At 36.6% G+C, this 144,179-nt stretch overlaps 2 protein-coding genes, 1 long non-coding RNA gene and 1 pseudogene across 7 annotated transcripts, besides 1 other annotated feature; 2 read left to right on the plus strand and 2 right to left on the minus strand.

The window, feature by feature from the left end:
* Positions 1-9,003: 9,003 nt before the first annotated feature.
* On the minus strand, positions 9,004-52,585 carry DSC2 (desmocollin 2). 4 transcript variants are annotated; one of them, NM_004949.5, is made up of 17 exons: positions 52,067-52,585; positions 43,723-43,807; positions 42,265-42,464; positions 41,192-41,311; positions 39,603-39,758; positions 37,833-37,977; positions 36,740-36,906; positions 33,090-33,224; positions 32,402-32,587; positions 30,260-30,516; positions 30,011-30,153; positions 24,847-25,071; positions 21,769-22,005; positions 20,890-21,014; positions 19,058-19,315; positions 18,463-18,508; positions 9,004-18,376 (listed from the first exon to the last, which is right to left on the minus strand). In NM_004949.5, the coding sequence occupies exons 1-16, from the start codon at positions 52,133-52,135 to the stop codon at positions 18,473-18,475; spliced, it is 2,544 nt and encodes an 847-aa protein (NP_004940.1). In that variant the 5' UTR covers positions 52,136-52,585; the 3' UTR covers positions 9,004-18,376; positions 18,463-18,472. The 4 variants fall into 4 exon arrangements, with proteins under 4 accessions (NP_004940.1, NP_001393436.1, NP_077740.1 ...); NM_001406507.1 differs by lacking the exon at positions 52,067-52,585 and adding an exon at positions 51,385-51,424; NM_024422.6 differs by lacking the exon at positions 18,463-18,508.
* LOC124904377 (uncharacterized) lies at positions 22,659-22,771 on the plus strand (annotated as a pseudogene).
* On the plus strand, positions 51,752-112,953 carry DSCAS (DSC1/DSC2 antisense RNA). The gene is made up of 4 exons (NR_110785.1): positions 51,752-51,887; positions 53,287-53,358; positions 100,963-101,052; positions 112,699-112,953. It is a non-coding gene; the product is annotated as a DSC1/DSC2 antisense RNA (long non-coding RNA).
* On the minus strand, positions 79,400-113,020 carry DSC1 (desmocollin 1). 2 transcript variants are annotated; one of them, NM_004948.3, is made up of 17 exons: positions 112,696-113,020; positions 109,609-109,693; positions 107,535-107,737; positions 106,207-106,326; positions 104,938-105,093; positions 98,662-98,806; positions 95,775-95,941; positions 93,821-93,955; positions 92,163-92,348; positions 90,206-90,465; positions 89,912-90,054; positions 84,736-84,948; positions 84,055-84,294; positions 82,732-82,853; positions 81,758-82,006; positions 80,957-81,002; positions 79,400-80,875 (listed from the first exon to the last, which is right to left on the minus strand). In NM_004948.3, exons 1-16 carry the CDS (start codon positions 112,756-112,758, stop codon positions 80,967-80,969), a joined length of 2,523 nt encoding a protein of 840 aa, NP_004939.1. In that variant the 5' UTR covers positions 112,759-113,020; the 3' UTR covers positions 79,400-80,875; positions 80,957-80,966. The 2 variants fall into 2 exon arrangements, with proteins under 2 accessions (NP_004939.1, NP_077739.1); NM_024421.2 differs by lacking the exon at positions 80,957-81,002.
* Positions 117,044-117,543: an enhancer, noted in NCBI's record as "H3K4me1 hESC enhancer chr18:28746843-28747342 (GRCh37/hg19 assembly coordinates)". NCBI's record gives its function as "activates a minimal SCP1, AML or CMV promoter by ChIP-STARR-seq in primed H9 embryonic stem cells {active_cell/tissue: H9 hESC(primed)}" and the evidence as "EXISTENCE:reporter gene assay evidence [ECO:0000049][PMID:30033119]".

Raw genomic sequence — 144,179 nt, forward strand, 5'->3', positions numbered from 1 at the left:
TCTTTCATTCAACGTATTTTAAGTTAATACAATGTGTTTGAATATAGTAGCAAGATATCAGTTTTCATTTCTTTTGTATTTATATCTACTTGTAGAATTACCTGGTCATAGGATAGATGCTGTCCTCAACTTTATTAAAAACTACCAGACCAATTTCTTACTTCTTGCTTAGTAATATATGTGAATTTCAGTTGTTCTACAAACTTGCCAACACATTTTTGTCAGTCTTATAGTTTTAGCCATTGTGGGTATCTCATTGTGGTTTAAATTTGCATTTCCCTGGTGACATTATGTTTCATTGTGTTTGGAATTTTCTCTGATGGCTATTGATGTTGAGTAATTTTTCCTATGCTTATTTGCCATTTGTAAGTACAATTGGGTTGTTTGTTTGTTTTTTATTGTTTTGTAACAATAATATTTACTAAATGTTAATGAAAATTTATTTATTATGTATAATATATACATTATTTAAATGTTTATTAAAAGAAATTTCAGCCTGGCCAACATGGTGAAACCCCATCTCTACTAAAAGTACAAAAAATTAGCCGGGCATGGTGGCGGGCACCTGTAATCCCAGCTACTTGGGAGGCTGAGGCAGGAGAATCACTTGAACCTAGGGGGCAGAGGTTGCAGTGAGCTGAGAATGCGGCATTGCACTCCAGCCTGGGCAACAAGAGTGAAACTCCATCTCAAACAAACAAACAAAAAAAATTAAATTTTGTGCACTTTGAATGGAATTATGTTTTATTTGTTAAAAACACAACTTGAATTTTCCTTTCTATTCCTCCTTTTCATAAGAACTGTGAAAGTCCTTGTTTCACAGGCTGAATTTATAGGTAGAAAGAAGAAGGCAAAATTGTCTTCTCTAGAGCATTACTATCTAAACTTTTAAACCAAAGGACCCTTTAAAGTTTTGTTGTGGTTGCCAAGGTAAAATTTATTGTCATGAAAGACAAAGGCCCAGCTCTGCAAATGACTCAAAGGTGTGGGAAGTTTCAGCTGCACCTGGGCCAGAACTGACTAAGGCCTGTTACGTCCACAAGTGACGTTACACATTTAGGAGCATTGTCATCAAGAGGAATCGTTTTGAACTTTGGCTGCCTGTTGGTGTCTCTTGGGGAGCTTTTAACAAACACCAACCACCAGGCCCCACCTCAGAATCCACCTCAAACCAATTACATCAGAATCTTTGGGGATGGGAGCTCTATATTGTATGCTTTATGTTATTTAAAAGCTTCCCTGGATACTCTAATGTGCAGGTCAGGGAGGCAATTCTTGTTCTAGATAAATTATTCTCAAAATGTGTTTCCATAACCATTAGCATGTGCACCACTGGGAACCTGAATGTTCTTTACTGACTAAAATATGATGACAGAGATATAAGACCCACGAAATGATGAGACCAATTTTGGAAGAATTCTGGTCTCTGGGTTTTTGTAAGAAGATGTTTCTTAAATAACCCTTTTTAAAGAATTGTTTTATTTTGATTTAGAAGCAACGTCTCCATTCACCATTTCTTAGCCTTCTTTGCAGCACTTATATAATCCGTCTAATCTGTGTTTTAACAAGAAAGGCGTGGATCTACTTTTGCATACTTAATGAGGTCCTTTCATGGTAGGCATCACAAAATGTACTGTAGTTCTACCCCTTGTATTGCCTGGACTGTTGTTATCTGTACTCCATTATTCTCACTCGCAACATCTCTCCTTTGATTCAAACAAGTTTCAGTAGAAACCTACATCAAGAAAGTATTTATCCCACATACCCATTCATGTCCAGATCTTTCCTATCTTTAGTGAAAGATTTATGGCTGGAAAGCATCTAATGGTTCTTTTTCCCATGTGAAGGAAAAGAGTATTTATTCTAACCCCTGGATGTTGATGTTTTATCTGGCTTCCACATAGACTATACTTGCCATTAAGATTTTCCTCTGCTTGCAGTAGACAAAACTCTCACAATTTACTTTGATGTCCACAGTCATTAGCCGGAAAAAAAAGTCCCCACATTATTTTGGTATTCTTTTCGTACTTGGATAGCCAAAATAATTATCTAAGGCTTTAGTAAACGTGGAACAAAGAAGGTGTTTCGACTGTCTTCATACTAAATGGGGCGATACAATACCTTATTAGTCAAGGGTTTATGCCAGTCTTGAAATCAAACCCTACTTCTCTTTGAAATAGTTCTATTCATCTCTACTTAGAGGTTATGGATTTTGTTTTTGTTTTGATTTGCCCTAATTTCTTTCTTTAGCTCACACTTTGATTACTTTTTTGTCTTTCTAGCTCACACTCTCAACTGGAACATTAATAGTGTTATCGGGCCACATGTAATTAACAACGATGACTGCATAATGCCTGAAACAACAATTTTCTGACACACCTCTTTTAGGAAGACCAAACAGCCCTGACAACTGAGCTAGTTTAAATAGCCTGAGAAATGGGTATTTTAGAGAGGTTTCCTGGGAAAGATTTGCTGAGATACCAACTTTGGTTGGAGACTTGAATGATAGAAGAGATTGATGATCTGGAGTAAAAGCATTCTAGCCTGAAAGAACTGCAAGTGTAAAAGCCCTGTCCAAATAGCTGGGTATGTTCAGAGAACATAGAGAAGCCCACAAGTGCTGGAGCAGAATGAAGTAATGAGGGGTACTAGAACAAGAAGTAGAAAAAAAAAAAGATAAAAAACAACTCAATGGCCTAAAGAGGTTAGGTTTTGTTTTAATCTCATCTGTTCTTAAAAGCCACTGAGGATTTAGAGGGTGGCATGATCTAATTTATACATTTTTAAAATCACTTATGGTTGTTGCAAGAACACAGGTTGCAGAGGGCAACAAATGGCAGATGAAGTAAAACTTGGATTTGTAATATAACGTGAAGTTAGACCTCACAGGACGGACTGGGTTATAGATTGGAGATGGATTGTGAGAAAAAGAAAAGACTAAAACTAAAGGGTGCCTTTCAAGGGACTTGGACTAATTGTGTGAATAGAATGAATAAATGGGGAATATTGTGAGTGAAAATAATTTGGGCTAAGAATCAAGGGGTTTTATTTGAACACATGAAATTTGAGATGCCTATTATAGATCCCAGTTGGGATGTATTATTTAAAACTTTGGGAGTGGAAGAGAAAAGCTCGGGAGTGAATACAGACAGAGGTCTTTGGTACTCCAACTCCTAGAGTCGGGAGGGCAAGAGGAACCAGCTTCCCCAGACTAAGAAGAGCAGCCAGTGATTGAGGAGGAGCATCCTATGAACATGGTGTCCCATAAGCCAGAGGACAGTTGGTCAACAAGAGGAAGTAATTAACTCTGGCACAGTCTTTTGAGGAGTCAATCAATTTGACATGTATAAAGTCATTAGTGATAACAAGAAATTAAGTTTTACTGGAGTGGTGATGAGAAAAATATGACTGTGGAGAGCCAAAGATAGACTAGGTAAAAGAATGAAGAAAACAAGACAGAGGCAGATGTTTCTCAGATCTTTGTTCCCTCACGCCTGTCACATCTTGGTTCTCCTGAAAGCAGAACCTAAAACACAGATGTGAGTGATGCTACTCTATTGGGATGTAAACCCAGAGGCAGAGGCAGAGAATGGGAAAATATAAAAATCAATAAGAGGTGTGTTATTGAGCTGATTTATGCCATGGGTATAATCCTGTGGGTAATATCCTCTAAGATATGATGTAGAATGCATCTCAGAGCTGTATTCTGAAAAAAAAAATTTATTACTAAGTAACTCTGAGCTGCCCAAATCTTTCAAAACAGCACGTATTTATTGTCCACAGTTTTTGTATATCAGAAGTCTAGGCATGACGGAGCTGGGTCTTCTGCTTGAGAATCTCACCAGGCATTGGCTGGGCTGTGTTTTCATCAGGAGGCTCAACTGGGAAAGGACTCACTTTCAAGCCCAGTCATGTTCTTGGCAGATTTCCTCTTGCTGTATAACCAAAGGCCTGCTTTCTGCTGGCTATTGGCTGGAGGCCACTGTTTAGCCCTACAGGCCACCTGGAGTTTCTAGAGGATTTTACCAGGTGGACTTTCTTAACGTGGCTGTTACTTCCAAGCTAGCAAGGAAAACTTCTTCTCCAGTCTTCTAAAATAGAGTCTTATATAACGTAGTCACAGGAATGATATCCTCTTACTTTGCCATGTTCTATTGATGAAAAGCAACTCATAAGTCCTACCAATGTTTCAGAGAAAGAAAATTACACAAAAGCATGGATACTAGAAAGCAGGAAACCACTGGGGGGTCTGCTCAACAAACTGGAAACCAGGACACATATTCATTGACTCCTGTTCCCCCTTGTTTGAGAGTGGGCCCTGAGGAACAATAACTCTTCTGACCTCTGGAGCCGTACCCACACACAGACCAAAAGACACTTCACAGGTGCTGCGGGTGGGCACTGGCAGCATAAAAGGAGCCATCAGCCTCAGCTATGCCACAACCCGGTGAAGAGGGGTTGTGTTGTGCCACACAAAAGAGATTTGCTACAGTGTCATAAAGGGAACTGGAGAAAATAAAAAAATAGCTGAAGTGCAACTTAGTAAAGAAGTTTTATTCACATGAAAGAAGCAAATTGCATAGTGATTAAGAATTCAGACTCAGGAGCCAGACTGCCTAGTTCAAATATTGATTCTGTCGCATTGTATTGTCACTCTGAGCTAGTTATCTAACCCTCTGTGCCTCAGTCCATAAAATAATAAGAAAAAGAATTCCCGATTTGGGTAAGAATAAAAATAAGTAACAAATGTAAAATTTTACAACAGGATATGGCACATAATAACTACTAATGTACATGATACCTATTATTTTTATTAGACATTTCTGTTTATTAATAAGAATGAGCTAAGCAAAAGTGAATAATTAAAGATGTAGGAGACAGAGGAAGCAAAAGTTCATAGGAACCAATGTAGTAATAGAGTGGCTGCCTTAAATAGGAAGAAAGTTTATCCAATGAGGATATAAGTCAGTGTATATGGTACAGATGTTGATAGTCTAGTATTGTTGGTGGTGGAAAGTTAAGGGAGTTTTCTTCTCCTATTTTGTATGTGAAATCAGGAGTAAAGTGAGGAAGGCAGGTTAGAGATTTGAGAAAAGGGTAGGTGTAAAATAGAAAATTGACTAGGTCAGTGTTTTGAATTGTTGACTCTAATCCACTATAAGAAATATTTCTAATATTTCTAATATTGTGAACTCTTCTGCAATTCATATATACAATCTGGACCAAATGTTTTGTGAACAATACTTACTATTCCTATGTCTAATATACTCTGACAATTTCTATTCTCGTCTTCTAATTCATTGATAATGCATGTTGTCACCTCTGAAATTAATCTTATGTCCCTCCACTGGGTTGTGTCTCACTGTTTGCAAAATCCCTGAACTTGGGTAACAGGGTACAATTGTGGGTCAAGAATGAGAGTTCCAGGGCCCCATGTTCCAGGGCTCAAGTAAAAATCACAAAGTAGGTAGAAAATGGTGTTTATCAAGTAATGGGGTCTTGCCAAGTGATTACAAAGGAGGGGAGAAAGCGGAGGGAATTGAGAGTTATGGGACAATGGATGAAAACAATGAATAAGTAAATTTAAGCTGAGAAAGGAAGAAAATGAGATCAATGAGCCTATGAAGTGATAGAGCTTTCCAGTTTTGCTAAATATTTGGAATAGGAGTGCTAGAGTAAGAGAACTAGAAAGCTAACAGGAAGTTTTTAGAGATTATGATGCCTGAAATTTCAATTTTGGATGTGGTACAGTTAGAGGCTATTGGAAATTCAAAAATACAGGCATGAGAATAGATAAATGAAAGGAGATGGTGCAAAAAGGTCTTGGGGTTGAGCTATCAGAGGATTTGGATGGTTACATTTTGAAGAAAACAGAGCGGATTGGTGAATTACATAAAAAATAGTGCACTAGATGCTGAAATATTTAATGAATGAGGAGGAGTATCTAAATGTCTATTAATTTCTAGACACCAATAGGTGTCTGCAAGAAGGTATGATGGGTGTTGTGGTCAAGTGGCACTCACACCAAAGAATGTGAGACTTCTTTTTTGGAGAGGAGGGAGGAGGAATGGTCCTCATTGCCAGTGACAATGATGAGGGAGGAAGACATCTACCTGTCCCAGGAATGTGGGAAGGAAAAATTGGCCACCACTTGATAGGTCTCTGGGGAAAGTGGGTGGCCTGAGGGGTTTTTTTTCACTCAAGAATAAGAGTAACAAGGTGAAGAAAATGGTCAGAAAAGAGATTAAGGGTCTAGGGTGACTTTTTTGGATTCAGACTATGAATTTCAGAAGGCAGAAGGAAGCATATGAGGGCACAGAAATGGATGAAAGATTAGATCATAAATCTCAGTTTGTCCTGCACAGTCATGGCTTATTAATGTCATTCCAAGGTATCTGTTTCTTAATAGCACCTTGTTTCATTCTAAAAAGTGTTCTACCTTGGAAGTTAAATTATATAATCACCATACCCGAGAGAATAAGAATTTCAGAGACAATGGATAACCTGAGAAGTTTAGATTTTTGGTTGTACAAGTCATGACAGGAGTAATCCTGAAGAGCTCTTAGAAAGTTTGAGAGTAATGTGTTCTAATGCCAGCCCTTTTCCTGGGGTTGGTCCCTTAGGCAGCTGTGAAGTGGTGATGGGAGATATGTGCTCCCTGATCCTGGTCTTTGCTTGTTGACATTAACATAATAAAAGAGAGTAGACAAGCACTTTGTGTATTTAATCAATGTTTATCCGCTGCCTCCTTTCTTAAAAGAAGGTTTAGGAAATTTAAAAATGTAAAGTAGATAAAAATAATAAGGTATCAGTGAGGCAACTGAGATACATTAATTGCTATCATTGAGTCTTGAATTTTGCTTATTATTTCTTGGCTATTCAGCCAAAGTAACACAGTTTTAGAGCAACATCATTTTCATTGCTCAATAAAAGAAAATATGAAAGTCCATCTATAGTGTTAAGCTTTATCTTAGCATTGTATTAGAATGCTAAGAGGACAATTAGGTGCAACATAATGAATCTAGTTTTCCAGTCTGCTTTTTCAAAAGCTTTAGAACATTATTTAAATGTGCTGTTCCAAGATGAAACATATTTTAATGCAGAGGGCACAAATGCCTAATCCTCAATCCCTTTCTCTTAAAGAAAATGTTTAGAAATGTTAACGTTTTAATTAAAAAAATGATTAAAACTGAAAGTGTTGCCTTTTTTTTTCTTTTCTGCTTAAACCTAAAATGTATTGCAGGGTTAAAATTATTAACGTTATTCTTGGAAGAAATAGCATATCTAATTATAATTGTAGAAAATGAAGTTGTATCTGCGAGTTAAATCCTGCTCTGGTCTCCAGGAAAGCATCCAAATTATTTCATCATCCTAGACCTTATTGTTTACAGCCGTGTGAGACTATGAATCCATCAACCATACAGAGGGTTTCAGGATTATTTTTATTATGTAGAAGCGTTCTTATAATCGTATGTATCTTCATAAGATTTCTATGTGTTAGGCAACAAAGAGGAATTTAAATTAACTGATGATTGTATAAAAATTTTGTGTGAGTTGCATTAACATAACTGAAAATGACTGGTATTTGGGATTTTCTTTCTTTTATTTTTGCAAAGAAACTTCAACCACCATAATGAGGACAACTAAAACAGGAGATTGTCTGTATTGCCCTCATTATAAGACAGTATCTATTGTTTCTGCTTCCTATTTCACTGCATGCCTATCGAATCTGTAAACTTCTGATATCCTTCCAATACATTCTCTCACACTCCCGAGATAACCAAATTTGCCTTCTGTTGCCTTTGAGAAGCTTTGCTATGACATAAGTATGTTAACTTTGTGTTTGCTATGACATAAGTATGAAACACATTATTAACTCTGTGTTTTTCTGCTAGTTTTCTTACTAGAAGGCATGTAGTAACTGCATTATGTTTTTAAAACTTTTGGGTTTAGATTTGTATTTCTTTCAGATATCATACCGCACTGAGATTGACCTTTAAACTGGAATAAGTAGGACTTCGAACACCACTAAACCTGTATCAGCTCTTCTAATAGGAAATTTCTGCAGAAAGGGAGAGTTATTGTGAAAAAAAAACTTATTGTCTTTAAAATGTTAATTTCATCTGCTGCAGTATTACTAGTATGATAAAGATGGTTATTAATGACTAGAAGTATGGCCGGAGGTTCCTTTCCCAAGTGCTCACTTTTGTTAATCCTATAATTCAGATTCAAATGAAATAGGCTGTGTCCCATTCCCTGTGTGGAGGGATATTAGAGTGCTCCCGGACTGTCTAGGTATTCTAGACAGCCTGTTGTAGTTTTCTGCCTACACACCGCTCTGATCTCTTCCTTCCTCTTGATTAACTCAATTTTCTGTTACATATTCCTAGAGAGCTCCACCCGATTCCACACTGCAACACCCCAGGTGTGAAATACAGCCTCCATTTCTTGTTTTCCACAGAAAGCCCCATGCACATAAGGCATCTAAGTGAGTAGCAAACTTATTGAAGTTTGAGGCAGTGGAAAGAAAAGATCTTCCTCTGAAAACTCTGGACATTTGGTGGAGTCACACCTCAGCAAAGGACTTAAGTTAGCCCTAAAGTCTCCACCAAACCTGCCCTAAGAAAACTTAAGAAGAAACCTCAAAAGGACTCAATTTATTTGTTTAATAAATAACTTAAACTGCCGCCGGAACAAGGCTCAACAAGTAACAAAATTGATTTTGTTTATTATAATAAGGTAAAATTCCCAATGTCCAGCACTAACTTGTTTACAATTTTAAAACAAGCAAGCTTTTGACAGCTTTCTTCCCTGAATGATAACAGAAACTCACAGTACACCTGGCTCCCCACAGGAGGACATTTGCCATTGATTCCAAAGGAATTCTGTAATGATGTAAATGTGAAGGGATTGGGACATCTCTTGCTAAAAAAGGTCACACACACACACACACACACACACACACACGCACACGTAATATTTGTAAGAACATTCCATTACAGATTTTTTGTGGCACTTTTTAATAGTACGTCTCCGTGAACATATTATATCACTTCTGGGACTACATATTTTTGAGAGCAGAGGCCATATCTTACATACAGTAGATACCAAATAAATTTTAACACCGAACATTTACATAGAACTATGTTCTAGCAATTTTTTAAAGCAGATGAGGAAACTGAAGACTAGGGAGGTTCAGGTTACACAGATGGTTTGTGGTAGAGCCCAGATCTGAACCTTGCCTGTTGGGCCCCAAGGGACCCAAAGTTCAGGCTCTATCCCAGACCGCTCTGTTAGGTTGCATGGAGAATGCGATGCATTGTGCAAAGATTAACTGTGATTGTGTCTACTACAGGAGAAATAAGGAGCAGCTTAGCTTGCTAAAAAGTGAACACATTTAATTGGTTTAAACTTGCATTCATTATGCAAACTTTGCTTGAAATATTTCATTTGACAATTCTAGTAAATTAATACCTATTCTTAGTCTAGATAGTGCATAACAAATTACTGACGACAAATCCTAAGTGCGTTAAAGTAAAATTTTAAGACCAAAAGCACATGAATGCACTCAGTTATGATAATGTGAGATGATACAGTATTTTCTTTTTGCTTTCAATTTAATCATTTACTGTAAATATAATATGTTCAGTGAAAACTTTATTTATTAAAGCTAAGATGAAAAGGCTTTTCTTCACAGGCCTGTAAGCTCCCCAAATTCTAAAGCCTGTGAGTTTTTCTTGCTCTGTATTTCATTTACATGAACTTTTCCCTCAATGTTATAAATTATAAATGCTTGTGGTAAAATGAAAACATGGAAACACACAATGAATAAATATTTCATTTACCGAGGATTTATCACTCAATATCTTAGTGTATTACAGATAGTCTCATATTTATTTAAATGTGAGATTATAATAATTTGGAAACCTATCCTAGTTTTAAAATACTACTATAGTTTATGTCTTTTCCCATTTAATTAAAGTTTTCAAAATAAAATGATTGCATGATATTCCATCATCATATCACAATAGTGATAGCTGCTGGTTATTGATATACTGATGAGCCAAGCAGTAAGCTAGGATCTTTATGTGAATTATATAATTTATTCCTAATTTGTCCTTATTTGATATGCTAGAAATTTGAGGTTTCTGTGATTTCCCAAGGTAACACAGCAAGAACAAAGCTGAGATTTGGATCCACGTCTTTCTGACTGCGAAGTCTGTGTGTGATCATTGTTTCCATTGTCCTCAATTATGGTACATTGTATCACAGTAATGGATCATACATCATTTAATTACTTCCCTGTCATGGAACATTTAGTTTATTTTCAGTTATTCATATATTTAATGCCACTGAGACAAACATCCTTGCATGTGAGTAGAATCTTTACACTATTCTCTTACTTCTTTTGGATAAATCCCTTTTACTTGATTTCATTGGTAATTCTGCATCACATCTTGTGTATATTGACACCCTCTGCTCCTTTCACCTCTGGCTTTCTGAGCCTCTCATTCCCTATTGGTTAACTCATGTCCTTGGTGCCTGGGAGTTTTCCAATTGGCCCTGTTCCCAGGGGAACACTCCTTAAGCTGAAAAGTCTCGTCTCTACCCTCATCTCCCATCCCTGATTCACAGGCCCCTCTGAAGCTCCTGGCCGCCACAGTCAGTGAGCATTACCTGTTACCCCACCTGACACAGGTCCCCACACAACAGCACAGTGATGCCAAACAGTTGCTGCCTTCTGGACAGTCACTTGTTCCACCTGCTGTTGACCTTTCTAGTTCTATTTATCTCTGGAGATTTGGCAATTCTGATTTTTAAAAATATATGCAACTTACTTTGCATACATCTTCTTGACTAGCAGCATTTATGTGGCAAAACTTGTTAATTTTTATTAAATGTTTTCTGTGTGGCTTTGTTCTGCATTCCTACCTTAAGACTATTTCTCTCGTTCACATGCATGTAGAAAGTAGAAACCACAGGGAACAATGTACATTCTGAAATGCTTAATTTGCAGACATTGTGAAATTTTACTCATCAATGTGTTTCAACTCTTTGGTACATTTCTAGCATTTTGCTTAATATGTTTTATATGAAAAGGCAAATTTTAAATACTTAAGTTTCATAAACCACCAAATAATCAATAAACCCAGTTACTAAAACCCTAACGATTGTCAAACTTTAGAGTAAGAAAAAATGACCTAGAAAATGTATTGAAAAGTGAAGGCTTCTATACTTTTCCCCTACTAGCCTGTTACTCCTGTGACTGATTCATGAGGGATCTCTATTTTCAGCAACACCAGGGTGATTCTGATGCTGATGGTCAGTGAAACACACTCTAAAAATTATACAAGCGAATATATCAGCAAGTTTGCCTTCATATTTGTTAACTGAAAAGCAGTGAGTGTTCTGCTCTGTCCTCTCCCTTGAATCCTAACAAAATAAGTAAACAGAAAAGATGTGGCTAGCAGAAACTCCACAATTCTAACCTCTCAGCTATGCCCAGATTTTCTGTAGGGATACAAAGGTACAGTCACAAAGGGAAGAGAGAATGAAACAAAACAGCCCTTGCCATTTCCCATGCACCAACTATCACTCCATACGGAGGCACATCAGTGAGTATCTCTTCTTTAATCTCACGTATACCTAGAATTTAGGATATACCAAATGGCTTGAGAAGAATATGCTCCAAATCCATGACACAGTAAAATTCCTCTATAAAACAAGATTTAGGGTGTGTTCTTTTAAATTAAAGTGCTCTGTTTACCTGACTAGCTATTTCAAAGCTCTAGCTTCTTTTTGTTGCCTGTTTTTTAGCATTATGCTCTTTTGTTTTACCTTAAGACTCTATATTGCATGTCTTATTTGAAATATCTAAAGTTTAAAATGCAGCCTCATAATGTATCTATTTGCTTAATTTAAAACATTTAAGCAAAAGTAATAGGTTCTGCTTCTTAGCTATTGATGGGATAAAGAACACAAGGACAGGTGGGGAGAGAAGAGCTTCTTGGAAGAAAGATCAGATCCTACTTCTCAAGATTTCAGTCCTCAAACCTAGAAAACCAGAACTGGTGAAGAGGAAATAATAAAGGGGGTCATACAACTGATCCCCTCTCCCCAGAAAGCAAAACACATAGGTCTGTCCTACATGTCCTACGTGAGAAGAGCAGGGCTGGGAACTACCTCTTACGTGTTATCTTCCAAGTGACATTATCAGTTCACAGCACAATATAGGCATTGCCTCTGAGGCTCATTGCTATGCATTTCTTTCCCTATTCTCTACTTCTTGTGTGAAGATTTTCTTCTCTCAGGGCACACATGAGCACGGTGGTTTCCTGTTACAGAATGTTCTCCCAGCCTAACATGGAAAAAGCTCGTAGATGTATGCCACTTTCTTTGCTTTGTGGTTTCTCAAGATATTTTTTGAAGCAAGGCCTGACTTACAACATTTTATAAATAACTAATGGGAATTTTGGCAAACTCATAAGAATCATTTCTTGAATTTCTAAACATAAGTGGTTTTTAGTTGCTTTTCCTCAGGTGGTTAGAGAGTGGCCTTTTGGTTAAAAAAAAAAAATTCACTGCAGTGTTTGAACCTGGCAATGATGAAGTGACAGTCGCAAACATAATTTTCACATTGGCTAAAAATTTTCAAGTTGAGAAAAAGAATTCTTTAGGCAATATGCAGTCTGATCTTAGCCAGGTACCTAACACACATGTGCATTTATTCATTCATCCATTTATTCATCACACACCAAATATATTCAGTGTCTACTGCTCTACATGTTAGGCATACAGTGGTCAAGAAGACAGAGGAGAACCCTTGGGGGTTACATTTCAATATGGGGCAATTATTGGTGGCTACAAGTAGGTTCGTGCAATTATTGGTGGTAGGATTTGAGCTGGCCTGAACCACAATATTCAGACACTACCCCTTCTGTCTGCCCCTCTCACTATCCCAAGGGAGAAGGGATTCCAAAATCTCAACACTTCACTTTCCTGTATTAAGCTGTGAATGCAAACAATTGTTCTAGTCATTCAATGTCTTCTGAGGAAAAACAATTCAGTGCAGAATCTAACATACACCATGTCTATCATGTAAAATTTATGCCACAGAAAATTAGTATGTGCTGAGAATAAAAAACCTAACTTTTATTATTTCTCTTTTTTCCTTTATGACCTGGGCAATATAATTTGATGAATCAAAATTTGGCCAGGCACAGTGGCTTATGCCTGTAATCCCAGCACTTTGGGAGGCCAAGTGCTGACAGATCACTTGAGGTCAGGAGTTCAAGACCAGCCTGGCCAACATGGTGAAACCCTTTCTCTGCTAAAAATACAAAAATTAACCAGGCGTGGTGGTAGGTGCCTGTAATCCCAGCTACTCAGGAGGCTGAGGCAGAAGAATTGCTTGAACCTGGGAGGCAGAGGTTGCAGTGAGCCATGATCATGCCACTGCACTCCAGCCTAGGTGACAGAGTGAGATTCCGTCTCAAAAAAAAAAAAAAAAAAATTAATGGCCAGAGTTGTATAGGCATGCAATTGTGAACACCTTTCTTGGTCCTTAGTGTCCTACATGAAAGAAAAGAAACACACACACAAACCTGTAGATGAAAACTTTACAGCCATGTGCTCTAGACACACAAATGTCTAGGCGGTAGTATTTTTACTAGATCCTCAAAAAGTAATATTTTTACAAAGAAAGAGACAATGAGTAAAGACATTGTAAAAAGAGAACTAATCATGAGCAAGGCACAAATTGAAAAATGAAGGATACAAGGAGATTGGGGAAATTAGTACAGAAGGTCCTCAACTTAAGATGGCTCGATCTGATATTTCAACTTTATGATGGTGTCAAAGAAATATGCATTCAGCATTCTCCTACACTTATGAGACTACATCCCAATAAGCTTATTTTAAGTTGAACATATGGTAAATGGAAAATGCTGTTTTGATTTGTAATATTTTCAATTTACCATGGGTTTATCAGGATGTAACCCCATCATAAGTCAAGAAGCATCTGTATTTAAAAGTGATTTTGTGTTTAGAATTTATCCTCTAAAACCCTATAGAAAGCTCTTAGGCAGAATGGCATGATCATATCTGCTCTTTGATGGCCCTTGAAAAAAGAGAAGAGGGAAGAAATTGGAAGCATAAACACCATTGGAGCTGAGTGATGCTGAAGATTTAATCTGGGGTACTGGCGGGGGGGAATATTGATCAGGAATGAAGTGAAGAGTGGGAACAGCTGACATAGGGTACACCTCAACCTCATGAATGCTTGGATTGGGAGTAGCAGAAGCAGAAGTTCACTCACTAGTGTCCTGAAGTTCTTTCACATCATCTGAAGCTTTTTAAAAACATGCATTATGCACTTACTATGTGCCAGGCATTGTGTGATGTGTTTTACAGGCATTAGCCCACTCCTTACATCCACCGTGTCTTGACTTGCATTCAAGTGTGTGGGTGGGGAGAGTGGCTGATTCATCTTGCACTTTCTCATAGAAGCACAGTCCTTCTAGTCTCTGTTTTAAAAGGCTACATATGACTGCACTGGGAAGGCATCAAATGACTACAGTACAAACAAAGTATTTAATGAATGAAATTGTGTCTACAATTCTCAAAAGTTTGGCAGTTTTTGGCAAAAAATAGAGGATGCTATGGAAAGAAGAGAGAGGAATCAAGGATTCTCTGTTTCAAGCCTAAGTAAGTGGAAGAAGGGCACCATTGTGTAAATAACTCAGGAGAACCTGATTTGATGTGGTAGTATGTGTTTGTCTTTTTGCATGAGTTTGAAGTGCTAGGTTAACAGGGGGCTCGCAGGGGAGCTGATATAAGAGCTGTAGGTTTATACGGATATCAGGTAACTTCTTAGGGCTTTGAATATTTAAGGAGGTGAAAAACAAGATGATTCTAGGCACAAAGAAGGGAAAGCATTTTATTTTGGAGATGATACTAAAGGGGCTGATCAGAGCAAAGTCAGTTGTCAAGACTTCAATCTGGAGTCCAGGAATGGAGATGGAGACAAAAGGGAAGCCCGTAGTCAAAGTCAGATTTGGCAAAACAGAATTGGGATCCAAGATAAAAACAGTCTTAAGATGGGAATAAAGAAAAAGTAATGATTACCAGGAGCCCCCAGACACACACTGCATGGAACAGAAGATCTTGCTGCTTTTCATTTGCTGAAGAAGCACCAGCCATTTCTTCGGGAAACTCTTTATGATTTTGCCTCCTCGAGAATTTTACCTGCCTTTTCAGTTAAGCATCAAGATTTATCACACTGACTTCTGGCTAGGGATGAATAAGATGTAACTTGCTGAATACCACAAATGAGAGACCTGGAAGCTACTATGAGCCATGAAATTCCCAAAGGCCATCACTGGTGAAATACTGGTCGGGCTTCTGGGAAAGGTGAATAAGAGCATCATGGCAAGATGTCAGCAGTAAAGCAGAGTGGAGACTGAAGCTAAATTGTTCCCAACTCAGGCGTTCTCTGCTCATAGAACAATAGCAGTGGCTAAGGTACATGATTGAGTGCTAACTCTATGCCAACTCTTTTCATGAATTAACTCTGACAAAGCCCTGTCAAGTAGACTCCTCTACCCTCCTCAGTACAGGTCCTATAAGTAAGGAAACTAAGCACAGAAAGCTTAAGTGACTTCTCAAATCCCACAGCTAGTAAGGATAGAGCCGGAATTTGCATCAAGACACTCTTACTTGGAAGTCTTAGCACTTGGGGTTACTATGACGACTGCCAAACAGCCATGACCTCCCAGGCAAGTGACTGCTAATGTCTAGCTGGACAGCTAGGGAAGAAGCCAAGGAAGGGATTGACAGGGAGAATCTAAAATACACATAATTTTCATAGGGTGTTAGAATTAGTGCCCATTTTAAGAAGCAGATGTTCTGCTTTTCATCCAATTTGAACCTTACAGTTTCACAGTGTTTCAAACCAGGCAATCCCATACGAATGCCTCAGCAATCTTTGCACTACGTATTCTGAAAAACTGAACATACAAGACCCAGTCATCAGGTGATCATTATGAAGAGACATGTTCTACAGTGAAAAGAAAAATCTTTTCAGTATCTTATTGTCTTAATTGACCTTTTGTTAACATGAAATGAATTGTACATGTGACTTGTTTAAAATCATTTATTATTATCAGGAGTGCCTTTTAGGTGGACCGCTCTGTATGACTCTCATGCTTCAAAACTATTTTTTATTCAAGTGACTTACAATGGCCCTAGGAAACAAGTTCTGTTATTATCCCCCATTTTAAAATGATGAAAATGGACAAAGCAAAAGCAAGCAACTTAACCAATACCCCATGGCCTCACAGCCTTTAGAATAGTCATATTATATAAATATGGCAATAACAATGCACTGAAAATGTCTCCAAAACAAACTCTACATTTTAAAAAATGTATAACAGGAATCTAAGGAAGGGGTCTTACTTCTCTGATTCAGGGAGTGCGAAATCCCTTAAACTCATATCAGACCTGTGATGAACAAACTCACACTAAGTTTTAAAAACTGCTTAATTTACTTTATCATGACTAGTAATATATAAGAATTTTGTATATACTTTATTAAAAATAACTTTGGAAAACTATTTTTGCCTGATCAGCAATAAAACTACTGATAAGATAAGCTGGTTATCAAATAATTCCCTAGTGTTAATCTGGCAAATAATTGTTATAACCCAATCTTGTGAATTGAAGACAGGCACATTATAGATAATCAAAAATATTAGAAACACATTTAAAATGTCCATATGTTTAGTATAAATAGAAAATTCATTGACTAAAATAAGTCATGAAACATGGACTGGAATTTTGTGAGCTATTAAGTTTCATTTTGTTTTACTGTTTTAAAATTTAAATAGTTTGGCTCATTTCTACATTTGTTAAAATTGTAATCTTAAAATATTAAAAAAATAACTTTACAAACACACAGATATGACTAGCCATTTTATCTAAGTTATAAAATAGTTACCCCAGGGAGCCTTCAAGATCCCTATATTTTAAAGCTTATTTCAAAAACCATCACTACTTCACATTTTTAAACTGCATCCTTGCATTACAGAACTGTAAATGTGTTGTCATACAGTAAATATCCACATCCCAATTCTAATTACACCATTCTTGTTGTTAACACAGAGCACTGCTTCTAATAAAAGCATGGCATAGTTCTACAGTTTCAATGGCAAAATTAAAGGTTTTTTTTGTTGAAGAGATAATGAAGCAATCACCAAGATATTTGAAACAACAAAGTTAACATTACAATGATTTCAAGAAAAACTAAGAATATATACACTTACATAAAACAAAAAAAAGGAATAATTCACTTTATGAGAGAAGAAAAGAGAGACAGATTTTTAAAATATTTGGATTCTTTAGCCCATATGGAAATTAAAAAAAAAAAAAAAACTGGAGAGAGAAACAGAAAGAGACAGAGAGAAAGAGAGAGATGCTACTTGACATTTTAAAGACCAAAAACTTGCAGTAGTAAAAATACATTCTGAAAGTATTTTAAAACTTAAATTTCACTGGCAAAAGTAGGTAACAGAGGAGACACAGATTCAGTGCAGGATTTTATATACAATAAAACCTAAAACTAAACTCCACCAAAATGAAATTGTAATAGTCAATGCCTGGCTAGAAATCTCCCTTTGCACAGTGAAAAGGTCACATTACAAGAATAAAATAATAGCAAGAATGCAGTCTACACACTTTAGATGTTCAGGAAAACAACAGTTTCCAAGCACCACATGAACACTTAATTAACTGGAGATAATGTTAAAGCAAGGTCTCTACAATTTTCCATTAGGTTGTGCTTCAAATAGTCTATAATAAGGACTTGAATTAATTACATTTTATTGCACTATAAATTGGCTGTTGTCATTATACCCAAATGTAACAAATAAGGCAGACTTTAATTTCTCTGTAGACCTCCTTGGATAGAAGATAAGTAATTTAAAAATATGTAAAAATTGAAAAATTTGTGTACTTGTTTATAGTGTCTCTCTGTAAATGTGCATTTGACCAAAGAGATTCCATCCAAATAATGAGAGAAAAACCCCCACAAATAGCATCTTCTGCTTTAAAAAATTCTTGGTTTGTAATTTTTTTTAAAAGTCATAAAGCCACTGGCTTTCAGAGACTTATTAGAACACACTCATCTCTTCATGCATGCTTCTGCTAGTGTCCTAAATTTGGGCTCCAAATTATCCAAAAATTCAAGCCCATCTTCTTCTTGTCGTTCACTGCAACAACCTACAGACCCAGCCACCGATCCTCTTCCTTCATAGTTATATGTCAGGACATAGTCTTGGGCATGCTTGTGATTTTCATCTTGATTACACAGATACACTTTCTGCCAAGGGGAAAAACACAACGTTTTTATTATTATTATTTTAAACACCAAAATTTACTAACATAAAAGTAATTGCTTTGATTTACCTTTCATTGTTTAATTTTTAATCAGAGTGTGTCCTCTAATGGATTCCTATACATAAAAAATGCACATGATTGGTCTGTTTCATACATCACACTATAAATTCAGTATAGCATGTTTCTAAAAGTCACGCATGTGGCAGCAAGTATACAGGTGTTCATTTTACATAGTCACTACTTTCCCTTTCAAAATTTTAGCTGAAAGTGACATGCATCCATTAAACTGAAGACAAATTGATATGGGCTCAGTTCTTCCCAGATAGACATAGTGATAGTACATGCTGGTCTTGCTGGTACCACATTTTTGGTTTCTAAGGTACAAGTTGTCAGATGGGAAATATTAGCACAAAGCCATGAGACAGTAATTTAAATCTCATCACACATTATTTAGTAATTCTTTCAATTAAAAAAATAGGAGGGGAAGTAAATAACCACTTAAATCTGAACATAACTAAATTAAAATTGAGGAAAAATAATAGCTTTCAATTAGTAGAATTAGTAGATTCATAATTAATTGAAAATTATAGTCAGAATCCAGTTAGTTATTTATAAAGTTTAAAGAAAATTAAAATAGATTTGTAGGCCACTTAGGAAAACTCACTTCACCAAGACGGGGCTGAGTAAAACTGTGCCACTCCGAGTAAGTGTATCTGCAGTTGTCCACCTCCGTGTGTCCTCCCCTGCAGGAGTCCAGGGTGTGATGGTGGCCAGCCCCCCGGCAGGATTCCGAGGTCTGGTGTCCTCCTTTCACCATTTCGATGGTCTCCTGACCTCCGTTTTTGATTCCTGATCCCACGGTGCCACAAACTCCCTGAGCAGAAGCGCCCACAGTTTGGGTTGTGAAGCCATTCGCAGAATACTGAAATGAAAACAATTTGCATTAGGGATAATACAGAGAGGAACACAAAATTATGAAAAAGAACAACATCAAGCGGATAATGCCTTTTTTTGTGTGTATGCTAGAAGGTAAGCTCTCTGAGAGCAGGAACTAAATCTATTTTGTGAATCCTGCATACCCAACTATGGAAACCCCATAATTTAACGTAGTAGCCACACAAGCAAACTGTCAAGTGGTTGGTACCTGGAGATAAATTAGGAAGCTTGATGTATATTCCTTCTTTAAAAATCTCTTAGAATACCTGCCCATTGTGGTGGCTCATGTCTATAATCCCAGCACTTTGGGAGGCCGAGGCAAGCAGATCACTTGAAATGAGGAATTCAAGACCAGCCTCGCCAACATGGTGGAACTCCGTCTCTACTAAAAATACAAAAATCAGCTGGGCATGGTAGTAGGCACCTGTAATCCCAGCTACTCGGGAGGCTAAGGCACAGGAATCGCTTGAACCTGGAAGACGGAGCTTGCAGTGAGCTGTGATTGTGCCACTGCACTCCAGCTTTGGCAACAGAGCCAGATCTTGTCTCAAAAAAAAAAAAAAAAAGCCTCTTAGAATACTGTACAACTCTAATTCTTCAATCCTTCCTACATCTCACACCTCAAAATAAACACTGTTGTCTCACATATACTTACTCTGCTTAGTTTAAATTAATTCCCTTTTACCTGACTAAAGCAGAAACAGAAGTAATGATCAATATTTCCATTTAGTATCTAATTCAGTTATACTTCAACTAAATCAAAAAGAATAAAACTATAATTGCCATAAAAATCTTAACTGCAACATTAAACCCTTGCCATCTAAATATATATGAATAAACTAGGCAGGGAAAATAACAAGAACACCAAAGCTTTGGCCACTAGTTATTTATGTTGCATTTTTGGAAACTCTAATATTATTTAAATTTTATTTTTTCATTACCTTCCTGGATACTGTCATGCTTTTGTTTTCTAAATCTTTCTTGCCCTAGTCATCAATTACACTTCTTATAGGGTATTTACTTGTTCCTTTTCCACATATTGAGCTAGAAAGCAAAGTTGGAGAAATGACCACTTGCTAGCATTGCTATTTCATATATTTGGCCTCAGGCTGTTTCCTAACCCATATTAGAGCCAGAAAGAATCTATTAAAGTTCTTCCCACGATGATCAAGGCTTGTAGTGATTTTATTGTTGCCAGAAAATGTAAAACCATGTTGGTAAACCGTGAATAATTAAAAGCAGCATTTTTACAGCACAAACAGCAGTTGAAATATATACAAAAGACAAGGCTTAAAGTTGAAACCATGAATCATCTGAAGTAAAAATAACAATGACATACTCAAGCATTTTTACTATTAAGTAACACACTACGGCCAAATTTAAATACCATATATCATCATGTAAATCAAAGTCATTTTATCTGTTTCAGGGGACCCATGACATTCTATGGTAAATTGCCTGATACCAAAAGAACTTTTCTGAGAAAAGATCATTTTAGAAGGAATACGCATTATAAGCGAATTCATCCTTTGTATTTATTTAAAAAGCCAGACTACTTACCACTTTGTCATCTCCAGGAGCTTCTGTGTTTGATACAATTAGGTTCTGCTGGGCTAAATCATCAGGAATTACTTTTGGTTGTTTAGACGTCCCAGAAGCCCCACAGACCAGCGTAAACAGGATGCCTGGAGGAAGAAAGAAATATACTTGAGTTTATCATAAAATAATATGAAGTTATAAATGTACAATGGTTAATACACACATAAATCATAAACTTAAAAGTGTATATTAAAAGAAGACAGCTTTCCTGGATTGCTTGTGTCAAAGCAGTATACAATAGAAAAGTTTAAATAGATATGCTATTTAAAAGTTTAAATAGCATATCTACTTAAACTTTTAAACAGATATGCTATAATTATGTTACATGTTCTGTTTCTACATTGAATTTTATGTCTATAATAACTAAGACACTAGAACTATACATAAATGCACTTAAAATATGTAAATTAAATATATTTATATATTAAATAAAAATACAGCTACATGCAAATGATCAGCTATAGGAAATAGCACTGATTCTTAGAATGTGTCTTGAAAGTTGCCAGGTGTGTTGACTCACGCCTGTAATCCCAGCACTTTGAGAGGCCGAGGTGGGGGGATCACTTGAGGCCAGGAGATAGAGACTGGCCTGGCCAACACAGTGAAATCCATCTCTACTAAAAGTAGAAAAAATTAGCTGGGCATTGTGGCGCACACCTGTAATCCCAGCTACTCGGGAGGCTGAGGCATAAGAATCACTGGAATCCAGAGGCAGAGTCTGCAGTGAGCGGAGATCACACTACTGCACTCCAGCCTGGGCTCTGTCTCAAAAAACAAAAAGTGTCTTGAAAGTTACTTTAAAGGGTATTATTTGAATTCAAGAAAGGACTTAAGACTTACAAAAGAGCAATGCTATGCCCAACAATATTGCAAGGATGGCCCACTTTCCAAGTTGTACTCCTCCACCGCCAATCCTTGGATCTACACGATGTGTGCAGTCATTTTCGGTAATGCAGTCACACAGTGTAACATCCAATGAAGTGACACTAGACATGCCAAGTCTATCTCTCACTGTTATAGGTACTACATATGAGCCAAATGGAGGATCATTCTGATAGGAAAGACGTGCTGCTGTATCTGAAAATATAAATAAATAAAACCAAACATTATACAATGTCACTGATTTCTTCTGAACATAAATAACTCATTATCAGATAGTTATATTTTCCTAGAAACAGATATTCCTGATGGGATGGCATAGCTGCTAGAAGATTCTAAATGTGAATGGCTAGAGTAGTTCTAATCTATACCCATTGCAAACATATTACATATAAAAGTTTGTCTATGCTGCCTCTTAAACAAAGTCTTTTGGCTCTTGTAATAATATATTTTATTTGTGTGTAAACAAATCCTTCCTATCACAACTAATAGACTTGTTAATAGATTAGTTTTTACCATATCTTGAAAATATTTAATTAAACCAGTGAGTGTACATTTTCTTTTACACATGCTTCATCGAAGTAATAGTCTGAAATTCTGGATGTTTTCCTTTACTTCATTTTCAAAAATTGTGCCAAATAAACATAAATACTTGTGACTTACTGTCAGAGACTAATTCTGACAACTTAAAACACCCCTGACAGTGACTACATTAGCAGGTCATGAGTCACACAGCTGCAGCTGCATCTCCTGGTCCTAAAGGACAAAGGGACCAACTGCACGTGTCTTAGTTTTGATGTAGTTTTCTTAGATAAAGGCTAGAAAATATCTAGAACCGAAAGCCCATACAGATTCTTTTATGGCTTTTATGGTGCATAAGCATGATGATAGGGTTTTTATGCTCATGTGTGAGACACACGTCTCTCAAACCTTATTACGACAACAGTACATTACCTGTATGACTTGAATTTAGAAGAAGAAAAAAACAATAAAAAACTAAAAAAAATTTAGAAGCCAATACAATCTTGGTTTTGGAGACTAGATATACTACTACTCTAAATGCAGATACCAGGTCCCATAGAATAATCCCTCTCCCACATAGCTGCCCAGTATGACATTCTCATTTTCTGCATAGTATTTGAAGCTCTAAATACAAATTTGAATGCTTGGGTAAAAACACATTGAATTAAGTCCATCTTAAGAGAAGCCATGGTTAACCTGTTAAGTCTATTTTGTAAAAAATTATAATGAGACTAGCAAAACCAAAACTTATAATTCCTAATGTGTCATGGTGTATTACATGCATTATCTCATTTACTCCCCCAAAAATCCCATTTTAGTAAATTGATGCTCAAAGACAATAAATAGCACGGTCAGATTTACTTAACTAACAAACAGGGAAGAACCAGCGTTTTTGACACTAAGCTTAACTGACTTCAAAGCCTCTTTAGGGTATATTCTTCTTAAAACTTGGGTGTTTCCCAAGCTTATAAGTGATTACTCAGACAAGTACATCTTTAAAATAACAAAGATGTTGACAAACATACAGCTGCCAAAGTTTTATTTTGCTAAGTAAGACTATTGGGAAAAAAAAATGTCCACTTTCTATCAACACTATTTAAAAATTAATATCATGACACCAAATAAGTAGAAAAGAAAAAAATCTAAGAATAAAGTTAATTCTTCCTCCCCACCCCAAAATAAACTGATAACCCCGATACACACACACGCACACACACACACACACACACACACACACACGCACACACAACAGAATATTGTTTAGAAAGCTGAAAATCTTGTTAGTTCACAGAGCAGGATCCAAGACATAGTAGTTTAGCTTATTTCTATAAGTCTTCATCTTTCTTTTCCCCATCCTGTTCTCCCTTTACGTTCCCTCATAACCTTTCTTTTCTAATTTGTCATAACAGGAAATTGAGGGATATTCACTGAAAGCATGGGGCTGAAAAACATTCAAGGGCATTTAAAAAGCAAGCCTCATTCAGTGGTTCTAGAGTCACGAAAGCTGGTAGACCATGACATCATGGTCCATAGGCAGTGTGAGCAGGAGATGGGGAACATGCTGAAGAGTTACGCGCCAACTAGGGAATGAGGCAGTGGTGATAATGTAGACAGGTTGCCTTCATTTTTGCCATACTTATCACTGTAGATCCTTCTGGGCTAAAGACAAAAGTACACATGGGGAACCGAGTTAGGGGAGAATCCCAAGGAGAATACAATAGACATGAAATAGTCAGAAGTCAATACAGTGGCAGAGAGGAGAGATAACGTGGTGGACACTGTGGTGTATATCTGATCCCTTTTCAAAGAAGGACTTGCATCCCAGCTGCTTGGGAGGCCATCAGCACCTTCCGGGATTGTGCCTTTTTGCCATGGGCAGCCCACATACACTGATGGAACAATAAGAGAGAATAGGGGATCGATTCAGGACCACTCTGAAGGCCCATTTAGCTCAGACTCCCCCTGGGGTTCACTGAGGTTGTCATTTGGCTTGTGCTGCAGCTTGACTTCTCTTTTTGCCCAATCCTACTTCTCCTCCTTTCAAAGCTACTGATCCCAAGCAAATTCCTTAGTCATCATTCTGCTTGAGATGCCCTGCCTCAGGGTCTGCTTTCTGGAGAGCCAACCAGTAACAAATGAGGACTCCCTTATGACCCAGGAAACTATAAAGAAATCTATGCCAGTGAGAGGTACACAAGTTAGGAAATGACTGCATTAGACCAAGTCTAAGAGAGAGAAAGAGAGAAAGAGAAAAAATGTGTGTGTGTGTGTGTGTGTGTGTGTGTGTGTGTGTGTGTGTGTGTTTGGAGTAGGAGGGAGAATTCACAACACACCTAAGGGAATCTCGGCATAGGATTAGAGACACACTAGAGAGACCTACTCCCAACACACAAAAACTGAGAAACTTTCATTGGTGTTTCCCACATGGTGAATTTTCTCCTATTTCATACAAAAAAAAAAAAGTATCGCAGACATCCTGATGTTGAAAAGGACAAAGCAATTTTCAAAAATATATACCATTAATTGCTTTCAGTCTCCACATTCTCTGTACTTCTGAAGTAGAACTCTCCAGACTAAAGTCAAAGGGTGGGCCATGGATAGGCTCATCAGGATCAACCGCAACAATCTCCGCAGATGACATGGTGGGTTTGCAGATGATCACTGTCTTTTTAGGTATGAATGGGCTGTTATCATTCACGTCTTGAAGTATAATGCCCAGTGTCCCCGTACATGTTCTCCCTCCTAGAAAAATGAAAATAAAAATAGTTTTTCTATGTTTTGAGTTTTCACCACAAAAGTATGCACTGAACACATTGAAAAATATTTATTAAGCACCTATAATGTAGAAGTTACAATGACAAGCAGTCACAAGCTATGTCCTCAGGGAATGTTACAAGAAAAATAGTATTACTTTCATATGGGTTGTACAAACAATGACTGCTATTAAGATGTGTTTATTCATTCGCTAAATTATTATTAGAGGCAAGTTTTGGCTGATTTGTGAGAAGAGGAAGGAAGAGAGTATGAATGAGGACACTTCTGGTATATTTAAAAGCACAAGGAAATTCAAGGAGATGGAAACGCACGTTATACACACCCGTGATCTGGAGACAATGACAGGGAAGGTAGACAGGTAGAAACTGACATGGAAGCAGGAGCTAAGGGTCTTTGAAAGCCAGACTAGGGAGCTTAGAGTTTGTTGGATAAATAGGTAGCACTTAGGTTTTGGAGCAAAGAAACTGAAGTTACATATTTGAAAGATTGTAACAAAAATAGTACATGGGAATATTCAAAGGGCAGAAGACTCCAGGAGTAGAAAATTACTTGAAAACTGAAATAATCACTGTGGGTTGTAGCCTAAGTAATTCATCTATCTGTATATTCAATAGAAACTTACAGGATAGACGGGGCACAGTGGCTCACGCCTGTAATCCCAGCACTTTGGGAAGCCGAGGTGGGCAGATCACCTGAGGTCAGGAGTTCGAGACCAGCCTGACCAACATGGAGAAAGCCTATCTCTACTAAAAATACAAAATTAGCCAGGCATGGTGGCACATGCCTATAATATCAGCTACTCGGGAGGTTGAGGCAAGAGAATCGCTTGAACCCGGGAGGCGGAGGTTGCAGTGAGCGGAGATCACACCATTGCACTCCAGCCTGGACAACAAAAGTGAAACTCCATCTCAAAACGAAAAAAAGAAAGAAAAGAAAAGAAAAGAAAGAAAGAAACTTACAGGATGACGACTTTATATAAAGCACTGCACTGGAAAATCTGGGGGATTCAAAGATGAAACAGCCATGGACCCACGCCACAGATTAGTAATGCAGTTGTGAAGTCTGAAACTGAACACAAACCCAGGAGTTCTGTCTCTAAATCATTCATTCTTTCTGTTTAAAAAGAAGGCTTTTGACATTACAGGTGGAAAACAGAATTTAAAAACCCTGTGCCATCCACTGCCTGGGGCTGTGTCTTATATGAAGCTGCCAAGCTCGGGAAGATCTCCGAGCACATCCCTGAAGTCACAACCTCAGCCAGAGCACCTGCAGCACAGCAACTAGACTCGTGATAGAGCCAGCGTCATCATGGGTCAGGAGCACTAGGCCACCAAGTTAAGAACTGGTTCTAAACCGTGGGCCACAGAGAAAGAGCAGGTGAAGGCAACTACAAGACTAGTAGTTAATATGGGCAAAGTGGGAGAGAGGGAAAAAACAAAAACAGAAAGCAAAGCAAACACCTCTCATTTAATATAAGCCTGCAAACTAAAATTCCCAAATAATCAAGATTAACACTAAGAAGGAAAACCAACAAAAGCACCAGTCAAAAGATTAATTCATTCTATCCAAGACGTCTCTGAAACAGGTATGTTTAGAATCTTCAAAGACATAAAGAGGGGTAACCAATTAAACAAGAATGAAATTACAGCTCAAATTCCAGTAGAAAATAAACAGCAACATTTACCTACCAGGGATTCTAAAAAAGAGAATAGACAGAATGGCAGAGAAGCAATAGTTAAAGAGATTAATAGCTGAGAATACTCCAGAATTAAAGAAAAACATGGCTTTTCAGATTGAAAGTATTTTCTGACTGCAGAACTAGACAAATATAAAAAAATCCACGGCATACACATTGTACTAACACTGTAGAACTCAATTTAGGGTACTATAAAAGCTACCTAAATATATTAACTACAAAAGGACAATCGTTAATCGACAGAACAAGAAGCATCAGCAAGAAGAGATACCAGAAGATAATGGGTTAATAGCTGCACAGTGCCATGGGAAAGAAGCTGTTGACTCAGAATTTTAAACCAAGTCAAAGTGTCACTTAAGTATGAGGCCAATATTAAAATATTTTTCAGAACAACAAAACTGAGAGAGTTTAAAATTCACATTCCACAATTGAAAAAAATATAGTAAAGGATGTACTTCAGCAAGAAGAAAAAAGAGCTAGGAGAGAAAACAATGAGAAGCAGGAAACAACGCAACTACCTTCCATTTTTGGACAACTTTGAAAAAGAGTATTTACATTAGAAAAAGGAAGCAGGTGGATAATATATATTTCATGTATCTGGCATATGTTTCTATTCATTAGAGCAGAATAATTTCTGTCCCTCAACTTCTCCTGTTCTCATGCTATGTGGTGTTACCTTGCTCTCTCTGAAAATTGGGACTGCTGGTTGTCTTGAACATTTGTTTCCCTTTGAGTCCACACACACAATTGAGAGCACATGCCTTACCTATTGAATCTGGTTAATTGTGCTATCTTTAAAAACTGAACTCTATAGTGCTTGCTCTTCTACAACTGGGATAAATGCTTCAATTTCCTTCCAGTAGATGTTTACAGTTGCTCACTGATTAAACTCCAATCTTTTTTTGCACATTGTGATTAATACTGTCATAGAAGAACATTTAAGACCTCAGATATCTAATCCACTGTGTTTCATAGCTGTTTTTCATATGCTGATGAGTTATACATACTGTTTTATTCATTGGAATGTCAGCATAAAATGCTCATCTTCTAGTAATAATATAATTCTACATGGACAAAGGCTAATTCCAAATATGAAGTCACATGAGGTGCACTATCCATGGTTTCATGCTTTATGTGCATGATGCTCTTCAGTCAAATGTTTTAAAATAGTTGCAAGTAACCCCATTCTAACAGCTGGAATAATACAATAGAAACATTAATCTCAAGCTCAACTAGATAGAGGTGATTTCTGGGTAAAGCTGCCCACACAATTTAGATTAAGAAGTTAAGAAGAAAAGATAAATTGAATTTAAAGCTTAAGAAATATATATGTTTAGGAGAGGGGAAGGCAGTTAAGACCAGAAAGCATGCAGGAATGTGTGGGCAAGTTTAGACATAGAAGCCTTGAGAGAGAGTTTTAAAAAGAGGAAGCAATTGCTGCGGAGATGTAGGAAGGCAGGAAGTGAGCACCAGCCCAAGACAGCAGTATCCATGAGGGAGGAGAGGTTTCCATTAGGGAGTGGCAGGGAGAACCCAAATGAAATTAGCCAGTATAGATTTTAGAAAAAGGTTTTTCAAAAAATGACACACTTTTGTATAATCTCATTTCATTCAATTCACAAAGTAAACACATGTGGAATTACTGATTCACAGTTCTCTCACACAGAGTAACACAATGACTCCCACCCTCTTCAAAAGAAATGAATGCGAACAGCCTCATTACACATTTATTCTATATCACAATGATGATAAGCAGTGCCCCATCTCAATTCCATAACAAATATTTGATCTCTCAATCACTTAAACTCCTCTGCAACAGACGAGAATGTAGAATAAAATTATAGGCAAAATTTCTAATTTCAGACAGCAATTTTTATCTCAACTGTCAATAAACTATTTCCAAGTGCCGTTGAGTTTCATGTTTTTTTTTTCTTTTCATTTGCCTTTGACCAACAAGTATTTCTTGGCAAAAAGACATGAGAATCTGAGGCCTTAAAGGACAGTCTTTAATTAGTTAAAGACAAATCAATAATGATTACAACTTCAGCAATTTAACAAACTGAGTCATTTCTCATTAATTTACAGAGAACTGGAATACATAAATCATCTTCCAAAATCACTTCTAAATTCTAATTTTGCAAGTTATAGTATAATAATTTGTTTGTTATATTTAGCATATTTATTTTACAAAGACATAAAGTTCAAATTCATGTTATAGAAATTATATTTTATGCACCAAACGCGTCTCATAAATAATCATCATACTCATATTTCTCTCAATTTTATAGAATGCACAGAACATAATTTTACATTTTATATGATTATATGAATTCATAGTGTTTGTCTCTCTAATTTTATAATATACTATTTATTTACCATGATCATAAATATACCATGATTTATTTTTATATAATGTCTTTAATCAGAATTCTAACCCCCAAGTATATTGTTAGCTTCCTGTAAAAAGTTAGAGCTGTTTTCCAGGACTGCACTGTGTAAGTATGTTTTCCAGGACTGCACTATGTAAGTATGTTCTCACTTTCCTACAAAGTGAACACTTTAAGCGAAATAAGTAGATAAACTGAAACAAGTTTTGTTTTTGTTTTTGTTTTGTTTTTGTTTTTGTTTTTGTTTTGAGACAGAGTCTTACTCTGTCGCCCAGGCTAGAGTGCAGTGGCGCGATCTTGGCTAACTGCAACCTCCACCTCCTGGGTTCAAGCAATTCTCCTGCCTCAGCCTCCCGAGTAGCTCGGATTACAGGTGCATGCCACTACACCCAGCTAATTTTTAATATTTTTGGTAGAGACGGGATTTCACCATGTTGGCCAGGCTGGTCTCGAACTCATGACCTCAAGTGATCCTCCAGCCTTAGCCTCCCAAAGTGCTGGGATTACAGGCATGAGCCACCACACCCAGCTGAAACAAGTTTTACTAAAATAATTTTCTCAATTTTTAATAATTTTAACTTTAATAAATTATGGTCTCAAGTGTTTCTAAGAGTAAATTATTTTATAATTACATCTAAAACTGAGAAGGCTATTAGAAAGCAGACATGAGTTAATAAATTATAGTAAACCTCTTACTTTATATTATCAAGAGATATGAAAACAGAGTGCATGTATCCAGCTTTAAAATGTATACTGTTGGCTTAAACACTGAAGATGTATGTAGCCAAGGAAGTATGTAGCTGGCTTAAAGACAAATTCTTACCTTGGTCTGATGCAAGGACTGTAATATTATATATGCCATTTTTGATGGTCTCTGCCTCTCTATCCAGGCTTCTGAAAACTTTGATTGATCCTGTATTTTCATCAATGGTGACCCACCCTGTTGGATCAGTTAATTTCTTATACCTGTTGGTAATGATGAATTAAAATAATAAAATTTATCATATGCTAAATTATAATAACGTAACAAAATAAGCTATATATTTTAAAACTAAAATAGAATGGTAAGTACCTTATGCCACTGCTACTTCTTGTTTCTGGGTCATATGCTTTATATCCATTGCTTGTTGTTCCCACTTCTGCATTTTCTTTCATGCGAACAGTCTGTATTGGAGGGTTACACTCAGGGCCCTCATCCTGATCTTCTACATTAACAGTAACTGTTGCTGTGCTCATGGCTGATCTTGGACTAGCCTCTCTGGAAAATGGAGCTTCATTAACTACACCAATTTGCAAGATCATCTGTTGCTTTTCTTCATAATTCAAAGGCTACGAAAGCAAATGTATTGAAAAATCAGATGAACTCATTTAATATTTGGCAATGCTAACGAGTATATATAATGTTAAATTTGGAAATATGTTAAGTGTCATGTTGGGAATAACCACGAGAATATGAAACATATATCCAGTGATATGGTTTGGCTCTGTGTCGCCACCCACATCTCATGTCAAATTGTAATTCCCAATGTTGGGGGAGGGACCTGAGGGAAGGTGATTGGATCATGGGGGTGGATTTCCCCACTGCTCATGATAGTGAGTGAGTTCTCACAAGATCTGGTTGTTCAAAAGTGTGTAGCACATCCCCCTTTGCTCTGTCTCTCCTGTTGCCATGTGAAGATGGGCTTGCTTCCCCTTTGCCTTCCGCCATGATTATAAGTTTCCTGAGGCCTACCTAGTCATGCCTCCTACACAGCCTGTGGAACTGCGAGTCAGTTAAACCTCTTTTGTTTATAAACTATCCAGTCTCAGGTAGTTCTTTATAACAATGTGAGAACAGACTAATACACCCAGAAACCCAGTGGTGGTGGAGACAGAGGAGTTCTCCCACTGATTCAGTACTTGGGTAAAGCTGGAAAAAAAAAAGGACAGAAAATTGTTCTTCAACTGCAAATTTAAGATAAGTAGTATAACAGGTATTGATGAAGATTTCAGAGAGTATTTAATGAGGGTTCTTGGATATTAATACATGAGATACTCCTTTAGGGGATTCATACTATAAACAATAGTTATTTACTACAAAATAAATTTTAGGACAGCTTGTCTTACCCTCCTAAGATGAATAAAATTATTTGTACCTGGTATGAGGAAGAGAAAAAAATGGGTAAATTTTTTTAAAATGCTTTTAAGAGGAGCAAGACAAGAAAATACAAAGCTTATGGGCATCATATTTTCTTTTTTTATGTGTGTCTTCCATTCCAGTTCCTGTCTTAAAGACGGGAACATATTTAATAAAAGGTTTTATTTTATCTTGCCTGATATGTAGTTGTAATGAGAATTAGTGAAACCATGCCCTAGAAGACAGAAATTTTTTCAGGTCTTGGACTTCACACAAATTTCCTTCTGAGAATACCAAGGATTAGGGGAGGGGTTAGGTGAAGAAAGAGACAAGATTTAAAGGAAATTTCTCTGCTATTTTAAAATAGAGAAAATAATATAAAAACAGCAGCTGATTTTCATCATTGTAAGGAAAATGGATTCATCATTTTTTAATCCATGGTCCTTGTGAATATATACAAAAAGAAAACGGCATAGACCCACTGTAAAACCATGTTCTGGTTAAAGATGCAGCAGAAATAAGTCTATAAATTTGTCCAAGGCTAAAGGAGCTCAGATTGCTTTATGCACTAACTCTGGCTGCTGAAATAGTATTAGAAAGAAGTTTTAGAAGTGTTTGCATTGTTGAATCACTGAGGATTTTCATTCTGAACCTGGATGCTAAGGATGTAATATATACTGAATATGATGAACAAACCTATGAATAACCTCTCCATGGGGCTGACCAAGAGTAACTCTTGATTTGGGAAATTCAGTAAGTAAATAAAGGCTCCTTGACCCAAACACAGAAAAACTGGGCTAGGAAAAGTCTGGCACTGTCCCAGGGGCATCAAAGCTGTGCTAGTTTTTGAACCATTTAAAGATATTGGTTACAAAATAGATATTGTATTATATGGACTTTTTAAAAAAAAAAATACCTAAACAAAAGATTATCAAAAACTAATATATTCTTTCCATTGTATATGAAGAACAGAGCATTTGCATTTACTTATATACCTATTTTATTCTACATTTATCAGAATTCCTTTCTTTCCATTAAATTCTAGCATGCTATTCTATGATATTATAAACTACAAATAATGTTCTAATTTATTCTTACCTTAACTACACAAAGAACTCCTTCATTGGTTTTGGCATCTGTTACAATTTTAAAATTGCCATTTTCATTGCCCTTTAAAATGGTATAATTAGCTCTCCAGTTAGCAGTATTCACTAAGTCCTTATCCTCAACAGTAACTCGTAAGATTTCCACATCAACTGTATTTTCTTCCACTGATGTCACATACTAAAATAATAAAAGCAAACAAAAAATTTCGTTAGTAACTCTCACAAAAATTGAACACGATGTGAAGTAAATCCTACTCTTCTAATTTCCAAAGTACTATGTTTACATGATTTGAAACCCTAGCACTATACAACTTTTAATGTCACTGGGGCACTTCATTTGAAATCATGAGGGGTGGATGGGGATGTGCATTTTTTTCTTTTCCTTCACTGCAACCTCTGCCTTCCACGTTCAGGCGATTCTCCTGCCTCAGCTTCCCGAGTAGATGGGATTACAGGTGCCTGTCACCATGCCCGGCTAATTTTTGTATTTTCTGTAGAGACGGGATTTCACCATGTTGGCCAGGCTGTTCTCAAACTCCTGACCTCAGGTGATCCGCCCGCCTCGGCCTCCCAAAGTGCTGAGATTACAGGCGTGAGCCACTGCGCCAGGCCAGAGATGTGCATATTAAACAATTAAAACTGGTCTATACATTTTTCTTTAATTAATATCATACACTTACAGAAGTACGAGTAAATGTTGGCAAGTGGTCATTTACATCATCAATGTTAATGATACAAGTTGAAGTTGTCTGTAGACCAAAATACTGACCATCCATGTCTTGTACTTTTATTTTCAACTGGTACTTGTCAATTAACTGAAAACAAAAAAAGAATTTAATTATTGGGGGAAAGCACCAACATTATAATTGAAATCTTACTTTACACTCCATAATTTTTTTGCACTAAGAATTTAAGAAGTGCATTATTACATTTCACAGCATTCGTGTATTAGAAGAATTTTCTCTCACTAGTAATTTTTCTTTTCTTTTCTTTCTTTTTCTTTTCTGAGACGAAGTCTCGCTCTGTTGCCCAGGCTGGAGTGCAGTGGTGTGATCTTGGCTCACTGCAACCTCTGCCTCCCGGGTTCAAGCGAGGCAGGAGAATCACACTAGGAATTTTTAATCAATTTATGAAAATTGAATAGTTTCTCAAATTTATAGTGCTATTAACTTACAGAATATAGATTCAATTGGTTTTGTCTTTATTCAACAGAAAAAGAAGAGCTATTTGCCACAAGTGCATTTAAAATTGCCTGGTAATTAATCAAAACCTTTATCTCCTAGCCAAAGTACATTCTTATGTTCAAAAAAATAGACAGCAATGACTCTTAAAATAGTCTTTTAACAAAACAATAAAATGAAATTTCTTCCTGCAAAAAATATAGATTTTAAGGGTTTATGTTACATTTAAGAGATCATCTAAACTGACATGAAGATAAAGGTCTGGGGCTATGTAGGTTTTTTTCTTTCTGTGGAAAATAGAATCTGGCTCTTAAGGCTTTCAATTTATCAGATATTGTTGAAAACTCATCACTACCTTAAAAAATATTTTTAAACATCTGAAGCATTTAAATATTTTAAAGTGTTTCTCCTTATAACTTTCATTTATCATAAGTGATTGAGATATGGGAGAATTAAAAACAATACAGTAATAATGCTTTCCGGACTGAGCATTAGGAGACTTGGGTTCTATTTCCAACTCCAAAAATAAGAGACACAATCTTGGGCAATTGGAAAATTCACTTTGTCTAGGTTTCTTCTTCTATAAGATGGTGATGCTTACCTTTCCTACCTAATTTATCTCTTTTCATAAGACAAAATAGCATGTTAAAATCTATCCTCATCTTCTACCTAGAATGTTCACCCTTCTCTTACAAAGATTCTTCCCTTAATTCCATCATCTCTGAAACTTTCTTTTCCTTAGGCATTATCTAAAATAAAACTAAAGTTTCTCTTGATCTTCCTGCTTTTAACACACATAATTTTCCAGATTTACTCCTCCCTCATAACCAATCACATGTGTAGACTTGAAAAATAATGGCCTTATTTCAACTGAAAAATTTTAAAACATCATGCTACTGTACTTTCAAGAAGGAATACATATTTTGTTTGTAGTGAACTAAAATTTATTGGAAATAATTAACTGGCTAATGAAACAAGGAAATGAAGTTTGATACCCTAAGTATTAACTTATGCTATCTTCAGATGGAAGAGAAATTCTGATGTTTAAAGGGACTAAAAGGTTGTAGGCAACTGAAGAAAACCGGAATCCTGAGGTCAAAAAGTTACTAGAGAGCACCACTGGATAAACACCTTCACTGGACAAGTGTTTTCAACTGATTATTTCAGAAGAATCTATTCAAAGAAAAGCACTTCTGTGATTGTTTGATTTAGGAGCTGAACAAGCTGTTGAGTTTTTGCTTTTTTTTTTTTTCCATAGAATGCTATTTTCACATAGACATCTATGGCTATGCAGACTATAGTTTTATGAAAGTATTTTGTAAAACATAAAGTTAATCTGTCACTTCAGGGAAAACAACTATTTGTTGCCAATGATAAATTGGAGATTTCAAACAAAAATGAGAAGCTTGGAAAACCTTTATCAACCAATGTGATATCAATGGAAGTAAAGAGGTGATCTTTTTGATATTATTTAATGCAATGTGTCAATATTTGGAAGCTCTGCATTACTTGGTGAACCAATATTTTCCAAATGACCAATGCACAATATAGAATGATGTACTGGTAAAATGGTCACTCAAAGTGTAAGATAGAGCAATGGATTTTAACGTAATAAAGTACAAAAGGTCATTGTTGAGGATTCAGAGTCCACATTACCAAAAACATTTAGGAAACAAGCTACTCCTTATCAAGTATTCATGTAGTATCAAGGAATAATATCCACAGTGATCTGTAATTATCATCAAAATACTACTCTCTTTTCTAATTTTATATCATGTCAGATTGCCTTTATATATGCTTCAGCTAAAACTACATATTGTAACAGACTAAATGCAGAAGGAGATATGAGAATCCACCTGTCTTAAGCAAAATACTAAAAACATTTGGAAAAATGCATAACAATGTCATTCTTCCCACTAAATTGTACTGTTTTGGAAAATGTACTTATTTTGTAAGTACAAAAAGAAGAAAAAGTGTAACAATTTTTACTGTTATTTTATAAGAATTTTAACTGTTAACATGTAATTAATTTATTATTTTTAATATTTAAATTAATATATAATTTAAACTTTCCTTAGTTTTAAACATTAACAAGTAACATAGATAAATATAACCTAGATAAATAAAAGATCTTTGGGATTTTCAACAATATTTAACACTGTTAACAGTATTCAACAATATTTAACAATATGTAATAATGTCAAGCATTGGTCTTGAGACCAAAGCTTTTGAGAACCTCTACCCTAATCCATGAGGGATAGAGGAAGGAAGAGAAAATTAATCTGAAGATTTAAGACTTAAGAATCAAATAAAATACCTGATAAACATCTATTACTATATTTTAAGATTAAGGATTATAAATATAGTAAATAAGGACACAGAAACTGCTATAAGAATTTAGATGAATAATGCTTCAGGGAGGAGGTAATAGTTGAATAACTAAGTGAATGAATTACTAAGCTAGGGTATTGCAGTAGAAAGAGACAGAATATAGATTTAAAACAATCTTGGAGGTAAAAACATGCTTTAGGAAGTGATGTGATTCAGGGGGGCCAAGAGACATCAAATACAATTTGGAGACCATGACTCCAAGGTGACAATAGAAAATGATTAATAGAGAAAGAATATATAAATATCTTTTTAACTAGAAAACATAGAATGGAAAATATGTTTAGAAGAAAAGAAGACAAGTTAAATTTTAGATTTATTACATCATAAGTACCTGTCAGACATCCAAATCAAGATTTCTAGCAGTTGATTAAAAATGGGAAACCAGAGATTAGAGAGACATAAACTGTCTTTTCATCTATGTAAGAGGTAGAATGTAGATGAGATTGTTGAAAAGATAACAAATTTCTGCATATATTTAAAAGGTTCACTTTTCATATTTGACATTTTGTTTTAATACTGTAAATATGTTTATATCAGGAAATCTGATTGTATGAAACAAACAATTCAGAAAAGAATGAATTAGCAGTTCAAAACCAGCATACTCCAAGGTTATTTAGTGATCTCTATTAACATACATAAAATAATAATGTTTCTAAAATGAGATTCACAACATACTTTTCAAAAACACATCTACAGGAGTTATACAGGTACTATTGAATAGCCACGTTATAATCAGGTTTTATTAATGTTTATGTTACCTCTCTGTCTAGCTGAGATGATGTTGTGGTGATCACGCCTGTAGTTGGATGCATAGAAAATAGGGTGGGTGATGGTGGCACCTGCCCAATGATGGAGTACTTCAGGCGTGTGTGCATCGTGTCAGGCTCATCTTTGTCAGTAGCACACACTTGTCCCACAGTAGTGCCTAGAGAAGAAAAGTCCTTTTTAATCTCCAAAACATTCACATGTTCTATGTTCCCTTTATTTCATTCCTTTTCACCCACCTCAAAAAAGTTCTGGACCACATTATTACATGGCAAAGTCATGGCTTTTATAAATTTGCAGACCTCTCCATACAGTATCACTTCCTTTCAAATATTCTGGCATACTAGCATTTTCGAATTGGGTGATCATATTCATATTTATTGTATTTAATGTATGATTTTATAAATGTTGATACTATCCCTCCATGTATTTTCAGACTAAACAATTCTGATTATTCTATAACTTTTCTCTGTTTGTAAGCTTGTGCTTAGATTGATCATAGGAGTCAGTTTTCTCTAAAACTGCATGGTTCACTTAGACATTTCTAGACAAGGTCTCCAAAACTGCATTCTGACTTTTAGTTAAAACAGACCATTTTCACAGGGCTGAGAAAATGTTTGTATTATTCTCAGTGACTTTCATAATCGTGCCCAGAATACTGGCAATCACATTTAATCCTAGAGAACATCCGTACATATCTTTAAGACTACATCTCCAATTAGTGAAAGACTTATTCTTTTTGGGCTATGTTCTCTTACATCCATCCATCCATAGGATGACAGCATAACATTTATTAACTCCTATTTGTCAGGCACTGTGCTTGGCATTCGCTGTGTATTGAGCTTCACTTCATCTTCATAACAATCTGGCATACTGATAACCCATTTTACAGATGAAGAAATTAGGCTTGCCAAGATTAGGAAATTTGCCAAGCATCACACAGCTAGTGAAACACAGAGTAAAATTCCACCCAGAGTCCCTTATTCTTGCTGCTGGGATACGCTGCTTCTCAACGGACATAGTGAAACTAAATGTATGAATTGAAACACAGTTAATTTGCCATATATTGTTTAAGGAGGTACTCACCCACTCTGCAATTTTCAAAAATTGTAAAAGTATAAGTTTCTTCTGTAAAAATTGGGTAGTTATCATTTTCATCCTCTATTTTGATTATTAGGGGCAGTGGAAGTTCTGGAGTATACCCATCTGGAGTTGTTGCAAAGGCAATTATCTGTGAAGAGAGTAAAATAAGGAGAAAAGTGAAAATAATCTTTTAAAATGAGGTATGCTTCAAATTCATTTTGGCTTTAACTTGGAGACTGTTCAGAACTACAGTATGAGTCTCACCATTTGTTATTGTTCTGGGATATGGATATAATTTTAATGCCAAAGAGGTGCCTAATTTCATGATTCAATATGGCATTGTATGTTTAAATTTATCTCTTTAAATTTATGAAAGATAATTTTAGTTTCTTCATTATTGCTATACTGTTATTCATGAGTGTAACAATTTTTACTGTTATTTTCCCAAACAGCCTTGAAGACTTCTTTATTTTGCTTTGTTTGAAAGGTTCAGGTGCATGGATTTTAAATACAACTTTCTGGATCTTTCTGAACTTGGGATCCTGTAGGATTACCCAGGTACAGTTAACTGGGATATTATCCTATTTTCTACTAATGAGGACTTTAGGCATATCAATGGTTACATTTGGGTAAGTCTTTTCAAAGAATTTTTAATTTAAAAAGGGTGAATCAGAAATGAAACAAATGAATGGTGGTAAACTGTGGTGGAATACAGTTTAATTTTTTTGTTTTTATAATATGAATTTCAATACCAATTTTCTCATAACAGCTATCATAGAAAGGCCAGAACATCCTAGGTACTCAGAAGGCCAGGCCATGGCAATTCTAAACCTAAATACTTTATTCAAAGCTTGCCTGTCTTATTTGATTAATTTGGTCTTCTAATGAATAATTAATTCATCCAAAATAGACATAAAATAATTAAAACTGACTTAAGCAAAATGACCAAGTCCTGTTGGGAAATCAAACCAGCATTAGGTTAAATTCTTTCATATTAACTCACTTTCCAGCATAGGAAATTAACCAGATGATTAAAGGACTGAGTAAGCTTAGGTAAGCACTGTCACACCCCCTACCTGCTCCCCATAAACTAATGCTCTCCCATTGCCAGGGTACTGAGGTTTACTTAATGACTGAACTTCATTTACCTCCTATGATATCTCCATACTATAAAGAGGTTCACAGATCTTTTTGTGCCAACTAAGTAACTGTTCTTGGCCGGGCACGGTGGCTCAGTCCTGTAATCCCAGCACTTTGGGAGGCCGACATGGGCAGATCACCTGAGGTCAAGAGCTTGAGACCAGCCTGGCCAACATGGTGAAACCCCATCTCTACTAAAAATACAAAAAATTAGCTGGGTATCATGGTGCGTGCCTGTGATCCCAGCTACTCAGGAGGCTAAGGTGGGAGGATCACTTGAACCCCGGAGCCAGAGATTGCAGTGAGCCGAGATTACGCCACTGCACTTCAGCCTGGGTGGCAAAGTGAGATGCTGTCTCAAAAAAAAAAAAAAAAAAACTGTTCTTCAAAGTGGTACTGTTGTGGGGGAAAAAAAAATAGTAAAACCATAATACCAGGAACAATCTAATGGAATCCAATATTATTTATTCTATGAAAATATTTTTTGTTTCAAGTCAATTATGTGCTATTAGGGAGTAGCCAGAGCATTGGTGACAAACTCAGAAAGCAGAAAAGGTTACGTGAATTGCAAATGAGAGACAAAATGGCCAAGCATCATCATTGCTAATACAGTACACACATTTTAGACTTTACCTCAAAAGATTCATACTGCTCACGATCTACAGGACGAGTACAATACAAGTTTCCAGTGTCTCTCTCCACATAAAATAAATTCCGAGGTTCTTGGTCAACTCCAGGACCTCTTATGGAATAGTATATGGTATAGTTTTGGGCCGTGTCAGATTGAACCTAGAAAGTAGATATTATATACATGAGACAAATCTTTATTTCAGCAGAGCTTTCATCTATATATTTATGAAATCTCATTGCCATTTTATTAGTTTAAATAATTGCCCTTAATTTATTATTATATATAAATTAAAACAGCAATAGAATAAGAAAGTCCAATTGAGAAATTTCAAGAGCAAGGCATGAGTAAAATAATGTAGTGCATCTTAGTTCTCCAGAATAACTAAAGGAATATTTGACAGGCTAGATGGTGTCTATACATGGAAAAAACACTTAAGACTCTTCCTGTCTTAGAAAACAAAGTATTCTGAGCATGGAAAATTATTCTGTCGTCAATGTTTTAAAAAACTGAGTTTTTATTATATGTAACATAACATTTAAGAACCGAGTTTAAAGTGTACTGTCTGCAGGGCAAAAATGTGGACAATAATTTCCTTAATGAGTTTTTTGTTCTTTGCCAACATCTTCCTTATAGGAACTGAGTAAAAAAAAAAATATGAGTGAGAATAGAAATGGAATAATATTTTGGAATGTGTAATATTCTGATCCTTGATTCGAAAAGCAAATTTCCTCCAAGCTGTGTTCATCCTCTCAGTAACATCCTATCTTTATATCAGGATAACTGACACAACTGTTTTCTAACAATTTCTCAACTTTAATATGCTCTTCTCTCAGCTGTATTAAATTTGTTGGTGGGGTATAAAAAGGATTCTCCCTTGCTATGTCAAGAACTGAGGGAAAATAAACCAAAGTCATAGACTGAATGTAGTAGCCACCAGTAATGGAAGAAGGCAAGAAGGCTTGCTGGGGTTTCTACTGAAAGTTAAAACAAGACAGAGAAAAAGAGCCAGGTATGCTTGGCTCATGCCTGTAATCCCAGCATTTTGGGAGGTTGAGATGGGAGATCATTTCAGCCTAGGAGTTCAAAACCAGCCTAAGCAACATAGTGAGATCTCATCGCTACAAAAAAAAAGAAACAAAAAGAGACAGAGACAGAGAGAGAGAGAAAGAAATGTGGATCCAGTGTGATTTCAGATGTAGATTCAAGAACAAGAAATAGAAAGATAGAAGGGCCTATGTGTCTTCCTCCTTCGTGGCATTTGGTCTTTCATCCAATTTTCTCCTTTATTATGCAAGAGAGTTTTGGGTTTTCTAGCTATTCTTAGGCTTGGCGATACCCTTGCTGATGTGACAATTCATTAAGGAACCATGTGTCTGAGTGCCACAGTTTTATGCTTGGCCTTTGCAAGCTGAACAAAAGTGTATGCAAGTATAAAGAGATATATTTATACCCTTATATGGAAACATATTATACACATACTCATTCACTCACATATTTATACACAACTATTACAAATAACTTCATACTCAGTGTCATAATGGTAAGAGATGGAAACTATAGACTCCCACAGCAGAAAGAAAGAAAACGGTACCTGTTGAAGGAAAAGTGGAAAAGGACCCAAGGAGTTTTCTAGCATCGAACAAGGAATTGGAGCCCATCTTCTCTTGGCGCGCCTTAGAACTTTTTCTTTAGTATGTCTTTTCTTTAGGACCTCAATTCATAAGACAGGAAAAAATAATAAAGTCAATGACTACTTTATTCTCAAACATTAAACAATGACACATCTTTCTCCTCTCAGGAGGATTAGCTGGGTAGGGGTGAGACCATGGGAGTGCTTGAAAACCAAACTAATCATCAACACTGCAAAAAGATAATGAAGAAGTAACTGTCCTAACTGTTATCACAACAATCCTCTTGGGAAAATGATTTGGTGGAAATATGGAAGAAAGAGAGATGGAACTGGAAGCCTAGAAGCAAAACTGAAAAAAAAATTACTGTTGCCCCATTGCCATGCAAAAACATGGGAGAGAGATATGCAAAGAAAATAAGTGTGTATGTGCCCTTCTAAATTTAGCACAAGCAACTTCCACTCACCAGCAACTAGGCAGAGCCAGGGAACCAACAGAGAGATCTGTGTCAGAATGAGGAGAGAAACACGGTGACAACTCTCAAACTGCTGCAGTGAGGAATGGCTAATGGTTGAATACAAGTTATTTTGATCTTGGGTGTCACAACACAATAGCATGCATGTGGTCCAAACCTCCTCCTAAAATAGTTATCTATGTTTTAAGACCACAGATTATGCTAAAATGAATGCGAGAAAAAAGCTTTCCTTTCTTTATACAGAGTTTCAAAACTTGTTGTTAGAAATCCATTCTACGGTAAAGCTCAAAAAAAAAATGCTGCTTTGTGTCTAATCTCACTTTCCCATGCTGTACCTTATCCCAATTTCTCCTTTTACGTCCCAAATGAAAAGGAATGACAACCCGAATGAACCATGTGACACAGCCCTTTTCCTTCTAAACACTGTGAAGTTGCCTCATGGTTTTCATTCGTCTTTAAGCCAAACTATACCATATCCTTTCTGATTTCATATCTTCCCTGGTAATGTTGATTACGTCTGAAGAAAAGATATCATTTCTTCATTTATGTAGCCTTGTATACCTTTGTTTGATGCTCCAAAAAGACAAATATTTTCTTCTTTTCTTGGTTCTCAGTGTTGGAAAGTAATATGGTAAAACTTCTCTTCTCCGAGGACAATAGAATAGTATTTGTTGTATAGACTGAACCATCCTCCAAAATTTGGAAGTCAGGATCACTTGAATGAATTAGATTTGCAGCTGTAAAGCACTCTTTCAGGTTAACTGTAGAAAATATGCACAGCAATCATTTTTAAAGTAAAACATAGGATATAGTTTTAACAGTAATGTATGCACGTGGGGAGAGCCAAAAACTTAAAATTCATTATACTGACACTTGTAAATTTTTGAAAGGACACATAAAACTATATGGTGAATTAAGTTGTGCTTAAATACTTACATCACTTCTAATACCTACTTAACATTCTCTTAAAGAAGAGACATTTGCTCTGAAGTAAACATATGTGAGCTCCAGTGTTTGAATCTTTAAACCAAAACCAAAACAATTTTTTTCTTTATCAACAGAAATAAGCTATAGAGTAACACCTAAATACACCTGAAGTTATACAGAATCTAGCAGATGAAAATTGGCATTTGCTAAATGAAAATATTACTAAATTCTTTACATCTATTGCTAAACAGTGATCACATTTTATGCTATCATTGGATTGATCTTTTCTTACAGAATTATGTGAAATAATTTAATTGATAAAAAAATACAATACAGAGTGAAATATTTAAGAATAAAAATCCAAAAACAGTATCTTTAAACTAAAAAAAACAGTTTCAGTACTATTTCTCAATTTTTTAGAGGCATGTTAAATGTCTTTATCTTTTCTCTAAAGTAAATGTTAATAATTATTACTCAAGTGAAATATTTTTATCAACTTCATATAATCATGTTTTCCAAAAATAACAATATTCCTTTCATTAGAATGACACCACAAATATTACAAATGATAATATACTACATTAGTTTTATCTACTGGTCCCAACAGAGTTATCATTCTAAAAATTACACTAATTTTAAAATACCACAGCAAATCAGGATTTATTTTGTATGTGTGTTTTTATTTTAAGTTTCAGGGTACATGTGCAGGATGTGCAGGTTTGTTACATAGGTAAACACATGCCATGTTGGTTTGCTGCACCTATCAACCCATCACCTAGGTATTAAACTCAGCATGCATTAGCTATTTTTCCTGATGCTCTCGCCCTCCCAGAACCCCCAACAAGCCCCACTTGTGTTGTTCCCCACTCTGTGCCTACATGTTCACATTGCTCAGCTCCCACTTATAAGTGAGAACATGCAGTGTTTGATTTTCTATTCCTGTGTTAGTTTGCTGAGAATAATTGCTTCCAGCTCCATCCACATCCCTTCCAAGGGACAAGATCTCGTTCCTTTTTATGGCTGTGTAGTATTCCATGGCGTATATGTACCACAGCAAAACAGGATTTATTACAAATTTTAGGGCTTCCTTACCTCTACCAACAAGTTTCTCGGCATCTAGTTTGGAGGGAACATGTAATGTCACATTTTTGCAGGCATCACTGGCAAATATTAAGATCTAAAAAATGAAAAAAAATCAAATAAATATTATGCATAAAAAGAAAACTTTAATGTGTATATTATTTATATAAATTATAAATTTATAATGATATACACATAAAAAGGCATATAATACTTATATAAATGTTAATTATATTACATATTGACTACACTAAATATTAATTTTAAAATATTTAATTAAATATAAATACATGAATTTATATTTATAATTATATGTGATTTATGTTATTATAAATAAAACATAAATAAAATATTGGAGATAAAATAAAAACATATTGGAGAAAGAAATCAGGACAAAAATATATCAAGGAGAAGAATAAAACAATATACTGAGTTCTAGCTTCCTCCTGCAAAAAGCTTGTAAACTCAAAGAGTTATGTATGCTCTTCAGCTTTGTTTACTATATTGTAAAACGTATGTAATAACTTCACTGATTAACTCAGTGGGTACAGTGACGATCCAACAACAGCCTAGGTGGGAGAGTGCTGAAAACTATCAGGAAGGCAGCACAGGTATATACATAGGAAAGAGAAAACCAAATTTACTGAGGCAGCAAACTGTTTCAGTACATTTTTAATTGCTTATGAGATATGATATCAAATCAATAATATCCTAAACAAAAAGTAAATGCTTTTAAAGACAAACATTAACTTATTGCCATGAAGTGATTTGGAGAATATTTATGTGTTACTCCACACAATAGGCACATAACTTTGAAATATAAAATTATTTTGAAGGTGTATCTTCTCATAAATAAAAGTTAAGTTCATTTTAGAAAATAATTTACTTAAAAATTTTCAATGGTTTAGTGATTCATGGTGAACCAAGTCCAATGCAACATATACGTAAACACACTGAAATTTAATTTTGTTCTGTCTGAAACTTTACAATGGATGTTTCTCAAAGATTCACATTCTTTTTTTCTAGTTTTACAAACATCTTTGACCAAAAGCAAGACAGTTAACTAGCATTTACACTGTTACTTACAAAGTTTATAAATATAAACTAAAATCATCAAAATTTGGATGGAAATGTTTATTTTTAATATATATTAAAGACTTAAATTATCCAGTTTTAATTACATTTGAAGGATCAAATAAGGCAGAGGTTGTGTTTCATTTGGAATGTTGGGATAGACACAATGAAGACATTAGTTTTGAACTGGAAATTAAATGATATGAAGAATTTTCACTGGCTGCATAGCCAAGAGAGAATAGGAGTAGAATCAGATGATTCTGAAGATTCCAGCTCAAGGTGATTGGAAGAATACATTCACTTATTCATTCAACCAACATTTACTGGTTGCTTAGTAGGTGCTAAACGGATTCAATGGCTAGAGCAGTGAACAAAGCCAAGTCCTTGCCTCACGAAGATTACATGATAATAAGAAGCAAAAGAAATACACAAATGCACAAATGTCACATAATGCCAAGGCAGCGAGAGATAAATGTCACGACAAAAATAAAGCAGGGAGAGAGGGTGACAACGAGAATACCTGAGCGTAAATGAAGTGAGGAAGTAAACCAGTTTTCTAACCAGGGAAGAGTCTTCCAGGTAGGGCAAGAACCAGAGTAAAGACCCTGGAAGGAGACTTGTGTATTGCAGAAACAAGGTGGTCATAGCAGCAGAGCACAGCGAGGGAAGAGTGACAGGAGAAGAAAACAAAAGGACAGTCAATGGCAAATGATGTAGGGTCTAAAAGGTCATGGTAAGGAGTGCAGATTTTGTTCTGAGTGCAAAGAGAAGCAACAGCCTGATGAAGAAGCTGTGGAGTGGCGTAAACTGATATTTATACAGAATCACTCTACTAGTTATGTGGAAAATAGGTTATAGAAGAGCAAGAGTGGAAACCAAGAGACTGATTGGGAGACTACAGCAGGAATCTAAGAGTGGGGTAATGGTTACTTGGGCTAAGGTAATAATGTTGGAGAAGATGAAAAATGGTTGGATTAAGACAATTCTTTGAATAACAGTATCTTGGACATCCATCCATTCATGCATGAATTCAACAAATATTTACTGAATGTGTATCATGTACCACACACAGAGCAGTAAACATGATCCTCATGAAACATTCAATCTAAGGTAAGACATATTTGTAATTTCAACAAAGTAAGACAAATGTAATGATAGGGAAGTACAGGGAGCTATGGGAGAGCAGAGGTAATAGTGATATCTAAAAGCCAGGTGAGGTCACCTGAAGAGCGGCTACAAGTGAGACAGGCTAAGAGGAGGCAGAGCTTAAATGCTGCAAACAGAAGAATGGCATATGTGAAGGCCCAGAGATGGCACAGACCTGAAGAAGAAATCTGGAATGGTTGATGTGTGTACCAGAGCGGGGGCAGAGGTATAACATGGGCTCAAAGAAGTGGGTGTGGGCCAGATTTTGAACGGCATTAGCAAAGCACATGGATCTTTTTTCCTAACGAGAATGAGAAACCAAAGATTTACTTGGAGCAAATAAATTAAATAAGCAGCTTTATATTTGAATGTGATAGATCTGTCCAATGTGGAGAATGGAAAAAACTGTCATTTTCAATAATAACAAGCTAGGTAATTAAGAAAAACCTATGCCAAAACTAATTAAAAATCAGGGATAACATTTTTCAAACATCCTAAAGCATCAAAGAGCTAACAAAATAGCAAGCAATTGCTAGGCCAAAACTGAAGATAAAGCTGGAACACACAGTGATAAGAGGAACTCAGGAACAACTTCTGATCTGCAAAGATTTGACTCTGCTTTGCTGGCCTCTGGAGAGAAGGAGAATGAAATCAAAGCACAGGGCCCACCTAAGATCTAAGAGGATCCGCTCCACATTAATCTGGGACCCAAATGCTAAATCTTCATTACAAATTTGAGCCACAAGTAAACTGGCCCTGGCGTGGATCTGTGATCCACACTCACATCTTTTGCTTGGTCCAGAAACTTCAAGCCATGAATTTAACGAAGGCTTGACATGTGATCACCATCATAGATGCTGACAGGCACTTGACCAAATTCAATAACCATTCTTATTTTTTTTAGTCTCAAAAAATAAGAATTGATAAGTACTTTTGCAATGTGATCTTTATAAATTATAACACAACACAAATGGGAAAACACTAGAAGCAATCCAATTAAACTCAGAAACAAGACAGGCTCTCCAAGGTCACTATATGTAGTTTACATTATATTGAAGGTATATTTGCAAGAGAAGGATATTAGATAGGAAGATGTAAAAAAAATCTCTGCATTTGATATGACTGTTTACCTGGAAAACCCAAGCAAATCAACCATTACATTACTATAAAACAAGAAGAGACTTAAGTAAGGAAGCAGAAATAACCATGAAAATATGGTTAGTCTTCATACCCATAAACAAAACCAGTCAGATAATACAAGAAATTTCCACTTTGGGAGGCCGAGGTGGGCAGATCACGAGGTCAGGAGATAGAGACCATCCTGGCTAACACGGTGAAACCCTGTCTCTACTAAAAATACAAAAAAAAAAAATTAGCCAGGCGTGGTGGCGGGCACCGGTAGTCCCGGCTACTCGGGAGGCTGAGGGAGGAGAATGGTGTGAACCCGAGAGGCAGAGCTTGCAGTGAGCAGAGATCACGCCACTGCACTCCAGCCTGGGCGACAGAGCGAGACTCAGTCTCAAAAAAAAAAAAAAAGAAATCATTTTCAAAAGCAATTAAAAGTTGAAATGCCAAGGAGTAAATTTAACAAGAAACATGTAAAGCCTATTTGAAGGAAACCTGAAAACATTTCTGCAGGGCAGAAAAGTACACTTGCAAAAAAAGAAAGACAAAAATCAACAACGTATCTATATCGATTCTTACTAAGTTAAATTACAAATTTTTTGATACCAATAAAAACCTCCATAAAATTTTCTCTGGAACTAAACAAGCTGATTTAAAAGGCTATAAGGAAAAAATAAAAAATTAAGATAGGAAAATTATTTTTTAAAAAGCAATGAAAGGCTATCAACCCTAGCAGATATTACAAATCATATAAAATCTCAACAATTAAATCAATATGGTACTGGCATATGAATAGAATGATATTTGACCCACAGGAATTGGAAAAGAAGAGGCAAAACAATTTGTATTTGCATTAGATATGACTGCGTAAAGTCCCTAAAAGTTGTAACTTTTTATTATACCCACCAATAATTTATGAGTCAACCACATACTTGCCTACATCGCACGTTGTTGAACTTTTGGGTGTCTGCCAAGTGTGAAATGGCATTTTAATGTAATTTTTTATTCATATTTTATTATGAGTGAGGTTGACATATTTTTATAACTTAAGAGCCATTTTACTACTTTATGGATACTGTTACATCCATGTTGCACTTTTTCTTCTTGACTTACAAGAGCTCTTTATGTATTAGATTAGCCTTTTAAATATGACCTATGAATATTTTTTCCAGTTTATCAATCACCTTTTGACTTTGCTTGTTGTGTTTTTGGTTGGTTAGAGGTGTTTTTTCGCCATGAAGAAGTATGTATATATGTACTCTTATATAATTGTTTTTCTCAATTGTAATAAATTGGCTTTCGAAATCTAAGTCATAACTAGGCCTCGTGGGCTCCAAATTTATATAACAATTTATTACGTTTTCTTCTATTATCTGTAGGGAAACATATTTTACATTTAAATCTTTCATCTCTGGAATTTTCTGTGGTGTTCTGAATGAAGCATAGATTCAATTTATCTTTACACCAATATATATATCCTCGATCATGTGATATCTATCATAAAATAGCTTTCTGTCTAGCCATATACAATGTTTATGGAGGGAAGAACAAAATCTAACAAAATTAGACACTTTTTTTTTTCTAACAGAGTCTTGCTCTGTTGTCCAGGCCGGAGTGCAGTGGTGCGATCTCGGTTCACTGAAACCTCCACCTCCCGGGTTCAAGTGATCCTCCCACCTCAGCCTCCCAAGTAGATGGGATTATAGGTATGCACCACCATGCCTGGCTAATTTTTGTATTTTTTGTAGAGAAGGGGTTTTGCCATGTTCCCCAGTCTGGTCTTGAACTCCTGAGCTCAAGTGATCCTCCCACCTCAGGCTCCCAAAGTGCTGGGATTTACAGGCATGAGCCACTGCACCTGGCCTAATTTACACTTTTATTTGTCAATCCCATTATTGGTAATCTGTCCTACTGATACACCTGCCCACATATGAAATGACATACATTCAAATTTATTCATTGTGACATTATTTGTAATAGCAGAAGTGACAGGTACAAGTGAATAGACCCCTGAGCTGTCTTTGAATGTAGAGTTCATGGAACTTCATGGATTAAGGAAGGGGAGCAGTGAGAAAGAAAAAACAAACAGCTTTCAGACTTCCTACTTGAGGAACAGGCATATGGTACTGACATATATTGAAATACAGGACACTAAAAGAAAAACAACATTGTTTGGGAAGATAATAAATGCTGTGTCACACATCACAGTCAGTAGAGTGATACAAAGGACTATTGTTCAATGAAGACATCTGAACTAGTAATATTAATTTAGTATATGTTGGCAACTGTGTGATATTTTAAGCTATAAAAGTGGATAAAATGCCCTAGGGAAAGAGTGTAGATTCCAAAGGACAAGACCTAGAACAGAAAACCAAGAGACACCAGCATTTAAGAGTGCAGGAAAAAGTAGTCAAACTCATAGAAGCAGAAAATAGAATGGTGGTTGCCAGGTGACGGAGGTTAGGGGAAACAGGGATTTGCTGTTTAATGGATATAAAAGTTTGGTTATGGAAACTGAAAGTTCTAGAGATCTGCTATATGACATTGTGCTTATAATTAACAATACGATACACTTAGAAATGTGTTAGGAGGGTAGATCTCATGTTATGTCATTTTTACCAAACCAAAAAAAGACAACAGAAAAAGAAGAAAAAGACAAGACGCTAGGTAGGGAGTCAGACCCTGAGTGGTCAGAAAGATTAAAAAAAAAGGCGGGGGGGAGTGAATGTCAAGAATAAGGGCAAAAGCTACAAGGTGGAACCATATAAAGAATGAGTCATTTGGATTTAGCACAGGAGAGCCAGTGATCTTAGAAGGTTTATTAGTGGTTAGCAGAAGACAGAGTTCAAGTGGCTAAGCCAGGTGTGGTCTGAAGAAACATTAAGAAGTGAGGAAAAGCTGATTTGTGGAATGGTGAAGGATTACTTGGGTATATGGGAAGGAAGGAAGGTAAAGGATCCTACCCTCCTACCAAAGATATTTCTCCCCCCTTTTTGAGACAGGATTTCGCTCTGTCACCAAGGCTGGGATGCAGTGGCATGACCAGGGCTCACTGCAGCCTGGACCTCCCAAGCTCAAGCAATCCTCCCACCTTAGCCTCTCTCCAGTGACTTGGACCACAGGCGCGCACCCCATGCCCAGCTACAATCATTCTTACTTAATAATTTCTTACACTTAGTATTTACGCATTTCTCACACTTGAGACTCACAACCACAACAGCCACGTGAGGTTGGCAGGGCTTTGCACAGATGTGCACAGAGCAAAAACCAGCAGAATGAGAGTGTAGGCAGGGCCAGCATACTTCCTACCCCACTCCCCGCCTATCAAACTCCGAAGCTAAGGAAGAACAAGGAATGGAAATTCAATTTCAGTGTATTCAGTGATACCCCACCTCCTCCTAAACAGAATCTGAGATAACACACAGAAAGCTCTCTCTGCAGGTATATGCAGAGCAATGCCACGCATTGCCAGCGTCTGTGCATGCCTTTTCCTTTAAAGAATGGCCGGTGGTTTTAAAAGAAATTGCAATTTTATTAGGAGTCTAATGAAAATTTATTTCTTACTCATCAACATATGTTCTGACCGTTATTTATTCCATTCTTGGTTTCCTCATCTGTAAAATGTTAACTGCTGTGTACTTGGCCCTTTCTATGTTATTAATATGCCCTGAGAATTCAGTTAAGGGTTTGAAGTCCATTGAGCTCCTCGAGAAAGACATTCTAATAACAGTAACAATTACCAATTCATGATTGTAAAATGTGGAACTCTACTGCGAAGTGAGAGCGGAAGAGAAGGGGAAATTATACGAATATTTCAGCCCCCAGTTCACTTCTCCCAGAAGGAATTAGCCTTCCGGGTTCCTCCCTTTGTCCTTCAAGATTGATTGGCGCCCAACGCCTTCTGCTTAAGACAAGGAGCACTTTTCCACACCTGTCGATTTTTTTCCTCTTCCAGGGAGCCAGGAAAAGTCCAATCGGACTTTTTATATCCCCAATTCCCCAGACGCTGCTCCCGGCATTGGCTTTTTGCGTCTTCAGGCTCCCCAACGAGATCCCATCGGTCAAGCCTGGGAAAGGGGCTGTCCCGCCCCAAATAAGGCCAACCACTTAGGCTCCCAGCTCTGGGAAGGGGTAGGGTCATTGCTGTAGTGCTCTTTAAAGAAAGAAAGAACCTGGGGCAAGGGGCGGTGGCGCGGGGGGCGGGTGGTGAGCAGAAAAATCGAGTCGCCTCTGGGGACAAGAAATCAGAAAGACCCTTCCTTCCTCCGAAGATTTAGGGAACTGAAGCCTCGCACGTTAAGAAACCACTGAAACTGTACAAATGCTCACCTAGGGCTCGCCGGTCGACAGTCCTCAGGAGCAAAGGGTCAAGATCCCCTCCCCCACCCGCCACTTCCCCCCGCCCTTCTCTCAGAGTAAACAATTCCCAGAAAGGCGAGCAGTTCCCTTTTTCACCCAAGGACACTCGCTCTCCGTCCCGGCCGCCCAGCGGTTCCCCTTTCCGTGGCCTGGGCAGGCGCTGAGGCACAGGGAGCCGCACGTTCCCGAGGCACAGGGAGCCGCACGTTCCCGAGGCACAGGGAGCCGCACGTTCCCGGGGAAGGTGCCAGAGGCCAGCTGGACGGCCCCGGCGCACTCCCGCCCCGGCGCACTCCCGCCCCGGCGCACTCCGACCCCGGCGCACTCCCGCCCCGGCGCACCCTGCTCCCCGGCGCGTACCCAGGGGCCACGATTTTGGCTGGGCGAAAGCGGCCCGCTCCCGCCTCTCCTTGAGTGCGCTGATTACATCTACCGGAGACACCTTCCCTTCCCTTGGGGATCCCAACTCTCAGGTCGCGATCCTCTTCCTATCTGCCCTCCCCCACCCCCGCCAACTCCATTTTCTAGCCACCCAGAGGCCCCTTCACCCCAGCTTTTCCCGCCACCCCCACCTATCCCCGTTCCCCTAGTTTTCCTCTGCACCCTAGGCGATCGCCCCCTTCCCCGGAGCGGTGGCCGCGGCTACACTCACCGCGAGGGTCAGCAGGAGCAGCCGGCAGAGGGCTCCGTTCCAGGAGCCGGAGGGGCGGGCTGCCTCCATGGAGAGGGCTCGGGGCAGGTCGCGGGCCGAGCGTCGGGCCGGGGTAGGAGGGCTCCGCGGGGCGAGGGCCGCGGCCGGAGCGCAGTCTGGGCCCGCTGCTCAGGAGGAGCGCGAGGCGGAGGAGGTGGGGCGCGCGGAGAGGTGCTTTTCTTAGCTTCTCTGAAGCGCCTGCCTCTCATCCAAGGGGCTTTTCCTTTGGCGGAGGGAGGGGCTCCAGACGCGTCCAAAAGACACCGATCGGCCCCTCCTTGTTGTCTATTTAAGACTTAAGACTTCATTTCTCTAAGAAAGCCACGGGTGGGAACTCCCTCTCGCCGCCACCCTTTTACCTGCGCAAGGTGTTTCTCACCAGCGGACGCCACCTATAAGGCCCATCTCCCCCACCACGCCCCGGTGTCCGCTCCGCCAGGCGAGATTAACAGCCGGCCCTGCCCAGCAGAAGCCCTGACTGCACAAAGACTCACTCCTGAGTGCGCGGTCGGCCCCGGCTCCGCCCTGCCCGCTGCCCTCGGCGACGGCCGTGGTCCCTGCCCTGGGGTCAATTACAGAGCGAGGTCTGAGCCGCAGAGGCTGGGTTTTAGGTCACAGCTGCCTGAGGCCCACCTGACAGAAAGTTGACTCCAGGGAGACTGTTACACACTCTACTGGAGTGAATTTCCTACACACACCCACAAGCAGTTCAGACATCATAGTCATCTGAGGCACCATTCTTTGGGGTCTTGTGTTTTTAGGAATTTACTGGCATGACAATGATACAAGACAATCGCCATAATTTAGAGACAAAAATACATATATACATACATACGTACGTAAAGTTAGGGAATCAAGGCGACTGCAAAATAATAAAATCGAGGGTGAGTTACTATAAGAAATGCATCCATTGAGGTCCTAGTCGTGGGCTACATGTGGTTACTGATTTTCTCCAAGAACATCCCTGGTCACAAATAGAGTTATAACTTATTTCCTATACCGGACTCCTGAACATCCAGTGGAGAGTTCTCACCTTCTTTACTACCATCAAAACCAGAGTTCATGGTGAGAAATGAATAAGAATGGGATAATTTACATTTTTATTTGAAGTGCACTTAAACTAAATGAATTATTGCAGCACACAATCTGGAAGATTAAGATATAAATGCTGTTTCTTTTAGCTCTTCAGAAAGCAATGACAAGGCATCTGACTCATCCTCCTGCACCTCTTTTCAATTACTGACTTAAACCAGGTAAGCCTGACCACAAAAGAGAAACTTGTCTGCTCCCTTTTATTTGGTTTAAGTTTCCTCAGGGATGTCCTGAGAATCCTATGTGAAAAGCCAACCCTGACACTCACACCATTTCGATTCTTGAAAATGTTCACCATCTTAACACCATTGTATGCCGAGCCAGAATTACTGCAATACTGAGTGTATATTTAAATTAAAAATTAATGTCAAACAGCGCATGCCTTACATTCTCTGTGTCTGTGCTATGCTCATGCCCTATTTTATTAACGAATGCCACTAATGAGCTGTTCTGTCTCCATATCCATAAAATTATCATTGACCCTTTGCTAGTAAAATAAGCCTGAGTCATCAGCATGAGACTATAATTGACATCCTTCCGTTTCCATATTTTTTAACACTCATAGTTTTCCATCAATGATACCATAAGCACACCTCATCCTATTAAAGATGACATCATGGTCTCTAGCATGAAGCTTTTCAGAGGACAAAAAGAAAGCTATAAGCGTTTCAGGTTCTGGAGATCTACTCAGACTATCATCACAGGCTTTGACTATAGGACATTTCCAAACTCTTGCCTACTCTTTACCCTCTGATGCCTTAAGGGCAGCTCATGTTTTTCCTCATTCCAGGAAAGGGCGGAAGAGCAATTTGACTAGAATTCATCTTAGATATTTATTTTCCTCTTTCACATTAATTGATAGAGGCTATTAAAATGGTGATTTGTTTGTTTTATTCCAAAAAAAACTTTCAACAAAAGAATGGAATATAAAGTACTTTCTCTGAGCAAGTACCCAATTTATTTAATGTATTTAGGTTAGGCTATATGGTCACTGAAATAGATCCCTCTAAAACATAGGTTTGAAACAAAGGGCATATATTTAAAAAAAAAATGGAATGTGAGTAGATGTGATCTTTTTTTAAAAGAATGACTTTTGCTTATGAATATGATTCTGCTGCATGAACTAGTTTCCCAATAAAAATATACTTTTTATAGTAAAAAGTACACCAGACCGAAAGTAAGAAGCAACTTCTTTTGTGTTGCTTAAGTAATCTCTCAGGTCTCAACACTCCCATTTGTCCATCTGTTAAGTAAGATAATCAATAATAATAAGGTAATACTGGAGGCTATCTATGGTACTTTCTACATCTAAAATTAAACTATTTAGACTGCTTATGACAGATTTTTGAGAAGCTTGGCTGGAAATGGATGTTCATTTCAGAGATAACATAGAAAGTCAGGGCCAGAGCAATCCTTAAAGAAGTGAACAATTTGCAATCCAAAGCCCACAGGCCAAATCTATCCAGCCTAGCTTCACAATTTTCTAATATCAGAGGCCAGAAACTATTAAGGGCAGCAACAACCAAAAAAATCCCACTTACTCACTGATGAGCAAATAGAGACAGCTCTGCATGAGCTTTGTGAATCCTGCCAGTTCCTCCCCTGCCAGCACCAGAGGATGAGTGATCCACAGGGACAGATGTCATCTTCAGGACGAAACCATCTCGGCATGGCATATGACATAGAATGGAATTCAAAAGCAAGGGAAACACAAACCTAACAGGCAAAAAGCAAGATTAAAGGACATTGTCTAGTTGCTTCATAGGTTGGAGCAGAAAGGGAAACATCTGCTAATCACCGTAAAATAAGCACAATTTTTTAACCTCTCAGAGCTGTTGCAAGAATTAAATGATATCAAGGCACTCAGAAGAAAGCCTGGCACATTCTAAGTGCTCCCTCAGTGTCAGTTATTGTGGACATCCATCTTCCTCGCCATTGTACGACCACATCTCTCTGATCCATTCACTTCCTCCTCATGACAGCTCCCTATTTCCTGTCCTTCCAGTACCTCTCCTCAGAGAGTTCTCTGTCCTGGTCTAGGGCTGAACCCTAGTGCTAATTCATTCACCTTCAACCCCCTCTCTTCAACACTAACCCCAGATCTTGTCTGGCATAAATGAGTTAACAATGCAATACTAAAATGAGCTGTGCAGTTTGAGTCAGCTGTGTACTTTCTGAAAATTTGAAACAATTGTTTAAAAAGAATCCTTCTCAATTTAAGAAAAAGTTTTAAAATTCTGTGTTTTCCGACAAATGCTATCTTTACTTTTTAATTCTATGTATATTTCTTTGAATTTCACTTTTAAAAATTGATCTCAGTGAAACATAGTATGCTAATCAAGTTCAATTTCTATTACATTTCAAAGTTTGTTTTTTTTTTTTTTTTTTGAGACGGAGTCTCGCTCTGTCACCCAGGCTGGTGTGCAGTGGGCGATCTCCATCTCACTACAAGCTCCGCCTCCTGGGTTCACGCCATTCTCCTGCCTCAGCTTCCCGAGTAGCTGGGACTACAGGCACCCGCCACTATGCGCGGCTAATTTTTTGTATTTTTAGTAGAAACAGGGTTTCACCGTGTTAGCCAGGATGGTCTCGATCTCCTGACCTCGTGATCCGCCCGCCTCGGCCTCCCAGAGTGCTGGGATTACAGGCGTGAGCCACTGCGCCTGGCCTCAAAGTATTTTTTAAAAATTCAAGGTAGAGTATGAAATAAATTATAAATCAGTTCTTATGACAATAGTTTTCATTTAGCAGTCACTCAATTAAAACAAGCAAATGAATTAATTCTGAGGCAATTGTGTTGAACGTGACTGGAGACAGTTCACAATGTCTGGTCTGCCTTTAATAGACGCAGTTGACATGAGCTCCCCCTCCCGCCCAGTGGTGCAATGAAATAATGTATCCTTAAAACTACAAAACTTTCATTTGTATGCTTTACCAATTAACTAACTCAGCAAGTATTTACTGAGCATCTACTATGTCTAAGGCATTGTTCTGGGCATGGGAAATGCAGTGGTGAACAAGACAGAAAGGACACTTACTCAAGGGAAACACCTACAGAATTATAAGATAGCTAGGTTGGATAAGAAATACTCTCCACTTGAGATTTATATCATGTTGACTTCTTTGGGAAAAAAAAAGTGAAGATTAATCTCGAATTAATTGCAAAATAAAATATAGAGTGTTTTATAAGGATAAAAAAATTACCAAGATAAAACTTGTTAATATCTTTTCATGGATTATGAAATGTTTCTCTAGATAACCTAATCTAGAACATGTATCCTCTTGGCTTGCTGGATTGCAATAACTCTTGGTTTTTTTCTTCCCTTGCTGGCTGTATTTATGTATTCTCCTTGGCTGGTTCCTTCTTCTCTGACCTCTAAATATTATTGTGCCTGTAAATATTTTTTTCTTTTTTTTTTTTTGTGAGATGGAGTTTTGCTCTGTCGCCCAGGCTGGAGTGCAGTGGCATGATCTCGGCTCACTGCAACCTCTGCTTCCTGGGTTCAAGTAATCACTTTTCTGCCCCAACCTCCTGAGTAACTAGGACTACAGGTGCCCGCCACCATGCCCAGCTAATTTTTTTTTGTATTTCTAGTAGAGACGGGGTTTCACCATGTTGGCCAGGCTGATCTCAAACTTCTGACCTCAGGTGATCTGTCTCTCTCGGCTCCCAAACTGCTGGGATTGCAGGCGTGAGCCACCGCACCCAGCCTGCCTCTAAATATTGCTATATACAAATACATCTGCATTGTTTCAAACCCTTGCACTCGCAAGGCTCCTTCTGCTGTAAGTACTTTGTACATGCCCTTTCCTCTTTCCCAGAATCTTTTTCTATCTCTCTGGCCTGGTTAACTCCCATTCACCCTACAAATCTCAACTTTTATTTTCTTCCCCACCTGGTCAAATCTTCCACATTAAACTGCTGCCTCTCATTTAGAGCACTTGTCACAATTGCAATGTTAAATTTGTTCAAATAATTATTTGATTAATACTTGTTTCTCAACAAAGACTACATTTCCATGATTGTAGTAACCCTTTTTTTGTTCATGCTTGTATTCCCAGCATTACTATGACTCCTGATTCTTAGTAGACACTTAATAAACATTTGCTGAATGAGTGAGCAAATGAATAAATAAATGACTAATGAGCATTTCTGACAAGCAATTCTTTGTTTTCCTTTTTCTATTCTAGTGTTTATCAGCATATTAAAGTGATGTCTTGGGCCACATTTGATAGGGTGGGAGTTCCTAGTCTAATCTCAAATATGCTGGACGTGTATTACAGTAGCATATTAATAAAATATGAGATGGGCCTACCAAACATTTCTAGTATGGCTTTTGCACAAGAACAGACAAATATACTTATGAATTTTAACTTAGAACTCCAAAGAGACCAGTGTATAAATGGATACTTAATATCTGATAAAAGTGGCAGCAGACACAATGAAGAAAATAAGGAATTATTTAGTGGTGGCATTGGGAAAACAGACTCACTATTGGAGAAAAATAAAATTGGTCCCCTACACAACCAATTTTGTATTTATACGTATACTGTGGTGGAAGACACATAAAGTTAATGAAAAATAATACAGGAGAACATCAGTGTTATACAGAGGTAGGAAAAGATTTTTGAAATAAAACCTAAAAAGCATATACCATATAGGAATAAAAAAAAACAGATACACTTGATTACATTAAAATGCAGGCTTTCTATTTGACAGGTGACACCATAAATAAAGTTGATAAACAGAAAATAGCTTGGGAGAAGACATTTGTCATGACTAAAACAGATGAGAGAATAATATCTAGAAAATACAAGGAACTCCTACATGTCAACCAGAATGTGGCAGAACCACAACAGAAAAAGATGGACAAAGAGTATTACTAGGCATACTCTTACAACAGAGGAATCTGAAGCCTACCAAGTATATTTTAAGAAATCAGAGAAAGGCACATCAAAGTCATAAAATATCCTTCTATACCTATTTGGCAAAAATTAGGAAGCTAATAGCAAATGTTGATAGGCCTGTGGATGTTTGGGAACCCTGGTGCATTGTTGGTAGAATTATAAATTTGATCAAATATTCAGGACAGTAGCCTAACAATGATTGTTCAAGGTAATAAGTGAATACCCTAAAGCCCAGCAGTTTATCTCTTGGCTAATAACCCAGAGAAATTCTCACTGAAGTCTATGAAGGGATGGTTTGTTGTAGAGGGAGTTGGGAGCAATCTGGGTTACCATCCTTGGAGAGTAGATAAATTATGGTGACAGATCCACCCCATGGATCACTGTGCAAAGTTAGAACCAATAGGCTAATGGCAATATGAATGGATCTTAAAAACATAGAACCCAGTGAAATAACTAAAAATAGAATATTTCTACATCCAATATAAATTTAAAAAGACAAAAAATCATTACACTGAACAGCAGCATTTTAATAAAAATTATATAAACAAAAACACACATTCTAAACACATTCAACTAATTTTTGTGGAGGTAGAAAGGAATGAGTTTGAGAAGCAAAGCTTGTGAAGGGGTTAATAAGGAGAAAATAATTAATATATCACAATATGTTTAAATCTCATTTATTTTAGTAAGTGGAAGAGGAAAAAATTAAATAGTATATTATTTTTTCCTATTAGTTATATGTCTGTTTATATAGCATTGGTATATATAATACTTTTTTCTACCTTATAATCAGGAAGCAGTAATGCAAGGAATTATTATTAAACCAAACGGGTAGAGAAATTAACATTGTTCCAAAAACAGGAAGGACTGTAAAACCTGGTGATCACATATAACCAGATAATAACCAGTAGTAAACATGTATTGCTGTTATTCAGTTTGTCACACACAATCACCAAATAAAAGGAGGATTTGGAGTGTATTCCAAGATGATAAATGAACCAAATATTCTCTGGAGGAGTGTTAACTACACAGATTCAATCCCTCGTCATCTATTAACAGGAGATGAATATTTTAGGTAGCCTATAATTGTAATAGAAACTAGTGAGAAAGCAAGCTTTAAGTTATGTTACCAACCAAATCAATAGATTTATAATGATAAGTTAATGGGTTTTGTCACACATCTACGTAAGGTAGGCAAAGAACAATATTTTGGGGAAGACATCTGGTTGCAAATAATAAGTACTATGTAACAAGAGTGAACATAAAACATTTTATCTACTAAGCAAATGTATTTTAATTATAGAAGGAAACTAATTCTGCTGATCAGTGCCTGAAGTGTTTATCACCTTGAGGAAAGCAACTAAATCTTGTGCTCCAATCAAAAATCAATTGACCCACATTCTGTAACCTCTGAAAGTCAGAGATGCTGTTTCTCTTCTTTTGGACCTCCTAAGAGTATTGTCAGTCCCAAAGTATTCAAAATAATATGAAATTCTAAGAAGATTATAAAATAAATATATCTCTAATCCCAGAAAAGTTTAAAGAAATGCAGAACTGGTGAAGAAATAAATTAACCCCTGTTGATATTCTAGAAAAGCATGATAATGCGTTTTGAAATAATTTTATTTATGTCTCTCTCTCATGTTTAAGATATTGAAATACTCAAAATAACCAGCAGTCTTATTGCAGTGTATATTGTTTAAATTATCTTAATTAGTCAACTTTAGAAATAATTTTCAAATGCTGAAGGAAAATTTTTCTTTGAAATTTTGTGAATAAAATGTAGTATACATAGCTGTGACATTCGAAAGGAAAGTGTAACTGTCCACAGCAGTTGGGCTTTAGGACAGTTTGATGGGGCATATGAGAGACGGAAGAGAGAGAGTTTTGAGGAGCAGCTGCTTTTATGCCTAGAAGACATTTAGAATCAAAAATGGGGAGAAACGGGAGGTAAATTGTTAACTGTTTAACTGTACATTTAACATTTACTCTTCCTTTTGAAGTTTCTCAAGTTGTGAATAAAGATTTGAAATTATATCAAGTATATTTTTGTGTAGGACTTTTTTGGGAGAGCTTTGTATATGATTTTTTTAAAATATAGTTCTGTATTCAACATTGATCATATGACTGCTTGGTTTTATATAGTTTATATAAGCTATAGTTACTGCTTTTCTTAGTCATTTTCTTGGTCTTCCTCACTGTCATTTGAATACATAACGTCTGCCTCCAAGATTTAAACTGGAAAAAAAAAATTGATATGAGTAGCCCCTAGCCTTCTTTCTAGGAGCTTTCAGGCATTCATCTAACTACACTTTCCTAAAGGGAGTGGACAACATTTTCCTTCCCTTATTGCCTGATTGGCCTTTGCAAGTAAAGGCAATATCTAGAGCATGTGTGGCTCTAACACCCTTTTGGTCCCTTCTATAGTAATTTGTGTGGAGATCACACTTCCTAGATCACAATGTGCAATTGCTGAGTCTACTTCCTATTATGGAGTTAGCAGTCGTTAAAGACTTGTAGGGTGATAAAGGCTATTAAGATTGGGTCAGAGGAAATGAGACTTTTGCTGTCTCAAAAGAATATCTGATCAATATTGTCCTCAATGGTTTATATGAAGGAACTATTTCTTCTTCTCTAAAATTGAAATAACAATGAGATACTTCAAAAAATTTTAGTGAGATCAGATATATATATATTATGTAGCATTTATATTTACTTACATATATTTATGTATTTATGACAGTGCCTAGAACATAGTAAGCATTCAATAATAATTAGCTAATCTATATTAGTATGTACAGAACCTATAATTATTTCTAATGTGTATCAGGCAGTCATCTTACCAAGTTTAATGTATCTCTACTGTCCTTCATCATCAGGGTTCAGGTGGGAACCCCATAGATTGAGAAAAGCAGCCACTTGGCCTGTTCCATATCTCCAACAGGAGTCAAAAGAGAACCTCAGAAATTTCTGAACCCTTGACAAGACCTTTCTTCCCTCACCCAGCCCAGCCCTCATTGTGTCTCACTATTATACATTTAAAGGTTATAGGACTAATCTTCTAGGGTATTTATCCTATTTATCTCAGCCCCCAGAAGAAGTTCTGGTTCCCCAGGCATCCCTCTTCCCCTGGAATCTAATCCCCTTAAGGCTCCAGACATACCCTTTGCTGACCCCACCCCAAATCTCTAAACCCTATTGACTCTTGAAGTCAGCAGCATCTGTTATATCTTCAACCTCTTCTCACAGTTCTTTCTCTAATGGACATGAGCCCTTTCACTTGGAGGCCTTTTTCATACAATACCTCTAAGACTGCTGGGGCTGGAAGTTGAGTAGGTATTCTCTTTGCTTTTTCTCTCCATTTTCAACTAATTCTCCCTCTTGCAAACCTGAATAGCACCACTCCTAGCACTGAATCTCAAGACAGCAGGTTATTGCTCCCACTCTACCCCTCCTTCTTGTCATCTACAGATTTCTCCAGAGCACATTTTTTTTATTCTAGGGTAATGCCCCTGGCTCCCTGTCATACTGTTTAAAACTCCACTCCTCTCATAACTCCTGAGGATTTCAATATGTACACCGCAGTAGGCAGAATAATGGCCTCAAAAAATGCCCATTTCCTAATCCTCAGACTCTGTGAATATGTAGCATTATATGACAGAAGTAGCAGATGGAATTAAGGTTGCTTATCTGCTGACCTTAAAAAAGGGAGATTATTCTGTTTCATCTGGATGGCTCAATATAATCAAAATAGTCCTTCAATGTAGAGGAGGGAGGCAGACGGGTGACAGCCAGAGATGTGATGATGGAAGCAGTGTCTGTGATAGGACTTAAGAAAGATGTGGGCCGGGCGCGGTGGCTCACGCCTGTAATCCCAGCACTTTGGGAGGCTGAGGTGGGCGGATCACGAGGTCAGGAGATCGAGACCCTCCTGGCTAACACGGTGAAACCCCATCTCTACTAAAAATACAAAAAATTAGCCGGGCGTGGTGGCAGACGCCTGTAGTCCAGCTACTCAGGAGGCTGAGGCAGGAGAATGGCGTGAACCCGGGAGGCGGAGCTTGCAGTGAGCCGGGATCACGCCACTGCACTCCAGCCTGGGCGGCAGAGCGAGACTCCATCTCCAAAGAAAGAAAGAAAGAAAGAGACAGAGAGAGGAAGGAAGGAAGGAAGGAAGGGAGGAAGGGAGGAAGGGAGGAAGGGAGGGAGGGAGGGAGGGAGGGAGGGAGGGAGGGACCTGCTGTGCTGGCTTGAAGATGGAGAGAGGAGCCATGAGCCACAGAATATAAGCAGCATCTAGAAGCTGGTAAAGGAAAGAAAAAGAAGGTTCTCCCGTAGAGCCTTCAGAAAGGAACAGAGTCCTGCTAACACTTTGCTTTTAGCCCAGTGAGACCCTGGACAGACTTCTGACCAACAAAACTACATGATAGTACATTTGTGTTGTTTTAAGCCACTGAGTGTATCATAATTTGTTACGGTAACAATAGAAAGCTCACACACTCTAGTTCCTCAGTTCCTTAAGTTCCTCCCATTCAATGTCATCCTCCACCACTGCCTTCGCTATCCACTGGATGATCCTACTCTAGCTCTTACTATTGCTAAGCACCGTGACTACTCCGCAAATCTCAATTTCAAGCATTCCGCCCCATGACCACCATCTTTTACTTTCACAGCTCCCTCCCTCTATTCTCTCAGTTTCAACGAATCTTAGACTGCTCTAGTAACTAAATTCGTAGATTCTACCAGTTTTACTTTCTCTCACCCCCTTTACGGCCCCATTTTGCTCCTCATCCAGCTTAACTTTCCTGATAACCATTATAGTCTGTCTAGTAATCACTCTTTGCATATACCTCTTCTCTATTACTGTCCTTTATAGCTTCATTATTCTCCCTTTTCAGGGTCACTCCCTGATCAGTCTAACTCTCCACTTAGCTAGCTGCTACGCACAGTTGAATGTGGCTAGAGATAAACTCATATTCAGGCTGAGGAATTTCACCTTAAGCTCATCATTAGTACCTCACATAGGCCTTCATCCTGCCCTGGAATCTTACTCTATTTGTCTAGCCCATTCACTTCCCCTTTATCCTTGGCAGTATTTTCATACTACCTTCTCTCTACTCAAACTGCCTATTTATCCTCTTCTGTCCTCACTTTCCATTACTGACTTTGCTTCCTATTTCACAGAGAAAATGGAAATGATCAAGGATAACTTCTGTAAGCTTCTCCACATCTACCCACTTGCCTGCATCTGTGCTACGTGGCTTTTTCCTGTGTATTGTGGAAGAACTGACCCTGTTCATAGCTAAGGTCAACTGCTTCATTTGTGCATTAAGTCTCACCTGCTCCCACCTGCTTAAGAACATTGCTTGGCAATTCTGCTCCTGCTCTCCTAAATCATCAGTTGAATCCATCTCTATCTATCCAACAGCATGTGAACCAAGCCAACATAAATACCTGCCTCTCTATATCCCATTTCTTCCTCTAGTTAACACACCCCATTCCTCTACCCTCTTTTACAGAAAAAAAATTCTGGGGAAAGGTGTTTTATATGTACTGTCTTCAGTTTTTTTCCTCTCATTATCTTCTGAACCACTTCTAATCAGGTTTTCACCCCTACCTCTTTACCAAAAGTGTTCTTACAAAGGTGATAGACAGTTTCATATTGTTAAATCTAATGGTCATTTTTCAGCTTTATGTTAACTAACTGTGGAAAGTTGGTACACCTGTCATTAAAACTCACTCTTCACTTGGCTTCTGTTTTTCCTTCTCTACCTTATTTATTCTTTTTTCTCTCCATAATCTCTTAATATTGCAGTTCCCCAGGACTCCGTAGTTGGACATTTATTATGGTTTTATCTACATTCACTTTTTGTGGATCTCATTCAGTCTTCTGACTTTAAAAACTGTCTCTAAGCTGATGGTCAGAAATTCTAAAATGCTCTCTCAGATTTCTCCCTTGAAATTCCTACCCCCTATAAAAATTTTTAACTTACGTGCCTCATAGGAATTGCAAAATTATGTTTCCAATTCTGAGCTCCTGATCTTCTCCATCTCAGAATCTTTTCCCTTTCAATTAATGGCAACTCCATTCTTCATGTTGTTTAGGACAACATCTCTTCAGATTTCTTTGTCCCCTCATATTCTAAATCCAGTCTGTCTGTAACTCTTAGCAAATGTACCTTTAAGATATATCTGGAATCCACCCAATTCTCACCATTTCCATCAGTATTATCCTGGTCCAAACCACTGTTGTCTCTCACCTGGATTATTCCAAAAATCTCCTCATCGGTCTTTCTGCTGCCAATACTCTCCACTTGGGTCTATTTTCAAACTGGCAGCCAGATTGTCCCTGTTAATAAATAAATAAGTTGGATGGAGCCATCTCTCTACTCAAGCTCTTCGGGAATTCCTCCAAAATAAAAATATTTTTAAACATTCGCCTAGAGGCTTCTCATCTCTTTTAGATGAAATCCAGAGTATTTCCAGTGGTCTACAGGACCAGACAATCCATCATGGATCTCTCCTACTCTCCCATCATCCACCATGCTCCAGTCACCTTGAGCTCTTTGCTGGTTGGTGAAGACACTGTCACGCTCCTGCTTGGGCCTTCTATTTCCACGTGGGATGATCTTCAGATAGCCACACTGCTTGTTCCCTCACCTCCTTCAGGTTTTGACCCTTATGTCTCCTCAGTGAGATCTTCTCTGAACACTCTAATTGAAATTTCAAACCTCTGATTGCTTTCCAGAGCTTTTAACCAAGAGCCTGGTGACTTTACTGTGGCCCCTTCCCCTAGCAGGTCTTTATTTCCTTCACAGACTGGAAACTCCTTTCTGCTTATCACAGTGGTTTGGTTTAGTTTGTCAGCTTCCTACTTCATAAAACTTTAGAATACAGCACATGCTTTGAAGGCAAAACCAGAAGTTCATGAAATCCCTCCAGTCTCTGATTTTGTCACTCCAGCCCCACACAATTGCTAAAAACTCTGCTACTTTCTTTCTTCCCAAGCAGTGGCCTTCTGCTTTGGCTGAGCCTGGATTCTCAGCCTCCAGCCTGTGTCCAGTAGCTTCAAATGCTCCCTGAGAAAAATGCGGCTAGAGCTGGTGTTCTCCTCTTTAGATTTTAATCTATTTCTTCTTTATTCTGAAACTCTCTGCGAGCTCTAAACAGATAGATTTTGTATTTTATCCAGAGCTTCTTATTGGCCTTGGTGAGAATATTGGTCTAGCATAAACCACTCCCATCCTACCATCCTGCTCTCATATTTTATTACTTTTTTTCTTCCTTGGTCTCTGTGTTAGAATGTAATTTTCACAAGGTCTTATATTCATCTCCATTTTTAGTTTTTACAGCTGTCTGTTACAGTGTGGGCTTTTGGTAAATATTTGTTGAATAACTATATGTGTGCACGTATAGTTTATGCTGTCTAACTACTTGTAATCCACAGACTAATTATTAACAAATTATGATGTTGCTTTGAGATAATAATATGTAAAATACTGGCTATAAACCTGAAATTTACACTGGATCATCTGAGAAGGGATCCCATATAAAGGTTATTATCTTTCAGGATTACTGGGAAATTAAGCATGAGAATTCATATAATTTCCAGTTGCAGGAAGTATATGAAAAAAATTAATAAAATAGTGGTCATAAACATGAGACTCAAACTAAAAATAACAAATCCTGTTATTCTTAATTGCAAACATTGATATGTCAATTAATCTGTATTTTATGCAAAAGCTACAGTTCTATGTAGCTTGTTCCTGAGAAAGTAATAGTAGAAATTAATTTATTTAACTATGGTTAATATTTGACTAATCAGTTTTGGGAAAGCCAGCTAATAAATATGTGTAGCTATGGAGATGGATGGATAGATATGTAGATACATACATACACAAATAGATAGATAGATAGATAGATAGATAGATAGATAGATAGATAGATAGATAGATGTACAGATACAGATAGATATCCTGATGGTGATTAAAATATGATCTTTTATTTTATTTAACCAGAAAGATGATGGGAAGTCATTTTACAAAAGGCATGGATTTGCACAGACAGAAAGAGACAGATGTTCTAGATCAGCAAGGGATGATCTTTCATGGTATCGTTGGGAGTGGATTATTTTTTAGAATGGCTGCTAAGAAACTTGAGGAATTTTTAGAATGGCTGCTAAGAAACTTGAGGAACTTGAGCACTGCAAGTTGCCACCGTGGGGTCATGAGCTGAAGATACTTATCCTCAAATGGAGAAAGAGGAGATTTAGGTGGAAAGATCAAGAGCATCGTTTTGGACATGTTAAGTTTAAGGTGTCTAAAGACATGACGAGTAGGCAGTTGTGTAAGTGAATTGAAGGGAAATCTGAGCCTGAGACATAATTTTTTAGTTCACTCCAGATTTTGCCACCAATGAATTTCTGTGCAGGTCTACTTTTCTTGCCAAATAAGTTACAGAGTTGGGGAAAAAAACCCAGCTTTGGTTTCTAGAGTTCTATTGTTTTTATAAATTTGCACTCAGGGCCGGGCGCAGTGGCTCACGCCGGTAATCCCAGCAATTTGGGAGGCCGAGGTGGGCAGATCATCTGAGGTCAGGAGTTAGAGACCAGCCTAACCGACTTGGTGGAACCCCATCTCTACTAAAAATACAAAAAGTAGCCAGGCATCTTGGTGTACACCTGTAATCCCAGCTACTTAGGAGACAGAGACAGGAGAATCACCTGAACCCAGGAGGCAGAGGTTGCAGTGAGTCAAGATGGTGCCATTGCACTCCAGCCTGGGCAACAGAGCAAGACTCTATCTAAAAAAAAGGAAGGAAGGAAGAAAGAAAGAAAGAAAGGAAGAAAGAAAGGAAGGAAGAAAGGAAGGAAGAAAGAAAGGAAGAAAGAAAGGAAGAAAAGAAAGAAAGAAAGAAAGGAAGGAAGAAAGAAAAAGAAAGAAAGAAAGAAAAGAAAGAAAGAAAGAAAGAAAGAAAGAGAAAGAAAGAAAGAGAAGGAAGGAAAGGAATTTGCACTCAGAATGGTGAATTTATTACTCAATATAGGGGAGGAGATAGTCATACTTATAATGCATATCTTCCTTTCTAAAGTAAGAAATAACTTATCTGTTCAATGAGGAAGGCATGTGGGGTTGGGTGAGGCAGGCTTAAAATGGGTGACAAAAAATTAAAATAGCTTTGAATCAGTTACAGACCTAGCCAAAAGTCCTTGAACAGATTGCTAAGAAGTGTTGAGGGCACAGATGATGTTTTACATCATTTTTATTAATTTGTAGTGGCTTAAATATGAGTGATGTTACACAGATTCACTTTTGCCCACCTATAGGAAGTGTATCTCCTTTAATACCGAAACTTCTGAGATAAAGATTGGCTCTGTCCAAATTAAATAGACTTGAACTCTTACTTTTTCCCCTCCTTTCATTTTTTTCCTTTTCTTTACGTTTTCTCTTGCTTTCTTTCTCTTTATTTCTTTCCATTTTTGTTTCTTTTTCTTTTCTTCCTTTCCTATTTTCTTACCTTTTTCCTCCCTTCCTCTCTTTGTTCTCTTTTCCTTCCTTCCTTCCCTCCTTCTTCCCTCCCTCCCTCCTTTCCTTCCTTCCTTTCTTTCTTCCTTCCTATGTGCCAGAAAATCACAAGTTCATATGCCTTTAGGAGCCAGTCACCTCACTGTCCATGTGACTGAGCTGATTACATATAATAAAGTTTAGCAGGGACACATGCACCACCTAAGAGTAATCACATTAGAAAGAAAATTGTAAACACATAAAAACTGCCTGTAGGTTGGATTAACCAAAAGATTATCAGTTTTAACCACGGCCATATGTATACATGAAGAACCACTGAAAGATTTTAAACATTGGCATGATGGGGGTCAAACTTGGAACACTTCTTCCAACTGGAGAGGTGCTGGAGGACAGGACATCAGTTAGGAAACAACAGCAGATGTTTAGCCAAGAATCCTGGGGCCTAGAACAAGCCTGTGAGTAGGTTTAGGTGCAAGAAATGGAGTCAGTGGTATTTAATGAACAAAATCAATAGGGCCTGGAGATTCATCAGATCCAATCACTTCTGAAACATTTACTGAGCCACATACTTGTTTGTATTGCTAGCCTCCCCCTACCCCGAGCCCAGTATCAGCAGATGTGCTTTCTCCAAAACAAAGTCAGTTAAACAAAACCTGTTCAAGTACATCAAGTCTTTTGTAGCCCCTTCAGGGGCATTCTTAATACACAGCAACACAATAATCTTTTTTAAACAATTTTTATTATTTTATTTTATTTTTCCACAAGTTATTGGGGTACAGGTGGTATTTGGTTACATGAGTAAGTTCTTTAGTGGTGATTTGTGAGAGTTTGGTGCACCCATCACCCGAGCAGTATACATTGTACCATATTTGTAGTCTTTTATCCTTTTATTCCTTACCCTCCTCCCACTCTTCCCCCCAAGTCCCCAAAGTTCACTGAATCATTCTTTTTTTTTTTTTTTTTTTTTTTTGAGACGGAGTCTCACTCTGTCACTCAGGCTGGAGTGCCATGGCACGATCTTGGTTCAATGCAACCTCTGCCTCCCAGGTTCAAGCAATTCTTGTGCCTCAACCTCCCGAGTAGCTGGGATTACAGGCACCTGCCACCACGCCCAGCTAATTTTTGTATTTTTAGTAGAGACAGAGTTTCGCCATGTTGGCCAGGATGGTCTCCAAGTCCCGACCTCAGGTGATCCTCCCACCTCAGCCTCCCAAAGTGCTGGGGTTACGTGCGTTGAGCCACCACTCCTGGCCTATTGTGTCATCCTTATGCCTTAACGCAACCGTCTTTGAAAGCCTTTCTTCAGTGGCTAACCTCCTCAACATCCTTTACACAGTGTTTTGCTGCTTCCTGAAAATTTAAATGTACCTCTTTCTGACTTCTCACTCTCTACTCCTCAATGGCCACCACTACCACGACATTAAATAAAATAAACTACCCCTTCATTCTCAAGGCTCTTTGCTTTTTTTCCTCACTTCTTTTTTTTTTTTTTTTAAGACCAACTTTATGGAGATACAATTCATATGCCTTTTTCTTATATTCGTTTTATTTCACTCAAAGGTCATCCTCACTAGCATATTACTGGTTAGCTTGATTTTCATAACAAAACCCTAGAGCCGAAAGTCCTCATGAGGAGGGGGGCAGTGAGGTGGGCATGAGGGAAGGAAGGGGTAGGAGGGGGGATGCTTAGTACACCCTTATTGAGCAGAAGAAAGGAAGGATACTTGAAATATTTATAGAAAAGGAAGGATTCACAGCCCTGGTCACTTAGATAAAAAGGTAAATAAGAAGCAGTCCCTGCCCTAAAGGAGCTTTTAGCATTTGTGGATGGATTACATGGATGTTAGGTAATTACAAGGTGGGCTGCATTTGATATGTCCCTTATTTTCAACTTAGAGACAGGAAGTACCTGCCTGAAACTCTCACAAATACTTCAAGGTCAAAATATCCCAAACTGGAGCCATTCTTTTTCTGTAATAAAAACTGCCTTGTAGTTAATGGTTTCATGATTCTCCCATTTATTCAGGAAGGGAACTAGGGAGTCATCATAGACACTCTCTCTGCCTCCACCTCACAACCGTCAGTCTCCAGGTTACTGCTTTCTGCAATCCCTCATCTCTCATCTGGACCATCTTAATTGATCTCCCTGCTCTACAACTCCTCCAAGGCAACTTCCAAAATACTGATTTTCCACCTGTAGTTTTTGGACTCTCATGGTTCTTGTATGTTGGCTCGTTTGTTTTGCTTTTGGTTATTTTTTGTTTTTGTTTGGTTCGAGAGTCCTTTCCTCTACTTCAACTCAATGCCCCCTCCCACCTTGCTCAGGGAGCTGTCCCCGACTTTCCCATGTGGGAAAAAGCACTTGAATCTTCCATGTGCACACAGTCTTTGATATGTGCCTCTGTTATGGAAACTGACCAAAGTGTTGTCATTATTTAGTTGATAAAGCTGTCTCTTCTAGAGTGCATTAATTTCTTATTCTTCATATGTGCAGATAATTGCAGAATTCTGGAATGGATACATGGTTGGAGATTTCATGGATGATATTGTTAGTAGCAAAGATAGGGATAACAGGAAAGTGCCAGTTTGTGAGGGAGTTAAATAAATTGATTTTTAAAATACTGAGTTTGAGATTTCTGTGGGCAATCCAACTGGAAATAATTAGTAACATGGGCATGGAATTCGAAAGAGGCATTGGTCTGCACAAACAAACTCGGTTATAATTAGTATGTGGATAGTCAGAGCAACCCCAAATGAAAGCAATCCATCTGTTTAACCCATTGATACTTTTAAAAAACTTTTATTTTATTTTTAATTGACAATAATGACTGTATATATTTATGAGGTGCAATGTGATGCTATGATACATGTATGCATTGTGGAGTGATCAAACCAGACTAACACATCCATCATCTCAGATACTTATAATTTATTTGTTGTGTTAATCTATTAATTATTTTGATTCCTTTTTTGGTTTATTGTATGTAATTAAGGTATACAACATGATGCTTTGATATGCATAGAGAAATTATTACTACAGTCAAGTAAATTAACTTATTCATCACTTTCCATAGTTGCCGTGTGTGTGTGTGTGTGTGTGTGTGTGTATGAGTGTGTGTGTGGTAGGAGAACCTAAAACCTACTCTCTTTGCAAATTTTTAGTGTACAATACTATAGTATTAACTAAAATCCTTTTGCTGCACACCAGATCTCTAGACTTTTAAATCCCACCTAGCTGCAAATCTGTACCGTTTAGTCTACTTCTTCCCATTTCCTCCTCCTCCCCAACCCTGAAACCACTGTTCTACTCTCTGTTTCTATGTGTTTCACTTTTGTTTTAGATTCCATATGTAAGTGAGCTTATACACTATTTTGCTGTCTGTGTCTGGCTTATTTCACTTAGCATAATGTACTCCAGGTTCATTCATGTTGTGGCTAACGTCAGTATTTCCTTCTTTTTAAAGGCTGAGTGCTATTCCACTCTGAGTGTATATATACACAATGATTGGTTTATCCATTCATCCATCAATAGGCACTAAGTTTGTTTTCATATCTTGGCTATTGTGAATCATGCTTCAATGAACATGGGAGTGCAGATAGCTCTACAAGGTGCTGATTTAATTTCTTTTGTGTATATATCTAGCATAGGAATTGCTGAGTTGCATGGTAGTTCTATTTATAATTTTTGGAGAAACATCACACTGTATTCTACAATAGCTGTACCAATTTACATTCTTAGAGAGAGTTTTGAGATTGGGTGGAAGACTGCTGTGTTTTCCTTTCACAGAAATTTTAACAGCTGATGATCAAAATGCATATTTTAGAAGAATGTGAATATGTGAAATATTTAGCACAAATTTATAGGAAGCATTTTTTAATGATTAAGTAGCTATAAACATCTTCTTTTATTGTGTGTGGAAATGAGAAAGTCTGATCTTGTTTAAGTGTGTCTTGGCCTTAGTTTTCTTATTGTTAAATAGGAATAATAATAGCAAACCTTGGAAGTATGTTATTAAATTTTTTTTTTTTTTTTGAGACGGAGTCTCACTCTGTCACCCAGGCTGGAGTGCAATGGCGCGATCTCGGCTCACTGCAACTTCTACCTCCTGGGTTTAAGCGATTCTCCTGCCACAGCCTCCCAAGTAGCTGAGATTACAGGCAACTGCCACCAGGCTCTGCTAAATTTTTTTTTTTTTTTTTGTATTTTTGATAGAGACGAGGTTTCACAATGTTGGCCAAGCTGGTCTCAAACACTTTATCTCAAGTGATCCACCCGCTTCGGCCTCCCAAAGTGCTGGGATTACAGGTACGAGCCACTGCACCTGGCCTGTTATTAGTATTTTAAAAGGGATAACATTTGTGAAAGCATTCACACTTCTTGCACATAGTAGATGCTCAATAAATTTTATTAACAAGCATTTATTGAGTTCCCTCCATGTGGCAGGTACAGTTCTAGGCACAAAGATCCCTACTCATATGGAGCTAATACTCTGATGCAGGGAGGGGGGTGAAAGCCATAAAAAATTAACATGAAAGAAGCAAATTATATCCCAAATGATAGCATAATTCATTTTACATTGAAAATTCACATAGTTCAAGTAGCCACAAACTTCAATGACTTCAGGGGCCAGAAAAGTAATCCAAATATATGTCAGGTTGATCGAAAAGAGCACCCCTTTTTTATTATGCTACTTTTGAGAAAAGATAATAGTACTGAAAATATGTCTTTTTCCCTTCTTAAATCTACCTTCAGAAAACCAACCTACAATGTCATGATAAAATGACAATTGACAGCATTTCTGTCTGTGAATGAATGGCAAGCTGCAGAGGGCACTGTCTAAGGGAAAGCCTTGTGTTACCTCTAGCCAACTGGTGACCTTCAGGAATATGGATTCTGTGTCACCAGACTTTCCAATTTTTCAAGAGGAGTCACAAATTTGCATTTGGGATGAAATGTCCTGATTTTTAATGTAGCAATGTATTCATAAATTCTTTCAATTGTAAAAGCCGTCACCTTCCCCATATCATTCCTACTCCTCACCACCACAAATTTGGAATATATCTGGCCTGGTAATCAGGTTTTAATCTCTGAAAAAAACTGAGGTTTAATATATGTGACTTTCTTTTTCTTCTTCTTCTTTTTTTTTAGACAGAGGCTTGCTCTATAACCCAGGCTTGAGTGCAGTGGTGCAATCTTGGCTCACTGCAACCTCCGCCTCCTGGGTTCAAGTGATTCTCCTGCCTCAGCCTCCTAAGTAGCTGGGATTACAAGCACCTGCCACAACACCCAGCTAATTTTTATATTTTTAGTAGAGTTGGGATTTCAACTTATTGGTTAGGCTGGTCTCGAACTCCTGACCTCAAGTGATTCACCTGCCTCGGCCTCCCAGAGTGCTGGGATTACAGGCATGAGTCACCTCACTTGACCTATGTGACTTTTTAAATAAGATTTTGTTCTACTATATTTAATAAAATTTGACAGTTGAAAAATGTGTTTCTCCACTCTAAGCATACAGTCCTTAACTATTATATAAGGAATAAATATTTGGCTACAAATAACATTGACCTGGGGCAGGGTTACACTGGTTAAGAATATTTACAGAATTTCCCCTAGATTACCTGACATCATTATTACATATCTTCCATCATTACACCTTGATTTTGTTCAGCAGGTGTACTCAGCTGTAAAACTGCATTCCTCACTCTCCCTTGCAGATAGGGACAGACGTGTTACTCAGCTCTCCCAAAGGTATATAGTAGGCAGAAGTTGTTGCTGGGAGTTTCTGGAAGAGTGCTCTAAAAACAAGGGTTCCCCCTTTCTCTCTCTTTCTGATTATTTTTATTTATTTATTTATTTATTTATTTATTTATTTATTTATTTGAGATGGAGTTTCGCTCTTGTTGCCCTGACTGGAGTGCAATGGCAGGATCTTGGCTCACTGCAACCTCTGCCTCCTGGGTTCAAGCAATTCTCCTGCCTTAGCCTCCTGGGTAGCTGGGATTACAGGTGCCCACCACCATGCCCAGCTAATTTTTTGTATTTTTATTAGAGATGGGGTTTCACCATGTTGGCCATGCTGGTCTAGAACTCCTGACCTCAAGTGATCCACCCACCTCGGCCTCCCAAATTGCTGACATTACAGGTGTGAGCCACCACACCCAGCTTCTTTCTGTTTTAGATACAGATATGATGGCTGGAGTTGCATTAGCCATCTTGTGGCTATGAAACAATTTGTACAAAAGATAGTTGGGCAGAAAAAGAGAAGCCTCCTGAGACATTGTTGCCGTGAGTAATCCCTAATACAAATCGAAGACTCCGAACTTGTTTAACATTAAATAAAAATGAACTTTTGGCCGGGCATGGTGGCTCATGCCTGTAATCCCAGCACTTTGGGAGGCGGAGGCAGGCGGATCATGAGATCAAGAGATGGAGACCATCCTGGCCAACATGGTGAAACCCTACTCTACAAAAAAAAAAAAAACACAAAAATTAGCTGGGCATGGTGGCACGTGCTTGTAGTTCCAACTGCTCGGGAGACTGAGGCAGGAGAATCACTTGAACCCAGGAGACGGAGGTTGCAGTGAGCTGAGATCGCACCACTGTACTCCAGCCTGGGTGACAGAGCGAGACTGTGTCTCAAATAATAATAATAATAATAATAATAATAATAATAATAATAATAATAAAATTTAAAAATGAACTTTACCTTGTTTAAACCACTCTTATTTCTATTATCAGCAGACTAATGCAAGTCCTGGCTGATTCACTGAGATCATTAAGAAAAAATAAACAAAAAACCAACTTTTTATATAGCCTACAAGGTGGAACAGCAGAATTTCACCTCAGTCAATTCAAATATGGAATCACCATTTGTCATATACAGCAAAACCATAAAATTATCTTTGTTCATGCTGAACGCTCCATGATTTTCTGTTTAAACTCATCTTTACTCATTCTGAAGTCTATTCAAGCAGGCATTAAGACAGTTGTGAATTGTGATGAACATTCATTGAATTAATTCATGGGAAAAAAGTTTTATTTATTTTTATTTGCCTTTATTTTCATTAGCTGAAAAATGAGAACATACCTCAGGATACTAGAATGCAACAAAATATTAACTCTCTCAGACTTAAGGAATCACGTCTACTAGATCATTTTTGTGTAGGAATACAAAACAGAAGTGATAAAAATGGTGTGCTTAATTTAAAAATGTGCATATTTAGGGAAGGTATTTTTATTTAAAATTTTAATTAGTGCAGCAATTAAATATTAAATCCCATAACAAACAAAACACCTGTCAAGCACAGTTAGAAGGGAGAATACAATGATGAATACAATATCATCTCTACCTTAAAGAACATCATAGTTTGGTTTATAAAATCAATAAACAAAATTATTTTTAGAGTTGAAAAATTGAGGTAAATGAGGTTCAATGATTTAATACAGATTATACAGCAGGTTAATAGAAGAATCCCAGTCTCCTCACTCCTAAATCAATGGCTTTCTACAAAGTCAGACCTCTGACTTTAATTTTTTAAATTTTTAGTTGAGATAGGGTCTCACTCTGTCACCCAGGCTGGAGTGCAGTAGTACAATCATAGCTCACTGTAACCTTAAATTCCTCAAGGGATTGTCCCTGTTCAGTCCCCTGAATAGCAAAGACTACAGGCACGGTGCAGCTAACATTTTTAAAGATTTTTTGTAAAGATGGGGTTTCACTATATTGCCCAGGCTGGTCTCAAACTCCTGGCCACAAGCAATCTTCCCACTTTGGCCTCCCAAAGTGCTGGGACTACAAATGTGAGCCACTGAAGGCTTTTGACTTTAGAGAGGATGGAAGATAGTATCTTCAAATGACACATTATTGTACTTTTTTTTTGAGACGTATTGTACCTTTTTTTTATTTCCATGAAGTAATGCTCCCTTTTCTTCTGAGGCTTTTCAGAGAACACTGGAGTATCTTCAAGTCTCAACATATTTGAACTCTTTATTTATTTATTTATTTATTTATTTATTTATTTATTTATTTATTTTGAGACGGAGTCTCGCTCTGTTGCCAGGCTGCTAGAGTGCAGTGGTGCGATCTTGGCTCACTGCAACCTCCGCCTCCGGAGTTCAAACGATTCTCTTGCCTCAGCCTCCCAAGTAGCTGGGACTACAGGTGCACGTCACCATGCCCAGCTAATTTTTGTATTTTTAGTAGAGACAGGGTTTCACCATGTTGGCCAGGATGGTCTCGATCTCTTGACCTCATGGACTCCCTGCCTCAGCCTCCCAAAGTGCTGGGATTACAAGTGTGAACCCCTACTCCTGGCCCATATTTGAACTCTTAACCAAAAGAAAGTGAGTTTTCAAAGTACAGAAGTTAACCTGCTACCTTCACTGATTCATGACTTGGGTAAAACAATTATTTACATCCAATCTTTTTTCTTTCCCCATATCAGATTACATTCAGCTACATATAACAGAAAACCTAAAGTTGTATGGCTTAAACACAAAAAGGTTTATTCACACACATGACCAAGTTTAGAGGTAGGAAGTCTAAGGCAGATTGGAGGCTCTACAATTTGTCAGGGATTCAGCCTCTGTTAATCTTTTTGCTCCACTATTCTGAAGCTCACAAAATGGCTGCCTGAGCACCAGGCATCACATCCATGTTCTAGATGTTATCTAAATAATATCTAATTATCTAGACATTAACTAATATCATGGACCTGCTGCCTGAGGCTACCTGTATTGCTTACTCCATGAAACTAATCATGTTTTTCACCTATTCGTTTTTGCTGTCTTTCCCCTCACCTAATCACTTATGTAGTGCTTTTCCAAGTTTTATGTGCTTACAGATCTCCTAGAGAGCTCATCAAAATGCAGACTCTGATTCAATAGGTCTGAGGTGGGGGCTAAGTATCTATTTGTCTAAGAAGCTCTCAGGAGATGCCAATGCTGCTGGTCCACAGACCACGCTGAGTATCAGAGAGGTAGCGCTGAGGTGAGGAATAGAACGACAGACATTCTCAACCTTGACAGTACATCAGAAAGGCCTGGGGAGTCTGTTAACCTACTCTATAGCTGGGTCCCATTCTCAATGTCTCCTATTCAGTAGATCTGGGCTAAGGACCAAAGTATTTGCATTTCTAATAAGTTTCCAGATGATGCTGAGCCTGCTAATCCAGGAATTACACTTCAAGAACCAGTGACCTTGAATTTTAGTATGGATCTCAAAGAGGTGGGAAATACGGTGAGTGTAGGACAGTAGCACATCCCTCTTGCAGGATACCTACTATGGATGGAAGATCTTTAGAAACTTGGATTTTAAGAGAGATTTTGAACTATGTAAATGTCATCCACCACTCAGTACCAAATATTCTATATCTTTTAGGGGAGGCAAAGCCAAGTAAGGAAATCCTTTCATTTCCACTTTTGATTAGAGGGTTTCTTTTAGTTTTTCTTGAACTCTACCTGGTAGAAAATAACATTAATTTTAGGCAAATTAAAACTTCAGATATCTCAAATGAAGCCTTGAGTTTTTTTAGTGTTAATAATTCCACAGTATATCATTTAGAAGTCTCTAAACATAGACAAATAGAATTCCACAGTTACAGGTATCAAATTGTTGCACACTGACAACCAAATTTTTAAAATGTTGAAATCCTACATATTCTCAGGCAAATGCAGACCACAGGAAAACCACATTTGTCTTTCATTGTTTTTTTTTTCTCTAAAGTTAGGGAATAAACAACTGCTAACTCTGTAGATTGATTTATGAAAGGATATTTTATTTCGGTCAATCAAAAAACTTACTTTAAGAAGTGAATATCTTAAAATAATAAAAGACTTAACTTCATAAGATATATATTATAAATGCACTTCACACATTTGTTTTTATAATCCTTCTAATACACTTAAATTAGTCTATTTAAAATAACTATTTTTAAAAAGTTATTTTGGTTTTGGTAGTAAGGATTTGAGGTAATATAATGTGATTTTTATTTTTTATGTAAACATTTTTTTGAAGAGTTTTGAAAAATTACGCTAACTTAATTTTATTGGGCCCTATAAAATATGCAAGAATCTATCCATTCTTAGTAACGTTTTCTTCTGCTATACTTCTTTATTTTCTTCTTTTCTACAAAAGCAGAAAGACAAATGCAGTGTCTAGTCAAATGCAACACTCCTTCAGATTTATTAGAAAAGCAGATAAAAGAGAGTAGAAAAATGCAGCAATATACATTGTTTGTTTCATTACCCTAATTTCATTTAGGTTTTTCAACTAGTACAGAACTTTCATAACTACCATGCAATAAAAAGAGGGCTTTTCTGTGATAATAAAAATCTTTGACTCTAAAACATCTATTTTGAGCATTTTCTAAATAACACAGCATATGACTTTTCTGAAAGTAAATATATGCATAGATGTCAAGTTGTATGAAATACTTTTAATAAACACAGGAGTAAGCAGAAGTTCAGTAAAATTAGGACATGTCTAATGAAGCTCACTTATAAAATTACATTGATTTTCATCTACCCTGGTGTTCTCATGAAATTTTTTCACATGAAATATTTGAGATCTGAAATAAGATAAGAAAATTTAACTGTATATCTTCCTCAATACTGATTTAATTCTAGAAAAACCAGTCATAACTATTAACTTATTAACTGACAATTAAGTTTTATGAAATAAATCCATGAAATGCAATCTTTTATTAACAAATGAAATTTGTAAGCAATCTGATAGAGTGTCACATATTTTATCAAACATACAATTAACATTTAATTTTGGGAGTAAACAGAGAATGATTTTGAATTGCCTAAGTAAACCAAAAGACAGTCAAAGTTTCTCTGAGATAAACTCTAATGATATTTTGAAAATATTTTAAATGGCCAAAACTGTTTAATACAAATTTATTTCTCACACTTTCTAATAATTTTTCAAATGCTTTTGGAGTATCTTCTCTTGCTGACTGAGCTATCTACCTCTGGATATTAATTATTACATTTTGAATGTAGGTAGAAATTGTTCTTGGAGTAACTAAAAATCATTAGCTGAAATTTAACTTACATATGTTCGTTTGTCTTCATATTTCTTTTCACTTGCTTAATTATGGGAAAGAAAATGTATATCTGAACATAAAAGTACAATTAAAGTTAAGGTTCAGTTAATGATTTTTAATTACTCCAAGAACATTTTGTACCTACATTCAAGAATGTAACTTTTTATGATAAATGTCCAAATTTATATTATATTTTAAAATTTTAGAACTGATATTATCAGAGCAACCTGTACATCAGAGAACAAAAATTGCATGACCACAAAAATATTTTATAATGGTTATAAAAATTATATGTTATGGATACCTTATAAAATCTGATTTATTAAAATCACTTTTTTCTTCTGATCCAATATCCAATTTCATATCAAGAAGCGCCTTTAATTTGGAACTGAGAATTAGAAGACTAGTCACAAAATTTTTTTAAAAAGCCACTCATTTTTAAAAATAGTTAACTAGTTAGAAAATATCTAGTTAATAGATTTTTTTAAGTCTTTGTTTTTTCTGGATGAGAAATTTCCATACTGTTATTGTTTATAGACTTATAGAGTTTGCCACAAATGACTACGAAAATGCTATTTAAATATATAGTTTCTTTTTAGATTAATAAAATATACTATCCTATTAAAATGTTATACATTCAAAATTATTTCTGAATGTGTGCGTTCATTTATTCATCATTCTACAAATGTTTGGTAAGTGTTGCTGTAATTGATTTCAATTTTTTTTTTTTTTTTTGAGACGGAGTTTCGCTCTTGTTGCCCAGGCTGGAGTGCAGTGGCAATCTCGGCTCACTGCAACCTCCGCCTCCTGGATTCAAGCGATTCTCCTGCCTCAGCCTCCTGAGTAGCTGGGATTACAGTCATTCGCCACCATGTCCGGCTAATTTCTTATATTTTTAGTAGAGTGGGGGTTTCTCATATACATTCTAGTCCCTAATTCTGACTGCCCATTTTCTTAAAGTAACTGTAAATTTAGGCTGAGTCTTAAGTTCTAATACAGATGGTAATTCAATTTCTGGCATATTCAAGGTGCTAGTCTCTGTATATCAGAGTTGCAGCCTAATGCATCAGGGCTAGTTGTCCAAATGCTTGGAGATGGCAGGTGGCAACCACAGATAAGGCAGGCCTATGTCAAACTCAAGAGTGAATGTTTTTGCTAAAGTATTTATATTTTTAAAATGTTAGTAGTAAACCATGTTGAGCAAACGAAACATATTTGTGAGCATAAGTCAACCCATGGACCTCAGGGCTGCAATTCTTTCATGGAAATCTTCTCATGTAATCTTCATAAAATCTCTGCCCCTCAATTTGCTATGAGCTTGTTCTGGTCCTTATCTTTCCAAGAACCCTAGAAGTTGGAGTGACCTAACAACAAATCCACATGGGCAGAGGTCCAGGGACTGAGCTCTGAAGGATCCTGAAAGAAAACAATGCTGGGAGCACTGCTCTGAGGAGTACAAAAGTGTAAAAGAGAAATGAACTTAATCACAAAACTGAAGATTGCACTGAAGAATACTTAAAAGTCCTTTTTAAACCACTCAGGTGGAGAGAATGCAATTATCTGGCACCAACTATGTTCTAAGAACATAATTCTCCCCAAGATTTTGAAGAACATATTTAATTCGTACATCTACAATGCAAATTCATCTTTCATTGGCCTCTATAATACCCAGCTTTCCCAAATGCTCTTCCACAGCACAAAAAGTAACATCAGTTTGCAAATAAAAGGTGCAAGAAGGTGTACAGTACAGTCGTGAAAAGGGCAATATATACATGCATATAAAAGAGAATTAACAAACAAAACCTTGATTTCTAGAGAACATGGAAGTTATACCAGACAAGGAGAATGTAGGGGAATCTCATATTTATAGTACCCTTACCTATACATGACAAAGTTTACCTCCATAAACAAAAACATTAGCAGATGCTGCTAACATTCTGCAAGTAATAAATTCCTACTTATGCATCTGTGGATATTACACTATTAAAAGGCACATTTATTTCTTGATGCATGTCTTTGCTAATGTCCTAAATTTGGGTTCCAGGTGATCTAGAAACTCCAGTCCCTCTTCTTCCTGCCGATCGCTGCAGCAACCTACTGAGCCGGCCAGAGAACCTTTGCCTTCATAGTTATACGAACAAACGTAGTCTTCACAATGTTTATGCTCCTCATCTTGTCCACACAAATACACCTTCTGTATCAAAAAAGAGCACATTTTATTATTTTTTAAAAAACACCTAAACATATTAGCAGAAAAATGATGTCTTTGATTTACCTTTTACTGTTTAATTTTTAATCAGAGTGTGTCCTCTAATGGATTCCTATATATAAAAAATGCACAGGATTGGTCTGTATTATAGTCACTCTTAAAATATAGCAAATAAATAAATGCTTCTAGTGAGCACATTTAAAAAATTAAGACTACGCATATATCACGCAACACATTTATAATTTCCCATTTGAACACAAAACATGTATATTTGAAATTTACCTTTGTAGCTTCTTCACGTATTTGAGGAAAACCAATATAGGCTATGATTCCTATGTTTATACACTACTATATAACTGTGATAGTGTAATATATTAAACTGGCTAATATCAAACCTATACTGATTAATCTGAACATAAAACAAAACAAGGAACTAAAACTCAAAATAAAAGCTCAACAATTTATCTGGTTGATTTTGATAGCCAGGACTTCATAACCACACAAAGAACTCAAGCACACTGAGAAATGTTTATAATTTATGATCCATTCATTCCTGTATAATAAATATTTCACTCCAGCTGGTTTTCCTGTTAATTTCTAGGGAAGAGGCTATGAACCTTTTATCCTTTGTAAACACATCTACATATGGCACTCCTAGATAAAGTTTTGTAAACTGTATTTTCAAAGGTGAATTTTCAAAGATCATTTTTATCTTTGGGTTTAAACCAGACATCCACATCTATGATAATCCAACAGGTAAAAGATGTTGAATTCCAGGTATATGAGGAGTAAAACTTTTGGGAAATTCTGATTTATAACTAGCATTTAACTTCCATGTAATATGACCTCAAAGACAGTGGAACTTACTTCGCCAAGCCGAGGTTGGGTGAAACTCTGCCAGTCCGTGTACGCATATCTGCCAGTATCTCCCTGCCCCACTCCCTTGACGGACTCCAAGGTCTGATGTCCACCTCCTTTGTTGGAATCCAAAGTGTAGCCTCCTTTGACCATCTCAAAACTTTGCTGTGTTTTGATTCCCTGGCCACCAACAGTACCAACAGACATGCTTGTGTCACAAATGTTGGATGTCTGCATGGGGAGTCTAATATTTGCTTCCTAAAAGTAAAGTGAGAGTGATAAAGTGAATTTGAAAAATGGAAACTAACAATTCATTTTCATTTTTTTTCACCATAGGCAAATCACTTGCCTGCTGTGCCTCTCTGTTCCTCATACATAAAATCAGAATAATAGTATCATAGGTGTGATGGGTTGAATTGAGTCCCCTAAAAATTCATATGCCCTAACCCTCAGTAACTCAGAATGTGAACTTATTTGGAAATAGGGTCATTGTAGATGTAATTAGCTAAGATGAGGTTATATGGGATTAGAGTGGGTCCCTAAGCGAATATAATCAGTATCCTTATAAAAAGGGGAAATTTGGACACAGACATGCACACATGGAGAATCGCCATATGAAGATTTGATTTCCACTGCCATAAGCCAGGGAATTGGCAGAAGCTAGGAGAGAGTCCTGGAACAGATCCCTCCCCAGTTCCTTCAGAGGGAGCACGGACCTGCCAACACCTTGATCTCTGATTTCTAGTCTCCAGATCTGTGAAACAATACTTGTCTGTTGTTTAAGTCACTCAGTTTGTTGTGACAGCCCTAGCCCTGTAGAATTGGGAGGTTTAAATGATTTAAAACACTGAGGGCACTTGAAACTCTGCTTAGCATAGTAAGTGCTCAATAAACATTAGTGATATTATCATTGACATTGTTGAGTAATAATCTGTCATCATTTGTTCACCGTACAATTCAAAGGGATGTGAAATCTGATTTACCGTTACTTCTTCTCCAGGTCCTTCAGTATTTGATACAATTAAATTTTGCTGGGCTATGTCTTCTGGAAAACATTTCTTGACTGTTCTCTTAGCAGTGACACAGAAACATGTAAACAGAATACCTAAAAAGCAAAAAAGATCAAAGTAAAACACAGACATTAAATCATTTGATTACATGATTTTTTAAAGTCTTCTTGCATATGTCTCAAAAAATTCATTCCACAAATTGAGCTCTTCAGGTCACAAGATTTAAAAACAGAATATTTTAAAAATGTATTTATACTATTTGTAGCTTAGAGAGATTAATAATAGCTCTCTTCCCAGGTCCAGAATTAACTTATATGTGTCTTTTATTTCTTCTACATTGAAATGGTAACTTCATCTAACTGATATTTAAGATAGCATCATTAGTAGTTAAAATCATACAGAACACACTTAAAGGGCTTAAAATAACAAGACTAAGAACATTAGGCATAAATACAAACAAGAAAGGCAATTACATAAAATTGGTGTCTGGTTTCAAAAATGTACATCAACTAATAAAGTGCTAAGAGGAATATCCAATTTAATCTGAAACTCAAATCAATGAATTAGGATACAGTAAAGATTATAGGAAAAGTTTGTAAATGCAAATGGGTTCTTTGGGGTCAGAGGGAGAGAGAAAGAAAAAGAAAAGGAAAAGAAGAGAGAAACAGAAAGAAAGAAAGAGAAAAAGGCAGTCTTAATTAAGCGTGGGCAATATTTCTATTACTTTTGTACCTCCAAATAACAGTTTGCACAATGCAAAATCTTAGCATCCTTTGCCTGTATTGCTTTTCCTCAGTGGCTCATATGACCATTTTTCACTCACGGAAGTCTTACGATGATGCTAAATCACTTCATTAATAATATGGAACAGAAATATCTGAGTAAATTTTGGAATAGCTCTGTTTTCACAAATTCTTTTTGTATGTATGTATTCCCTACATAAACATGGCTGGTTGAAAGACTATATTATTTTACATGGAGGGAATCTTAATAGTTTTACCCAGCCTCTTCATTTTACACATGGAAAAATGAGTTCAAAAAGGAGGAAATAATTTACCCAATGTCTCACAGATAATTATTGAAGAACTAAGGCTACCACCTCTGAAACTGACTTTAAATTTAATCTGCTGTTACTGATACATTTATCACTCAGAGCCCCAAGACATAAAATAGATACAATATTTTTAAAAGAACACACTTCCCAAAGGCTATTAATATAAAAAACTTCCATGTTTTAAAAATACTAGATAAAATTTTAGCTAACACATTCTAGATAATGATACTTAATATACTTACATAATAACAATACAGAACCCAACACCATAGCAAGAATAGCCCATCTTCCAAGTATTACATTTGGTCTAACGTCTCTTGTACTTTTATCCTTCATTCTACACTCAGATGGAGTTGAACAGTCACATACTCTCACTGTTAACATATGTGTTGCAACTAAACCATGCCTGTCTTTTATTTGAATAGGCACAGAATAATAGTTATAATCAAGATTTTGCCGTTGACGAAGAATGGCAGTTTTACCTAGGGAAAAAAAAGACAGAATATATATGGATTGGCTGTTTAGATGGCAGTATTATTCCTACTCAATATTCTCAGTGGAAGGGAATCAATTTAGAATAAAAACTCGAATTTTTCTTTTTTTTTTTGAATTTGTGATTTCCCAGAAGAGCCAGAAAAGTAATTGATGTTGCTTTATGCTGATATTAAACTAATCTGTACTTAACATGTTGCTCAAATGTTAATTAAAAAGGGACTTATATGTTTTCTTAAAAGATATTCAGAACAAGAGTCTAAGCTCATCACAATGGCACTAATTTTTTTTAAAGATTAGGTATTGTTGTTTTTAGGGTTAATAAAATAATTTCCTAAAATAAATGTGTATTTATTATGATAAACTAAGGTGAAAGAACCATCACCAATCTGAAGTCCGTATTGACTATAAAATTTAGCATGATTACATACCATCCTTTTCTTCTATGTTCCAGTTTTTACTGGCAGAATTATCCAGAAAGAATTGAAAAGGTGGTCCATTTTCAGGTCCATCTGGATCTACAGGTTTCAGAACAGCAAAATCCTCATTATTCTGACAAATGGTCACTTCTTTGTCAATTTGAGGTGCGTGATCGTTGTAATCATCCAAATGAACTACTAATGTTCCAGTGCAAGATCGGCCAACTAAGATTAATTAAAAATAGGTTATTTCTTCACATGAAAATGCATTTATTTTCAACAATTTATAAAATACACAGTTGACATCTGCTTTCTACTAGCTGTCTGAGCTTGAGTTCGCATACATGCTTCCCAGATTTCAGACACCAAGACTACAAAATAGGGACATGTCACTTTTCTTTGAAGACTAGGGCTGGATCAGATAATTTCTTCAGATGCTTTTCAAAACTAAAAGGTATGAGATTATGAGGAAGGTCACTACAGAATGACCTGTTGAAAATAAAACAGATGTCTTACATCCTTCTTTATGAAGCGCATATATTCATCCTTAGAATACAAACACTTTACATTTGGTTGTCAGTCACTTTCTCAGCTTCTCCATTGCATCATATACTTTTTTCCCAAACCTTGAAAACTTCTCTAGAAATGCACTAAGTGTTCCCCTTCCTGTCTGCTTTGTAGCATTCGGTTGCCACTCCTAGGAATACTTTTCTCCTCTTCTTTGCCAGATAGCACACTATTATCTTCAAGAATCTACTTAAATGTCACGTCCTCATGAAACTCGTGACTTCCACAGACAATGGTAGCCATATTCCAGTGCTTTCTCAGAACTCTTTGCTAATACTTTGGCTCACACACTGAACTGCAAAAGTAGCATAGTAAGTTGTATTCACCTTGAGAGCCTAGTGATTTGCCCAGTATTTCCCAGCTAACTATAACTTAATACTGACACATTGAACATAATGCAGTTCCTATTTTTATACTTGAAAACATTTAATTGAATAAGCCAGAAAAATAAGTTTTCATCTCTACCCTAATGCAATTCATATGTTCTTGACAACAGGAACTGTCTCGTACTCATCTGTTGATTGCCACTATTATTGGCCTAAGACTTCACACATAGTATTTTTAGTTAAAATAGTGCCCATTATTTGTGTTTAAGAGATAATGAAGTTCAGAAACATGTCAAATCCCACCATTTGTAAAAGGATAATAAACTACAATAAATGATAAGATATCAAAATTGAAATAAACAGAAAGGTAATTGATGTAATTTTTCATGTTTTTGCTTTAAATACTGGTCCACATTTTGAAACATGTATGTTGAATTTATCATAAAGACTACTATAACTCCCATGCAAATATAATTTATTTTTCTTTTTAATTTGAAATAACCCTAAGTCATATCATGTAGTGTATTTCAAAAGAATTTTTTCTGTTGAATAACTACAAAATTAATTTATTCAGTGACTTTTAAACTAATTGTTTGTATAAAGTAACTACTATTTATGCCTATTTTAAAACTACCTGAACAAATTTAAAAATATCCAGAAATAAAAGAGAGATATAGCTATTTGTTGAAGAAATTTGCAATAGCATATAAATACTTTGAGACTGCCAGAAAATAGCAAATAAAGTTGAATATAAGTAATAACTTTAAAATCAGCAAACTAAGAAATGAATAATATGAAAAAGAGGCCTTATAAAGTAAAAAATTTAGTTGCATACACTACACATGAGTTGATATATATACTATAATTTCACCTTTTAAAATTTAAGCAGAAAGCCTTTCTCTTTATAGAAAAATCGTAAGAAAACACACTTTAAAAATCCAAAAAAAGTGGTAATTATAGTAACGCAAATCAAGATTTATTTAATCACATATTCAACCAACATTTATCCCATAACTTACTATTTTCTATTACAGTCTCTGCTTTAAGCATGTTGATAAAAACAGATGAAAGATGCTTGAAATGATTTAAATGGAAGGCAATCAAAGACAAAGCTGAGAAGGTCTTAGAACAGGGGTGTCCAATCTTTTGGCTTCCCTGGGCCACACTGAAAACAGAAGAATTGTCTTGGGCCACACATAAAATACACTAACACCAATGATAGCTGATGAGCTAAAAAATATATGTTGCAAACAAATCTTATAATGTTTCAAGAAAGTTTATGAATTTTTGTTGGGCCACATTCAAAGCCACGCTGGGCTGCATGCTGCCTGCAGGCCACAGGTTGGACAAGCTTGTCTTAGAAGATATCAAAAATTACAAGAGGTTGATGGTAAGTTTTTATTTTACCCCTGGGAAGAGGTAAACAGCCAAAAATAAGTAATTACTGATAATAGCTGAGCATGATGAAGTCATTGGTGTGTTTATTTACTTCTAAAATTTACTTTAAATTAAGCACATAAGCAAACATCAAGTATAAATGAGTAAGAAACACCAATCACAGAGCTAGAAAGTACATCTTGGGTTAACTAAAAATCTTCATAATACTTCAACAGCAATTCTGGAAAGCAGTCGTTTTTTATTGCTACTCAAATGTTTCAGTAACTAGAATCACTGTATTATAAATCAGCCTACTCTATAAATTTTAAAATTAATTGTTAAAAGATTTAAATTTTTAATTATTAAGCTACAATATGCCTCCTAATGATTTCCTGTAATTTGTTCATGTTCTTTTTGGACTATACATGCAAAATGTTTGCCACTTGTACATGACAACCCTTAAATATTTGTTCTCTTAAGAAAATCCTTCTTACAGAAGGGAAAAATAAAGAAGCACTTAATAAATGTTTAATCTCAATTTTCTACATTAAAATCAGTTTTCCCAAGTGCTAATTATGTCCCTAGAATTGTAAAGCTTTTTGCAGTGAAATGTATAACGTGGAGATTCATAGGACTCTCAAACAACAAAGGAATGACAAATATCAGCACCTGCACTGTGCATATGTATACCACATTTTCTGCCAGATACTTGGAAAGGGACGATTTACAAAGAAAAAGGGTCTTTATACAAAATTGAACTCATAATTAAGCTTGTTAGGAGAACAGAATATACATGAGAAACAATGAAAGCAGCCTTTTCTACAGAAGCCACACCATATATGATAATTGTTATCCCCAGTTCAAAAGGTATTTAGAGAAGAACTGAATCCAGACTAATGGAAACAATCACAAACCTTGTCATTGCCATTTATTTGAAGAAGTTAAGGGGCCTGAATTTCAGACAGGAGGAGCAATGCTACTCTAGGTGGAAGGTATGTAAAACAATGCTTTCTCGACTGACAGCAGGGACATCAGCCAGACTGACAGAGGATTGACACAAGAAAGAAAGTTGGATTCTAAGACAGGTAGAATACCTAGATCATCATCCAGGAATAATCATGAGCATCAGAGCAAAATGTGTGTGTGTGTGTGTGTGTGTGTGTGTGTGTGTGTGTGTGTGGATTAAAGTTCAAAGAAACAAAATCCATCATATCACTATATGGTTTTTCACTAAAATGTGTAACATCCTTATCTTTACTTTTTTATTAAACACACCCAGGTTATCTACGGCCCTGGAATGTAGATTTGTTAAAGTTTGCTTTTTATTTTCTACACTACATTCACTGTGCTTACAGACTTTGTCTTTTAGCACCAAAAAACAAAGTTACTTTTTAAATACTTTGTTCTCCATAATTTTCTCCTCTCCAGATAGCATTTTATTTTTAAAAAATTAGGCCTCTGCATTTCTGTAATCTCTTCTCTTTCATCCTTAATCTGAGCAGGTCTTAACTGATCGCCACTTCTGATAATATTCATACATTCTTTTTGAGGAAAGTTCTCACATCATAGAATCTCTTGTGAAACTATAATAATTCTATAGTTGATATCGTGTAAGAATTTGGCCTTATCTTAACATTCTTAATTTCCATGTCAGCTTGTCTAATACTTAGAACTTAATAGACAAACCACCAGTTGGGGAATAAATGAGTAAACATAAAGTCTTCTTTGCCAACATAGAAAAAAGTAGGGGTATAATATCTGAGAACACATTGTTTGCATTTTGTTATTAAAAAAAAAAACAAAGGGACAAATAAATAAGCATGAACATTTTCACTACTACCAACTTATATTAATTACCATGGAATTTCATATGTATTTATTAATACAGTCAACCATTCCTTCTAAAGAAATGCAATAGACACAGGAAAAAAAAACCCATAGCATTGTATCAGCTAGTTTGTTTTGAACATCCAGCATATGCATGTAAAAAGAGTGGAAACCTTCTTGGATTAGGCAGGTAGTCAAACGAATAGGCTATGTTATAAAAGCCCAAGTTCATTTATCTTTATTATTTATGGCAATTTGCCAAAATTTATGGTAAATTTGTCATCAATATGATAAAATGGAAGAGTGTAGCTTCTACTTATATTTTTATCATCCTCTTTTAATATGTTTTGTATATTTTTATGATGTATACATTAGTATAATAGTACATGTATATAAAAATACATATGATAGCAAATATTTAAAAACATATTTATAAATATATATTTAAACATACTAACAAGTGGTTTACTGATAGAAATTTGTATGTTCAAAAGAATTTCCAGATCACTACTTTACTATATTTGGAGGACATTCTTTACAGAATTGATTCTAAAATTGACCTTGGTAAAAGATTGCAAATCACCATAAAAGACTTAAGTCATTGTTTGACCATTGCTTTATAAAATAGGATAAATGATTTGTTCTCCATTAAGAGAAGCTCAGAACAAACTTACTTTGAACCCAACTGTTTTAGGTGTGTTGAACCCTTTCAGCAAGCTCAAATCATAATGTATCTAAACCTGTACTTCTGAAAAAAAACGGTGATCCTTGAGTATGCCACCATTTCCTCAGCAGAAATTAATAATATATAGATCATCTTTGAATCCTTAGACCTTAATTTTAATTGTGATGTAATTACATTTAAATTTATTGTGATATAATTAAGCCTTAAGCTTTGGCCATTCACTACCTCATAGCTTTGCATTATAGATGCACTGAAGCCTAAACTGGGTGATATCCAATAACATGAACAATAAAAATGCAAACATTGCTTGAATTATGTTTTGTCTAGAAATAAACAGATTTCACCACAAGGTTTCCTTAAAAACATGTCATATATTTATATTTTATCTGTAGAAAATGGCACTCACCTGCATCCACTGCAACAACTGAAATATTGTATTGGTTGTTTTTTACAAATTTGGATTCTCTATCTAGTACTTTTAGAGTTCTCAAGTCGCCAGTGTGTTGATTAATTTCAAACCAGTTATCTTCATCCCCTAACTTCTGATACCTAATTTTTAGAAATCAAATATGAACGGTCAAATCAAAGAAGGGACATGATCTTAAAATCTGTCATTTTGAAAAATACATAAAACATTCATAACTTTAAAAACAATTTACATCACAATTAAAATTAAGGAGCTTTTTGAAAAGTACATCACCTTAAGCCTTCACCACTGGATATTTCCGGGTCCAGTGCTTTGTATCCAAGGAGTTCTTGGCCAGCTGGGAAGCCATCTTGACTCTGAATAACTTTCACTGGAGGGTGGCATTCAGGGCCCTCATCACTGTCTATAATTTTAACGGTGACAGTTGTAGTGCACATTGTAGGAGTTTGTGAGCTCGCTGCTTTAGAGAATTGTGCCTCGTTAATGACACCAACTTGCAAAATAACTTGGCGATTGACTTCATAGTTCAATGGCTGTTAAATAAGCATACTTTAATAAGTCAATATATAACATTATATATAAGACTTCTAATTTCAAATTTTCCTACAAAGGAATATCATTTTTACATTTAAAATGTAACCTAAAGTTAGGTCTAATACAGTTAAAGACCAACAATTAGCTTCCTAAAGTGACAAACATTGCCAAATGCAAAATTGTTGATTCTCAGATTCAACCCATTTTTCTTCTCATTTTTCTTTTGGAAGATCTTGCCTTCGGCCTTTTTCATTATAAGTTTAAATATTAATAGAAATGCAAGATAAGTGTATGAAAAAATTCAAATTACTTTACTGCTTATTATATGGGATAACAGTGACAACTAAATTGCCTCCAAACTAAGTATATACAATAATTAGATAGAAATTTGGCTATAATACAGCAGTTACTCTATGCCTGACTCAAAAGATAGAATGATATTTAACAGCACCTTTTCAAAGCACATTATATTTCAGGCTGTTTAGTTCCTGATGAAAGCGCTTGGTCCTTGATATGGTTGGCTATGTCCCACCCACATCTCAACTTGATTTGTATCTCCCAGAATTCCCACCTGTTGTGGGAGGGACCCAGGGCAAGGTAATTGAATCTTGGGGGCCAGTCTTTCCTGTGCTATTCTCGTGATAGTGAATAAGTCTCGCAGGAGCTGATAGCTTTATCAGGGGTTTCTGCTTTTGCTTCTGCCTCATTCTTCTCTTGCTGCCACCATGTGAGAAGTGCCTTTTGCCTCCCTCCATGATTCTGAGGCCTCCCTAGCCATGTGAAACTGTAAGTCCAATTAAACCTCTTTTTGTTCCCAGTTTCGGATATGTCTTTATCAGCCATGTGAAAACAAACTAATACAGTCCTAAAATGAATAGTTAGAAAGAATCCTAAAACAACATTTAAATGGTGAAAAAAATATCAAGGGGGAAAAAACCTAAGAACAAGAAAAGAAAAAGAAATAAAGAAAGAAAAAGTAGACAGTACAATAATTAAAGAATATTTTCTAAAAATCTTATCAGGAGAACACAATGTCTGCCTGAACCTTCTGAGGACTTAAACTGTCTCTAAGAAATTAATGAATGAAGCTATGCAAGAAGTCAATGAGAGCTATGGATAGATGGACTAAAAAAGAATTAGGTCCAGTTAAAGTAATCATCCTAGAAACCAGTAATTGCAATTAAATTTAAAAAATCCAAAGCAATGGCTACCTGGAATATAGGGGGATTAATGGGAAAAGTTGCTGAATATTTAGTTCAATAGTCTCTTTTACAGAATACATCATAGAGAGGTAAAAATAAAATGTACTATGAACATGAAAGGAGTTGAAAAGTTGAGGCTTGATTTCAAATAGTGATTCTTCCATTTTCTTCTTTTGTGTTCTTATAAAAAAGAAATGTGGACAAGTAAGTGTCTAAGACCCCTTCTAAAGCAAATATCTGGTTCAGTATTCAATATTTCTCTGTCTTGGTTTTCTTCATATAGAGAACAATGAGTTTTGTACCTGACATGACTTTCTTCTAAGAGAGAAAATTAGGGTAAGAGAATAAGAAACAACAAAGTTTATATAAACCAATATAAATCATTTGGCCTTGCACTGCAGTAGTCTAGTCATATACATATAAGAATTATCTCTTAAAATCAGTGCGTGAGTTAGGATATTTTAAAGCATAGCCTGATTATTTTATTTGTTTACCTTGACAACACACAGCACTCCTTCATTTGTATTTGGATCTGTGCTAATTATGAAGTTTCCATTTTCATTTCCTTGTAGGATTTTGTATACAGCCTTTGAGTGAGGAGTGTTTGGCAAATCCTGATCCTGTACCTTCATTCGTAAAATCTCCACGTCAATTCTGTTTTCTTCTACTTCTGTAACATACTGAAAGAATTGCCCCTTATTATTATCAATTTACAACTTTGACAATGTAGCTTTATATTCTAAAACACGTATTTAAAGAAAAAAATAAATAAAGTGATGTGAAAAGCTGCCCTCACTATATGGGGAAACATTTTACAAATTTAATGCGTAGCTTAGTTCTTTCCTCCTGAATTGCCTTTTCATATCTTTTCCATTCTTCAAAGGCTACCCCAAGTCTTATCTTCTGAACTTCTCTGAGATAATTTTCCTAATCATTCTAGACCTCAGATTTATCTCTTCTCTGCACCTCTACAATATTTACAGTCTATCCTCTCCCATTTTTACACAGTAAACACTTAATAAATGTCTTATGTTAATATATTAAACACTCAGTACTTGTAGGTAATTATAAACGTATGTTGGCTTCTTATTTCTGGAGAATTGTTTTCACACCAGTGTTTCCAAATGTACTTTTGATTCACTTGCAAACCTTTAGCAGAAAAGTTTTCCTTTTTTTTTGAGACATTAAACAATAGCCCTCCACAAAAATATTATTACAAAAGCATAAGATATTAAAGACTAAAAGAAGTAGTAAATTGAATCTGTTAGAGATAGAAGGTGAATTCATATAGGAGGATGATAGACACTGGAGCGTAATAGACCTAGATTTGAATCCTGGTTATTCCTTGTATATGGTTTATTAGTATGAGATCTTGACTTAACAGACTTTCTATTTCCTCATATGAAATATGAGGTAAAATATATCCTCATATATTGTAGGGATTCATGTAAGAAATTACATGAACATGTCTATCACTGTACTTGCAGGTTTTTCCTTCTTTGACTTGTGCTCTGGAATAAGTTAATGAAAAAATGAAAGGTTATTTATCAAAAGTTCAGGAAAGGAGAACCATTTCCTGAAACTATTGTCATAAAAATATAAATATATATATGTGTACACAAACACACACATCACACATATATATATTTATATATATCTCTTATTGTTTACCGCCTAAGGAAAAGTTTACTCATGGTACAGGAAGAGCTTGTTTGGAGTTGTGAGCCAGCCTGTACTACTGTCTCCGTAGGCTAGTTCCTTACTTATCTTAAGAAGTTGAAATGTAAAGGACACCAGAGAGAGAGCCTCTCCTCCTTCACCCTACATAAAGATTTAATGCCAAGGAATCTGGTAGCAGAGCTTAACACCAAAAAAATAAAATAAAATAAAATAAAAGTTTAACACATGAGCTACGTCTAGGGCTAAGAAGCTCTTCGGTAGCCAAGAGCATGGTTATTTCCCTAGCATCCAGAAATAACTAGTACTTCAATTATTTGTACAGAAATCATATTTTTCTCCCTATGTTATTTGTAAGTAGTAGTTATTTAAATCAAACTGTCAAACTTTGTGATCTCACAGAGCTACCAAATTCTAGACATGTTTTTTGAAAAAGTAGATAAATCTAGATGAATGAATAGAGAGGTATACTCACAGAAGTTTCTGTGAAAGATGGTGGATTGTCATTTTCATCCTCAAGTGAAATAGTAATTGTTCCTGTATTAAATAAACCGAAAGGCTGACCACCCATGTCTCGCACTTCCATTATTAACTGGTAAGTATCACATTTCTGAAAAAAAGGAAAAAACTACATTAATGAACACTTTTATTTCCTATAACTTGCAATTCTCACAACCACTTGTTTAGGCACGATTATTGTACAAATATTCTTTTTTACTTTTTCTTTTATATATTTATTTATTTATTTGAGATGGGGTCTCACTGTCACCCAGGCTGGAGTGCAGTGGCATGATCTTGGCTCACAGCAACCTCTGCCTCCCAGGTTCAAGCAATTCTCCTACCTCAGCTTCCAGAGTAGCTGGGAGTGCAGGCGCCCACCACCACACCCAGCTAATCTTTGTATTTTTAGTAGAGACAGGGTTTTACTGTGTTGCCCAGGCTGGTCACGAACTCCTGAGCTTAGGCAATCTGCCTGCCTCGGCCTCCCAAAGTGCTGGGATTACAGGTGTGAGCCACTGTGCCTGGCCCAAATATTCCTTTTACGTATAATTTTGTTAAAAAAAAATAAAGTACAGAACAAGATATTGGCTGATTGGTACAATGGAAAGGTGATGTGTCTAATGTAACATTTTAAAATTTAAAGCTGCTTTATTTATAATTGCCAAAACTTGAAAACAACCAAGATGTCCTTCAGTAGGTAAATAAACTGGTACATCCAGACAATGAAATATTATTCAGTGCTAAAAAGAAAAGAGCTATCAAGACTTAAAAAGACATGAAAGAAATTTAAAAGCATATTACTAAATGAAAGAAGCCAATCTTAAAAGCCTACATACTATATGATTTCAACTATATGACATTCTAAAAAAGGGCAAAATATAGAGACAGTAAAAATATCAGTGGTTGCCAGGAATTAAGAGAGAAGAAGGCATCAATAGGAGAAGCACTACAGAAGCAAAATAATCCTCAATAGGAGGATTTTTAGGGCAGTGAAACCACTCTGGATGATACTATAATGATGAATGTGTGTCTTTACACATTCGTTCAAACTCATAGAATATATAGCACCAAGAGTGAACCACAATGTGAGAACTATGGACTTTAGGTAATAATGATGTGTAATAATGATGTGTCAACATAAATGTATCAGTTGTATCAAATATAACACCGTGGGGCAGGATGTTGATAGCAGGGAAGGCTATGTGTGTTGGGAGGGATAGGGAGTATATGGGAACCGTCTGTATTTTCTTTTTCTTTCTTTTTTTTTTTTTTTTTGAGACGGAGTCTCGCTCTGTCACCCAGGCTGGGGTGCAGTGGCGCGATCTCGGCTCACTGCAAGCTCCGCCTCCCGGGTTCACGCCATTCTCCTGCCTCAGCCTCCTGAGTAGCTGGGACTACAGGCGCCCGCCACCAAGCCCGGCTAATTTCTTTGGATTTTTTTGGTAGAGACGGCGTTTCATGGTGTTAGCCAGGATGGTCTCCATCTCCTAACCTCATGATCCGCCCGCCTCAGGCTCCCAAAGTGCTGGGATTACAGGCGTGAGCCACCGCGCCTGGCCCCCGTCTGTACTTTCTACTAAATTGTGCTGTGAACCCAAAGTTGCTACAACAAACTTTATGAATTTAAAAAGTTAAGCATATTGGAGCCAGATAAAAGTATTTTTTAAAACAAAAATAAAATAAATGTAAAGCAATTTTATCATCAACAAATCAAATCAGGTTAGTGATTTCAAGTGAGGCCCTGTCTAATATATGGTACTTTCCCAACATCTCTAAGGACCGAGGACATCTCCAGAGAAGCCCTAACCGCAGCCTACAGAAGCATGCTGAGAAAGGAGGCCAGACTGGCCATATTGCAACTTCTCTCGGGAGTTCATTCTCAGTTTAAATGTAGTTCAATGACTAGATAGTTAATTAATCATCATTACTTCTCTATCCAGAAAAGGTGTAGTTGTGGTGATGACACCGGTATCTGGGTGTATGGAGAAATGCTTTGGATGATCTGGGATTTGTTGTAAGATTTTATATTTCAGACGAGTATGGAGAGTGTCAGGTTCGTCAAGGTCTGTGGCGGTCACTTTTCCCACTGAAGTTCCTGTTTAGATAAATCCAAAAGTGTCAAAAATTTCTACTCATATAATTGAATTATAAACAAAATAAAATCAAGGCATTGCTGTAGCAAATTCTCCCCCAAACCACAAGTAGATTAGTTCTACTGTTAAGTTGACGAATGTGAAACTGTTCTAAATGTCTCCAAGCCTCCCTTACTCGGGAACTTCAGTTAGGTGGCCCCTGTGAATAACATGATTCATATTCTACATAGATGAGAACAGTTCCCACACTACCCTTAGAAACAGTAGTTCTGAAATTCTTTCTCTCTAAGTTCACGGGCTATTTTTAAATTTAACTTAATTTAATTTTAGATTTGGGGGTACACATGCGGGTTTGTTACAGGGGTATATTGTGCGATACCGAGGTTTGGGCTTCTAATGATCCCACCACCCCCGTAGTGAATGTGGTACCGAATACGTAGTTTTCAGCCCCTTCCCTCCTCCTTCCCTCCCACCTTTTGGAATCCCCATTGTTTGTTGTTCCCATTTTTGTGTCTATGTGTACCCAATGTTCAGCTCTCACTTATAAGTGATAACATGTGGTATTTAGCTTTCTGTTTGTGTGTTAATTTGCTTAGGATAATGACCTCCAGTTGCATCTATGTTGCTGCAAAAGACATGATTTTATTCTTTTTTATGGCTGCATAGTATTCTATGGCATTTGTGTACTACATTTTCTTTATCCAATCCACCATTGAAGGGCACGTGGATTCATTTCATGTCTTTGCTATTGTGAATGGTGTGGCAACAAACATACAAGTGCAAGTGTCTTTTGGTAGAATGATTTGTTTTCCCTTGGGTATATACCTAGTAATGGCATTGCTGGCTCAAATAGTAGCTCTGTTTTTAGTTCTTTGAGTAATCTCCAAACTGCTTTCCACAGGGGCTGAACTAATTTACATTCTCACCAATGGCATATAAGTGTTCATGGACCATTTTTGAATGGGACCTTCTCTGCATACCTTGCCTCTTTTATAACCCAACTTGATAAAGTTAATCAGAGGAATACCACATCTTTTCATGTAATAACAAATATTTTATGCTTTGTACTTTAATAAATGTGATAAATTATTAATGTATACAAATAACTATTAATATATGCAAGACAAAATCATAGGGAGTAGTCTATGTATCATTTAGACAAGCTTCATAGTCCAGACATGAGAGTATTAGACACATTGCATTAGTATTGTGAAACAGCAATATTATTCACACATATGTACATGGAAACAGAATGGAGGAGGCCACAGGAAATAACAACTGTTCTTGCAACATTTTAAAACAAAGTAGTCAGTCTTGTTATACCCCTTAGTAGTCTTGGGTCACAGACTTGGCTGCACATAGCATCAAATCAGTTTAATTTTTTTTTTCATTTTGTTTGGAAGATATGCCAAAAAAGGCAATGTATATGTTTTATTTATCAGATCGATATTTCCATGCCATGATATATTTCTGGTTCCTTGAAAATGTATTGAAACTTTATAAAGATTCAAATTACGTACTGTTTCATAAACGCACCTGTGACACATATGTACATGGTAAAAATATAAAATATCTTTATATTTAATATGAATGGCATTTGTCTGTTGCACATTCAGATCTGTTGTGTACTAATCTAACCAGTTAGTAACTTTATGTATCAATTAGCTGCCTTCTATATGTGGGTAGCAAGATGAGCACAGAAAGGTTTTCCTTTGAGAAGTATATAACCTCATAAAACTAGAACGTTTTATGTAGTATATCCTTGAAAGTCAAGCATTTAAAAATGTTCTACATAATTGTGTTTAAAATATTAATAAGGAATTCAATGGAAGCAAAAATCTAGTGTTTTCCTAAAATTGCCATCATCCTAAACGCTGGTTACAAAGCTAGGCTAAAATGAAAGCTAATACCCAACAGTCATTTAATAAAGAGAATTCAGGAAAACAACACTGATATTATAAGATTTTAATATAAACTGGTACTACACATACATAGCCTACAAAAGTCAAATCCTTTGAATTTCAAATGTCTGTTAAAAAAAAATTCCTTGGCACCATAAAATAGACATTCCTGTATGTTTGATTACATCACTTTTTTTGGAGTATTTTTCTTGCTTTGAAGGAAAAGTTGAATTTTTCCTACATTTAGGCTTCTATATATCCTTAAATGACACTTTTTAAAAAACCACTGAATGAATGAATGAATGAATGAAAAAATAACCTCTTACTTTGTTGGAAGAAAAAATGATCCCTGGCCCACGTGTAAATCCCCTGTAATATTCTCTATGGATTTCTGGGTATAGTCCCTTTTATACTGAACAACAACTTTTCCTAATGGCAAAATTGAGCAATATTTCCTTCACTCCAGACTTTCTAAGCATGCATTGGTAAACCAAACACCAACTTCAGCAACAACCCCACCCTGGAGAGAATTTAGTCAAATAAATGCTGCCAGAATTATAAAATCATGATATAAAAGGGAAAAATGTATAATATTTTATCATATGAATATGCTTAAATTTAAGAAAGTGTGCTCAGAGTCAATTACCACCCTTAATAGCAATGTCATATAACATCAATTCCTAATGGGAAAAAAAGTGTATGTAATCAGAAATACCAGAAAATGCATAAAATGCAATGATAAAACGTAAACATCTTTAATTATAATACTTACGAAATGTCAAATAGTCTTCTTGTCATGCTACAATAAAATGTGAACTTACCGGATCGGCAATTTTCAGGCACAGTAAAGATAGTCACTCTGTGTTCAAAATATGGGGCGTTATCATTATCATCTTCAATTTTGATGATCAAAGGGAGTGGATATTCTGGTGCATAGCCATCTGCAGTTGTTGCATAGCCATATAACTGAAAGAAGGGAAAATACCATCAATGTATTCTCAAACCACAAATTATGCACAAAAGTAAGCCTAGCAGTGGGGGAAAATGTAACATTAAAAAAAAAAATCATTCCCAAAGACCCGTAACTAAGAAATGATGCAATAGAGAGATAACCCACAGATGCAGTCTCTGCCTGCCATGTGATTTCAATCCCCTCTCAGCGTTATTGCTCATTATTCTCCCACTCTAAGCACCATGCACTCCAGTTGTTCTCTGAATTAACTGTATGCTGTTTTACTTGTTAGAATGCATGTAGATTTTCCCCAACTATGTCATTAACACGTGTTTTTAAAGTTTATAAAAATACAATTCTATTTATGTACAGATGTATATATACATACAAATAAATGGACATCACAACTATTTCAGGAACTCAATTATATGTTTTTTACCTATATTTTCTCATTTTTCTATGGTAAGCATGTATTTCTTTGCAATAAAAATGTTAATAAAAGCATATACATACCAGAAATTCCATTTCAAAATGAATGCCTTGTCCCCAACAGCCAGTATGTATTTAATGTCCTTTGCCTTTAAACTCCAAATTATTCCTACACCTTCCTTATGTGGTTTGTGCATAGTAAGTGTTCAGCAAATAGTTGTTGAATGGATTTTCATCCCTCATGGGAACAACTAAACCTACCCAAAGTGAATTCTGCATTAACTCAGCTTTTTACCACAACTAGCTCTTCTAATTTTCCCTACTGTAACCACTTCTAAGTGAACTAGGATTAAAATTCCAGGCATCAAACTCCTCCCTCTCTCTCATAAGCCTTAGTAGTCAGTTGCCAAGTTCTAGAGATTTTGGCATTTTTGTGTGTGTCATGCATGTTCTCTTTTCTATTCCCACTGCCATCATTTTCAGGTGACTCCAAATGCATTCTACATGTTGACTCACTAACTTTGCTGCAGTTGTTCTGACATTCCCTGTTCTAATCGATGTGGCCTCAGAAGTCAGATTTTATTGTGCTTTACAATTTTAACCACGATACTCACTAATCAGACTCGTCAGTGATTTACCCACTAACTGCTAAATTAACCACAAAATCCTCATTATTGTGTTAAAAGGCAACATTTCATGTTCACTGTTCGTGCTAACCTGGAAAGGAAAGAATGTACACTCCAAACTCTGGAATGGAATGTATTAAAATAACCATTCATGTTCTCTCTGCCTTCCTACTCATTTTTCTCCAAGTAACTTCCAGGTGGTATTTTTCAGTAACAAAACTTACATTATGGCTTCCATCAGTCTGATCTCTATATCTTATTTATCAATAAATTCTAAATTCAGGAGTGGAATACAGTAGTCTATCATTACCACTTCACCATACCACCACCACCATCATCATCACCACTTACCATCATCATCACCACCACCACCACCACCATCATCACCACCACCATCAGCAGCAGCTCCATCATCATCATGACACTGCCATCACCACCATCTCCACCATTATCACCATTATCATCGCAATCACCACCACCACCATCACCACCACTACCATCACCACCATCATCATCACCACCACCACCACCATCACCACCACTACCACCATCATCACCACCACTACCACCACCACCATCATCATCACCACTACCATCACCACCACCACCACTACCATCATCACCACCACTACTACCATCATCACCACCACCACTACCATCACCACCACCACCACCATCATCACCACCACCATCATCACCACCATCACCACCATTATCACCACCACCACATCATCACTGCTACCACTATTACCATCACCACCACTACCACCACCACCATCATCATCACCAGCATCATCATCAGCACCATCATCACCACACTACCATCATCACCATTATCATTATCATCACCGCTACCACTACCACCACCAACACCACCACCACCGTCATCATCATCGCCACCGTCACCACCACCACTATCATCAGCACCACTACCACTGTCACATCATCATTATCATCATCACTACCAGCACATCCAGGTATCAACATCAGTCACCCTTCCTAAAAATCCTTCCCTTTCTCTTCGTATAGATGATGTGGATTTTTATTCCTTAAAATGCTGTCATTTTGATATTTTAGCTGGATAAAACTATAAAATGGTTTTATATCTCTATTAGATTACAGTTGCTGTCAGGCTTGAAGACTGAGACTTACTGATACGTGTATCCTAGAAGTACCTGACACAGTAACACACTGCCTTACCTTGGGTAAGTCTTCAATAAATAGCTCTTTGCATTCAATTCTACTCATCTTTCCTTTTAGGAAGACAAACTACGCCTTCAGTTATCCTTCTGTAAAAATTGTCATAAAGATTCTATTGCATCTCTTGTAATGAATTTTTCTACCTCATTAAAATGGTATTAACAAGTCTCCTTATCCAACCTACTAAGTCCACACTGCTATAATTTAGACTAATTTGTCTTAGTTTTTCTCTTCAATGGAAATGAAGATCATCTGCTTCCCACCATATGCTCATTTGTAATTTGAAATAATATTTTTGTTATTTGACTACAAGTAAATATTATTTCACATTCCGCTGACTCAGAGTTGGTGATTTTACTTCAGGTAGTATCCTGGTTTTGTTTTATTGTGCTAATAATGAACCAAGTATCTCCAAAATAAATCAAAATTGGAATCATCATTAAAACAGAGCCTAACTCTCTAGGAGAATTGACTTATGTTCATATGATAGAGTAACTCATTATAAATATGTTATTTAGTCAACAAAGCAACAATTTCAAAAAACTCAATAGAGGTAATGGTTTTATTACTATATCCATCATTCTGTATTAAAAGCAATAATAATATACTTAAGTGTTGTTACAATAAAAAATAATTTAGAATATTATTAGTTGTATTTTTAGCTAGGTTATAAGTGGGTTATTTAGTGTCATGTGCGTGTTATTGTGATATAGTTTCCTCTGAATTATTCTATAGCTTAAAGAATCTCATCTCTTTTAGCCCTTTCACACTATATATTGCTGAAATTGCTGTCATCTTTGGAAAAATGCAAACAGCTACTGACAGAAATAGGGACTTGAGTTTGGCCTTACAGTGGCAGGCATTCAGTAGATGGGGCAGAGAAAGGAGAGAGCAGTAACACCAAAGCTGAGTGGGTACAGAATGTGAATTAACAGCACATATATGAAGAGAATTAATCGACTTGTGTGCCCAGAAGAGAAAATAAACATTACAAGAGGCCGGGCACAGTGGCTCACACCTGTAATCCCAGTACTTTGGGAGGCCGAGGTGGGTGAATCACCTGAGGCCAAGAGTTTGAGACCAGCCTGGCGAACATGGTGGAACCCTGTCTCTACGAAAAATACAAAGATTAGCTGGGCGTGGTGGTGGGCGCCTGTAATCCCAGCTACTCGGGAGGTTGAGGCAGGAGAATTGCTTGAACTCAGAAGGCAGAGGTTGCAGTGAGCCGAGATCGGATTACTGCACTCCAGCCTGGGAGACAGAGTGACACCCTATATCAAAAAAACAACAAAAAAAAACAAGATAATAAAAGATAGTAAGGTTCTGGTTGAATAGGAATAGGTAAGAAAGGAGCAGATTGAAGCTAACTTTTCCAAAGGTACAGATTATCCCCAACACTCAGAGAGAAAGGAAGTTTGCAGCTGCTTTCACAGCATCACTTGGAATTGTTGAAGAAAGTTCCCTTCTTATATAACTATTCTTTGAATATGTATTGAATTAGACCTATGGCTACTACTCCCAAAGCTACGAAATCAAATTATTTCAAATAAAAATAATCTATTATTAATACTTAACATGAATATGGCTTATATAAAATCAAAGAATTAGGAAATTCCATGAAAATTCCCAGGTTTAAGGACAAAATTCTAGAACACGTGTATTGTTAAATCTACCATTAGAATATCTTCAACAACTTTTACAGTTTACATAGTGGTATCACTGGTATTACGGCATTTAATGATCAGAACACTACTGAGGTTGGGAACACAGCTACTAGCAGCCCATAAACAAAGAAGAAAGCGAACTCTAGGAGGTTGTGATTTGTTTGAGGCTACAAGGAAAGGAACAGATACTTAGGATCTACCAATTCCCAGAAACATACATTATTCAATATTTTAAACTATTATTAAAGTATATTACGTTAAAAACATATTATCTTATTTTAACCTCTGCATTGACAGGGAAGTCTTCTATTCTATCCTGCTTCAAGTGATTTTATAATTGCATCAGGTTTACATCTTGTTGCTATACCTCACTTAATGAATTTTACTAATTTGCAAGTGGTGTTTCTTAATGCCAATTCAAACTTAACTGTGTTAATGGGACCTACAGAAACATGGGTAATTCTGAGGCGAAATTATTTAAAAGTTTAACTTTGAGGATAAATTTCAACCTATTTTATTCATTTACATTTTTTTAAATGTTAAAAATAGCAAAGTAACTTATTTTTAATTATAAACTGTTCTCTCCTTTTCCCTCTGGCAATGATCACAGTAAGAAGCAAAGATAGAAAGCAGGTTGGCAAACAGAACCCTATCAAACAATTCCTCAGCAAAATTGAAAATGAAGTGAATATTGCAACATACAGAGTATGAGCTTTTTATATCTCCTCAAGAGTGACTTCTAGTGTTAGATCTTTTCTCTAGTAAAGAAACTGTAAAAGCAGCAGAGAACTTACTATCAATTATTTATTTGTTTATGAGTAGAAAGATCAAAGTGATTGCAATGGTGCTTAGCTTACTTCTCCTGTAAGAACTTGGATACACTATTTTTTAAAGTAAAAGTGTGTTATATTACTAGAAGTAAAATATGTTTATTCTAGAGAATTTGGAAGGGAACATAAAATTATAAAGAAAATATGCCACTACAATCCCACCATGAATTTTGTATTTAATTATGAAACATCTAAAGTGGAAAATTTATACAGTTTCAAATTTTTCACTACCTTATAGACTGCTTTGGAGGATATCCTTACGATAGAATCTACTCCTTAGGATAAATTATAAGGTCTTTCCCTCTCTATTTTTTACTTACTAGCTTCATATTTCACACTCTTCCTTAGCTTCAAATTACACTTCAGCCAGGGTTTGTTGTTGTTGTTGATTTCTTTTTAACAAGTAAATATTTCCATTTCTGATGCATCTTCCTGGAATACTTGTCTACCACTTCCCATCCCCACAATTGTTAACTTCTTTCATAACTGCCTTGAGGTGGCCACTAACTACTACTCATTCTCCAGATGTCTGCTAAGATATTACTCTCTGAACTGCCCAAGTATGAGATAAGTTTCATTTTTATATTCTCCTTTAGCAAAGAACTTTATTATACTCTTATATCATTCAAGACAATAAATGCTTAATCAGTTTTATTCACCACCATTCCAAAAACCTACTATGAATATCTCATTTCATCAGATGAGACATCAGTCCACCAAAGAGTTATATAAAATTAACAGAAACAAAAGGATTTAATTATCAGAAGAGTTAGAATTGTCTTGTCTTTGGGTAGGATAAGATAGAATCAAATGAATTGATAAACTTGTTCTGGGTTACTAAGGAAGTAAAATGGTACTAAGGGATCTCATTGCTGAAGAATAGTGAGAGAAAGGGATGCAAAAAAAAAAAAGCTATGTAAGGGGCTAAGGCAGTGGATCCAACACTTACACATTTAGAATCACGTTGGATGACTGGATCTCATCCCAGAACAATTAAATCAGAATACTTGGGCATGGGTCCAAGCATCAGTATTTTTTTTCAAGTTCTCACATGACTTATAATGTACAGCCATGGTTGAGAATAACTGAGTCATTTTATTATGGATAACTTTAAATTCAGTAAAACTCTTTGTTATTTCTCCAGGATTACAGACCAAAATATATCCTTTAAAATTCCATCGTTATATTTTCTTTACCTCCCCCGCCACTTCCCTTATTATATCCACTGTTTTTCCCCATCAATGGTGAATAGAAATTTAAAGTTTATATTGCATATTAATATCTTGAATATTAAATCAAATAATTGATTCTTATAATATGTAAACAAGCATAGTTGAAAATATTAGTAAGCCAGTAATAAAGATATAATTATGAATAAATATTTCAATAATCCTACCGCAAACTGTTCATATTTCTCACGGTCAATGCTCCTTGTACAAAAGATATCCCCAGTGTCTTTCTCTATGTAAAACAAATTGAAGGGTTCTTTGTCCACGCCTGGCCCACTTATGGAATAAAAGATGGTGTAATTCTGTGCAGCATCAGATTGGATCTGCAGTAATAATTTAGGAATAGAACAAATACGTCATGATGAATATTTTCAACCTAACCTCTTGTGATGGTTTATTTTTTTACCACTACCCCTCTTTCCTACTCTCCTATTCTTTCTTTCTTCTGCTTAGGTGCCCATTATCTGCCATGTTTTCCGAATTTTTATTTGCATTTTGCATTGTGCAAAGCCACAAATTCTGTCACTTATTTGATCTCAACTTTTTTGTCATTTGTATATCTATAAAACATGTAGAGTAATACACTTTTCAAGTTTTATCTATTTATTCTTATCTTCATATAAATAATAGTAACAGTTTCCGTGATTTTGAATTCTTTGGAATTGAAAATTATGTGATAATAAAACTAGAAGTAAAGCAACTTTTCTTCCACAATTAATTCCTCAAGAATTAGAAAATTTTGGCCGGGCGCAGTGGCTCACACCTGTAATCCCAGCACTTTGGGAGGCCTAGGCAGGTGAATCACCTGAGATCAGGAGTTCAAGACCAAACTGGTCAACATGGCGAAACCTTGCCTCTACTAAAAATACAAAAATTAGCTGGGCTTCGTGGTGGGTGTCCGTAATCCCAGCAACTCGGGAGGTTGAGGCAGGAGAATCGCTTGAACCCAGGAGGCAGAGGTTGCGGTGAGCTGAGCTGATGCCACTATACTCCAAAATTTCAAAACTGTTCTATGTTTGCAATCCAGCTATGTGGCAGTGAGGCAATCTTACTTGGTAAGCAGAAATACAGGTCATTTTTATAAAAGATGAGTGTTAGTTTAAGCAAGAATTGAACTATGCAAAACATGTAGGTGTGCCTTCTGTACATTAGTGTTAACAAGTCTAGCATAGTATTTGGGTGAATTTAGACATAGACCTAAGAGCACCAGAAACTCCAAATATAAAACTTGTTTCTAAATTTCTAAATATGATATCTGTAAGAAAGTAATAAGATATACTGGGTCACTTCTATGGGACCCTAGTTCTGGTGAATAGATGATCATTATTTGTACCATTAGTTTAAACCTCTGATTCAATATGCTGTGCAATTCAAATGAAAAGTTTAAGAACAAAAAAAAATTTGGACACATATAAAATCAAATAAGTGAAATGCACCTGCTGAACGTGTTGTGGAAATGGACCCAACGAGTTCTCCATCAATGAAGCTGGAATAGGAGCCCATCGTCTCTTGCTGCGCTTGAGGGCTGTGTCTTTGGTATGTCTCTTCTTAGGAGACTACATTTGACAAGAAACAAAGAAATGTAGCATTGCTTATCATTTTTTGGAACTGTGATTATTTTACACATACATCAACAAGCAGATGTAAGGGTTACACATTACAATATCATGGCTAGTCAGCAAAGCATTTCTATTGATAAAACACACACACACACCTCAGACTACATTATGTTCCCCCGTTCTACCTATTTCTCTATTTACTCAGTTAACCACCAGGAAATGTATAGGGCATTTGGAAAGATGCCACTTTGAGAAAGTATAAACTCCCCCTAAAATAGATAATTCATTAATAAATATTTAAGGATCAACTTTATTCCACTAGGACTGGCACAACCAAAATCTGTTAAAACCCTCACTCCACAATACAATCATTTATACATCTATGTAGACACAGGTCAGCATTTGCTCAAGTATACTTGATTTTATATAATGTGGGGATTTTACAATGTGGATATAAAATAACATTTTTAAAGTCTTAAGCATATTAAGAGGAGTTCATACAATCAAAAAGAATTTAGTTGGGAAATCCTCTCCTAAATAGAATCATTTATTAAGAAATGGTTTTATAAGACGAAATTCATTGTGGTGAATTTGCTGAAAATGAGATGTGAATTCCAGCAACTTTTTCCTCCCTGCTTTCTGAACTGATCTCTACCGCTCAGTGCAAGAAAATGAGCCTAGAGTTAAACATTCAAATCAATTCTGTGGATTGGCCACACCTCCACTCTCTGAAGAGAGGGCCTGCCCTATAGAATATTCTAGTAAGATGGGAGTAAGCTTTAAACAGTCTCTTCTCCTCTTTAAAGAGAGACTCAAACCCGCAATCAGTGGGAAGAGAGCCGCACAGGGTGGAGCCCACATCTCCAGCCTGAATCACATTTCGCTGAGTTTTAGACCCGCCCCTGTCTTGTCCTTGCTCCTCAGGTTGGTTTGTTCTTATTCCCAAACTTGAAATCACTATTAGAAAACTCTGATATTCTTACTTTGCTCCTGGTCTACAGAGTCATTCATCTTTATAAAAGTTTGTAAATGGCTCTGCCACTCCTTAAAAGTCTAGTCTTTATTTACACTAATTGTAAGTGGAAAAGACAAATTTGTCATTCAATAGCATAGATTTTAACATGAAACACGTTAAAACACATGAAACACGAAGGACTCCCGTAAGCATATTACTGTGCTAGGCTGCTTAAGCCCTTGCCTTATACCTTGTTTTCTCTTGCTGACAGTACAACTTTTATCTCTTGTTGTTCCCGTCTCTGACCATCTGAAAGGAAAATGGAAAAACTTTTCCTTTCAGAAGACAAAATGAGGTCATGTGTTGTGTAAATTGAGCCATCTTCTAGAATTCTGAAGGCAGGGTCACTGGACCGGATTAGGCTGGCCGACTTGAGACACTCCTCCAGATTCACTGCAGGGAAGAAATATCACAGCAGTTTGTCAGATGAAACAGGAGTGGAACAAGTTTTACAGGAATGACAGCCGTGAGTTAATGCATGAGAAGCAGAAAAAGGGAGGTTACATTTGGAATGTGCTCAGCACCTGCTATTCTAAAACGTGGGGGCCATGAAAATTAAATAATTATATTAATGGAGTCACATTTTCCACTACCTTCGTCATACATTAATTTGAGAAATAAAATATTTTCCTAGTGTCACTGATTTTATTCTCTTTTCTTTGAACTCTTAATTATTGTGTGTGTATAAATTTATATATGTGTATACAAACTTGATTTTTTATGTCATAAGTGGTATAACCGTATGATGTCAGTAGGTTTTGAACTTTTTGCAGTAGTTTGATACTTAAAACTATCTTGCCAAAAATAAGAAAACTAAGTGGCTCACACCTGTAATCCCAGCAGTTTGGGAGGCCGAGGTGGGAGGATCACAAGGTCGGGAGTTCTAGATCAGCCTGGCCAATATGGTGAAACTCCATCTCTACTAAAAATACAAAAATTAGCCAAGCATGGTGGCGTGCACCTGTAATTCCAGCGACTCAGGAGGCTTAGTCAGGAGAATTGCTTGAACCTGGGAGGTGAAGGTTGCAGTGAGCAGAGATAGCACCACTGCACTTCAGCCTGGGCAACAGAGCAAGACTTTGTCTCTAAATAAATAAATAAGAAGAAAACCAGTCTATTCTTAAGTAATATTTCCCAGTAATATTGCAAATAATCTTTCTGTAATATCTTTCAAGGTTTAGTAAACCCGATGCGCTGTGGTTATTATCAAATTACCTCCTTTACAGATTCATATTTAACACATTTAGTGTATTTACTATGTGTCTTTAGAGTGTGGACTGTTTATTAATTTCAAACCTTAAAGCACTGGGCAAAACAACATCTGGCTTGGAAAGGATACCATTTCTGTATTGTTTGTAATTTTTTACATGTGAATGCAAAGCCAGTGAAAAACCTTGATGAAAAAAATTTTACGTTTGGGCTCAGAACAACCAACTTATACTTCAGAGATGGCTATGGTACTAAGACCCACCAAAACTGTATTTGATTTTCACAAGCTGTTCTGTGAAATATGTCACATTTATTCTTGGTGGATACTTGTTCATTGTAATCAACCTCAAGTACAAATTTTATTGGGGGCATTTAGATTTTGAGACATCCATTTCATGTCTAATCAATTGAAGAATCTTGGCTTTGAAATTTTGGCAGCAGATTAGTTTATACAAATTAGAATATGCTCCTGGTTTTGGTGCCTTGCTTTGTTTGACGTAATCCAAGATAATTGAGCCTTCTGATGTTTGCTAATTTTTTTGGCAAGAGAAGTATACAACTAACTTTGGTATTTTAATTATTTCTAACCACTACCAAAAAACAAGTAGCCTGTCTTTTATTGTACATCCGATTTTAACTTCAAGTAGCTACTATGTGGTTTTTTTTTTTTTTTTTGAGACAGAGTCTTGCTCTGTCGCCCAGGCCGGACTGCGGACTGCAGTGGCGCAATCTCGGCTCACTGCAAGCTCCGCCTCTTGGGTTCACGCCATTCTCCTGCCTCAGCCTCCCGAGTAGCTGGGACTACAGGCGCCCGCCACCGCGCCCGGCTAATTTTTTGTATTTTTAGTAGAGACGGGGTTTCACCTTGTTAGCCAGGATGGTCTCGATCTCCTGACCTCATGATCCACCCGCCTCGGCCTCCCAAAGTGCTGGGATTACAGGCGTGAGCCACCGCGCCCGGCCTACTATGTGGTTTTTATCCCAAACTTTACAAGAGCAGCCTGCAGCTAAATGTGACAAGTTACAGCTATGAAACTGTTAATAGTGTTTCTCACCTTTGCCTACAAGTGTTTCAGCCTGAAGATGAGAAGGAACTCGAAGATAAACTTTCTGACAAGCATCGCAAAGTAATGTTAAAACCTCAAAAAAAAAAAAAGAAAAAATATCAGGAATTAAATTTGATCACAAATTTTCACATTGTAGCTTTTTCTTATTGATAAAAATATTGTCAATTTTGGAAACAAATTAATCATTTAATTCTTTACATTTTTAATACTCACTTTAAAAGGAACCAGCAAAGAGAATAGCTTTAGGAATAGCACTGTCATTTATTTGTCAATGAAAAAAATTAAGTGAATAGTAGTTCTTAGAACCTAAATCATATTGTGTCAATGCAAGAAAATATTTCACAAACCATTGACTTTATATAGAAGTTATACGTCTCTAAGACCATTCATAAATGCCATTCTGATTTTTAGCATGAAGAAAATACTTACCTTTGAAATGCATAATTACATATATGCCCTAATTCTCTAATCATCATTTTACTATTTGAAGTTATAGTTGATGAAGTCTAGAAAATAGTTAAGGGCTTTTTTAACCTCACAGAAAAATAATGCCCCCAAAAAATCATTGTTCTCAAATCAATTTTGTGACTGACTTGGCCAAAACGCCAAAATCTAAATGATCTCAAATCACATGACTAATCTAAAAAGAAATATATGTCAAAATATGGAGAGTATCCTTCAGATGGGTGAAGATTTTTAATTAAATTCAAGGCCCAGCTATTGTTTTTAAAACCTAGGTAGTTCAAAGACATAGACACTATCTGAAAAAAACAAAAGAAAAGCTATCATTTCAAAAATGTCTATAGGTTCAAAATATATTTTACTTCTTTTTCTTGGCATTTTCTGTTTGTTCCTCTTTATCAAAATAACTGCTTTTTTATTATTTAAATATAAGATAGAGTAGAGCTAGGTTTTCCAGAAACATGTAGGTCAATTTTATGATCAGCTTTCAGCTTTTCTCTGAATTCTAGAGTTACGGGACCCATTACTTGCGAGGAGGAAAGAGAATGGATTAACATCCATATTAAGGATGTGCACTTCTTTTCCAGCTCATCTCAAGTCTACCAGATATACTGTAGCAGTCTAATTAAATAGTTTGTAATTTTACAAAAATCTATGTTAGGCAGAAATCTGGAATTAAAAGGCCACATTTTTATTTAGTCCTAATTTAAAAACCACTTTTTAAAACGTGAGACATTCGTATTTATTTAACTTTTTAAATATGTTCATCCCTAATGCCAAGGAACATAATAAATTATACTTAAAGAACTTTCTAAGCATAGACCATACTGTTAATAGTTGTCTAAGTATACAATGTGGAAACAGCATATTGTAATTAGGCTATGCATAAACACATACATATACATATGTACACATACATATGCATATACCTGTACATATACCTATACCTATATATGTATGTGTATGTGTGTATATATATACACACAGTCATATATTGCTTACATTCTAAGAAATGCAACGTTAGGTGATTTCATCCTTGTGCAGACATCATAGAGTATACTTACATACACTTAGAGGATATAGTCTACTACACACCTGGGTTATACCTACATGGTATACACCATGATTTATATATGTATGCCCCATGGTATGCACCATGGTACAGCCTAGGTGTATAGTATATAGTATAGCTTATTGTAAGCTACAAACCTGTACAGCATGTTCCTCTACTGAATACTGTAGGCAATTGTAAGTATTTGTGTAACTAAACATTTTTAGATATAGAAAAAGTACATTAAAATACAATATAAAAGATAAAAAATGGTTCACCTATACAGACGAGCTCCATTATAATCTATGGGACCACTCATATATGTAGTCCATCATTGACTGAGGCATTGTTTTGCAGAGCATGACTGTATATGTGCGTGTGTGTATATATATATAAATGTACATATATATATATAAATATATGAGACATTCTTATAGTTATATCCACACTTCCACTCCCACCCCCATCTTCTTTCCTTCTTGTCCTAGGATTCCATGTTGATGGTCCTCCCTCTGCAGGCAGAGCCACTGAAGGTTTCCATTCATTAAATACTATTCCCGTCTTCAGGTTAAATCACTGACTAAGTGGCTTAGTGACACCCTTTTAGTCAGTTTCAGAGTCAGAAATAAATAAACAGGAGATGAATTGTCCAAGAGATATTAGACAGTACAGGGATCAGAAGCAAAAGAAATGTGGGTAGAATCCTTTGAAACATTTTTACCACATTTTACCAAACTTGTACTAACTTAAGATGGTATCTGAGTTATCGTCTCCCTAAGCAGTTACAGGATGAGAAGGTGACCATCAACCCTGCATTGTATATTATTTACATGGAGAAAATGTTTGTCCTCATACCTGCCATTTCTAAAAATATATTTTGAAACTCAAGTATTTTGCTAAAATGAAAAAATAGGAAACTCACACCTCAGAAATGATGGACGGATGTGTGAAATAACCCCCCTCTCTTCCCTCACCTCCAAAGAAAAAATAGCACCTTACACAGTTACAAAGCTATTAAAAACCCAAGTGGAAGCCAAGTTGAGGATATTTTCAATGACAGTCACATTTTTGTTATTTTTCTTAAACTATTCTTTGCTTAAACTGCTTCGTGGGTAAAATTCAAAAAGTCCTGGATAATTTGCATGTTCACCCAGAATCCTTTCTCTTTTTTTGCAGCTTAGTAGAACTCAGCATGTTAAATAACATGAGTTTATGTAATCACTGGTAGCAGAAGTAAACCTCAGAAACTTCTGGGCCAAATGCCTAAAGAATGAATTCACTTCTCTACTCTTAGAAAATCACCACAGCAGGATGGAAGAGGGATTCCCTTGAAAACTTTTAACACTCTGGCAGTGGGTGCTTGAGAAGTAAGCTGAACACTTTCCATCCTGAATCCCAAGCCTCTCAACTCTTCCCTGAATCTTCCTCAGATCTGCTTTTGTTTTCCCCAATCTCTCTTCTCTGCCTCCCATCCTCACTCCTAGTCTCTTTCAAGCCCAAACTGCAGAGAGGAAGCAGGTAGTAACATGCTTGAATTCCCTAATCCTTTGGTTGTTACTCACCAGGAGAGAGAAAAGGAGCTGCTTACAGAAGATGCTCCCTGGGGCAGCAGAGGCCAGAGCCATCAGAAGCAGTCCCAATGGCCAGGGACGGTGGCCAGATAACAGGGCAGCCTGGGATGCACAGAGCGGCTAAGAAGACGCTGGCACTTGCACAGGGTATTCTGCTGCCACCTTGATGCAGCTGAGCTTGGTTTGGAAGACAGTCCGGAGGCAAGTGATAAACAGTAGGAGGAGCAACGGGAGAATTTCTTTCCCCCTATTCCCTGGCCAGTCTCCTTCCTTCCAGTTCAATTACGTCTAAATGCAAAGAGGCTTTCCTACAAGTGAGGAGGGTGGGGTACAAAACACCCCAAAACCCAGTCAGTAGCTCCTCCTCACAGCAGCTTTCAAAATTTCTCTTGCCACTTAACACATAGGCAGAAGGAGGAGGGAACACCCTTCATCCTCAGCCCTCCTCCCTTTCCCCCAGGTTGATGCTGTGAAGTCCTCCCCAGTTATTACCCACTCCCACAGCCTCCCCTCCTTCTTGGCCTTATTAACCTGTCTTGCCCTCGGGTACAAACATAAATTGTGCACAAACGCCATGCAAGGAAGTGATGCCTCCTCAACTGCCATTGGCAAATCAGAGGACCTAAGCGTGTGTAATCACACTCATCAGAAGTTATCTCCCATCTAAGCATTTAAGTGTCATCGGTCCTGTAGAACACTGTAGTTCTGCTAGAGAACTGGCATTCCAGTTTAAAGCAGCAACTTCATAAAGGCATGGTATCTACTTCCTGTTATTGACTATTCACTGTGGTTGGTTCTCTAGATGTCACAGGAAACTTATCAGAATGTAAAGACTTCATAAAAGAAAGAGAATAAAGAAATAGCTAGCATATAATCTTTCTTGTGGCTTTCCTTTTGTTGTACAAGATGCCACTGCTTTTTACCTTTATATTTTTTCAAGGACAACTACAATCTTTGAGAGCAAGTCTCTCTAAAATCACTCTATTCACCCTAATTACTTGTACATTACACATAGGATATCCTAGCTTAATAGTACAATCAGGCCATCAAGTGTAGATTTTTTTAAACCCTAATGATTCCTCTAACAAGAGCTTTAGCATCATTATTCCTGTCCCAAATTAGTGAGCTCAGTGATACCAATTGCACTCAATGGCAGTGATGGAAGTTAGGACAGAAGGATAAATATTTTCAAATGTTAAGGTAGAGCCCAACACCCATGCTGCTGAGAAGGGAGGAAAGAAAGGTTTTCTTCAGCTTATTTGACAATGGGAACAATTTCTCCTTGTATGTAGAGACAGAAATAAATGTAACTGCTTCATTAGAATTAGAAGCTAGGAAGATTTGGAAAATGAATGACCCAGGAGAAAAAAAACTAAAAGATATCTTGTAGTATTTTATTGCTAGTGGTATACCCACTAATAAACATATTTTGTGACTGCATTGGAATTTGATTTCTCAATCAGAAAATACAGTCATTTTAATGGAATATTTTTATATCTGGCGTTTTGGGAGAAAAGAATGGGAATATAGAAATAGAAAAATTACTTAGATGTATATGTGTACAGCCAAGTGTAATTCTGTGCATGTTTAAGCATCATCTAAGTATATATTTAGATAGATAGATAGACAGATAAATAGATAGTCATACAGCTTAAATAATTCAAAGACAAATTCTCCAACCCTAGAAAATAGAAACACATTTTTTTCAGCTAATGAAGTTATCATTACCTTTTTCTATAACATGATATTCTCCACTGAACTAGGAAGATATAGAAGAGCAAAATTAAATTGGTGTTACTGAAAAAATGGCATATATTGGTTGGATGAAGAGATTCCAGGCACTGCTCAATTCAAATGAATCCAGAATACTCTCCACAGTTCTGGGAAGTTGATGTTCTGATCCTACTTCTTTTGGCCTACTTTCTGCGTGCTCTCTTTTCCCATTATCTATCTTTCTCAAAGGTAATAGAAAAACTTGTGTAAAAGCTAACCCCAAATTATTGGTTTGCAAATCTGTTACATTACTATTTCTCCCATATTTTGTATTTGCACACAAAGGTTTCCTAAAAATAAAATATAGGCACTTTATAGGAAAAAATAATTTATTATTACAAATTATTGACTCTTCCTTAAACGTGAATCTACCTTAAAATTAAATGAAAACAAGACATATTTCTTCCAATTTTCTGGCATTAGATCATTCAGTAAGAGCTCTGTCTTAGTCTGTTTTCTGCTGCTGTAAAGAAATACCATAGCCTGGGTAATTTATTAAAAAACAAAACAAAACAAAAACAGAAATTTGTTTGGTTCATGGTTCAGGAGCCTGGAAAGTCCAAGAGCATGGCATGGGCATCTGATGAGGGTCATCCCATGATGGAAGGCAGAAGACAGAAGCCAGTGCACAAGACAGACAGGGAAGTGGCCTAACTTATCCAGTTATCAGAAGTCCACTCTGATGATAACTAACCCACTCCCGAGGGTGGGGACTTCATGGCATAATCAACTTTTAAAGGTCCCACCTCCTAACACCATTACAACGGCAACAAAATTTCAACATGACTTTTGGCAGGGACATTCAAACCACTGCAAGCTCTATTTTATTTTTATTTCTATCTGTATGTTTGTTTGTTTTAACCTATGTCTAAATTAATAAGCTTAAGCAAAAGATTGTTAGTGGTTAACAACTTGGACTTAGAAGCTAGACTGCCTGGGTGCAAATCCTCTCTTTACTACTTATTCGCAGTATAACCCCTAGGCAAGTTAGTTAACTCTTCTGTGCCTCGGTCTCTTTATAACATGGGGACAATAATAGTGGCTAATTCATAGGTTGTTATGAAGATTAAATGTGATATTATAAAGAAAATACTTCCAACAGTGTCTGGCTCAGAGCAAGCACTAATATTTTACACCATATAATTGCCTAGGCATGCAATAAAAAGTTGAAGAGACTGAACTTCAAATGAAACAAACACAAAGTTATTGCAAATCCAAGGTCTGTTATGTAGAGGCTACCTAAAGATACATGAATAGGTTTATTCATTGAACAAGTAGTTAAGGGGTTACATACTGGGCTCTGGCCTTTGCTAGGAGAAAAGCATCATATAGGGTGAAAAAAAGAAGACAGAAATCTTATGACGTTAAAATAAAGGCACACTTTATGGTGAAGAACATGCAGTTATCTTTCCAGTTCAAAAGATAAGATAAAAAGAGGCACTGCAGCAAATATTAAATATATTAGCCATTTAAAGAGAAATTAAGAACAATGATTAAATGTTGAGAAACCCCTATAGAAGAAAATATTTTATTTTAAATACATAAGTATTGCATAATCTGTTTTCTACCACACATTTATGGTCATACAGAGAAAGATTTAAATGTAAAGATCCACATGACTCTTGTATTTCTTTAGTTTTTTTTTTTTTAACCTTAAGGCACATCAAGGAAAAACACCTTTTTATAAATTTAAATAATATATTTTATGGAAATACAGTGACAAATTTCATTAGAGATTTTTTTTATGACCAACTTACAGAAAGGGCTCATTATGAATAAATTCAGGGCCTCAAAAAAGCCATTTACAGAGAGAACCATTATCTCTGTAAGATGACCTAATTTATTCTAAAAGACTCCTAGACTGGTAGGAATGCTGTACACATTGATGAAGCCATTACAAGGCACTTTGGGTTAAATATGAATGACTAAATATACCAAAAACTACAGGTGTAAAAAAAGGGTTTGTGAGTTTAGTATGGGTGAAGTGTATGAACAAAGAAAAAGAACTGTTAGCTATTAAAAAAAAAAAAAAAAAAAGCTTGGCTCCCATGAGTTCAGTGTACTGCAGTGGAAACTCCTTCAATCTCACTAGACTCACAGTCTTTTGCCTGGGTAAAGGGCTATTAAAACTTAGAAGTAACTCATGTGCACTAATAATTACTAACAATGATTTCCTAAGGCTGTTTGCGTAGAATAGTGATTAATTTTATATAAAATAATCACTCCCCATTATTATCAAAACTGTTGTCAAACCTATGAAAAGAAACATTAGCACACATCTCTGGGTAGTTCAGAACTCTTTCTATTCAGCCCACATACCTAACTCAAACTGGCTTAAGAGAAAACAAAACAAAATTATTGAGGACAAAAGGATTTGCTAGGTCATGTAACTGGAAGGCTGGGGGTAGCCTAACTCAGATTTAAGCATAAATTCTCTCCATCTCTTAGCTCCGCCTTTTTTTGTGTTGGTTTCATTATTTCAGTTTTGCCCAGTGTGGAGGCAAAGATCACCACCAGAACCTCCAGGATTTCAACAATGAATGGTTTAGCAAGTCATTGTTGAAAGAATATGTCTTGTTCCCAATAGTTTGAGCAAAACACAATCCTTCTGGCCTGAATCTTTTACATAAACCTAAAGTCAAGTGGTGGACCTGACCACATGGGCAAAAAGTGGTGAAGAAGTGACTGCCCAAAGATAACACTAGGCTAGACAGAAAAAAAGGATAAAAAGTAACTAGACAAGCAAATCAACAGATGTCCACTAAACTTACTGTTTCAAATTGTTATTTCAATAATACTAGTTAGTTATTCATCACTTATGTATTAGCACCTCCTGTATGCTGAGTATTACCAGTGGTGCTGATTATACAGAATTGAAGAAGACATGATATCTCCCTTCATGGAGCTTACACTTTACTGTACGGTTTGAAAATTAGTTAAAGTAGTTTCTATGATGTTCAGGATTAAAATCCTGGTGAAATGAATATAACAAATACTTTAGATTTTTTTTTATTTATTGCTATTTTCTCCAATTATTATTTCCTTTGGTGGTCTTCAAAGTTACACGTTTGAAAAGTATTTTTTAATGTGGATGGAATCTTACTATCAATTACTTATACATTAAGAATCACATTATTAAATGTTGATTTTAAGCATGGTAATATATACTCACTAAAGATAATCTTTTTAATATACATGTTTCCAGTCCGGTTTCTGTGTATAGAATTTTTAACATTATTATACTTGCACTATGAATGTAATTTTGTAGCATGCTTTCTCCTAGTTATAAAATCTGTCCTATGTCATGACAACTCTATATAGCTACCATGTTAATGACTGTAATCAGTTCCTTCAAATAACTATATCACAACTGATTTAACCAGTTCCTAACATTGAACATTTAAGTTGTTTTCAATTTTTCATTATTATAAAGACCACCCTAATACATAAATCTTTTTTCTGAACTCAGGATTATTTCTTGAGATGTAGACCCACAAACAGAAGTTCTAGGTCAAAATATAAGAAACATAATGGTTTTTGGTATATAAAGCTAACCTGCATCTCCAAAGCAGAATACCAATATACCTTCTTACTGTCAATATAACAGTAAATATCCTAGTAAGAATTGAATATAGTCATTTAATTTTTTAAAATCTTGCTGTGTTGATGAGAAAGAAATTATAGACATGATTTGAATTTGAATTATTTGCCTATTCATGATGTTGAGTACTTTTTCATGACTTCCAAGCAGTTGCATTTTCTCTTATGATGCATATGCACTTTTTTTTTTTTTGAGAGACAGAGTTTCACTCTTTGGCCCAGGCTGGAGCGAAGTGGCGGGATCTTGGCTCACTGTAACTTCCGACCCCATCCCCACCCGAGTTCAAGCGATTCTCCTGCCTCAGCCTCCCCAGTAGCTGGGATTACAGGCGTCCACCACCACGCCCAGCTAATTTTTGTATTTTTAGTAGAGATGGAGTTTCACCATGTTGGCCAGGCTGGTCTCAAGCTCCTGACCTCAGGTGTTCCAGGCTTCGGCCTACCAAAGTGCTGGGATTACAGGTGTGAGCCACAGCACCTGGCCTCTATGCACTTTTAATACCTCAGCAGGTATTTGGAACTATGAGAAAATTATAACATTTAAAATAAACCAAAGAAGTTAACAAGTAAATCTCTCTCTTAAATGGGGTTTCCTTTGAGATCAGAAAGTTGTTACTCCTTTTAATACCTAGCCTTTTATTATATGTTTGTGATTGAATCCGATGACAGTGAAATCGAATTTTTGTTTTATAAGTTGGTTGAAAACCTAATCTTTCCTGAGAAACTATTGGCATTTTTGGAACTAACAACCACAAAACTCACCCAGAGCATTATAAATTGATTTGTTGGCTAGATTGAAATGCAGGTGTTGTTACTTGTATAGCAAATGTGGTGCATACTCAAAGAAACCATTTCTATTTCTTTGCTATTGAACTAAATATAAAACCAAATCCTCAAGGTTTCTGCACCTTGTTTTGGACGTAACAAAAATGAATCTCTATTGATTGGTTTCTGAATAGTGTTTCATAAAATGCCCTTAAGAATTTATCTTACCTAAGGTTAATCGAACAAACAAACCATAAACTCAATGGCTCAGATGCTGCTTTGTGGGTCTAAGGGTGAAGATGAAGGATTAAATTGCTGATCTTTCCAATGATCACTATAAACTGCTGCTATTTCTATGTACTGAAAAATTAGAAAGATGAAAATGGAAGACTGAAACTATTTTACGTGATCAAATAAAACACTTTCTCCTGTAGGGATGTGGATAGAGAAGATGACAGATTGTGCTGTCTTTTGGTAAAAGTTTCCTTTTCCACAGAGAAATTTAAACTAGAATATTTCTGAGAATTATTTCCTGTACCTTGGAGATGTTTGTGAGTGCCTGCAAGCTTGTCTTTCACCTAAGACAAATCAAAGGTCTCAGGTACAATGAAAAACTGAGCTTTACCTCAGTTTAACGTAAGCTACTATGTTGAATCTCTTCCTATTTTGCTACTATTCTGAAAGGTACGTTATAGTACGTTTCATCAAAGCTCTGGTGGTGTTATCTTAGATGAAATAATTTAATTTTTAAGGAATGTATTTCTTTACCACTATATCCTATAGATTTTTCTAATGGAAGGGAAGGAGGGTGGAGATTAGGTTGTTGTCATTACTTGTAATTAGGATATAAAGTTTTCCTAGTGAGGGAGAAGCATGTACAGATTCACACCATGAACAACTTAAGACAGGATATTGGCCAAAGCTAGAAAGTAGGCTGGGCGTGGTAGCTCACACCTGTAATCCCAACACTTTGGGAGGCCAGGGTGGGCGGATCACTAGAGCTCAGGAGTTTGACACTAGTCTGGACAACATAGGGAAACCCTGTCTCACCAAAAAAATATAAATGTTAGCCGGTCATGGTGGTGCACGCCTGTAATCCCAGCTACCCAGGAGGCTGAGATAAGAGGATCGACTGGGAGCTGCGGTGGCTCTGGCCGGTTGCCCTGGCGTGCAAGGAGGAGAGGCTATGCGTTCGAGGCCAACCTGGGCAAAACTGAATAAATAAATAATTGCCAGGCTCAGTGGCTCACGCCTGTAATCCCAGCACTTTGGGAGGCAGAGGCGGGCAGATCACGAGGTCAGGAGATCGAGACCATCCTGGCTAATACTGTGAAACCCCATCTCTACTAAAAACAAAAAATTAGCCGGGCGTGGTGACGGGCGCCTGTAGTCCCAGCTACTCGGGAGGCTGAGGCAGGAGAATGGCGTGAACCGGGGAGGCAGAGGTTGCAGTGAGCGGAGATGGCACCACTGCACTCCAGCCTGGGCGACAGAGTGAGACTCCGTCTCAAAAAAAAAAGAAAAGAAAAGAAAAGAAAAGGATCAATTGAACCCAGGAGGTCAAGGCTGCAGTGAGCAGCGATTATGCCCTCCACTCCAGCCTGGGCAAAAGAACGAGACCCTGTGTTAAAAGAAAAAAGAAAGTAGAAAGGATCTATAAGGTGTTTCTTATGACGTTTTATTTTCTTTTATTTTATTGTGCTTGGACTTGAGAGTAATTTTCATGTAAATTTCAGTATTTGTTTTGTTTTTATTTTTCCCTATGTTGCAAAAAAACGTATTTGTATGTGTGTGTGTACACAGAGAGAAAGAGAGAGAGAGAGAGAGAGAGGAAGGAGACCACCAACCCAAGGCTAGTGAGAGAATTACAGGGGGAAGGAACCAAGTCACAGAAATGAGGCGTCTACAACTTACGTTGGTTCTTGAGTAGGCTAGAAAATACTCTGTTTACTAGGGTGTACTAGAAAATGGAGATATCTGATATAGTTTGAAGAATAGTTGGCTTGTACCACTAAAAACAAACAAAATGTAAAGCATTTTATAGTTCTATTTTTTAAGATAAATAGTTGTACACATGTCACTGAACAAATAGAACAGTTAAAATCACAACACTGAAGATTTTTTAATGTTGTGACACAAAATTAGAGAATGTAGTGATAATAAGCTAGTTAATGGAAAACACCCGAGGTTATACATTTTAAATAATATGCTTGATTAAAATATAACAAATGAATAAAAGAGAAGAAAAAGAGAGAGAAGGCATGAAAAAAATGGAGAAGATGAAGGAGGATGGAAGAATGAATTAATTCAACTGGTTTTATTGAGTGGCTATTATGTGTTATGCACTGCATCAGGATATGCTCAAATAAACGTGAAAAGTGACATTATCACAGTAAGTTCAGGGTATGAGGGCAGCAGATTGGAGTGACAATTAGACAACTCAGAGGAGACAGGGCAGGGAGATCTTTTCAGAAATTTGACATATGAAGTGATGTGCAGGAATTTGTCAAGCAAGAAGGAAGGAGAAAAAGGCATCCCATGTTGGTAGAGCAACAAACACTGCACAAAGAAGGCAGAGAGCAAGATTTACATGATTAAAGCAGCTCTGTGTGGCTAGAAAAAGGAAAACACAATGAAAATGATGTTAGTTTTAGAGCTGATTAAGAAAAACACCATAAATCAACTTCAAGTCATCTGTCTGAGCCATGAAACTTAACAGGTGTCTTGCCCTACATGAGAAAGCCTAAACAAACACAACATTTCCTTCAATTAGAAGTACCAGAAACTGTGTTAAATTGATTTTCTAGGTCCCTGAAGCAAAAGACCCTAAAGAGTGGTGTTTCTAAGGTTATTAGTTATTCCGGTTTTAACTCCTTTTTTTTCAAGTTTTAAAATTTGAAATAAATTTGATCTTAAAAATAATAAAATAATGTACTATAGTTTCATATATATATATCTCATTTAATCCTCCATTTTCCAAATGAGAAAACTCAGAAACAAAAAGGATTTGCCCCAGGTCACACCATTAATCTTGCATAGAGCCTGGATTTAGGTCTTTGATGGCAAGTCTGTGGATCTGGGTTACTGGTTTGAGTAGATAATTGGAGAAAAATAAAAAATCAAAGCTATAAGATAAGAGTTAGAATTGGATGCTGGGGCATCTGTGAATTTTAGTTAAAAGAAATAGCAAACACTGGGAAAATCTTTAATACTGTCAGTTATGCCATACAACAAATAGACAAAACACACATTAAAAAGAAATATTTTCTCAGGTATCTATATTTCTATTTCATTAATAAAGTATATAAGAACTTTTAATTTTCAGTTATAGTGTATAATGGACACAAAGGATACAGGATGGAAAAAGAAAGAGAAGATAGTAGCCCATGAATATTTTTAGATTAAACTACATTAAACTACTTATCCACTTTACATTTGTGTTAACTGTGGTTTTGTTTATGTAAATGGATTAGGAGCAATTAACATTAAACAAAAGAAACTACACCCTTTAAAGCCTACTCCCTTTATGAAATGGCCTCATTTAGCCACTGGGCTCAAATTATCATTGCGTTATAGTGCTTCTGCAATCAACTAGTAACAGACAATACCCCTACAGTGGGATAATTCAAAGAAAATGAGTCTAGAAAATGCTGAGTTTAGGAAATTCCTAATTTCACCCTTAGAGTCTGGATTCAGATTGAGATGGGCCCAATATTTTGCCAGACCTCCAGATAGTGCTAGTCCAGAAGAAGTTCACTATTTATTAATAAGTACCTTTTATGTGTCTAGTACACTGCTGGCAGTATGAGAAAAATAAAATGAATAGGGGAGAACAATTGTGCCCTAAAAATGCATCACATCAAATCAAGGGTACATGCTCTCAAGGGTACATTACACTTGTTTTGAAACATGTTAAGAAGAAGAAAACCATTCAAAGGAAGATAACTAGAGAGAAATATTTAAATGCATTATTAAGAAAGAGTCAGGATTAGAGGGATGAGATTACTTGGCTGAATTCACATGGCTTATAAGTAGACAGGCCAAGACTCAAACCCAATTGTTCTGAATTCAAATTTATTATTTCTTTTTCCACTTCATTGGGTTATAATGGATATTAAATGAGGTACTATCTTAATGGTCCCACCAGTGGAGTGCTGAAACTTCTTGTCCTCGTTCACTAGAGTTGACTGTGCATGTCTTTCAAAATCTGTAGCTTGAAATCAGCTATGGTGGGAGTATTTATATCACAAAAATCATCAAATGTCATAAGTTAGTGTTTTCTCTAATTTTTTTTTCTGGAAAAATGCTGGTTGTTAAACATTGACCAAAATAACATTGGTTGTCTGTGCTATTTGTTTTGTTTTGTTTTAGACCTGAATAATTTTATTCCATCTCCTATGTGAACTTAAATACACACACACACCCCCACACGTTGTGTGTGTGTGTGTGTGTGTATATATATATATATATATATACATATATAATATATAATGTTTCATGTTCTTGTAGAAGAATTAAAACGAAGTAAACTTGTTAAGCCTAAGAAGTAAAAACTATCTGAAGAAGGTTTGGCAATCTGAGTAAAAACTACCTACAGTAAAAATGGAAGAATATAGTGAAGAAGGAAAATATACCCCATGAGTTATTGTCACAAAATATGTTATTTTGTTGTTGTTATTGTTGTTGATGATGCTGATGATGTTTTATTCATTTTTGTTTGTTTTGTTTGCTTGTTAAATGTGAAAAGTCTACTATGTCTGGAGCAGCAACTAGATATTTACCTTCTTAATATAGGTTGCAAAAAGAAATGTGCATTTCTAGAACCTCATGCCAATTTGTGAAGTACAAATGTAACAGTTACTGTAAATTAGAATGCTACATGTAATCTTTATTGTGTTTTTTTTTTTCATTTTTTTTTTTTTAAACATGGAGTCTTGCTCTGCTGCCCAGGCTGGAGTACAGTGGTGCAATCTAGTTCACTGCAGCCTCAAACTCCCGGGATTAAGCAATCCTTCCACTTTAGCTTCCCAAGTAGCTAAAGTTCCAAGTAGGGACTACAGGCATGCACCACCAGTTCAGGTAGGTTTTTTAAAATTTATTTATTGTAGACATTGGGTTACATGTAATACTTAAACTATGAAAATATAGAAGGAGTTCCTTCCTCCCTATCCCAGCTATTAGTTAGAGTTAGGGTTGGGGTATGAAAGGGAGGAAGGAACTCTGTCTATATTTTGATCCCTGTTTGGACGATACCCGTGTCAAAAGAAGCAGTTTTGTGTGGAGTCTCATTGGGTGACCTCACTTGAAAAGCTCAAGCAAAATGGAACACTCTTTCCACCCTAATTAACTCCCACATGAGGATGAGGATGAGGTGTTCTAGCAGCAAAGACTTGAAGGAAACAAGAAAATGTGCTTGATTATCTGGCATTCTGTACCCAGTAGTGTCAGACTCTAAGAATGTCCATTATGAATCCCAAATTCATTTGAATAGAAGATGGTAATTTCAAATTTAGTGAGGAAAGAAGCATCTAATTATAAAGAAAGAGCTGCTTCCCTAAAGAAAAATATCATTTGAAAAGGACTTTTTAGTGTTTACAGTGATTAAATATACACAGGTATTTTACCACTATTTAGTTTATTGTTTTAATATTTTGTGTATGTATTTTACACACACATACACACGCACACATATACACTTGTATGTGTATATATAAAAGTATACATATAATCTCAAATTGGTTCCTAAATGCTGGGAAAGGGGTTAATGGAAAAACCAAATACATAAACAATATAAACAATCACAGACAGGAAAAGTAAATGTTACCTTTTTTACAGTAAAAGTAAATGTTAAAAGGAAACTTTTTTTTCAACAACAGGTAGCACTAAGGTGAGTTTGAGGAAATTTTGTCAAGAAGCACAAAACAGACTGGTCTAGCTTGTCTTGCATTTTTAGTAGATGTCCTGAACTAGTGTTTCCTAACCTTGGCTAATTATCAGAATGCTGCCTAGGTCAGGGGTTCTCAATCTTGGCTGCACATTTTAATTGGTTGTAGATTTTTTTTTTAAATATTCATGTCTGGGCCCCACCCTAGACCAATTAAGTCAGAAGCTTTGGGATTGGAGCTCAGGCACATGTGTTTAAAAAATGATTACAGGTGATTTTAATGTGCTACCAAGAATGAGATCTACCGGTTTAGATAAAAAATGTGCTAAAAGAATACCACTCCAAAACAAGAACCAATAAAATCATAATGAGTGCATCTTCAATTTGTTAATCACTATAGAAATTTAGAAGAAAAAGTAGAGAATTAGAGACATTTCTAGATGTTTTCGTGACTACAAATGGGTGTATCTATTCCTTCTGCTTGTCATTTCATGTATTTATTTTGGAATAGGTAGAGAAGTAAAACGAACGGAAGAAACAAAGTGGAAGAAGTCCCAAGCATATTCTGAGTATTTAAAATCTCCAAAGGCATTTCGCCCATTCCCCTAACAATTAAACTTGAGCTTATTCTATGTGTATAAATATATATTTGTTATTTAAGACTTTCCTTTAAAACTTTTTATTGATACATAATTGTATATGTTTATGAAGTATATGTGATATTTTGATACCTGCATACAAGGTTTAATGACCAAATCAGAGTATCCATTACCTCAAACATTTATTATTTCCTTGTGTTGAGAATATTCCAAATATTCTCTTTAACAACTTCCTTATTTTCATTATCCAGTCTTTGTAGAGAAAATGTATTTCTTACATTTGAATAAATTAAAAGTGATAGATAAATAAAAGATGACTAGGATTATGATTGTCTGAAAAATATTATGTTTTAAATGTTATATTTTGTTTTCAGTTTAGATTAAGTGTAAATACCATTATTATTTATTCAAAAAATATAGAATTAATGTAACTGTCAGGTACAATTTACAAAGTTAGCATATTTATCTGTATTTTTTTTTCTTTTTTTGAACAGACAGGTGAAATGCTTTACTTTGCACTCACTGAATTAGAAAGATTTATTTTGCTTTCACACACTCTGTGGTATATTCTAATTTACAGGCCCCAAGAAAGAAAGTGTATCCATTTTGTTTGAGTTTTTTTGTTTGTTTTTAGGATGCATTGCAAAGTTATAGGCAAATTGTGTATTTTCATTCATTTAATACATATTATAGGTATTTCCGAGTCTATGTTTGTATCCTTTTGCTAGGTCTCCCATATAAAATACCACAAACTGGGTCACTTAAACAACAAAAATTTATTGTCTCACAAATCTGGAGACCAGAAATCTAAAATCAGGGTGTTGATAGGCTTCATCTACAAGTCAAAGCCCTTCAAAGCCCTTCTAAGGGCTATGAGGGAATGATCTGTTCCAGACACCTCTCTTTGACTTGTAGATGGCCGTCTTCTCACTATGTCTCATCATATCTTCTTCACTCTGTGTGTCTCTATCTCTGTGTCCAAATTTCCCCTTTATATAAGGACATTAGTCCTGTGAGATTGGGGCTCACCCTTAAAGACTCCATCTTAACTAATTACTTCTACAATGACCTTGTTTCCAAAAGAGGTCATATTTTGAGATCTTAAGGGTTAGGGCTTCAACATACAAACTTGGCGGGGCATGCGATTCAACCCATATCACTGTTGAAGTCATCTACTCAACTCTTCCTATCCAACTCAAGAAGACAATAATAAGCCCCTGTATTTTCTTGCTGTGTGGGTTACATCTACTTAGGCACTGTCTGTTTAAGTAAACCTTTCCTGATTCTGTCACTCCCACCCAAATTGGGATTAGGTGCTCTTCTTACATAAAGTCTCTCTACTCTGATTGGTTATCTCCAGTTGACTTGCAAGTTTTCTTTCCTAGACCATAAGCTCTTTGTGTTCGAAGAGTGTATTTCCTAGTGACTGGAATTATGCCTCCCACACACAAGAAACCAAATAAATATTTAAAAATAAAAAATAATAGGATTAGTTATTGCGAGGTATTTGTCCAGACCAGACTAGACATTTTGATAGTCATTCTTGCCTACCAAAGAATGACTGGGCCACTTTGAGTCTCTCTGTCTGGAATGCTCTCCCCCAGCTAGCATGTGATGAGCTCATTCTCATCTACCATGAATCAGCCTCAACCTTGTCTCTTCAAAGAGGTTCTCCTGGCCACCCAATTTAAAGTAGTCCCCATGGTTCCCATCATTTTTTCTGCCAGTCCCTTTTTTTTCTTCTTAAAAGTTATTAGAAGCTAATACTTTATTTTTGGTTTTTGTCTCTTTGTCTGTCTTCCCCATTGGAATGGACCCTTCATTAGGGCAGTGCCATATCCATTTTAACACATTGTATCTCCATCCAGCAGCACTCAGCAGACAGATTTTGTTTCTTTTGTTGATGTTGTGGTTTCACTGCAAGATAATAATAATAATAATAATAATAACAGATTATTTCTCTTCTTTTCTTTTTAGGAAAGATTAATAAACTTTTGTATTCTGAGTTTGGAAATTCTTGCCCAAGAATAGTTACAGAATTTTTTTTCAGAACAAAGAGAAATAAACATCAAGAGAGGAAAAAGGAGGAAAAGGGGACATTGCCAAGCTCCTGGAATAATGCTCCCACCTGGCATAATGACTAAAGTCAAACACACCTGAGTTTAAATGCTGAGTCTGCCTGATATGGTTTGGCTGTGTCCCCACCCAAATCACATCTTGAATTGTAACTCCCACAATTCTCACATGTTGTGGAAGGAACCTGGTGGGAGACGATTGAATTATGGGGGCAGGTCTTTTCTGCACTCTTCTCGTGATAGTGAATGAATCTCACAAGATCTGATGGTTTTAAAAAAACGGGAGTTTCCCTGCACAAGCTCTCTCTTTGCCTTCCGCCATCCATGTAAGACTTGACTTGCTCCTCCTTGCCTCCACCATGATTGTGAGGCCTCCCCAGCCCTGTGGAACTGTAAGTCCATTAAACCTCTTTTTCTTCCCAGTCTCAGGTATGTCTTTATCAGCAACGTGAAAACGGGCTAATACACTTCCTCTTACCATTATGTACTTTGAGTATATTTTAAAAATTTCTCAGGCCCAGCAGAGTGGCTCAGCCCTACAATCCCAGTACTTTGGGAGGCTGAGGCATAGCTGAAGCCTGGGAATTTGAGACTAGCCTGGGCAACAAAGTGAGACCCTGGTGTGCACCTGTAGTCCCAACCACTTGGGAGGCAGAGGCAGGAGGATCGTTTGAACCCAGGAGTTGGAAGCTGCAGCGAGCTGGGAATACACCACTGCACTCCAGCCTGGGTGACAGGGCAAGACCCCACTTCTAAAAAAAAAACTTATCTGTCTTCTCTGCAAATCAGTTACGTAATCTGTGAAATTTGGCTGTCAATTCTGTTAAATACAAAAATACTTTTTTTGTTTCAAAGTAGGTACATGGATAATATTTTGTAAACTTGAAAATATTTGAAATTGAATTTCTATTGACTTCATACAAGGTAGACAATTTTTAGGGTATAATAGGCTTGGAACATAGCTCTTATTGATTTTTTTCCTCAAAATCATTTTGTTTTAGTTTGTTTTATTATTTATTTTTTTCCTGAACTCTTTTAAGATTTTTTTCATCCTGGAGTAGAAAAATTTTGCCAGTATATCTCTACATGTATTTATTTTGTATTTATTTTGCTTGGAAGAGAGGCAGCTTCATCGAACTTTATCTATTGTAACTTTTGCAGCTGTGTTCTTTATCCCTTTTTAAATTTACTTTTTACCTATGTAAAAGTAGTGTGTAAATATCAAATACACTGATTTACAAAAATATATCAGTGTATTGTCTCTGCTCCCAAATCCCAATTCTCTTTTACCTTAGAAACAACTACATTCAACTCCTTTAACTATTTCTTCTGCTATTTGCCACCATATTACTAAATAATGTGTTGTAAATAAGTTGTTATTTTCTAAATTTGAACAATTACTTATTGACTTTGGACTATAGAAAATATCTAGGTCTCTTACAACTCCTCCCCCACCCCAATCAATAGTTATCTCTCACCCAACTTTCTTCACAAATTTTTGATCAAATCAACATTTGCTTTCTCCATTATCATGGCTATCAGCGAGGTCAGATGTATCAAGTAATTGCTCAATTCCATTTATATATTGCAGACACTTATTTATTTATTTATTTATTTATTTACTGAGATGGAGTTTCACTCTTGTCACCCAGGCTGGAGTACAATGGTGCAATCTCGGCTCTCTGCAGCCTCTACCTCCCGAGTTAAAGCAATTCTCCTGCCGCAGCCTCTCGAGTAGCTAGGATTACAGGTGCCCGCCACCACACCCAGCTAATTTTTGTGTGTGTGTGTGTGTATGTTTTGTAGAGACAGGGTGTCACCATGTTGGCCAGGCTGGTCTCGAACTCCTGACCTCAAGTGATCCACCTGCCTCATCTTCCCACGGCAGGCATTCTTTCTGAGTATCTCCTTCCTCCTCACCAAGCTGGACTTGTGGAGCTCTAGACCTTCAGCACAGCTGATATCCTGAGACTTCTCTTTAACCTTATCTTGGGAATTTCCTTTGTCACTTTTGTTTGTCTCTCTTTTTGTTTTGTTTTATTCTTTCTGTAACCTCTGATGCCCCGGTAGTAATGACCATATCTAGAACCCAGGTCTTCTTTTCTAAATAAAATTCTTCATAAAAGATTCCAAAAATCCTTGGGAAATGATTTATTGTATGTCTGGTACAGGAAAAAATACATGATAAGCCTAAATCATGTCATCATATCAAAAATAAGGAAATGCTTATTTCCTTATTTCTTTTCCTTATCCTTATTCTGCTATTTATTTTCCTTATTCTTGTCCTGTCACTTGTCTCCTCCACACCATAGCAGTTTCTTAGTCTTTCTTTTTCATGGTTTTGACACTTTGAAAATGAAAGGAAAGGAAGAACAGGGAAAAAGAAAAGAAATAGCAGCATACCAAAGGTCACATGAATCAACTGGAAAGAGCTCCTAATGGCCACAGCTAGAATTTGAGCAGCAAAATAATTACATGTTCTTGGACTATAACATAAAGAACAAAATAAGCATTAAAGACCCATGCTTATATAAACAACCAGATAAATACATGAGAGTAAGTAGGAAATTCCTCTTTACAGGTGGACTTCAATTAAATAAATGTAAAAGGAATTAGGAAAATAGGCAATAACCTTTAGAATGCCAAAATAGTAATTGCCCCAGACAAGACCCACCGATGGATGATAAAATGTGTGAACAATAGCTTAAGCATAAATAATATATTTGAATTGCCTCAAAGCATCTCCTCCAAAATATTATTAATAATTATAAGAGGAAGAAACATGGCCTTATAGTGGAGAATTCTTTCAGAGACCACCTTAATCACATAATCAAGGTGACCAATAAGAATCACATGATCAATAATGCACACCAACATCTTGTACCCTTCGATGTGGTATACTGAGAAGGAAATATCACTGCTGTGATATCTTCCCCAAAGGCAGAAGCTAAATCTAATCATAAAAAACATCAGACAAACCCAAATTGAGAAGCATTCTACAAAATAATTGCGCAGCACTCTTTCTTTTTAAATTTTTAGTTAGAGGGATTACATGTGCAGGTTTTTTTACATAGATATATTGTGTAATGCTGGGATTTAGGCTTCTATTAAACCCATCACCCAAATAGTGAACCTAACAACCAGTAGTCTTCAAAATGTCAAATCCATGAAAAAGAAAGACTAAGAAACTGCTGTGGTGTGGAGGAGACAAGTAGACAGGAAAATTAAATGCAACAGAGTGTCTTGGATTGGAAACTGGAAGAAGAAAATTGGTGGAAAAATTGGTGAATACCCCCCCACCAATTCTATAGTTTAGTTAATATTATCATACCAAGATAAATTTCTTAAATATATTATAGGTCTATAGTTATACAGTTATTAATGTTAGGGGAAGTTGGATGCAAGGTGTATGGGAACTCTACTCTGCACAATTCTTCTGTAAGTCTAAATTTATCTCACAATAAAAAATTTCAAAAATCAAAGATAAAGCTTACAAATATAGATACTATTGTCTTGCAGTTTTTGAATTGTTAGTACACAAGCCAAATAGTCCAGAAATGTTGATGTCTTCAGCAAATATTCATAGATGATCCTTAAAAAGTAAGTACACTTCACAACAAATGCCTTCCTGATGTAAGTTTAGAAGGGTTTGTTTCATTTTTGCCTCTTCCTTTGTGGGAGAGAGAATATTTTATTAAAAATCATTTGCCTTCCTTTCATTTTATTGAGGCTATTAAATGTAAACTCTAGCTTTAACTTGATGAGCTAGTAAAATCATCAATAGAGTTAAACAATATTCTTGGGATGCTTATTTATGTTACATAATCAATTCAATAAAGTAGCCTCTGGGTTTGTTGGGAGAATTTTCTTTTAAAATATGCTTCTTACTCTTATAAGCTAGAAGTCTATTAAAGATGAAATAAATAGTATAAGCTATAAATCTCCAATTATTCTCCAATGCACAATATGATGTTCTTATTTAGGTTCTCTTTATAATTGATGCTGGAATATTTAAAATACTGTAATATCAAAATTGCATTTTATGAATAATCATTTAATGAGAACCTATTGTCACTTCAATCCTGTGTGGTTACTGGTGTATGAAAAGAAAATGGCAAAAGGCCCTCTGTGTGAGCAGGAGGCAAGATGCACTCTTGATACCTCTGTGAAGTCTGTCAGGAACCATGAAGATCTGGGAGAGAGGTGGGAGAAGGCAAGGTTGAGAGACCTGAAATCTCTTAAGAACATAAGCCATGTCTGATGCATTGTGATTTTCTTTCCCAGAAGACTTTGAGCTCTCTAAGAGTAAGAAATCATGTGTGTATATATATATATGTTCACAATTCTAGCACTTCATTATTCATAGTAAGACTTCAAAAAGATCCTTTGGTTAACTGGTTTTGAACTGAAATAATTTGACAAAAATTACTTTGTGTGATATGAAGGAAATATAGAACCATCCAAAACTGCTAAGCAAGGAATCAATATCAGATTTGCATGTTTAAAAGTTTAGAAGGCCTTGCAGTAGTTCAGTTTAGAAGTTTAGTAGGTCTTGCAGTTGTTCAGCCTAAAGAAGAGGCATCATAAATAAAGCAGTATCAACAGGAGAAGGGAACAGGAGGAAAGGAAGAGTCAAGGATGACTCTTGCATAATTTTGGCTTAACTATTACTTCCGGAGACAGTACAGTGACATGAGTGCGTTCAGTTATGGAAGATGACATGGTCAGTTCACCCAAGTCACATAATACATAAGAAGTCAAAACTGCATCTGGAATTTAGGACTGAAGGCTTACATAGAAATATAGATGTGGGAACCACTTACATTAAAGTTGAAGTGGTTGAAGACAGTTACACAGATGAACTCAATCACAGAGACTGTTTAGAATGAGAGAAAAGTACCACAAGGGAACAGAAAAAGAATATAGAGGTTAAAGAGTTTGACGGAGAGAGCAGAGACATATGAATCTGAGAAGCATTTGGGTAGGAGTAAAGGAATAATGTCTCCCAAAGGGAGAACGAGCTTCAAGAAGCAGTAGTGGCCACTATAGTCATTAGGATTCCTGGATCAGACAAGAGGAATGGACATCAGCTCATATGACAGAAAAGAAACTTACTGAAATAATCCTAGGTACATCACAGAATCAACAGAAAGCTGATGAACCAAGCACAGAACACTGAGAGGAGCCAGGGAGACATCGTAATAAGAAAGCACAGTGAAGAGTCTGTCACAGGGTCCCTCTATCTAGGATGCAACCATTGGCCACACCACTACAGATGCTCGGCATCACCTCTTGTAGGTCCTCGAAACCCAGGCCTGGTACAGCCTTGAATATCATCTCACCTGACCCTCAGCCTTTGTTTCCCCTGTTCAAGTGATATGGTTTGGATGTTTTGTCCCCTCTAAATCTCATGTTGAAATGTGATTTCCAATGTTGGAGGTGGACCTAGTGCAAGGTGTTTGGGTCATGGGAGTGTGGATTCCCCATGAATGCCTTGGTGTCCTCGTGGTAATAAGTGAGTTCTCATTCTATGAGTTCACGTGACATCTAGTTGTTTAAAAGAGTGTAACCCCCTCCCGCTATCTTCCCCTCTTGCTCCCTCTCTCTTAATTCCTCTTTCACTATGAGGTACACTAGCTCCCTGCTTTTGCCTTCTGCCTTGATTAGGAGCTTCCTGGTACCTGCGGATGTTGGTACCATGCTTTTCATACAGCCTGCAGAGCTGTGAGCCTAAATGAACCTCTTTCCTTTATAAATTACCCAGACTCAGGCATTCCTTTATAGCAATGCAAATGAACTAATACATCAAGTATCAAATCTAACAGAAATCAAACAGTTTAACACAGTGATGCAAATTAATGGTGACCATGTACAAAAAGAAAAGACTTTTTAAATTTTTCTAATGTTGGCTGTAGTTTTTAGTTTTATTTATTTATATATTTTAACTTTTCTTTTAGATTCAAGAGGTACATGTGCAGGTTTGTTACCTGGGTATATTGCATGATGCTGAGGTTTGAGGTACAAATATTCCCATCTCCCAGATACTGAGTATAGCACCCAATGGTTAGTTTTTCAACCCTTGCCCCTCTTCCTTCCTACCCCTCTACTAGTTCTCGGTTTCTGTTGTTGCCATCTTTATGTCCATGACTACCCAAAGTTTAGCTCCCACTTATATGTGGGAACATGTGGTATTTGGTGTATTTGGTTTTCTGTTCCTGCATTCATTCACTTAGGATAATGGCTTCCAGCTGCATCCTTGTTGCTCCAAAGAACACGATTCCACTCTTTTTTATGGCTGTATAGTATTCCATGGTGTATATGTACCATATTTGCTTTATCTAATCCACTTTTGATGGGCACCTAGGTTAATTCCATATATTTGCTATTATGAATAGTGCTGCAGTGAACATGTGAGTACATATGTCTTTTTGGTAGAATTTTTTTTTTCCTTTGGATATATACCCAGTAATGTGATTTTGGGGACAAATGGTAGTTGTGGAGCTCTCGCTTTTGCTCAGCTTCCCACTATGCAGCTTCATGGATATGTTTTCTACATTAAGAATAATAATAGCAGCAATTTCTTACAGAATCATGATTATATTCTAGGCCCTATTCTAAACACTTTAGAGATATTAATTTATTTAATTATCACATACACTCTATGTGATAAGAATATATGTGATACCACATATACTCTATGTGGGTAAGAATTATTATTTTCCATTTGAATAGAGGTTATGCTGAGAGAAGATATGTGATACCACATATACTCTATGTGGGTAAGAATTATTTTCCATTTGAATAGAGGTTATGCTGAGAGATGGAGGAGCTAATCTTGCCAAATTGTCACACTGCTAAAAAGTAGCAAAGCAAAGATTCACACCCTGGTGGCCAGGTTTCAGAGTTCTTCTAAATCAGGGTCATGTTGACTAGCTCATCTAGGTAACAATAGGTATGTTGATCTGATGAAGCAAGGTGAAGAGAGGCCGAGGGTGGGGGCAGATACTAAAGGGGCCTCCAGAACACATGCTAAATTCCTAGACTAGGAAAACAGTACAAAGTATGTTCTGAGATACAGGAAAGAAGCCGAGGATGAATGGAGATGCCAAAGTAGGTGTAGGTAAGCAATAAAAGGAGAGTGGCTTTGAGATAGTCCAGTTCTTGATTTCAATTTTTGCTCAGAATAAGCAAGAACAGCAAATCAAAGAAGGAAGATAAGACCAGAGGCCAGCAGCAAACGATGTCTTTGCAATAAACATAGTTTGGAAAACAGCAGAGTTACTTTAGCTAATCTTCTCTTTTAAGGTAATTATGTCCAATTTCAGTCCAACTGAAGGGAAGAGATAATAAATTCTGTTTTGAAGTTTACTAGTCAGGTTCAATACAAACCCAAGGGTCAAAAGGTAAGAGAGTAGATGATGTTACGGACTGTAGCACTAGATCTGACAAATACCATCATCATTATTATAATCACTATTGTAATTGTAATAGCAATCATTTATTGACTTGTTTCTATGCATCAGATCCACTGTTAAATGTTTTACATACATTATCTCAAATCATGCTCATAACAACCCCATAAAGTTGGTGCTGTTATTATCCCATTTTATAGACAAGAAAACAGACCTAGAGAGTTAAACTTCCCCAAGGTCAGAGAGTCAGGAAGGGGTAAGATAGGATTTGAACCTGCTTGATGCCAGCCAGGATAGGATAGGATAAACTGAATGGGATAAAACGTAGGAATAAAAGATTAAGAGTTAGAAAGCAATTAAAGTAAAAGAGCGAGATGACTGAATTACACAAGATTAGCCATGGTCAGAGAACAGAACATTTGAGTTTACTATATATTACGCTTCAAATAGTTTTCGGTAACAAGTGTCAAGGTTCATCATGTGAGCAGTAAGTCCATTTGGAGCCCATATACGTGCAACACAGAGCACAATTTTGAATATGGATATATGATTCTTCTTTTTATCTTCTGGCCAGAGAGATCTGGGAGACATTTCCCAAGACTCCTCAGAAGTTCACATGGAGTTAAGCATCAGTCACTGTAGTGGTGACCAACTCAGCAACACAGCTGTGTGTTGTCTTTTCCTTCTCACATGTTTCTCTCCTCTGCCCTTTCCTCCTGCTTTCTGGGACCGCTTCCCAAATAAACCTACATGCAAGGCTCTACCTTGTCTCAAGCTCTGCTTGCGGGAGAACCTAGACTAAGAAAATGGGAAATACCCTGGAAAACAGACTTTTATGATGAAATGCTTCTTTCTGGAAATAAGCAGCTGAAAGAGAGAGAGAGAGAGAGACCAAGGAATTGGCTCCTTCATTTGTGCGAACTGGTGAGGCTGAAAATTCAATAAGAGTTGATGTTATAGCCTTGTAGTTGTTGTTGTACTGTTGAATCTGAATTCCCCAGGGCAGCATGCCAGAAACTCAGGCAGAATTTATATGAGAATTCCTTCTATTTACTAAGGGAAGTGCAGTCTTTGTCCTTAAGGCCTTGAACTCATCGGATGAGGCCCACTCACATTATGGTGAGTAATTTCTTTACTCAAAGTTTACTGACTAATACCATCTAAAAAATACCTTTAGAGTAACATCTAGACTGGTGTTTGACCTGTCACCACAGCTGACACCATAGCCTAGCCAAGTTAACACATCAGATTAACCAACACAGGTCTCAAGCCAGACTTATGGAGAAATGCAATCCCTGTACTGGAAAGAACTAGCTTAAACACAAAGAGATTACAAGTGTTAGTCCATTTGTACTGGCAGGAATTATTGGATCACATGTGGGCATTGGCGTTGGACTAGCGAGCTTAGAATATAAAACTGGGTAAGGGAGAATTTCTTTTTATGAGCTCACTCTAGTGTAACTCAAAATTGAATGTCTCAGCAAGAACACTTGGAGCCAGTCCTAATACACTGATGAGAGTGTTTCTCAAAATTTAGACATGGAAATTGTCTACAGTAAGTGAATTGGAGATGTTGGGGGATCTGAGATGTTCCAAGAAGGTTTGGGAAGTGGGAATATTTAAATGATTTATTATGTGACATGGTAGAACCCATGATCTGATTATGTTCCTTGAGAGGGCCTAGAGAGCACTATTTAAACTAAGGAAATGAAGAGTGCCCTGGTGCAGGGACACTGCATCTTTGAGGAGACTGAGTGGTTGTCATCTATAGGCTGGAGTGGACAGTGCCACTCTCTCTACTGACAATGGGGATAATGAGATTCTAGAATGGCAAAGGCCATACATGTTTGGCATAGTCGTTATAATGAGTATCAAGGCTACAGTAGTCATTAAGGTGTCTGGACCTATCTGTATCTGTGGTGATGGTTAACAAATTATGGTGTTCTGAGGGTTGAGATGGATGATCACCCATCAGAGTATGACTTTATCAAGAAGTGGTGAGCAGAGGGCGTATAGTCACCACAGTTCTTCATCCAGTTCCCAGATGTCAGGGAGCTTACAGACCCAGAGGCCATCAATTGAAGGGTAAATTGGGTCTCCTTGAGGAAAGACCCTGTAATGTAACTCAGACCTTCCATCATGATTTGGCCTCATAAAATCCACCAGGACAAAGGGCCAAGTGGAATAAGAAAAATGTATTAGATGATAGAAACTATACATATGGGATTAAGCCCAAGAAGTTCCACAAGGTTATCTGGTCAGATAACCCAGACACCCATGACACTTATTTCTTCTGTATTCACGTCTCTTCTTTAACTAACATATATAACCTCATAGGGATTAATTCTGATCAACTGATCAACAAGTAGGGGGAAAAACACCTTCCCACGGCTCATTAATGAGTTGGTTCACCATGTTGAGGTAGCTGTAAGTGGACTGCTGCCATATTATTGCCCCACTTAAGGGCAGCCCTTGATATAGTGGAAAAGGGAAATTCTCCCAATGGGTAAAGCCAAGAGCAGTAAACTGGTTTGCCACTTTGTATGGTGAAAGAAGTGGGCCGAATCACAGATATTTATGAACTCCTGGATAGTGATGAATGGCTAGGCTGGTTGGTCAGGGTCCTGAAAGAAACGAGATTAGAAGATTTGGGAAATCAGAGATGAAGAGGGGTGGTGGTGGTAATAGCAGTGGTGAAAACAATGACATTTAAACCCATCTGCTAATACTAGTTCCATCACATCAGCTAAACAGTGATAAACAGTCAGCCTTTCACCTTTCTTCCCCCTTTCCCTATTGTCTATAAGCTTTCTCCATCTGGAAAGCAGTATTGCTTATACAACCTTAAAGAGTCAAAGAGGACATTTAATTCTGTAGGGTTGTGTTGTAGTCAGTAAAGGGCCAATAAATGAGTTTTCTGATCTAAGAAGCACACTTTGAATCCCTCCATCCTCTGCTGCAGAACACAGTAGTTTACTTGGTAGTTTCTAAGTCTGTTAATATTTGCATGAATAGTTGGTGGGCTTAAAATATTTAATTATCCAATTCAGGCACAAGCTGTGACATTCAATTTATTACTTTGTATTTATCAGAAAATGTTTGCAATTTTCTTCCTATAGATTCTGCAAGTATTTTATTTGGGTTATTCCTAATTTTATTGTATATTATTGTTGTTGTTGCCAATAAGATCTCTTTCAGCAAGTTTACTACATTTATTTATTTGGATTGTGCCCTGAATAAGGAAGGTACATGGGGAGTGGTGAGTAAGAGATGAAATCCGGCTATGGTCCTCTCACACCGAGCTGTGTGTCCTAACATGAAGCTGTGTCTACAGATGAAAGTGCTTCTCTTTCTATTTCCCACAGAGGCACTTCCTGGATACAGTGTTCTCTGTGTGTGTGTGGGCAGGGGTCTTGGTGGTGTTTTAATCTGGTAATGTTTGTATTTTAAAATATGTTGATTTATATGTATTTCTCTTCCTTTTCATCTATTTTAACAATATTTTAAATTATTCTTCCTCCACTAAAACCTAGCACACTTGCTTGGGGCAAAGGTCCACTTGGAGACCGAAATATTAGCTAGCGCTGCTTAGTTTCTAAGTATCAACATTTTGATCCATCCAGACCTTGTACTTATGCTTAACAATATCTTAAGGGTTATATGCAAAACCTTATAAAGAAGGCAAAATGATTTATTAGGAATGACTAAACTTGCATCCTGTAATTGGAACTGTAGTCATGAAGGGTGGTGGTGGTGGTAATAGCAGTGGTAAATACAAACAAAAATATTTTATATAAATATTTCTATGAAATAAATTATAAAGCTTTTTCACAAAGGTTTCTGGGAAACACTGATAAACAGCCCTCTAATTGTCTATTAATTGTCTAATTGTCTATGAATTTCATGCCCTGTAGTGTGTTGATTAAAAAGTTGTGTGCAGACAACAATTTTTCTCTACTCCTTTTCCAATCCTTTTATATTGTCTATCTCTTTTTCTGTCTTAGCTCTTACTTCACTTGTCAGAATAATGTTAAGTAACAGTGAGATTAAGCGTTTTTCTTTCCTTTCTGATTTTCCCCGGAACATTCATGTTTCACCTGTAAGTACTTTCTGCTCTACTCTGGCATGCTGTACCTGGAACTGGTCTTCACACACATCATTGCCCCAGTAAGCAGCAAAATCCCAGAAATGAGCAAAGGTTCTGTCTCTGGCATTGCCAGGGACTGATGTCTCTGCCATTTACCATCATCACTGGCTCTATGTGCCCAGCTCAGGACTCCTATTGTACCTCTATCATTTAGGTTACAACTCTCAAGCCATCCCCTGAACTCTTGACTTTACTGCTGTCATGCATCACACAAGCTGTCATCCTCCTCCCGTCTCTGAGGTCAACCAAGGCCTGAGAGTGGTTAAGAGTGCTACACTGTGCTCTAGATCTGGTGGTCTTTCTTCGCATCCTGGTTCTGCCATCATGGTTCTACTTAACTGTGTAAATTTAGGCAAGTAAATCAAGAAGACTGGGCCTCGGTTTTCTTGTCTATATAAGGACATAATAATAGTCCCTACCTAATAGATTCTTGTGAGGCTTAAATAATAATAGGTAAATAATTATGCAAAAGACCGTACACAGTTAGTGTGTGACATGTAGCATATTCCCAATATATATTATTTACCAAACTGGAATAAGAGAAAGTGGTCCCATCCATTCCAAAATTATTACAACCTGTAGCTGGCTTTCCATGAGGTTGATAGTTTTGCCAGAACCTGCCTGTCACAGGGTTTCCTGAAACTCACCACCTGGAATTCCTGGGCCTTTCTTTCCCTGTGTGTCGGTGTGCAGTCTTTTACAGTCCTAACAATTTACTGATCAAAATACCACCTTACAGAAATATATAGGCCTATCAGGCCTCACTGGACTTTTAAAGAGGTGAGAGTGGATGGTAGGAACTAGAAAGCAAAAACAGCAAAACAAAGCCTTATAATATTAAAAATACTTCTTAAAACCTCAGAATTTGCCCAACCACATGCCAGGGATTTCCTAGTGACTTTTGTTGTTCTCAGGCTCTGGCCCATGCACTAAATTTTGAATTTTTTTCTCTTTTTTTGTTCTTTTCTATTTAGGCTCTGCCCTTTTGTCTATTCTCCTCTAAATTCCGTGGGTATTTCTAATATAGAGTGGTTAGTGGTTTGCTTTCTTATCTCCCTACAGGCCTTGCTTCTTAAGTCTTTACCTGATGTCACAGGCTTAGCAAGGTATTTTCCTAGAAAATGGCATTTCCCTACTAATGCAAATCTCTGGTGCTGAATGCAAAGAAAACCTCACTACGGCTGTCAATCAACTGTAGGGTCCCTGATCAGAAAATCATACAAGGATGAGGTTGTCTGTCAGGCTGGGAAAACTTTGTCAGTGTTAAGATAATGTACTCTCTTCCTAGATGTAAAAAATAACAATAATTTTATTAGGAGTAGCTGCTAAATTGTGTTAAATGAATATCTTCTGAAATCATATTTTTATATGATTTTATAATATAAATCATAAATTTTATGTTTTAGACATTTTACACATGTCTAAAAGAGATTCAGCTTTTTTTTTTTTTTTTACAAAAATCCAACTTCTTCTTTTCACAGTTCTCTCATGCCTTCTTTCAGTTGATTACTATGCCTATGTGTCTTTTTATTTATGTTTGGGTAGAAAAGCCAATGGTTCCTGAAGCTTAGTGAAAATAATATTCTTTATTGCCCTAAATCCATGACAAAAAAACGTACTCAAGTGTCACACCAAGTTTTTAGGTAGGTACACATAACTGGTCCATTGGCTTAAACACAACAAATAATAAGTAACATTTATACAACTTTAACGTGTTCTTCGTACTGTTCTAAGTGTTTCACGTATGTTAATTATTTGCTTCTCACAACAATCCTATGACATAGATGCTATTATTATTCTTTTTTAAAGATAACAAACCTAAGGCATAAAGTGACTGTCTAAAGGTGTGTAGCTAATACGTGATAGAGGCAGAATTTGAATCCGGGTAGTCTGTCTTTAATCACTGAACTAAACTTCCTCTCTATCAAAAAGAGGAGCAGTTGATGGAGAACATATTTCTAGAGCACTCTTAAAGTTAAAATACCCCTGGCAGAGGGACTTACTGTAAAGTGATATAGTTATCCTCTAGAAGGATGAGAATAAATAGGGTCTAACCTGAAGGGCATATTGGGTGGAGAGTGAGTCCGGGGGAGGAGCTGATAAGAAAAGAAGTGAAATGGCAAGAAAATAAAGAGTTTAATGTTTTGGTTCTACCCATATATTTCTACCACCCTTGACAGGTTACAATAAACATTCTATTTCTGCCTTTACTACATTTGTCTTACATTTTCCTTTTTCTACTCCCTGATAATTTGGACAAGCGTTTCTCAGAACAGCAAGTGGTTACAAGCATTGGGAAACATGAGGTGCTTGATAAACCTGAAATTCCTGATCTCATTCCAGACCAGAAGAATCTGTCCTGGGATATGGGGGAAGGGGAGAGATGAAGGAAACTGCATGTTTAGCAAACACCACAGGTAACATTTATGCTCACTAAAGTTTGCAAACTTTTCTGCCAAGCGAATCTTTACAACTTTTCTGCAAGTGAATCTTCTGATAGTGGTTTATAGTCATGAAATAATTGCAAAGTGCTTCTCTTTACCTAGATTCTAAAGGCCTGGGTACCAAAACACAAACATAAATAATGAGCTTGTTTACCTTAGAGCTCCATTTTTCCTTTGATGTGACAAACAAGTAGGTTGGAAAACAAAAATCAGTCTCTTTTCCTGCTAAGGAAAACCAAAGTTATACCTCAAACAGATTGGTATAACGAACTCAACGCTAATAAATCTATATGCAGAGAACTTTACAAAATAAAAAATCCATTAAGCCACTCTCGTAATATATTTTGCTTGTATTTCTAGGTGCGCTAAAGTATCTTTCTTTATTTATATAAGAAATATTCTTGTAAGCATGTCACTATTCACCCTTATAATCAAGTATTTTGTTTTTGAAGTAGGCATTATGGGTTAAAATACATTTTAATGCCACATGATGAAAATGTTCATTGCATAATATCAGTTGTTAGGTTAAGTGATATGTTAGAACGTTACTGCTTATCACAGCAACAGGAACCTTCAGATCATTCAAAATATAATGGAGCCAGAAAAAATGATGCCCTAATTCTGTAAGTTGATGGGAATTAAGGAAGAGAGACAAATTGAATAGTAAAAGTATTTTTTCACAATGAATTTTATAATTTTATACCTTTTTATTGTATAAAATGTTATTTATTTTGTAAAGTAAATTTCAACTTCCCTGTTCTTTAGTTTAACATAAAAAGATAACTAGAATTCCTTTTAAGCTTTGCAAGTTTTAAGGTGATAAAGTAAAACTAGACAAGATTCTATTCATTTGGCATTATCAAATCTGGAATCATTTTGGATAAATTTGCTGACAAATTTAGAGTCTTCTTCTGTTTGGTAGTTGGCTCTCAGAAGGCATATAATTGAACAAGCTTCTACCTGTATTATTACTGCTTATCCCAATTCAGAATATGATTCAGTCTATCTGTGCATGTAGAACAAGTTTTAGTGCCTTGTTAAGTAATCATCACACAGAGTGGTTCTCACTATGGACTGACAAAACATTTGCTGATCCACAATAATGAAAGTCATTAGAAGATACCAGGAAGTGGATGTTTCAAGCCCATATCCTCCTATGGTGTTGAGAGCATTGTTTAGGACCCCAAGGACACAATCCCACAGTCTGTTCTGTACAATAATAATTTATGCCATCAAATCATCTTTCATCAGAGATCTCAAAGGGATTCTGCAAACACTAATTTCACCTTTTCCTGAGGTATGTAGAAATAGTAATTCCAGAGGACCAGGCAAAGAGCTAGAGAATAGTCTTGACTTGTTCAACTCCTGAGTGAATGGGAGGCTGAAAGTGAACCAGCCTTAGGAATGGCAGGCATGACACTGTCCAGGACTGAACTTCATCTCCACTATTGTCCTGAGAGAGTTACAGAAAGCCTCTTTTGTTTGGAATTTTCTCAGGAACCCAAGTGAATTTGGGTGGAAATGTGTCCCTTATGAAAAGGAGAACATTTCTTGAGTGGAAGTTGTTATAAGATGATACTTTCTCACACTATACATAGAGACAGGGGCCATGAGAGTTACAAACAAAAGATGAAGTGACTTGATCATGTCCTTAAGTTACGGTGCTCCTAGCTAGAACTACTCAGGGGCCTTTAGTTATGATGACAACAGGTCCAAGTATTCCCAGTCTCAGGTTACACCTTTTGTTGGAACAAAATTACATTGGTCTCTGTCACTCTCAAAAGTGTTCTGGACTGGGTGAGAATATATAAGATCACCTTAACTGAAGTGCATAGTTCTACACTTAGAGACTTCTTTAAAAGGAAGAAAATAACCACAGTGAGTGAAGAGGAAATGCTCCACTTATCCTCAGGTTTCTCATAACGAATACAGACAATGACATTCACCTCGCAGTGTTGTTATGAGGATTAGATGCAGTGATGCGTGGAGTGTCTCCAACTCCCACTCCTCAAAAAGTGCCTGGAATGTGGCAAACTCTCAAGAAGTTCAAATCTCCATTCATTTTCCCTCTCCCTTTATCACAGTGAAAGAAAATTCTAACATGAGTTGCACCAAAGAAATGTAAGAGAGTTAAAGATTCTTCTTAAACCTAGCATCATCAGTGACACAGCGATTTTCAAGAAATTCCAGGAAGCCTCAAGGACACTAGAATTCCTTTTTTGGAAGGATATAAGATCAGAAGATGGAAGCTTGGCTCCTCCTGACAAGATGTCAGGTTGCATGACCATCCTATGGTTTGCAGGTGGTGGAAGCTCAGCTACCAGATGGGGCTAAAACTTTTGGTTCAGATTAATCTCAATTAAACACAAAAAGAACCTTCTGATTAAACTACCTAAGAGAGCATGAGGGGCCTCACCAGGTACTAAGTTTCTTGCCATTGGTCAGGTCAAATATGAGTGAGTTAATCCCTGGTTATAGGAAGTTTCCATTTTGGATGGATGGTTAGTCTAGTACCAGGCCTTTTTTCTGCCTAGATATGTCCCTCATTCTGGTATTGTAGAGTTCTGGTATTTTTCAGGAAAACAGACCTAGCTTATTTTTTTCCTTTTCTGGACTTCTAATGAAAACAAATAAAAAGTATACTTTAGTTTTTGTGTTTTCTGATGGTGTTATGTATGTTTATTCAAAAGGACCATGCCCTATACTCATTTTGACTATTCCACAATTCTTATTCAAATGCTGAGCATACAGTGGGTGCCTAATAAGTACTTAGAAA

Source organism: Homo sapiens, chromosome 18, assembly GCF_000001405.40.
Source record: "Homo sapiens chromosome 18, GRCh38.p14 Primary Assembly".
NCBI lineage: Eukaryota > Metazoa > Chordata > Mammalia > Primates > Hominidae > Homo > Homo sapiens.

Excerpts from the sequence above, each read along its gene's own strand:
- DSC2 (NM_024422.6), bottom strand. The coding sequence starts at position 52,135 with ATGGAGGCAGCCCGCCCCTCCGGCTCCTGGAACGGAGCCCTCTGCCGG. Across the intron at positions 39,759-41,191 it reads TTCCACTTTTCCTTCAACAG|GTTCAATCTGACACGGCCCA; the intron begins GTACCGTTTTCT and ends TCTACTTTCTAG. Across the intron at positions 18,377-19,057 it reads CTCAGCCCCGTCTTGGTGAA|AAAGTGTATCTGTGTAATCA; the intron begins GTGAGTTTTCCT and ends TCCCCTTGGCAG.
- DSC1 (NM_024421.2), bottom strand. The coding sequence starts at position 112,758 with ATGGCTCTGGCCTCTGCTGCCCCAGGGAGCATCTTCTGTAAGCAGCTC. Across the intron at positions 107,738-109,608 it reads TGAAACACTTGTAGGCAAAG|TGAATCTGGAGGAGTGTCTC; the intron begins GTGAGAAACACT and ends TCTTCCCTGCAG. Across the intron at positions 84,949-89,911 it reads AGTTGTTGCAGTGGATGCAG|TTGGCCGATCTTGCACTGGA; the intron begins GTGAGTGCCATT and ends AATTAATCTTAG.